Source organism: Theropithecus gelada, chromosome 16 (assembly GCF_003255815.1).
Source record: "Theropithecus gelada isolate Dixy chromosome 16, Tgel_1.0, whole genome shotgun sequence".
Taxonomy (NCBI): Eukaryota; Metazoa; Chordata; class Mammalia; order Primates; family Cercopithecidae; genus Theropithecus; species Theropithecus gelada.
The window spans coordinates 40,456,383-40,599,136 of NC_037684.1; the positions used below are offsets into that span (position 1 = coordinate 40,456,383).

Sequence of the window (142,754 nt, forward strand, 5' to 3'; positions counted from 1 at the left end):
GCAGGATAAAGAGTTCTGTGGAAGGGAGGTGGTGGTGGTTGCATAACAATGGGAACGTATGTAAGGCTACTACTGAACTCTACACTGAAAAATGGTTAAGATGGGGCTGGGCAGGGTGGCTCATGTCCGTAATCCCAGCACTTAGGGAGACCGAAGTAGGTGGATCACTTGAGGTCAGGAGTGCAAGACCAGCCTGGCCAACATGGTGAAACATCTACTAAAAATACAAAATTTAGCCAGGCGTGGTAGCGCGCCTGTAGTCCCAGTTACTTGGGAGGCTGAGGCAGGTTGAACCTGGGACACAGAGGTTGCAGTGAGTCAAGATCATGCCACTGCACTCCAGCCTGGGAGACAGAGTGAGACTCCATCTCAAATAAATAAATAAATAAAACGGTTAAGATGATAAATTTTATGTCTTGTGTATTACACCACAGTTAAAATAAATTTTTTAAAAAACACTGGGCCAGGTGCAGTGGCTCATGCCTATAATCCCATCACTTTGGGAGGCCAAGGAGGGAGGATCTCAAGGTCAGGAGATGGAGACCATCCTGGCCAAAATGGTGAAATCCCATCTTTACTAAAAATACAAAAATCACCTGGGCATGGTTGCACATGCCTGTAATCCCAGCTACATGGGAGGTTGAAGCAGGAGAATTGCTTGAACCAGGGAGTTGGAGGTTGCAGTGAGCCAAAATTGCACCACTGCACTCCAGCCTGGATACAGAGTGAGACTCTATCGCAAAAACAAAACAAAACAAAACACCTAGAATCTGATCCCTTCTTACCCACTTTATTGCTACCATCCCCATCCGAGCCACAGACAACTCTTGCTGGAATTGTTGACGTCATCCTTAGTCTCCACCAGCAGCCAGAGGGATCTCAGGAAATCCAAGTTTCACCACTTCTTACCTCTGCTCCGAGCCCTCCACGGCTCCCCTCATACTCTAGGTTACAGCAGCCTTACATCAGTGGGCTCAGCTCCCAGCTGTCTCCAAGTAAGGCAAAGAGAAGGTCAGGGCTGAAGTCCTGGGTCTGCACTAGAGGCTCCATGCTTTCCTTGCTTCACCTCTCACTTCTTCCCACTCCACGGATGCCCCCAGCATGCTTCCCTGCCCCAGGGCAGCTGCTTCCTACCCCTAAAACTCTCTTATTTTCCCTCCTTCCTTCCTTCCTTCCTTCCTTCCTTCCTTCCTTCCTTCCTTCCTTCCTTCCTTCCTTCCTTCCTTCCCTCCCTCCCTCTCTCTCTTCTCTCTCTCTCTTTCTTTCACAGAATCTCTATCACCCAGGCGGGAGTGTAGTGGCAAGATCACAGCTCACTGCAGCCTCAACCTGTGGGCTCAAGCAATCCTCCCACCTTAGCTTCCTAAAGTAGCTGAGACTACAGGTGCGCACCACTATGCCTGACTAATTTCTATATTTTGTTGTAGAGATGGGGTCTCACTATATGTTGTCCAGGTTGGTCTCAAACTCCCGAGCTCAAGCGATCCACCCACCTCGGCTTCCCAAAAGTGCTGGGATTATAGATGTGGGCCACCTCGCCTGGACCTGAAACTCTCTTCTGATCAATATCTGCCTGGCTGCCCCGTCACCCCCTTCAGTCTTTTCTGACGTTCTTGGCCAGGCCTTCCCTTGCTGGACCATTGAACATTGCAGCTCCAGCCAGAAACTCCCCTACCTCTCTCCCTGGACTATTTCCCTCCACCTGCAAACACCCGACACACTTAGCATTCTGGTGTGTTCTTCACTGTGTGTCTCCCGCACTAGAACATAAGCTTATGGGGGAAGGGCTTTTTGTCTACTCTGATCGCTGACATATCCACAATGCCTAAACCAAGGTCTGGCAGATATCAGGTGGTCAATACATCTTTGGTGCATGGAAAAGTGGGTGTATCCATGGCCAAGTTATTTCACCCCATGATGCTTCTGTGAGGCCGTCCAGGACAGTGCTTTGCAAACTTTAGAATGTGTCAGAATGACACAGAAAGCTGGTCGAGCGGACAGCTGGACTCTGCCCCGGAGATTCTGCTTCGGAGTTTGGGGAGGAGGTGAGATGCACCGGTGCTAAGAAGTTCTGCATTTTGCTGATGCTGCGGCTGGTCCAGTATTTCACTGCTGTTCAGGGACTGGATGAAACCCTGAGGCAGGGAGAGCGAGGCAGGCACCTACCAGGGAGAGGAGTGGGATGGGAGCCTCCCTTGTCCCACTGGAGCTCCCACTGGCTTTGCCAGTCCAGGAAGGGGAGCCTCTGCCTGCTGGAAGCTCTGCAGAAGCGGGAGGTGGAGGGGAGGCTGGCAGGAGCTGTCCTGGAAGTCATCTCTGGAGAGCATGCAGCCCTCCTATCTGCCAGGGCGTCTAGCCCAGACTTGACCCACTGGCCAGGAAATAGCGGGAGATGTGCCCTTAGTGCACAAGAAGCCCGGAAAACCCACTTTGTCCCCCCAAAACCAGTTGTCTTCACTTTAAGGAAGCACTTATAGACCCCATGCAGGTCCTGAGCCACACCCTGTCACACAGGTGCTGATCTCATCTGCATTCTCTCTGTTCCTTTCTAATTCCACCCCCTCCTCCCCATCTTCCTCTTCCTTCTCTCTCTCTCTCTCATGCACACACACACACACACGATCATCCCTCATCCCACCCACAGAAGTCCACACATAAGGGCACCCCTCACATCTTACACTCCTACCTCTCCCACAAGCATGTACACGTGTGTGCCTGCAGCTCATGTACACAGAAAGGCCCAAAGGGTCTCTGCCAATCTCCTCACCCACACACACCTCGAACTCACCCCTCTTCAGAAAGACACATATGCAAGCCCATAGCCTCACCCATACCCACGCCCAACACACACACACATGCACACATGGACACACACATTCTCGAGCACATGCGTGCACGCACACACACGCAGGCACACACAGGCGCATGCACACACACGGGCACGCACAGACACGTGCACAGGTGCACACACACACACTCCACCCCTCCTTCCCCTAAGTCTTCTCTAGGAGTTTTTGGTCCTAGCTTTGCTTTGCCATCTTGAAGACACGCCCCACAGGGCATGGCTTCCCTCACGCCCAAATGCTTGTCCTGAGCCCTGATCTGCCCACCCTCAGGCCCACCTCCGGGAGAGGAGATGCATGCTCAGGATACCCTCCAGGGGCAGCTAGGAAGCAGCATGCCAGGATCAACACCACTCATTTCTGCAGTTGCTGGGGAATCATCAACCTGCCAGCAAGCAAATGCACCTGTAGTCCGCTGGGTACTGTTCAGACCCCAGGAAATGAGAAATAAGAAGCTGCAGGCCCTGCCTTTAATGAACTCACAATCCACGCAAGAGGGTCGAGGGGCAGCTCTGGGAGCTAAGTGCTATTACATGGTTACTGGAGACCCTGGGGACCCAGATGGGAGTTGTCAGACCTACTTGGATGGACTACAAAGGAGAGGATGCTTGGGCAGGGCCTTAAAGAGTGAGCAGGCATTTGGCCAGGCAGGCAAGGAGCCTAAGACACTCCAGGCAGCAGAGAAAGGACAGAGAACTAAGTGAGCTTGCCCCTGTTGGGGAGCCACCAATCATTTTGTGTCATCACAGCAAGGTAGGAAGGCGGAGGGCAAGTGGAGGATGTGAGGCTGGAGAGGTAAAGGGACCTCATCACTGAGCAGCTGGTGCAAGACTATGGTGTGTGGGCAGCCTTATTGTTTGGGTGATGGAGAGCCATTGGAAGCCACTAGATTTGTGTTACATGGGGGTCACGCTGGTGGAGACAGGAAGGAGTGGGAATGTTACTAGAGATAGAAAGGCCCAGAGGCACCCTTGGATATAGCAGAGGATTAGATTTGGCTACAAAAAATCCAAAATAATAGTAGCTTAACAAGATAAAATTCTTAATTCTCTCTCATATCCAAGAAGCGGGGAGGTATGGCTTGTGTGGTTCTCATGGCATCAGGGACCCAGGCTTTCAATCTTGTTGTTGTGTCGCAAGAGGATTCCATTCCTACAATCATCTGTGATCCAAAGTGGCTGCTGGAGCTCCAGGCGTCACATCTACATTCCAATTAGGGGGAAAAGGGAAAAGAAAACAATACCTTCTATTTAAGGACAATTCCTGAAAGTTACCTATAAAAATTCTCTTGCATACTTTAGGGTGGGATGTAGTCATATGGGTCTCACCTTGCTACAAAGAGAGGCTAGGAAAGGCAGTCTTTATTCAAGGTGGCCGTGTGCCCAGCCAAACACTAAGGGTTCTGTGACTATGGCACTTGGTGGTGGAGTGAGCCTGGCTTTAGCTGAGAGGCTTCTACACTACATTACCTTGACCAAAGGCAGATACATGAACACACCCACCTTCTTCCCTCAGACAATATTCTCTCCAAACTGGGCTGCGGACTCCAACCTCTTCTCCGATGATGTGCTGGACATCACAGGGAACGTGAGAGAGACGTAAGACAGGCTGCAAAGCTTACAGTTTCCTTCAAGAGCCCAAAAAGGTACAAAATAAACAGTAGAAACTAACAAGAGATAAGCACCCCCTAACGTGGATATAATCCTTGTAAAATAGATGGTTCTGGGCATAAGCACCCGCGACGGTTCCAAAGGGAAAAGGTCATTGGGGACCCCACAATCAGGGACTTCTAAAGAAGACGGGACCCAAGAAGACCCAAAGAAAGCTGATCCCAAGGGGAAAAAGAAAACTTTTACTCTCTCTTTACTATATTATTATTATTATTATTATCATAATGACTAACAGGGCATAGCAAGCCCAAGGTGCAGGGTAGCGTGCAAAGAAGTTGTCAGTCAGAATAAGGGCTTAATTTGAGCCTGGTCATTCTTAAACAGTGGGCAGAATCTCTTGAGTCTTTGCTCAACTGAGAGCATTTACAGAGGCCCATGCGGTGGGCGGGATGGAGTGATCCTCCAATGGACCTTTCTGAACCACCTCGGACTCTTGTCTACCGGCTGCTATGTCCCCACGGTCAGGCTGCAGGTACCCGCTAGTCCTCGACCCATGCGGAGCTTCCCTGGCTCTGCCGTGTGACCCTCACCAGTGGCCCCTCCACCTTGCTTTGCCCTCCTGGTGGGCCCCCTCCCAGCCTGCTCTCTCTGGTTGGGACCCTTTGCTTTTGGCCTGTCTTTTGCCTTCTTGCCCCTCAGTTCTATCTTTGTGTCTGGGGCACTGGTCTTACTGCTGCTGCCGCTGTGTTTGTGTGTTCGTTTTTAAGCTATCCCTTTATTCCAAGCCCCAAAGCCTTGTTATAGCTCCTGCTCCTTGAATCCCAGGCCAACCCAGAGACCAGGTCCAGCTGGGGAAGGGAATTGGAACCTCCTTCTTCCTGTTCCTCCCTGCTAGGGCATTAGCATTTCCCCAAGATAGTTTTGAAGACTTTGCTTGGCTTGGGAGGCCAGCGCAGTGAGCCCCACCACCAATGAGCTGATGGTAGCAAGGGGCTCACTGATAAGGGTTTGAACGATACCTTTCTGCGGAGGACATGGTTCCTACATTTCCAATTGTCCACCCCAGTAGGCCACCAAAGCACTACTCAGTCTTGCTGGAGGCCTGGGTGGGCGGGACTGGTGGGAAGGAGAGGGGAGGGGAACACAAGATCAGTTAAGAAGAGACTGGGCTCTGAGAGGACCTCTGGGCAAGGATGGGAATGATTAGAAGGACGTTGGGGAGCGCCCACTGGGCTGGCACAGAGTAATTTGCTCAGGAGCCCAGTGGGTGCCTGGAGGGAGAAGTCACAATGGGACATGTTCAAAGGGTGTGCTTGTGCTTCCCTCCGACGACACGGACCAGCTAACAATGCAGAAGGAAGCCACCGGCGGAGCAGCAGTGCTTGGGGATGGAAATGGTCCTGGTGGCATTTGGGTCTTTGTAAAGATGCAGCTATCCCCGAGTTTCCAGCTACATCCCTGCACTTCCCACAGCTAGTTATTCAACTCATCCAACACACCAAATACATTCCTTTTGGCTTAACCTTGATTGAGTGCTTCTGTCACAACCAAAAGAATTCTGACACAAATCCACTTATCTGCATAATGCACTCCCCTGGGTGTCCCAGGTGAAATGCATCACTGCCCTTTTTTTTTTTTTTTTTTTGAGACAGAGTCTCACTCTGTTGCCCAGGCTGGTGCAATCTTGACTCACTGCAACCTCTGCCTCCCTGGTTCAAGCGATTCTCCTGCCTCAGCCTCCCGAATACCTGGAACTAAAGGTGTGCATCACCATGCCTAGCTAATTTTTGTATTTTTAGTAGAGACAGGGTTTCACCATGTTGGCCAGGCTGGTCTTGAACTCCTGACATCAAGTGATCCACCTGCCCCGGTCTTCCAAAGTGCTGGGATTGCAGGCATGAGCCACCGTGCCCAGCCAAGTCCACGCGTTTTAACCACTGTGGACAGTTGTGCCCACGTCACTTCGTATGTCCAGAAGATGAAAAAGCCCACATCCCTCTGCTCCTCCTGACCAACCTCTTCCACTCTCACTTACGAGGAACCCAAGCTGTTCTGCATTCCAGGGCCAGGAGACGACCAGGACAAGGCGGGAGCATCCCTGGGCATTGCTCTCTTTGTATTTCATGAGAGGCTGTGAGCTTTTCAGAGAGGGAGAGGCCTGTTTCCAGATGGCACACCTGTGGCCACACTTTCGTGGTCCTGATTTGATGAGTGGCTGCCTCTGAAGGTGCAGGGCAGGGAGAGAGATGCAGACAGCAGGTGTAGGTTCTGCTCCAAGCACCACCTTCTCCCTGGAGGAGGAAGACTCCTGGGACTAAGTCATTGATTTTTTTTCTAATCAATAAAATTCTAAAGTAAACCAAAATCTTCACAGGTATCCTGTGTTCTGTTCTCAGAGATGAAAATATTTGAAGCATGCTCTCTCTCTCTCTCATGCACAAATACACACACACACACACACACACACACACACACACTCCCCTTCCCCAGCCTCCTCTCCTGCTAGCCTCCTCTTCTCTCTGAAGCTTGTTTGTCAAGCTCAGTATAGCAAGACTGCCTTCTGGAGCGTCAAGACTCAGTATCAGTGGCAACATCAAAGGAATGTGTTCTTTTCATATGCTTGTCCGCTCGTGTCTAAATCCAGAGTAATGATTTTCTCCTAAATGAATACCTCTTCGCTTCTTTCCCTCTCCCGTATAAAGTGGAGCAGCGAGCAGTTTGCTGGTACTGGATCAGACCGCACCCCGTGACAACTCAGCATATTGTCTGTTCATCTTAGAAGAAACCTTTCTTTGCTTTCATGTGAATTTGCGTCTGAACGATTTGCTGATGCCGTGTGACATATCATGACAGGCGAAGAATAACAAAGCTTATTAGTGGGGTTGGTAGGAGGAGCATGGGGTTGTGCGAGCTTTATTCCTTCTTCCACAAATATCTCCTGAGCAGCTACAGTGTACTTGGCATTCTGAGTGCATGAAATTGTATCCTAGTGAGATGTCTCCCACACTGGGAGTGTGTCTCCCACACTGGGAGCAAAGACCATGCCCCTAACACAGTGCTTGGCATAAACTAAACCTCTGTCACATAAATGGGTCTTTGGTGTTATTATGTGGTGGATTGCATACAGCACCAGGATGTTTTGCAGCTCCTCCCAGTAAGAGATGAAGTCATCGATTTCACCACCCCTTGAATCTGGGCTGGGCTTGTCTTGCATTGGCCAATGGAATACCATGAAACTGACATGTGATTGCTAATCATAAACATCAAGAGGCCCTGCACCTTCCCTTCTTGCTGCTCTGGGAACCCTGAGCCATCATGTGAAGGAATCCAGACCAGCTTGCTGGGTGATGATGATGAAAGACACACGTTACCCCCAGCAGCCAGCTGACTTCCAGAGGCAGCACCACCGAGCTGACTGGCAGCTGAATACAGACACATGGGTGAGCCCAGGCAAGATTAGCTAAGTCTGGCTCAGACCAGAAGAACCGCTTAGATGAGCCCAGTCTAAACTGCCAACTCGCAAAACTGTGGGCTAAAGAAATCATCAATTTTTAATCTTTAATAATGTTTTTTGCCCAGTTTTTCAGTTAATACAGTGAAACATATTTTATATAATGTTTTGAAAATACATACCACTACTCTTAACATTCAGTATTCTTTGTTTTATGCATACAGAGATATCTACTATGTGTAGATTCTGATATGATAGGAAAAAAACAACAAACTCTTTTTTTCCTTTGTATTCTGAGATATTGGAAAAACCAAAGTGGTTTTTCTGCTCTCTACTTGATATGGTTTGGCTGTGTCCCCACGCAAATCGCATCTTGAATTGTAACTCCCACAATTCCCATGTGTTTGGGGAGGAACCTGGTGGGAGGTGATTGAATTATGGGGCGGGTCTTTCCTGCACTGTTCTTGTGATAATGAATGAGTCTCATGAAATCTGATGGTTTTAAAAAGGGGAGTTTCCTGCACAAGCACTCTCTCTCTCTCTCTCTCTGCCTGCTGCCATCTATGTAAGACATGACTTGCTCCTCCTTGCCTTTCACCATGACTATGAGGCCTCCCCAGCCATGTGGAACTGTAAGTCCATTAAACCTCTTTTATTTCCCAGTCTTGGGTATGTCTTTATCAGCAGCGTGAAAACGGACTAATACACTACTCAACACAACGCTTCCAGCACCTGCTATGTTGAGGTTGTTTCTCCGCATACCAAGCAATTCTCCAGCAGACTCTAGCTGGGTGTCCTCTTATTATATTCAACTCTGACCATGTCTAGCTGGAGATAGTGTATGATCCCATAGGTTGACGACTCAGTCCCACAAGACTACCCCCAACCTCAGATGCCAGTCACAAATAGTAGGTTGTCACCTATACTTCTGACCAACCTGCTATAAGTTGGGGTTCCCAAGACCCCCTCTTGCATTCAATCAATTTTCTAGAGTGGCTCACAGAACTCAGGGAAACACTTTACTACCCATTTGTGACAAAGAATTTTATGAAGGATACAGACAAGAATGGACAGATGGAAGAGATGTATAGGGCAAGCTGTAGGGGAGAGGAGGGCAGAGCCTCCATGCCTTCTCTGGGCATGCCACCCTCCAAGAACCTCCATTGTGTTTAGCTATCTAGAGGCTCTCTTAACCCTTTCCTTTGGGATTTTTATTGAGGCTTCATTATACAGGCACGATTGATTACATTATTGGCCGATGGTGATCAACTTAACCTTCAGTTCCTCTCCCTCCCAAGAGGTTGAGGGTTGGGGCTAAAAGTTCCAACCTCATAATCATACTTTAGTCTCTCCAGTAACCAACCCCCATCCTGAAGCTACCTAGGGAACTCCTGGCCACCAGTCATTCATTAGCATACAAAGGATATTCTTATCACTCTGGAGATTCCAAAGGTTTTTGGATCTGTATGACAGGAAATGAGGAGGAAGACCAAATATTTTTGTTCACAATGTTGCATAGATGTTCATGTACAACATTGCACAATATTGCATAGAGTGTAATAATAACCTCCAATAGGTTATTAGTTGCAAAGGATCTCTGTTACAAAGGATAGATTAACAAGAGAAAAACAGGCAGAAATTTATTAACATGTATATTTCATATATACATGGGAGACAACCAGAGAATGAGTAGTTCTCAAAGAGGTGGCTTTGAATTCTAACTTCTATAGCATCTTCAACAAAGAACAATAAATAATTTTATTATTATTATACTTCAAGTTCTGGGATACATGGGCAGAACATGCAGGTTGGTTGCATAGGTATACACGTGCCATGGTGGTTTGCTGCACTTATCAACCCGTCATCTACATTAGGTATTTCTCCTAATACTATCCCTCCCCCAGCCCCCCAGCCTCTGACAGGCCCTGGTGTGTGATGTTCCCCTCCCTGTGTCCATGTGCTTTCATTGTTCAACTCCCACTTATGACTGAGAACATGTGGTGTTTGGTTTTCTGTTCCTGTGTTTGCTGAGAATGATGGTTTCCAACTCCATCCATGTTCCTGCAAAGGACATGAACTCATCCTTTTTATGGCTGCACGGTATTCCATGGTGTATATGTGCCACATTTTCTTTATCCAGTCTATCATTGATGGGCATTTGGGTTGGTTCCAAGTCTTTGCTATTGTGAACAGTGCTGCAATAAACATAAGTGTGCATGTGTCTTTATAGTAGAATGATTTATAATCCTTTGGGCATATACCCAGTAATGGGATTGCTGGGTCAAATGGTATTTCTGGCTCTAGATCCTTGAGGAATCGCCACACTGTCTTCCACAATGGTTGAACTAATTTGCACTCCCACCAACAGTGTAAAAGCGTTCCTATTTCTCCACATCCTCTCCAGCATCTGTTGTTTCCTGGCTTTTTAATGATCACCATTCTAACTGGCATGAAATGATATTTCATTGTGGCTCTGATTTGCATTTATCTAATGACCAGTGATGACAAGCTTTTTTTCATATGTTTGTTGGACACATAAATGTCTTCTTTTGAGAAATGTCTGTTCATGTCCTTCCCCCACTTTTTGATGGGATTGTTTGCTTTTTTCTTGTAAATTTGTTTAAGTTTTTTGTAGATTCTGGATATTAGCCCTTTGTCAGATGGATAGATTGCAAAAATTTTCTCCTGTTCTGTAGGTTGCCTAGAAGCATAAATCTTTAGAGAAGTGACAAAACAAAGGAAAAGGACTTTGAGTCTCTATGGGCAGCAACTTGAGGGGGTGGGGAGACAAGTAAATGGCAGATAAAAGCTAGTTTGTAAAGCTTGTTAATATAAATTCCTGTGGTGTCATCTAAAGCTGTCTTCCGTGATTAACCTTTGTTCTGTCTGGTAGAGAGGGAGGCAGGATACTTGTCTTTGCAAATCTATGTCCTGCTTTCAGGCAATAGAGGGAGGACGGAAAACTATCCTGTATTTGATTCTTAATTGTCTTCAGTTCAACAATCTTTCATATTTTGGGAGGCATATTCTAGTCTCCCACATTCATTAAATTAAACAAAAAGGGAATAGGATCACACTCTATAGACCAAATTGTATTCTACTTTTTTTAACTTAATGAATTGTGAGCACTTTTGTTGCAATGAAATACTATCTTACAGTATTTTTGTTAGCCATATATATTTTATTTCATTGTTGTTCATTGAAATAACCCCTTATGGATGGACATTGACACTGTTTTTATATTTTACTATTTTAAATAAGATTGTGATGACTATACTTGCAAAAATATCTTAAGATCTACTTTTGATTTTTCCTTAGGACAAATTATTGTTAAAGAAAAGTTCCATTCTTTTCTTTAATGGATTAAAGAAAAGTTCCATTTTCAAGGCCTCGGATTGTATTGTCACATTGCTGTATAGAAGCAGTTCTCAAACCTTTTGGTCTCAGTGCTTTTTTACACTCTTAAAAAATACTGAGGATCCCAAAGTGCTTGTGTTTATGTTAGTTACTTCTATCAATATGTGGCTGCATTTTAGGGAGCACAGACGGGCAAAGGGGATGGTGTGGGTACTAGCCATTTTAGAAATTAAAGCATAGAGATTTCAAGAATATTAATTCATTTAAAATAATGACAACTCCTTAAATGCTAGCATAAATTAAGGTAACATGTTATGTACAAAACAAAAAATATCTAGTGTGAAGAATGGCATGGATTTACATCTTTGCAAATCTCATCAAAATCTAGCTTAATGAAAGATGCTGGATTCCCCTATTTGCTTCTGCATCAATATGTTGCAAAATGACACATCATAGAGCCTGTGGAAAGCTCCATTGTCTATCAGGGAGAGAATGAGAGTAGCAAAGGCAAAAAAAATCTTAGTATTATTACGAAAATAGTTTGATCACCTGCAGATCTTCAAAGGGCCTCACGAAGCCCTAGGGGTTCAGGGACCATTATCTTTAAAGAGCAACTTTAAAAATCTTTACTAATTTGTTAAGCAAAAAGTAAAATCTCTCCGCTGCTATTTTCTAAACATCTTTTTGAAGCCTAAATTACATACCATAAAGTTTACTCATTTAAAGTGTATAAATCATCATTGCTTTAAGACACTAAGTTTTCGGGTTGTTTGTTACACAGCCAAAGCTAACTGATATAAATTATGTATTAACATTGACAGTGAAAGAGAAGCATTGAATAAACAGCATGAAAAGCATATGATGAATAGCTTCTGTACAGTTACAACAGTTAAATCAATATGTGGCATTATTATTGCTATTGTGACTATTGGTAACAGTCAAATATTTACCAAGTTCCTTCTGTAAGCATTTATTATTCTCTATCTCATTCAGAATTCTCCATAACCACCCTGTGAAAGATGATTTATTAGCTCAATTTCTGTCCCCACAGATTTAAAGAAATTATTATCGTCCATCACAGTGGTGCTATGTTGATACCATCCCTGCTCCCAAAGAATGAGTGAGATGTACAAATGTGAAACATCAGAATAATGCCATCCATTTATTCTTTCATTTATTTATTTTCTAGACATTTGTTGAGGATCCAAATTGCACCAGGCTCTGTGCTAGGCTCTGGGGGAGACAGAGACTAAGGATGAATTTCCCCCCACCTGCTCCTACCTTCAGGGACTATGATGGTGTTGAGATACATCTCAGATTAGTTCATTAATGCTGACTCACGTCATAACACTCATTCCAGGATGAGTGAGGTTGGGGGCAACCGTAGGCAGTCTCACACTGGAGGTAGGACTAAGTGCAGTTGGGTTGTGGGAGGAGAGTCCGTGTTTTAGGAAGCACAGACAAGCAAAGGCGATGAGTGTGGATATCAGAGAGAAGAATCCTGAGGACTGAGGGCTGATATTAAGGCAGAGGGAGATCACACTGCCAGGAAAGGCAGGGCTAATTGGATAATCCAGGACCTAAAGACTTCAATGGAACAGTCCAGAAACAGCAAAGATGAGGTACACCTGCTGCTACGTCTTTGTTCTGAATGGCAGACATCATTAATCAACCACCTCCTACAGAGCCTGGGTCTTTTTCAACCCAGTGCTCCAGGCAGCCACCACAAAGCAATCAGAGTGTGCATACATGATGAGCCCTATTTGCCATTGCTGAAATAGTCATTGTTTCTCGTGGGGACAAAAGACAAAAATATTCAGCAGGCTGTAGATAAGGTGAATCATAGGGTAAAACAGAGAACTCTGGAGCCAGACTTCCTAAGGTTGAATCCTGGTTTCTCTACATACCAACTGTAGGACCTTGTGCAAGATATGTGATCTCTCTGTTCCTCAGTCTCCATGTCTGAAAAATAGGAGTAATAGGATTGCTAAGAGGCATGTATGAGATAATACATTCTAAACACAGCAATACCCAGCATATCACTATTTCATTCCAGCACTCATACTCTTCACTTCTTAATCTTTCCCTATTGCAGTAGTCAACCAACCTCCAATTGGATTGAAACAAGAAAACAGACTTAACAAAGGTGGGTGAAGCATGTGAATGTTACAGTTTTGCTGTGTAGACAAGAACAGAGCCCACGACTTCAAACAGTCTGTGGGGAGAAAAGTCATTGCCAATCATACCAGCCCTGACCTGAGCATTCCTAGAGACATGCTCAGCAAAAAGTGAGGTGTCTTAGCTCTAGATCTGGGGGACAGCACATTGATGTGTTCCTTTCCTCTCTGATTTTTAGAAACCCTCATGATTACTCAGTTCCACTGACTATGTTATCTGTTTGGTTAATTTGATGTCCTAACATTGGGAGGACAACACTAGCAATGAAGCACCAAGGGGAGAAGAAAACCAATCTCAAAATTAAAGCCTCTGTGATTTCCAGATTTCATAATAGGGAGCCAGGGAGGATCCAAATGCATTTACTTAAATTCCACCATTGTATACAGAACTCCTTCCCATCAAAAAGAAAATAGTCTACAAGCCAGTAGAAAATTAAGCAAAGACTATGATCAAGGAGTTCACTGGAAAAGAAATATTAATAGCTTTGAAATAAATGAAAAGATGTTAACTATCTTGAGAGACCATATTTTACCTACAAGATAGGCAAAGTTATTATAACTTGATAATACTCAATGTTGGAAGGTGTGAGAGGAGACAGGTGCTCTCATACATTGATGATGGAGGCATTAAATAGTAGAACCTCATGTAGATCAATTTGACAATATCAATCACAATTACAAATCCCATACCAGAATTGTACATGTGTGGAATGACACATATGTGAGATTATTATTGTGGTGTAATTTGTGTTAGTTAAAGTTGACAAACAACCAATCAATAGGGACTTGTTCAATAAATTATGATATAGCTGCATAATGGAAAAATATATAGGTATAAAAAGGGTAATAAGAAAGATCTTATATACAGAAATGGGATTATCTCCAAGATATGTTGATAAGATTTTTAAAAGTAAGATATAGCATATAATCTACAGTATGTTGTTATTTTTGTAAAAAAGGAGGAGAAAAAAACATATTTGCTTGGTTTTAGAGACTCACTATCTGAAAGGACATCTGTAAATTGAGCAACTCTGGCTGGTCTAGAGAGGACAATTGGGTGACTGGGACCACGAGGAGGAAGAGGACTTCCCATCTATACATGCTTGTACCTTTCAACTGTCCACCATGAGAAGGTATTTACCAAACCAATAATTAAAATAAGGCCAGGTACGGTGTTGCACACCTGCAATTTCAGCACTTTGGGAGGCTGAAGCAGGCGGATGACTTCAGGTCAGGAGATCAGCCTGGCCAACACCGGGAAACCTAATCTCTATTAAAAATACAAAAATTAGCTGGGAGTGGTGGCACACACCCGTAGTCTCTGCTACTTGAGAGGCTGAGGCAGGAGAATCGCTTGAACCCAGGAGGCAGAGGTTACAGTGAGCTGAGGTCACACCACTGCACTCCAGCCTGGGTAGCAGAGTGAGATCCTATCTCAAATAAATAAATAAACAAAATGTAAAGATAAATAAACAAAATGTAAAGATAAAAAAATTATTTGAGGATGAGTAATTGACTTCTAATTTGCTTTATTTTCCTTAATTTCTGTTTCATATTCATAGTCTTGTGGGATGCTAGGGTCTTGACTTTGCTACGTTATAAAGCAAAGTCAGTTTCTAGTCCCCTCTCTCTTTCTTGACAGTTGTGTGTCGGGAGGGAGAGGGGGATATGATACGTGCCTTGCCAGGCTTAGGCTTTTAAGAACCAAAGCTAGGAAGATACTTTTTGTTTTCCTCTTTATGTTCTGTCTTGTTGCATCTCTTCCCTAAGACAATGTGCAAGAGTCTAGGTGACTCCGTTGGCAGGAAAAGGGGGAGGAAAAAACAAGAAAAAAAAAAACCCTAAGATATATTTTATAGTTTACACAATGACCTCCAATGAATCCCGCCTCTCTGAAGTCACAGCCTTGTGTGAACCCTCATGCCGAATCTGGGCTGATTTCAATTTGCTGGGACCAGTTGAAGGCAGTGGAAGTGATGGAGGTAAGTGAGCACTCAAATTGAATTTTAGCCTGGCAGGGTTCTTGGCTACACCCAGTAGCAATTCAAGGCCAAGCTGGTGGTGTTAGATAGCAGCCTGTATTGAAGCAGCAGAGCATGGCAGCAGCAGACGTCCAGGCTCCTTGCAGAGCTGGACTACCCCATGAGCAATGTGCCTAGAGTAGCAGTTCAAGGTAGTTGTGCAGCCATATTTATACCTAATTTTAGATACATGCAAATTAATGTTATGCAGAAATTTCCAGAAAAGAGTGGTAACTTCCTGGTCATTGGGTCATTGCCATGGAAAAGGGTTGGTAACGTCCTAGCGTTGCCATGGCAATGGTAAACTGACATGGCACTGGTCGGCATGTTCTATGGAGAGGTATTTGATATGGCTGGGCTCTGTGTCTCCACCCAACTCTCATCTCAAATTGTAATTCCCATAATCCCCACGTGTCTCGGGAGGGACCTGGTGGCAGGTGATTGGATCATGCAGGCAGTTTCCCCTATGCTGTTCTCATGATAGTGAGTGAGTTCTCATGAGATTTGATGGTTTTATAAGTGTTTAACAGTTCCTTCTCTTCCTCACCTGCCACCATGTAAAATGTGCCTGCTTCCCCTTCTGCTATGATTGTAAGTTTCCTGAGGCCTCCTCAGCCATGCAGAACTATGAGCCAATTAAGCCTCTTTTCTTTATAAATTACCCATTCTCAGGCAGTTCTTTATAGCAATGTGAGAATGAACTAATACAGTGCTTTTGCCTCTTCCCTGTTTCAGTCAGTCTTCAGTCTGGTCTTGAGCCCAAGCCCTGCCTCTGGGATTGAGTCCCATCTCAGAAGTGACCTATAGAACTTGTGCGAGTTACAGGAGTTGCTTTTCTAACTTCCATTGTCCACTCTGTTGTTGCTCAGAACTGCCTTGTAGAGTCCAAGCAGACACCATAGGAAGAGAAAGGCCCCAGGGGCTAAAAGATCAAGAGGAGAGAGAGGAAGGAGGGAGCAGACCCAGCCAGCCCCCAACTGTTCAAGCCATCTCAGCTGAAGAGCCAGTGTCAACCAACACCCCGTGAAGCAGAGTTGACCTAGCTCGGTTGAGCCCTGTCCAATTGCTGAATTATGAGCGAATAAATGAGTGCTGTTTTAAGCTACCAAACTCTGGGGTGAATTTTATACAGGAATAGAAAATGGATTCTGGAGAAGGCATCAACAATGATATCTTGCCATACAAACATTATTTCATTTAATCCTCACAGGAACTGTCAAAGTAGGCATTATTGTCCTCATTCTGCAGATGAGGAAACTGAGACTCTGGGAGCTTAAGTTACATAGCTAGGGCCACACAGCTTGTGTGTGCTCAAGCTGGGATTCGAACTCAGGGTTGTCAAACTCTAAAGGCTTTGCTTTCGGCCCCACTGTCCAGCACTGCAGCTTTGAGGTCTGTGTGCAGACGAGCAATGCATGTTTGTCTCTGTTCCTATGTGACACCAAATTCAGAATCCACCTGGCAGAAAACTAAATAGCACTGGCCCTGGATCTTAGTGAGATGTGAAGGCCAACACCATGGTCTGAGACATTTTCTCCAAATTAGTGGTTTGAAGTGGTGAGATCTCTCAAAAACACAGCTTTCCAAGCTCTGGAAAATGACTAGGAAACATGTGCTGAAAGGTAAAAAAAGCTGGATAACAGACCTATAAATCAGTACTGTGGAATAACCACTCTATCTTCATTTAAAAACCTAGTCTTAGGACTGGGCACAGTGGCTCATGCCTGTAATCCAGCTCATTGGGAGGTCCAGGTGGGAGGACTGCTTTAGCCCAGGAGTTTGAGACTAGCCTGGGCAACACAGTGAGACCCCGTCTCTACAAAAAAAAAATTAAAAATTAGCTGGGCATGGTAGTGTGTGCCTGTAGTCTGAGCTACTCAGAGGAACCCTTGAGCCTGGGAGGCGGAGGCTGTAGTGAGCCATGATTGTGCCACTGCATTCCAGCCTCAGTGACAGAGTGAGAACCTGTCTCAAAAAATCAAATCAAATTAAAACCTAGTCTTAGACCACCAAATCCTATTTGGAATGATGGAATCTTCAAGTTGGATGGTGCATTTATCACAGTTCTTAGGTGCAAGCACCAGGACCCACTCTAGCTGGTCTCAGCTGAAATGGAATTTTTTTAAGGGCTAATATGCAAATCACAGACTGTGCATGAGGTCAGGGAATCAGGTTTGGAGGAGGCAGCACGTTCCACCAGTAGCTCCCAGTACAGAGGCTACTGCTGCCAACACAGGCACCTCAGCTCCTACCACAGGTGTGCCCTACATGGGTGTTACCACCAGGACTCCACCACTGCTGTCCCTCCCCACTAAAGGACAAGGCACAAGCAGTGCCTCTCTATTGCCTAATACTGCCCTACCCATGGGAGGCTCATGCCTGTGCATCTGATAGGTGGTGTCCAGGTCACATGACAGTACCATAGCAGCAAAGGAGTCTGGGAAAGTGAGTTCTGATTTCTGCCTGGGGACAGAGGAAGAAAATTCATAATGTGGGAAGCTCTCCAAACATAGGAAGCGCCATCTCCAAGATGACAAACAGAAGAAATCCTAGAGACCACACTTTCCCTGTCACTTTCAATCAACAGATGAGGAAACTGAGGCTCAGAGAGGGGAAGGGTTTTGCCCAACATCACACAGAGAGTGAAAGGTTATGACCAGAATTCTAGTGATAGCCACAATCTTCAGCTTGGCCAGCTTTTGGGCCAGTGTCTGTTGGTTATACATGATGTTTTCATTCATTGTTTCAGCAAATATTTCATGCTGTGCCAGACACAGTGCTAAGACTGGGACACAACATTAAATGTGACTTTACTCCTACCTTCAGGAAACTTACAGTGTAGTAGGGAAGACCCCAGGTAAGTGAGCCAGCCAGCCATGTGCTAAAAGACACTCTTCCCACTACCTGACCATGTCTATAATCACTGATACACAGCTCAATGCCTCCTCCTCCAGGAAGCCTTCCCTCACCAGCTCAGCCTGCAGCCACAGCTCCATACCATTCATCCGTTCTTCAACTAACATTTACGGAGCACCCAAGATGCTCGGTCATGAGACAAACCTGGAAACCACTGAGATGCTTAACCCATTTACACGTGCTATGGTGGCTTATTAAGAGGCTAATGAGGCATCGGAGGGAGGGCTGCTTACCTACCCTGAGGGCCCAAAAATTCTCCCAGAGGAAGTGCTGCTTAAGTTGACATTTGAGAGATGGATAGGTGTTTTCAAGGCAGTCGAGGTGGGGAACAGTGTTCCAGGCAGTGAAAACAGTGCTAGCAAGGGCATGGAGGTGGGGAATGGCCTTTTAAAATTTTATTTTGTTTTACTTTTCAGCACCTTCCTGACTCTCAGATGGGAACGCCAACCCTCCTGTTGGCTTGTTGACTTGCCTGGGAGGCTCAGTAGAACGGCTGACTCACAGAGAGCTCTCAGCGGCTGCCTGTCATTACGTCCACTCTCCAGACTTCAGTTTACTCTTGGGTCTTAATTTGTTCAGCAACAGGATTAAAGGGTTGGATCAAATGGCCCTTCAGTTGCCCTCCAGCTCTGGAATTAGTAACCCTGTGTACGTCAGTTAGGTTATTTTGGTTGCATGCGGTAGACTGGCAACTCTGTCTAAGCTGCATAGAAAGAGCTCTCTATGATGGAGGTGGGCAGAGGAGGGCTCACAGAAGCAGAGAAAATGGGACAGAAACAGAGAGAGGTCCAAGATCACAGTGGTGGGTACCACTGGGCACCTTCTCTAGGGACCCGGTACCAGGAGGGATCCGTATCTTTGCATTAACCTTGGTCAGCAGAGGGAAGGGCGCCTGGGTCAACAGTCCCCTTATGCTGCATCCAGGGGACAGGAGGACCTCCAGGGGGAGATGAGGTGCCATTGCCCACAGAAAGGGGAAGGGACACCACCGGGGCAAAGCCAAAAGAAGCCCAAAGCCCACCACCCTAGGTGGTGTGACAGAAATCTAGAAACACAACTCTGAGTCTACTAACAGGGATGAACATACTTCAGATAACTATGCCTAGTGCTGTTGAGAGTTTTGAGGTGCTGGCTGTTCCCACTGTCACTATCCATCACTATCCATAGTCTGGGGCTTTCCTTCATCTTCAAAAAAAAAAAAATCATCTCCATCTTGAAGGATTCCACTTCACTGTGAGTTACTCAAAAGTCAAGGCCAGCACCAAAGATGGTGTCCAGCACACAGTAGGTCTGATACATGCCAATTGAATGGGGATGATCAGATAATTCCCCCGCAGGTGACATTTCCAGAAAAGTAATGGGGTGTGTGACCCTGTGCACACTGAGGTCCATCCCCTCTGTTCCAGGTTGTCACAGATGCTCTGATGTTTGCAGGGCAGGAGTGGACCTGCCACATGACCCAAAGCATCTGCAGGGGATTTGAGAGCTCAGGACACCCGCCATCCATCCATCAGCCTGTGGAAGGAGAGTGCAATAACATTCCCCAGGGGAAAATGCATAGCAAACACTCTCCTGCCTCTCAGAGGTGATAAGGTGGCCCCCACGACAGACTGATGCAGGGGACAGCAGCGTCTTGGAGAGAAGCACAGGCAAGGGAGAGGAGAGGAGCTCAGACCAGGTCTATGTGGGATCCAATGATTTCTAAGTCAAGCTATTCAGCTCTGGGCAATTTATTTAACTTTTCCGAACCTAAGCGTCTTCCTTTGAAAAAATGGAGATACTTACAATACCTACTGCATCAAGGTTGTCGTGAGATTTGATGAGTTAATAATTCATCCCACCAATATTTGTTGGACACCTAATATGTGTTGATTGCTCTTCTAGGTGCCTGAGATACATCAATGATCAAAATAGAGATACCTGCCTTCCTAGAGCTTTTATCACAGTGAACACAGGCAGAGCTGCTACCACAATGTAGGTACTCTAACTATTACTAGAGTGTGAATGACTTTCCAAGTGGCAGCAGCAGCAGTGTAGTTGGCTAAGTGCCAGACCACTTCGGTTGGGATGCATTCACCAGATCTCTTTCCAAAGATTCCATGTCTCCTCCTGGGCAATGAAGTTAGGGGTGAACATGTGCCTTGCTTTGGCCAATGCAACATGAGCAGAAATGACAGTTGTCCTGGGTGGAAACTTTAAGAGCTAGCACACAGCATGCCATGTTTCCTCCCCAGAGCTGCAGTACTCAGGGACACATGTGACCAGATAGGTACCTGGGTGATTGACAGCCACAGAGCCCCCCTGTGGAACTATCATGTACATGTAGCCTGAGTGAGAAATAGACTTTCAAGATATTAAAACCCTGAGATTTGGGGGTTGCTTGTTACCGCTGCATAACAGAGCATCTCCTGATGGATAAAACTGACCTCCCCAACTTGAGCCTTGGCAGAGCTTTCCATGGTGCAAGCCTTGTCGTCATATACTAACAGATCACCAGAAGCAAAAGTGTAGGTCACTAAGCAGAGAGTGCAAATGTAGGAGCCCTGTCCTGTTTCCTCACTCTTTGCACTAAGCACACTGGGCAGTTTCCACATCTTGAATTCGCTCTCTGTAAACAGTCGCCATCACCCCATCCCCGCCTACTCCAGGATATCAGACGACTACAGGTTCCAGCCTAGGCTGGATCCAGGATCCCCCTGCCCTCCCATCTACTGAAGTTTCCAACTGTGGAGCCCTTCTGGCCAGGCCTCCCGTCCCTGTCAACCTCAGGAAGCCAAGAAGCAGTCTTCCCTCTTCCCTCTCCTGCTTTCAGTTCGGCTTCTCCGATCCAGCACTGGCCTGCTTCCCTCTCTTTCTGTCTCTGTTTATTGGGACCTCCTGTGACCATTATTTCAGGAAACAAACTCCTTTGAACCTCTCCCTACCCCCAGCCTCTTCAAAGACAGGTGTAGCAGTTAGAGTCCAACCAGGAAAACAGAAACCCGTCTGAGTATTTGAAACAGACAGAATCTAATCTAAGGAACTGATTACATGGGCAATGGGGTAGGGTGGAGAGCTGAGAAGCCAAACTGCCATAGTAAGGCAGCCCAGACACGAGCAACAGCAGGAAGGAGCGATCAGCTCTCGTCTGGAGGAACAGAGGGAGGAGGGCCTGGGGTTAACCAGGGGAAGATGGAACCAGAGCAGGCTGGAGCCAGAGCCTGCAAAGAGACGCAGCCACTGAAGACAGGGAAGTAGGGGAATGCTTGAACTTCTCTCTTCCTGCCACCCTCCACCTCTTTCCAGCGCCTCCCACTAACTGAATGATCTGGAAGCGAAGGACACACTGCCCCAAGCTTTCCCCATATATCACCTGCTGCCCCATAACCCTCGCCGGTAGAGGCTGCTCTTTCTCCCACATCCCTCTTAGCCCAGGGCACAGGGCTATGCTGGCTTTTCCTCTGAGTTTTTCCATCTTGGTTGATGACACTGCCAAGTCAATAACCCATGCCCAATCCCCTTCTTCCTTACTTGCCTCCACTCTAGTGCTGGAAAAGTTAAAAAGTTAAAAACTAATTTTCCCAGTCTCCTTGTAGCTAAGGATGGCCAAAGTTTTTGTTTTCTTGATAAGAGGTAACAGACATGTGGCTGTGACCACCTCTTTCCCCTTCTTCTTACCTTGAATGCCATGAAAATATCCAGCGCAGCAGCAGCAGCCATCTTGCAACCATGAGATAAAAAGCCAGTGCATCAAGGATGGTAGGAGAGGCCAGGTGCAGTGGCTCATGCCCGTAATCCCAGCACTTTGGGAGGCCAATGTAGGCAGATCACTTGAGGTCAGAAGTTCAAGACCAGCCTGGCCAACATGGTGAAACCCCATCTCTACTAAAATACAAAATAATTAGGCATGGTGCATGGTGGCGGGCACCTGTAATCCCAGCTACTGGGGAAGCTGAGGCAGGAGAATCCCTTGAACCCAGGAGGTGGAGGTTGCAGTAAGCCGAGATCACAACATTGCACTCCAACCTGGGTGACGAGAGCAAAACTCTGTCTAAAAAAAAAAAAAAAAAAAAAAAAAAAAAAAAAAAAAGTAGAAGAGCAGAAACAAAATAAAAATCCTGGGTCTTTAATGACACTATTGAAATGTTAAGCTAGCCCTAAAAGGTTCACATCCAGACTTCTCAATGTGTGAAAATAATTAAGTGCCCTTATTGCTTAGATCTCTGTTAAGTTTCTCTTACAACTGCAAGTGTTCCTAAAACAACATCATCTATGCAGCTTCCCAAGCCGGGATCTCAGGAGTAAAATTCAGCTCCCTGGTTCTCTCTCACCCTCCACGTCCCATGACTCCTGGAGTCCTGGAGATTTGTATCTCCTTAGTGTCTCACCTCCTCCCCTCCTTGCCATGATGACTGACTACATCCTAGGTCAGGTTCTCATGCACCCCTATCCAATCTTCCCTTCCAAAGCTTCTCCCCATGCAGACAGAGGGATCTTTCTAAAATCCATACATTGCACATTGGATAGTGTTTCTTTTTTTCTTAAAAACTTGGGCCAGGCACCATGGGCTTAAACCTGTAATTCCAACACTTTGGAAGGCTGAGGCAGAAGGATCACTTGAGGTCAGGAGTTCGAGACCAGCCACGGCCAACATGGCGAAATCCCGTCTCTACTAAAAATACAAAAATTAGCCAGATGTGGTGGCAGATTTCTGTAATCCCAGCTATTTGAGGGGCAGAGGCACAAGAATTGCTTGAGCCCGGAGGCAGAGGTTGTAGTGAACTGAGATCGCGCCATTGCACTCCAGCCTGGGCAACAGAGTGCGACTCTGTCTCACAAAAACAAACAAACAATCAAAAACAAAAAACAAAACAAAACAAAACTTGTCCTGGTCCCAGCTCCCCGCTGCCTTCAGAACAAAACCTAAATTGCTTAGCTTGGCCGGCACATCCCTCGTGACTTAGCTCACCAAACCTCAGCCATTCCTCCTCTTGAACTTCCCACACCAGCCATATAAGCTGCTAACCATTCCCTAAAGTCATTTTCTGGTTACAAGGCTTTGCGTTCTCCACCCCACACTGCCTGAATGATCTCACGGCTCCCCAGCTCTGGGAGGCCTTCCCAGACCCCAGCTCACCCCGCCCTCCCCTGTAACTGCTTCTTTCCCTGCTTGCACCCAGCTCTGTAGCTCTTTTATTTGCTTGCTTTTCTCTTCCTCCCTTACCAGAAAGTCAGTTCCTTGACAACAGGGCCACGAGTGTTATTCATCTCTATATTCCCAGTGCCTGACACGCTGCGGGGACTTGATAAATGTGTGTGGAGTAAGAGGGTGAATGAGTGAGTGAGTGAATGAGGCCGTGCCTTCAGGAAGCTGTGAAGTCAGCTGCAGGGAGGAGCTGACTTTTTGTGGGTTTTGCAAAGAGGACAGAACAGCAATGACCTGTCTTTCAAAACGTGCCGAATAACCTGGCTTTCTGGAACTTTGCCCAGCCAGCTTCAGAGAGGCGAACACCTGCCCTTGTAGAGACGTAGATTTATCCCTTCTCCTTAAATGAATTTTGTCTCAAGCCACCTGCCACCAGGGATCCATCTCAAAGCACGATTTTCCCAGAAACCTTCCATTTGTCTTAGAATGTCCAAGGAGAGGAGGCTGAGATTTCAGATTCATCTGTGAAATTCCTTGGAGGCCTCCCGTTCCCTTCCTTCTCAGAGGGGAAGATGACTTTTCCCGCAGCTCTGTGATTGACACACCTGTCTCGGATGGGAAAAGAAGGGCGACAGGGGTAGGAGTCGTGCATCCTCTTAATGACAACAAAGCACATTTGTCCTGCTGGTGAATAAATGATTATCGTGTGGATTACACAGCCCTCCTGTTACACAGCAGTTCAGCGCCAAAGCCTTCTAAGTCGTAAAGGAAGGCATAATAAAGAATTATGGGATCCGGTAAAATGAAAATTGGAATCAATTAGTTCCCTTCAGATGAGAGCTGCTCATAGAACATTCATTATCCTCACCCTGCTGTGTGTGGGGGGGGGTGGGGTTGGGGGTGGAGGGAAAACTGTTTTCTTACAAGTGGCCATTGCCACCCATTAAAGAGCCTCCAACGCTGCTCCCTGATTTCTCCTGTGTTCGTGCCTCCCCACGGGGAGAAGCAGAAGATGCCAGATCAAAGGTGCAGTCATTAACTCCACGCCAGTCCCTGCGATCTCAGCACCACCTGGGATCGGGCTGATCGGGCTGATCGGGCTGCTGGGCTGTTGGAGTGAAGTCCTTCTCAGCTGCAGCTGTAGAGTCAATGCAATTTTAAGTTTCATTCAGGAAACGGCAGTTCCTTAGCTGATGTATTAAATCAATTAGACGCCAACGGCTGCAGAAGCCAAGACAGCTTCCCGGGCAAGCACCTGTTACCGGGATCATGAATCACACAAGTGTCGGTAAGGTGTTGCTTGCTCTATTCTGAGGAATGCATCCGTGAAAGCTCAAGATTGGCCATGGAAATACCACACAGCCAGCCGGCCAGTTCTGAGAACCGGGGGGATCGGGAAGGGGTCTAGGAGGCAAATTACTGCTTTTTCTCTTCTGCTTCCTTTTTAGTTTAGTTTTCCTGGAAATTTCCATCTGATAACAATGCCCAAACCCATCTTCGAATAAGTGCAAATCTCTCCCTAACTCTCCCTGCCCCCAGCCTCTGCCTTTGCCCAAGCCAGCACCTTTTCTTGCCCAAAGCCTCCTCTCTACGGCCCTCTGATCTGTGCTCCACGCTGGCGCTGGATTCATCTTTCCGAAAGGAGGTTTGCTCCCGTTGCTTTGAAACTCCTTCAACGGCCTGCCCTGGCTTTCAAGATGCCATGCCATTGCTCCTTCCAGCCTCCCTCCAGCAGGCAGCTGCACGTGCCGTGCCCCTGACCCAAGAGCTCTTCTATGCTTTTCTTGTCATTTTGGGAGTTTCTGTAAATATCCCCTTCTCCAAGAAGTGTCCCCTGCCTCCCCAGACCAGGGCAAGAGCCCCGATTCTCTGGAATCCTTCAGCCCCTGCACACTCGCCATGCAGAATTGTCACCTGTTTGCTTGAAACTTCCGGGAGGCAGATTTAGGCCTTTGACTCTATCTATAGCTCAGCACCCAGCAAATGGCATATGCTTGATCAGCGTTTGTGGCAGGGCTGAATGAAGGAACGGGCTTCTGGAGAAGGAGAATTTGTATTTTCTGGGCCTGGTAGTAGAGGGTGCAGGTGAGAGAGGTGTGTGCCAGGTGAGACAGGAGAGAAAGATTGGGGAAAGGAAGGGCTCCGGGAACCAGGAAAAATGCCAGTCCTTTCATCCTCATTTTGCTGTTCAATTTGGCAACCACACAATGGCATGTGAGGCAGGTCTGCTGGGGTGATGATCCAGCTCTGAAGGCAGCTGGGAAACGCTGCTTCTGAAAGCAGCCACGCCAAACCAGAAGTCTCCCCTCTTGGCTCAAGCAATCCCACCCCAGGACTTGTTTAATGAGGACTCTTGAGGACCATGGAGAAGAGGTTGGGACAGGCCAGGACCACAGAGGAGAGAGACTGGCTCAACTGGTCTGATACCTGGGTTTGAATCCTGACTCTGCCATGCACTACAAGTTAGTGGGGGAAATGGCTTAAGCCCTTGAGCCTCAGGCTTCACATCTGTGAAATGGGAACAAAGTGGGGTTGTCGAGGGGATTAAATGAGATAATGTTTACAGAGCATGTAATATAGTATCTGGGGGGCATGAAATGAAATGTTAGTGCCATCATGATCACCCAGGAACCCCCCCAAACTGGAAAAGAAGCGGCAAGGCAGGACCTAGTTAGCACAGCTAGAAAGGATGACGGAGGCTTGCTCATGAGGACTAGGACAGAAGTAGGGGGGTCCTTGAGCTCAGTCATGGGAGGAATGAACTTGGGCTCCTACTTGAAGACCACCTGCCTTGCTTGGCTACAAAGCCAAGAATGTGTGTGTTTGCAGGGGAGGGTCCCTTTGGCTTGGGCTGAGGACAGGAGGTTTAGCTGAGTGTCTGGACTTGACCTTGACCTTCCAAAGCCCAGATTCTGGTCCTCTACTGATCTCCCACCTGCCCAATCAGCCCAACTTGCCTAACCAGCTGTCATGCAAGTCCAGAAATGAAGCCACAGCCATCCCGAGGGCTCAGCCGAGCCCCCAGGCAGCACCAGGAGACCTGGTTTCGTGTTCCTGCTGCCCTCCACCACACCCTGCAGGCAGCCCAGGCCTCAGCCCGCCAGGGAAGGGCTCCCTGCCCAGGGTGGCCCCCAGCTTGTGGTGGGGGTTCAAGTGCCATGCAAAGCCAGCTGCAGCCTGGCAGGGCCCAAGGCAGCCCCTGATTCTACAGGGATGGCGTTTTCAGCCAGCTTGTTAAATGAATTAAATGCCTCTCTTCATTCCGGCTCTGTAATTTATCACAGCATTTGTCCCTGCTTTTTTATATTAGAAAATAATGGAAATTATTCCTTAAATAATCCATTTTTATAACTTACATTTAATTTACGAAAGAATGACAGGCCTAGCGCCCTGCCTGTGACCACAACTTCGTTCTCCATCTGCCTTTTTCCCTGGGTGCCCTTGCCCAGGGGGAAAAGAAAAGCACAAGGGAGGTGAGGGGAAGAGGGCCAGTCCGTGGGTCCTACCGATTTCTCTGCAGCAGGTCCAGCAACACCTAAGCAATCTAGACTTGGATGAGGAAGAGTGGAGGGGAAGGTCTGGGGGTGCTGCTCACCATGCTCTCCCCTGGGCAGGTTGCTCCCTCTCAGCCCAGGGCCCCACAAGCCTTTATTTTGATCCATGTGGCTCTATTTTTTGACATGCTCTGCTTCTGGCTGATTTCTGCGGTCAGGTTGATCAAAACATGTCAGTTCTGCACTCAAAACCCTCCGGATACTCCCCTGTAGCTCTCGGGGTGAGATTCCAGCTGCCCAATTCAGCTCTTGGGCCGGCCAGCTCTTGTTGCAGCCTCTGCATTTCCAACCCCTCTGACCCTGCCGGTGGCCCTGCTGTTCAGGATGGCTTTCCGCAGGCCCTCCTTCACGGGATAACCCTTCAAGTCCATTCTTCAAAAGTCGGCTCTGGGAAGCCTTCCCCAAGCACAGCCATCTGCCTCCACCACAGCCACCCAGATCACCCCATACCTGCTTTCCACACTTCAGCTGCTGATTGGCCAACTGCCCTCTCTCGGGACTGAGAGCCTGGTGAGGGTGGGAACCACGCCTCATTTGACTTTGACCTCCCATAACCTGGTGCAGGACCTGGCACTTAGAGGATAAATCAGTGCCCCGGGGCCGCCACAAATGACCACAAACATAGTGGCTTACAACACACATCTAACAGGTGTAGAATCAGGAGTGCAAGTTTGGCTGGGCTAAAATACAGCCTGGCAGGGATGCGTTCCTTTCTGGGAGCTCTCAGGAAACTCAGTCTCCTTGCTCTTTCCAGCTTTTAGAGGCTGCCTGCATGCCACGGTTCGTGGCATCTTCCATCTTCAGAGCCAGCCACGGTGGGGTGCGTGCTTCCCACGTGGTATCACTCCAACCTTGTCTTCTGCCTCCTTCTTCCACTTTTAAAGGCCCCTTGCGATTCCATTTAGGCCAAACCAGGATAATCTCCTTATCTCAAAGTCAGCTGATTTGCTACCTTCATTCCCCCTGCAACCTCAATTCCCCTTTATCACTCAACGTAACATATCTGTCCACAGATTCGAGGGATAGGGAAGCGGGTATCCTTGGGGGGCCATTATTCTGCCCACCACAGTAAGAATTCAATCATTCATGTTGAGCAAAGATGAATGAGTGAGATGAAACTACAAGCTTCATGGACCACCAATTCTTCGCACCTTTCTGCCTCTATCGTAAGTGGTTACTGAACCACCTAAAAGTGCTTATTTGGAATCACACACTGGAAATCATCTGTTCAGAGAAAACCCACCGAGGCTGGGCTGCCTTCTCACCGTGACCACCGCATTCACGAAAAATCTATCCAGGACATGGTGCCCGCGCACGGCCCACCCCGGCCCTGCACCCACGGTCCTGTGCCCGCGCTTCTCCCCCATAAGTGGGTTGCTTTTCCTCACGAACCCCAAACACGCAATGGAGAATCGCCTCTGCGAGTTCACTCCCCACTCTGGCACCTTCGGTGAACTCTCCCGGCACAAGTGGGTGGATGCCACTCTAGAGAACCATATATAGGTAAAAATCTGAATTTGCAAAGAGGGTCTGTTAGAAGTCGATTACTCATTACAGAAGGATACACCACATGGTCTCTCTAAAGCACAGGTTTCCGGGAGCACTTTAACGCAGGAGCTGGCGTACGACTTTGAGAGTGACAGGAGGCATTGTCTGGCAGGCGTCACATACTCCGCCGCCCACAGGAGCCAGCCAGGAAGACAACGGAAATGATGACTCAAGCCCAGTAAGAGAGTCCATTGCCAGATCGAGGCAAGCATGCACAACGTCATTTAATGCTGGTAACGTGACACCATTCACAATATTGTCCCATAATTCTATTTGGACAGCTCCTTCTCTTAAGCCTAGACCAGAGTTAGCTGACATCCCCCTGTCCCCTCCTCTTTCTGTGTTTTTATTCTGGGGGAGAGCTAGAGCTGGTTGCTACAGCAACCAATTTATTTCTGTAAGTGCATTTTAACTTCCCTCAGATGTTCTATTTGACGGGAACTTTTCCCTTCTTGGGGTCTGACTTTTGCTGCATGCTTTCACTAAGCCTGCAAAACCTTTGTTTTCTGCTGCCTTAGGGTTCATACACACATTTACTCAACAGAAGGAGGGAAAAAAAAAAAAAAACACCCAACTCTAAAAACAAGGCATTTGGAGGAGGGAGAAAAACAAAGCAATTACATTTCCAAGTCTGCTGTCATATCATACTTGTAGGATCTCAAGAGCTGCGGTGTTTACCATACAAGTGTTGGTTCTTCTTTACTCCTCTCCCCACCATATAGCTTGGAAAATATACTCATTTACTTTTTCACTCAACAAATATTTATTGAGCATTTCTGTATGCCAGGTCCTATGCGTTAGGTGGTGGAGTTGCAGAATTGAACAAAACAGACCTAGGTCCCTCCCGGAGTTTGCCAGGTATGGGAAAGACCAGCTTAAACACACTGACACGCAAACCCTGAGGCTGATTATGGGGATGAGAGCTATGAAGAAAGGAGCACGCCATCCAGACTACTGGTCTGGAACAACCTCTCTGAGAAGGGGATGTTTCAGTTGAGATTGAACTTGAGACTGAACTTGATTGAACTTGAAACCAAGAATTGAGACCTGAGAGAAAGAAGAATTCTCTAGAGAGAGAGCAAGCCATGCTGTGGCTGCTCTGAGCTGGAAAGGAGCGTGGTAGGTTGGAGGGAGGGACAGCGGCCAGTGCAGCAGCCTCTCAGGGAAAGGGGAACCTGAGCTCAAGGTGGAGCTATACATAAGGACAAGATCACACAGGGCAGGCCAGGTGTGGGCATTCATATTTGACCCTCAGTGAACGGGAAGACGCTCTGACATGGTTTTCAGCAGACAAATGAAGTAATTGACATTTGCACAGATCCTCTGGCTGCCAAGGAGAGAACACATTGAGGGAATGTAGGTGGCAATTGTGAAGGAGGAGGACAGCGTCACTGGAGGAGGGTTTTCCAGGCACCCAGAGGAGAGAAGCAGGTGGCCTGGCCAGGAGGCGGCACAAGACAGGGAGCAGTGGACAGGGTAGAAATGCATCTTGGACATAACACTGGCAGAATCTGGTGGTGGGTTGGCTGTGGTTTGTGGCCTGAGCCACAGGCCAATGGCAGTGCTGTACTGAGATGGAGAAGCTGGAGAAGGAGTAGGTTTTGAAGGAGGAAATGGGCTCCATGGCACCTGCCTCCTGCTCAGAACCCTCGTCATGCAATTCCTCTTTATGCAATTCCCCTTTTGAGTCTGTCTCCCACTCTGAATGGGAGGTTCCATGAGGGCTGGGGTCACACCTGCACAGTTCACTGCCGCAATTTTTTTTTTTTTTTTTTTTGAGACAGGGTCTTGCTCCATCACCCACGCTGGAGTGCAGTGGTACAATCTCAGCTCACTGCAGCCCTGAACTCCTGGGCTCAAGCCACCCTTTCACCTTGGTCACCAAAAGTGCTGGGACTACAGACATGAGCCACAGTGCCCAGCCCACTGCTCCATTCTGAGTAGCACTCACAGTGCCTGGCACCCGAAGGCCCTCGGATATCCACTGTATTCATTTCTTAGGGTTGCAGTAACAAATTACTAGGTGGCTTTAAAAAGAGAGAAACATATTTTCTCACAGTTCTGGAAGTCAGAAGGCTGAAATCCAGGTGCAGATAGGATTGGTTCCTTGAGCAAGCTCTAGGGAAAACCCGTTCCGCGACTCTCCCTCGTTTTGGGGGCTGCTGGCAGTCTGTGGTGCTCCTGGGCTTGTTGGCGCCTTGCTCCAATCTCTGCTTTCTCCTCTGTGCGTCTTCTCCCCTTTTCTCCTAAGGACAATTGTCATTGGACGTAGGGCCTACCCTAATTCAGGATGATCTCATCTCAAGATCCTTAACTTGGTTACATCTGCAAAACGCTTTTTCCAAATAAGGCCACATTTGCAGGCTTTGGGCATTAGGACTCAGGCATACTTTTTGGGGGATCACAATTCAACCCACTTCATCCACCAACTGAGAAAACGAATGAGTACCCGGCGATTTCTCGGTGATGGGAGAACCAAGTGTAGCGCAAACGCCGGGTCAGAGAGTAAAGCTCTGGCTTTTCAACCAGCCTTCTGTGGGAGCTGTTTGTATTCACCGCCAGTTTCTCTAAGTTGGTCATTCAGGGATGTGTCCATAACACAGCATGTCAGGTAGGTGACTCACGGTGAATACACTGGAGAGAAGTTGAGTCATAGTTAAAAGCGGATTTAACATTCCAAAGGTGAACAGCAATCCAGCCTCCAGGTTGAAGCCATTCTTGTGCCTCTTCCCGCCAAGGCAGAGACAGATAAACAAATACCATCCCTGAGCCAGGCGGCACAGCGCGACCTCCAGGCCTGCACCCCCTCTCAGGCATCCTGCCTGGCCAGTCTACCTCCTTTCAGAAGCGATGTACGTTTCCAGCATGGAGCAGGAGGCAGGTCAACAAATGCTGCTCTAAACATCTTGGTCAAGCTTGCTGTGACCTCCCATCCTGCCACACACATCTTAAGTCACAGGCAGCCTCCTCTCCACACTGCCACCCTGCACTGAGGGCCACCCCCTCTGGAAACCACAGGGGGTCCACTGCTGAAAAGTGGGAGGTTTGTCTGTGTGCCCCACAATCCAGGCAGAAAGGCCCAAGGCAGAGAGGACCTTCGAGGGGTACATGGCACCCTTCGAAGTCCTCAGAACACGTCTGCCTTTCCAAGCTGACCACAGGCACCAACACTTAGTCTTAGGAACCCGACTTCTCCCTACCTACGAAGGTTTTCCGCAGAGTTTCGTCTCCTAGAGACCCTGCCCCATCCCAGGCCCTGCCTGGCTGACCATCCTCCCCTCCAGTATGAAGAGTCTGTCTGTCCTGAGCCAAGACAGGCAGGGACCAGACCCTGGAGGAAGGCAAGTGACAGTGCATGGGGACAAGCCGAAAAGTGTCTGAGGAGCCCAAAGGCCAGGCTCTCCTGGGACTGAGAGCAGCAGCTCCAGCTCCAGGGACACACAGGGACGCACATGGCAGGAACTGGGGCTGTCATGAGCAAGGCCAAGTGCTCTCCCTGGGTGCTGAGTTTCTTTGATGACCAGACCTGAGAAGGGCCCTTTTCCACAGGGGCCTTGGGACTCCTGACTTTGCTGCCTCAGCGTGAAAGTGTCCTGTCTCTCCAGCCAAGCCCCTCTCAGGGAGGCAGGTCCCCATCCCCTGGGCCTTCCTGCTGGGGTGTGCTGCTCTCCCCACATTGTGTGGGCACCAGCACTATCCACTTAGCACCTCAACCCCCCGGGGCCTCTTCACTAGTGTCCCAGGGGCTCCCCTAAAAGCTGCTTGCTCCTGAGCTCCAATTGTAATCAAGTCCCAAGGCAGCTGGGTTTAAAGACACAATTATGCATTATGGATAAAGGGCAGGTCACCCTCCCCGGCCAGCCAGCTGGGCATCTGTGCTTGCCCCACGGCTCCCATCAGAGGCTCCAGCCGACCTGTCCCCTCCCCTGGGCACACAGAGCAAGCCAAGGCGCCCCTTGGTGCCTGCAGCCCCAGGAGCCGAGCACGGGGCTCCTAGCTGCAGCCGCGGAAAGGTCCTCTTGCTGGGATCCCACTACAAATTGATGAACGCTAATGACCTGCCTCCTCCATCTGGTACCACAATCACGAAGATGCTCCCAAATGCTGGGAGTTGGGGGGTAATCTTTTTTCTTTTCCTTTTTGCCTTTTTTTTTCAAATATTTATGAAGAGATTTTCCATTTATCCTGACACGTCTTCTCCACCGTGGGTGTCAGCTGGGAGGGCTCAGACAACAAACTCCAGAAGGTATTTTCCCCAAAGCAGCATCTGGCTCCGTTGGCAAGTACAGCGGGTGGTTTGCTGGGAATTGGCCGAGGAAGAGGGAGGAGGAGCCACAGGCTGGCAGCCTCCGGTCCTGGCTCTGCGATGCTCCCAGGGATGGGGCTGGAGCATCCTAAGAGAGCAGCCAGGATACAGGACCTTACAGGTACCCCCACCAGCCTCTCTCTCACTCTCACCCTTCAAGTCTTCTGGTCTGATACCAAAGCTCCCCAGCTCCCCAGGTAAACCACCTGGGCGGAGACCAGTTCTCCTCGCAGCCTCTAAGAGTCTTCTTCAGTGACAATTCCCAGTGGGGCAAGTTGGTAAAGGAGAGGGTGCTGGCTTGGCCCCTGCATCTCAAGCTCTCCCCTCCTAGGAATCCTTCTAAAGGCAGAGCCAGGGGCCTCCCTCGTTCTCCCTGCTGGGCATTTCCCACCTTTGGGGACAGTGTGACCCATACCGGGGCAGAGGGAGTTGGCTGAGCAGCAGAGCCGGAGGTAGCAATAAGAACCTTGTGGAATCTCCCAGGTCACACCAGCTTAACTGCTGTCTTCTGTACTCACCTGTGGTATAGCCCCCCAAGTGAATCCAGGAACCCCCAGCCCAGCAGTCCTTGATAGTTACCACAGCGTCTGAGCCAGGCTGTATCTGCCAAAGATGAATTCTGGTGAAAATCAAACAATTTCCAGGAGGTCTTGGGTCCAAAGGCATCATGACTTCGTGCCCTTGATCTTGCCTGGGCTGCCCATTAGCAATCACTGGGGAGCTTCAGAAAATATCAAAGCCCAGCCCCACTCCAGCACTGTCAGAATACCTGAGAGTGGGGCATATATTTCTAAGATCTCCCACGTCGTGGTCAAGGGCATCCGGGGTTGAAAACTATTGAGCTATGGGAAGACTATGTCCCCTGGACACAGGCAGTCCTAGACTGGAGTCCTTGCTCTTTTTTACTTACTTGCTGTGACCTGGAATCAGTTACTTGCCCTCCCAAAGCCTCAGTTGCACCATCTCTAAAATGGGGGATAAAAACATTTTTCTTGTCCTAAGGTGCCCAGCACATGTAACTGTTCAACAAAGTCAAGCTGCTATTAATCATCTTCCATCACGAACCCATCTTCCGGGACAAGAGACTGCTGGTGTTGAGTATGCAGCGCACTCCAGCAAGGCAGCCGGCCAGGCAGCTGCTTCCATCCACGCACAGAACCGGTACTTTGGAACTGTTACCTCCCTTACCTGCAGAACAGCCTCAAGGTCTCACCTCTGGGTACCAAGGCTGCAAGAGAGCAATTCAGTCCTTACCTCTGGGTACCAAGGCTGCAAGAGGGTAATTGAGTCATAGGCCTTACCACTCCCCAGGTGATGACACTCCCAACAGATACAGCACCAGTCAAAGAATACCTCTCTAGAGGAGGCCGGGCGTGGTGGCTCACACCTGTAATCCCAGCACTTTGGGAGGCTAAGGCGGGCAGATCACCTGAGGTCGGGAGTTCAAGACTAGCCTGTCCAACATGGTGAAACCCTGTCTCTACTAAAAATTCAAAAATTAACTGGGCATGGTGGTGCATGCCTGGAATCCCAGCTACTTGGGAGGCAGAGGCAGGAGAATCGCTTGAACCTGGGAGGCGGAGGTTGAAGTGAGCAGAGATTGCACAATTGCCTGGGTGACAGAATGAGACTCCGTCTCAAAAAAAAAAAAAATTTTTTTTTAAAAAATCTCTCCTTGAATTTTTAAAGGATCTAGAGCATTTAAAATATCTCCTCTAGGGCTAGGCGCGGTAGCTTAAGCCTGTGATCCCAGCACTTTGGGAGGCCGAGGCGGGTGGATCACCTGAGGTCAGGAGATCAAGACCATCCTGGCTAACATGGTGAAACCCCGTCTGTACTAAAAATACAAAAAATTAGCCGGGCGTGGTGATGGGTGCCTGTAGTCCCAGCTACTCGGGAGGCTGAGGCAGGAGAATGGCGTGAACCCGGGAGGCAGAGCTTGCAGTGAGCCGAGATGGTGCCACTGCTCTCCAGCCTGGGCCACAGTGAGACTGTCTCAAAAAAAAAGAAAGAAAGAAAGAAATCTCCTCTAGGAAGTCAATGTGTCTACCATCCTGTTTATCTGGAAATGGTCTGTTATCAGATTCAGCTGAGAACAGAGCCAGATACGAGTGTTTGAAAACTTATTCTGCTTGGCACCGCCCTGGGTGGGCTACGGTGGCATGGGGAAGCCCTGAGGCCCACCGCAGTCATGCAGGGAGCAAGTGCTTCTGGGCAGACACTCCAGTGATCCTGCAGACCACTTGAAGAGGCCCCCAGGACCCCAGGAGCATTGCTCATTCATTAGTAAATATGATTTCTTATTTTGTATTATGTGCATCTCCTGGTGACATCTGCTGATGCCACACTATCTTGCCTGGGTCAGCCGGGCACCAATGTCTTCTTCAAATCTCATAGCAGCTCTACCAAAGCAGGTGCCACTCTGCCAGTGGATTGCTGGGATGAGTGGGCCTGGAAGAGTTGAGTTGCTTGCCACAGCCTTTTTCCTATATCACACATTGCCGCCACTTCCTGGACAAGAAAGGAATTTAAAGAGAGTTTTTGCAACTGACAGCAATGATTTCTTTTCTTTTTTTTTTTTTCTTTTTTTTTTTTTTTTTTTTTTGAGGTGGAGTTTCACTCTTGTTGCCCACGCTGGAGTGCAATGGCACAATCTCAGCTCACTGCAACCTCCACCTCCCAGGTTCAAGTGACTCTCATGCCTCAGCCACCCAACTAGCTGAGATTACAGGCGCCTGCCACCACACTAGGCTATTTTTTTTTTTTTTTTCGTATTTTTAGTAGAGACAGGGTTTCACCGTGTTGGCCAGGCTGGTCTCAAACTCCTGACCTCAGGTGATCCACCCGCCTCGGCCTCCCAAAGTGTTGGGATTACAGGCGTGAGCCACAGCGCCCAGCCAGCAATGATTTCAATAATGTCTTCATCCCCAAGAAGACCCACATAGGTTCCCAGGGGACAATATGAACCAATAGGGAGGGCTCTGCTAAACGGCGGGGGAGGAACAATAACAATATTTCTGGAATAGATAAATTAATAGGTCTGTATTACAAAGGGTGCTTCAGTCCAGTGACATCAGTGATTGTTGGCAGTTAAGGATAAGCAGTTGAGGATAAGCAGTGGTTGTTGGCAGTTGAGGACAACTTAGTTGTCAGGGAGTATTAACGAGCAAGATAATAAAAGTTACTGTTCATTTAGTAAGTATTTAAATCAAAATTATAAGCACAGGTTCTGTACACAGACTGCAGAGGCTTAAAATCGGGCAATGCTTGGCAAGCAATTTACCTTGTCCATGCCTTCGTTACCTCTTCGGTAAAATGAGGTCGATAACAGTATCTATCTCTAAGAATTTTGGAAAAAATCAAATAAGTTAATGTATGGCCAAGCACATCAAATAGAGTGCGGTACACACAAAGAGCTCAGTAAGCATCAGCTATTAGCATTTTGTGTTAATGTTTTCCCTGGGCTTATTGAATCTGCACGATAACCAACCCGATGAGGCCCATGTTTGGTTTTCCATCTTACTGGGGCCCAGAGAGGTTCAGCCACTAGTCCTAGGCCACACAGCTGCAAATGACAAAGCAGAAGTGGAAACCCAGGTCAGCCTGAATCTGATGACCTTTCCTTTCTGCCTCATCAAAAGGCCTTGGAGAGAAAAGCAATAAAGACCCAGCAGTTCTTCTGTGACAAGCAGGAATCACGGACATAGGAGGCAGAGGGCAAGTAGTCAATTGATAGCAACAATCCAGAAAGATGTCTGCAGTATAAAGCAAGCCCTCCCACCCAGTAGCAAGCATAGCTACAGGAGGGCCAAGAGCAACCCACCCCCCAGCCCCCAGCAGTCAGTTGAGAGCCCAGGGAGGCTGGAGATGAAAAGGAAGGTGTGGTTCTGAAGGCGAAGGTACCTGGACCTCCGCGGAACCAAACCTTTCATTCAGCAACCAAGCATTTAGCAGAGTTGCCCATAAAACGCGCCCTCTTCTTCCAGCCCCTGCACCAGGCTGTTATATTTTAGGAATTAAAAGCTCTGCTTTGGTGAAAGCACAAATGACACATGTTTGCTGAAGAATGTGCTGTCACTGACCATCCTCCCCGCCCCCTCCCGCACCTGTTTTCAAACGTTTCAGCCTCTGAGTGCAGACGATCTCCTCCTTGGGGTTCTTCTCAACCCTTTGAGAGTCAGCTCAGTTTCAGAGGCCAGCTGTGGACAAAGGAACCTCTCGGTCTGTTTGTCCTGTAGAGTGTTTTGAAAAGAATGTTCTCAGAATAACCAGCCGACACTAAAGCGTGCTGCGCCGGAAGCTTTGGCCAAGCCAGGCTGTTAATATCAACATGCTCATCAACCGGGCTGGTTCCAGAACAGATTCTAGCAAGGGAGACTGCCTGCAGGGCACAGTCCATACTGGGATCTGGTTTGCAAACACACAGGTCTGGATAAGCCCACACGGACTTCACTCACAGTTCACTGTGTTGTTTGCTGTTTAAGGATACTGGATTTTCCTGCCATCACAGTAAATGGAAAATGCCCAGGAGAGGGTAGCAGCCAGAGACCAGAGGCACCTCAGAGGGGCCACTGGGTACCTGGGCCAGGGGCTGGGCCTCCGCCCTCCACTCTGGCTAGCATCAGGGCAGGTGCTGGGGGTAAGAGCCAGGAGGGAGGAAGAGAAGGGTGGGCTCCCAAGGCTGGTGGCTTCTAGAACCTGCCTGCCATAAACCCAGCTCACTCCTACCCGCCCAGGAAATGGGGAGCCTTCTCCAAACCCCAAACTCCAGACCCACCGCCATAGCTTAAAAAGCACAGCTGTCTCCTAACCTCTCCACCCTCATGTGAATTTTATTATTTTTATTATTTTTAGATGGAGTCTCGCTCTATTGCCCAGGCTGGAGTGCAGTGGTGTGATCTCAGCTCACTGCAACCTCCACCTCCTGGGTTCAAGTGATTCTCCTGCCTCAGCCTCCTGAGTAGCTGGGATTACAGGAGCCCCCCTCCCTGCCACCCAACCATGCCCAGTTAACTTTTTTGTATTTTTAGTAGATACAGGATTTTACCATGTTGGCCAAGCTGGTCTTGAACTCCTGACCTCAAGTGATCCACCCACCTCGGCCTCCCAAAGTGCTGGGATTACAGGTGTGAGCCACCACGCCCGGCCCCTCATGTGACTTTGATCATCATTTGAAATTGATTTCATCTGGATAAATATGTGAGGAGGAGGAAGGGAGGAAGGAGAAGTGGACAAAGTGGCCGCTGTGCCCTTCGGGGACTGGGGTGCAGTGTAGTAGCAGATGGAGCCCAGCTGTGCTCCAGGCAGAGCTGGGTTCAAATCCTGGCTCAGTGACTTGCTCTCTGTTTAGCTGTAAGTTCACCACTTACACAACGGGGATAAAAGTGTCCTCTTTATATGGTTGTTGTGATGGATAACTGAAATGAGGGACTCAATGACTGGCACCCAGAGGACACTCACAAAATGCTATTTCCTTTCTCTCTGCACTTCTAAGTCCTGGCCTGGCATGGAGATGGTGAGTGTGCCACCGTTTTATCACAGCTGAGCTGGAAAAGTAAATGCTGTATATCCAGCTTCCATCACCTTGAATGGGGTATCTGTGATAAGCAAATGAAATGGAATAAACTTGAATACATAAAGCCATGGAGCGTTTTCTCATCCTCAAAGGAGCCTACTGAAATACTGAAGCAAAAAAAAAAAAAAAGTCATCCTTGCAGCGTGCATAATCTGATGCAGGGGAGGCTGTCAGGACCTGGATCTCCAGGCATTCTTCTTGAAGGCTGAGCAGGCTGCATGGATTGCAGATAAGCCTCCACACAGAGCCAAGCCCCAGAATCTTCTGAGCCTCATCCCCAAGCCTTGGCTATAGAAACTAGAAACCATGCTTTGTGTCAGTTCACCTGAGATCTCACCCAGGTTCCTCAAATCCCCTCACTAAGCCTTCTGAAATCACCAGAACCATCTGCTTTGGGTTCAGAAATGAGATACTACAAAAGTTGACACACAAAGGTCATTATTTCTGGAGGACAAAGGGAGAAAACAAAGCTTTACCTAAAGGCTTTGGGAGTTGCTGCAGAAAGTGACTGCGTTCCCCTGGTTGGTGGAGGGCCTCTCCCGTCTTCTCGTCCGGGCTGCAGATGCAGCTGGCTTGGCCGCTTGGACGTGCAGGTTACGCAACGTGAGCACCCTAATACCGTCTTCCCCTCCCATGGCCGCCGCCTGGCTGCCTCACCACGGAGCTGGGATTCTTCAGGGCTCTGGGCTCATTAAGGCTCTGTCTTCATAGCCAAAGTAAAGTGAAGAATTGAGGTAATTACCTAAATGATTCAGTAAGAAGGAAAGACACCACCACGTGTGGAAAAAGATGGTTTGGGAGACTGGTCCAAGGGACTGGCAAATATTGCCACCTTCTCAGCTGGCAAGGGAGGTAATAATACATGTTTACTTGTTCACACCCCCAGCAGTAACATTTATACGGCGGGGGTTGGGGGGCAGTTCATGGCGGGAGAGGATGCCAAGTGTCCAGTCTCCCCACAAGACCAGTCCAGGACCTCCTCCTAGGCAAGAGAAGAGCACATCCCTCCCTCAATTCTGGAAGTGTCACATGGGAGAAACTCCAGGGTCCTCAGGCAGCAGTTAAATACTGTCATTTAGAGTTCTCTAATCTGGCTGAGCAGAAATTTCCAGATTTAAATTGTGCTCACCCAGGCATGATGAATGGTCTCAGTCAGTCTTGGGTTTGCTCCAGCTCCCTGTGCCGGCGGTCAAGTCCTTATGCGACTCCACAGTCTACACCCTCATAACCGCAGGACCAAGCGCAGCTGCCAGTGGGTGTCCACAAACAGAAAGGCAAACTGTGGAGCTCCCGTTGGGGTCCCCCCCAATTAACAGGTAATAATAATGACACAGCCCAGCAGTACTTAACAATGGCAAAGAGGCTGCTTAGCGTCCTTGGAAAAACTCTGGCCTTGAAGTCACGGAGATTTGAGCTAGGATCTGACCCCACCACCCTCCAGGTGTGAAACCTGGGGCAAGTTACTCAAGCTCTGCACCTCAGATTCCCCTGGTGTCGTCAGGGGGTGAGAGTGAGAATTAACAGTGAATGTAGGTGGCTCACACCTCTAATCCCAGCACTTCAGGAGCCTGAGGTGGGTGGATCATTTGAGGCCAGGAGTCCAGCATGGCGAAACCTCGTCTCTACTAAAAATACAAAGGTTAGCCTGGCATGGTGGCACACATCTGTGGTCCTGGCTACTAAGGAGGCTGAGGCAGGAGTATTGCTTGAACCCAGGAGGTACAGGTTGCAGTGAGCCAAAATTGTGCTGTTGCAGTAAGCCAAAATTGTGCCACTGCACTCCAGCCTGGGTGACGGAGCAAGACTCCATCTCAAAAAAAAAGAAAAAGAAATTTTTTTAAAAAGTGGATGTAATGTATGCCTCCTAGACAGTGTTGGGCTCACTGTCTCCAAAATAAAAGGCAGAAAAGTCAGAATTTACTGCCCAGTCCACAAATGGCGGCTAAGTGTACACGACATGCAAAGTGGCTTTTTTTTTTTTGAGACAGAGTCTCGCTTTGTCACCAGGCTGGAGTGCAGTGGCGTGATCTCAGCTCACTGCAACCTCAACCTCCTGGGTTCAAGTGATTCTTCTGCCTCAGCCTCCAGAATGGCTGGGAATACAGGCGTGTGCCACCAAGCCCAGCTAATTTTTGTATTTTTAGTACAGACAGGGTTTCACCATGTTGGCCACAATGGTCTCGATCTCCTGACCTTGTGATCCGCCCGTCTCAGCCTCCCAAAGCGCTGAGATCACAACTGTGAGCCACCACACCTGGCCCAAGGTGGCTTTTTTGACCCTTGAAACAACTCTTTTTTTTTTTTTTTTTTTTTTTTTGAGATGGAGTCTCACTCTATTACCTAGGCTGGAGTGCAGTGGCATGACCTTGACTCACTGAAACCTCCGCCTCCCGAGTTCAAGCGAATCTCCTGCCTCAGCCTCCCAAGTAGCTGGGATTACAGGTGCGCACCACCATGCCCAGCTAATTTTTTTTTTTTTTTTTTTTTTGTAGAGATGGGGTTTCATCATGTTGGCCAGGCTGGTCTGGAACCCCTGACTTCAAGTGATCCCCCTGCCTTGGCCTCCCAAAGTGCTGGTATTACAGGCGTGAGCCACCATGCCCCACCAACCCTTGAAACAACTCAGAAAGTTGCACTCTTAGAGAGGTATCGTTTTCCCAGGTGTCTTCGGCTTGTCCAGATCACCTTGCTAGTTAGTTGCAGAGCCAGCATGCGAAGGTGACTGTCTTGGCTTCTGGTCCAGTGCATTCTCAACTCTCCCGCACACTTTTCTGTAAGTGGAGGAGTGAGAGCTGGTCTACCAAGGTTCTGATGAAGGAAGATTTCGGTTTTGTCTCCCATGGGATGAACATGAGGACTGCTTGCTTGGAGGAGGGCCCCTCCACCTAAGTGTCATCTCTGCCATCTCATAGGTGAATGGGGGAAGCTGCTGCTCTCCACCCCTGAGCAGGTTCATGCAACATACATTCGTTTCTTCCAAAGTCCCCGACGAAGGCTGCAAGTGGGACAGGGTGGAGGAGGATGTTCCTGAGTAACCCAGTGGCTGGCTCAGGAAATGGGTTTTCACACCATGCTTTGTGGAATGGGTCTAGAGAGGTGCTTTGGAGACTGCAGTGCCCTGAGCCCCTTATTCAGCCAGAGCCATGCCAGCCCTTACCTATAGGGCTAATTGATGGGAGACCTGGTTTGTTTAACTGGGCTTCCATTTATGATTTAATTTGAAACAATGATTTGTTAGAAGAAGAAGAAGAAAGAAGAAGAAGAAGAGAAGGAGGAAGAGGAGGAGGAGGAGGAGGAGGAGGAGGGGAAGGAGGAGGAGGGGGAGGAGAAGGAGAGAAGAACGGGATTCATTTTCCTGGAGTTTCTGAGAACAGAACCAAGACTTAATCCTAGTGGCTGTTAGGGTTGGAGGTGGGTAGCCCTGTTCTGGGTCACAGCAAACCCATCTCACACCTTCTGGTCCACTTAGACATACGTCGGGCACCTGCTGTGTGCAAAACCCCAGACCCGGTAGCAGGTGAGTTAAAGTAAATTAGAGGTGATGACCCTTGTCCTTTGTGACTTGGAAAGCAGAATAGACACCCCAAGGGCAGAGGGGGCCAATAAACAATTACTGGCGCAGCCAGTCTGGTCCTCAGGCTCTGTCACCTTGTGATGTTTGTTTTTCCCCTTTATGTATATGATCTATTCCTCCCAATTAGACTATAATTGTCCAAGTGGCAAGAAACACCTCTCACTCAGCAAACATTTATGCTAGTATGTATGCTAGTCATAGGAAAGGCTCACAATCTCGTGGGACAGATAACAGTGATTTCAACACGGGGAGTGGGGACCAGGGAAGGTGCCACAAAGAAAGTTAAGCTTCATCTTGCAAGAATAGCAGACTCCCTATACCTTTTTCCATATCCTGGGGTCCAATGCAGCCAGGGATGCCAACAACAGGACCACCTGGACATGTAAGGTCAAAGGGCGCTGCACCTCCTGATGCTGGGCCCTGAGAACCTCCTGGAGGGAGGGCTTTGGAGCTGGGTCTGGAAGGAGGAGCCAGCACCGGCTCCCTGGAGAAGGGAGGGTGTCCAGGTTGGGATCATGGCCAGCAGCAAAGACAATTAAGTGAAGCCAGCAGGGCTCGGGGGGGCAGAGGCTGGCAATAAAGGCCAGGTGAGGGAAAGCCAGTTAAGCTCGAGTAGAGCAAAAGGCAAAACGAAATAAAGGTATTACGAAGCGGCTGGGAGAGAGAGGGAAAAGGCTGGTGGGTGGAGTGTTGGAATCTAACACAACTGGAGTGTTCCTGGACTCCAGCAGTAATAGACCCTCAAAAATGTGAGCATGGAGGAGCGCCCCATCTTCAATCTCAGCCTTGCCACCACTCTAGAAAGCAGGGACCCTGTGTTCTCCCCAAAGGACCTCTCGCTGGCATCGCCCTTCTCCCTCAACCCCAAGTCTGGGTCCTTCCAGGTCCTGCAAGGGGATCTGGAGGAGCAGGAGCCACCTGGGTTGGGGTGGGGCCTGGCCCGGGCCTGGCGTGGCTTGCAGGGTCTGGCAGCTGTGACCCACATCTGGGGTTTCAGGAATTCTGACCTGAACACGCACTCCCACACTCACCTTCATCACCAGGTGAACAGGCACAGAGGGGAAAGGAGGGACACACCCACCCACGCCCTCCTCCACAAATTAAAGAATCCGCAGGGCCGTCGGAGGGGAGGCCGGATGTCCTGGGATGGTAAGAGAGGTGGCTGGAGACGCGCTTTCCCTTCGGTCCTCCTGGGGAAGCCTTTCCTCGGCTTCCTTCACTCCAATAATGTGAATGAACCCTGGGAGAGGAAGAGAGAGCGCGCGCGGGCGCGGGGAGGGGAGGGGAGGCGAGGGGAAGAAAATCTGGGCTGGGGAGAGAGGGGAGCGCAGAGGAGCGCACAGCCGGGCGGGGGCCGAGGCGCGAGGGGCGGCGCCGAGAGGAACCGGGCGCGGGCCCGGAGCGCTGCGGCGGCGGCGGCGGGGGAGGCGCGGAGGGCGCGGGGCGGAGGCGCTGGCCGAGGGGGGAGGGCGAGAGGAGAGGGAGGAGCCCCCGGCCGCCGCCGCCAGCCCGCCCGGCGGCCCGCGCAGCCCGCACTCGCCGCCGAGCCTCGGAGTTTGAGCCCCAGCGCTGCCGGAGCGCAGGCACGCCCGGGGCGCGGGGTCGGAGCGCGCAGCGCGGCGCCGCCCCCCGGCCCTCGGCCCCCCAACCCCGGCGCCCCCGGAGCGGCGCGCGGAGGGAGGAGGGCGGGCGGGCGCGGCGGGCCGGGCCGGCGGGCGGCGGACTATGAGGCGCCCACCATGGTGCGATGCGACCGCGGGCTGCAGATGCTGCTGACCACGGCCGGAGCCTTCGCCGCCTTCTCGCTCATGGCCATCGCCATCGGCACCGACTACTGGCTCTACTCCAGCGCGCACATCTGCAACGGCACCAACCTGACCATGGACGACGGGCCCCCGCCCCGCCGCGCCCGCGGCGACCTCACCCACTCTGGGCTGTGGCGGGTGTGCTGCATCGAAGGTACGGCCGGCCCCGACCCTTCGCCGCCACACACATACACACACATGCGCGCGCGCGCGCGCACACACACACACACACACACACGCGCGCACACACTGCCCGGGGCGCGGGCCGGGGAGGGGGTGGGCGCGGCGCTGGCTCCGCGCGAGACACAAAGGAGCCGGAGCGGGCGGGCGGGTCCCCTCGCGGCCAGCTGTGCATCAGCTCGGGTCCCTCTCGGTTGGGGACCTCCCCAGCACACCGATCCCACAAACTCTCCACGCGCACACCCCCTTGCCCACAGACACAATGAAACACACCGAAACTCACGCGCGCGCGCTTAGCCCGGGACCCGAGCGATCCCCAGGGGCCGCGCCGGCACCCCCGGGGGAGGTGGAGGCTGGCGATGGGGCGGGAGGAGGCTGGGGTTGGGGGGAGCGGATGGGGGGGAGGGGTTGCTTGGCAACCGGTGTCTGTGCCATTGCCATGGGAACTGGCCATCCTGGGGCGGGGCCGGCCGGGGGCGGGGCGCGTGGGGGCCGCTGGGCTCTCTTTACAGGCTCCGGCCGAGGGCTGGGGGCAGAAGTAGGGGCGGGGGCGCTGTCCGGGTCGGGGTAGGGGCTGGGTTCCGAGCAGATCTAGGGTAGCTGGGTAGCCCCAGCCCGACGCCCGCCTCGTCTCCCACGGAGCCACCAGCCCGCCCTCGCTGCGCGTTGGAGTGGTGAGGGGAGCGACACTGAGTCTCCCCCAACGGAGACAGCGACCTCGGTCGCGGCCCCTCAGCAGGGAGGCTGCGGAGACCTCAGTAGGAAACTAGGGTGTGCAGGGCCGATCTGCGGACCGGGAACAGACTGGGAGGGGCGTGGTCGTCTCGTCCGAGCTGGGCGCTGCGACCCCCAGATGCAACTGGAGGCTGAGTAGTAGGTGTCATGAGGTTGGAATGCCTCTAGGAGCCAGGATTTCGACCCTGAGACCCTGGGGACAGCTCCCTACTGGGGAGGGGCCTGGATGCCTCCAACGCCAAAATGCGCTCGGCTTCCGCGCCTTCTGGGCGCCCTTCTTCTGCCCGGCTGCGGAACTTGAACTAACAGGTGGCTGGGGAGGGGCCGCCTGGTCCCGGCCAGATTGGGCACAGGTTTGCTGCTTAAGCGCGGCGCTCAGATCTGGGACTGGGTGGAGAGAGTTGGTGGAGGCTTTCCTTTGATTTTTCAAAAACCCTTGGACAGAATTCCCTCTTTCTTTTTTCGTAACCTTTCCCCGCGTTAACTCCGCCCCTCAGTTCGGGAAGTTCTCCCACACACCTAGCCTTCCTTACTGCAGTTCAGCCCCTGCACAGAGTTCAGCTGCGGTTGTTTCTTGGTGGAGGTTGGCAAGGAGCTCTTAAAACCATAGCCCTTTTCTGGCCGCGTTTGAAGTCATCTGAAAAGAGGCTTTGTGAAGCTGGATCTGCTTGGTGAAGTCAACTTGGCCCCCTTTCCCCCTCCAGACCGTGCTTGTTCTCATCTCATCGGGGATCCTGCCCACCTCTGTCTCCCACCCCCACTCCGGAAAGAGGCTGCTTTGCCCTTTGCAATTTGGAGCCTAATGCCAGGGCTGAGTGGCGTCTGCAGGTAACAGAAGTGTTCAATCAGTAGTTCGAGAAGCACAGCCACACAAAAGAGCCAGTGGGCTCACGATCACACCCTCCTCTTTTCTTTTGAAAAACATCATTTTTAGTGTGCAATTGCTCAGATCACGAACACCTACTCCTCTCCTCTGGAGAATGTACCCACGTCACTACCTGCTACAGCACCTGAGTTGGATACAGAGCAGGGGCTGCAGTGCCCCATATTCCACCTCACAAGCAAGTTCCATCGGGTGCCATCTACCTGGCACAGTAAGTCATAAGTCATGCCACTGGCACGACCCGAAGGTATGCGCGGACCCAGGGCCTTCCAGTTTCCCAGTGGAAATTCTGAAACTAAGTCCTCCATGCCAGCAAGCCTGGCTTCCTTTATTAATTCCTCATCCTAATTAGGATTAATGCTGCACTTAGCATCTTGCCAGCTGCCTCGAGCCGTTTGCACTTCGGTGTTCATCAAGAGAGCCCCAAGTTGATCTGGGCAGCTGGCTCCACTAGCAGAGGGAGCCATCTGGGGGACCTCACCGAAAGAACTGGGCTGCCTGTGTTATTCCCCAATGCTCAGCAGTTCTGAGGGCCAGAACATGTTTGTGGGATCCAGGGTTGGGAGAGTGGGTTCAAGATTCCTTGACTAGAATCATTGTGACAGTCCCTCAACCTGGGTGGGAACTGCCAGCCTATCTCATAAAAAGCACATCCCTAGACCAACAGCTCTCAACCACCTGACACCTCACCTCCTACGATGCCTCCACCTGCCAGCAAGTAGCCAGAGCTGAGGCCTGGACAGCACCTTAACCCTAGGCCACTTTCTGGGGACATGGAGGGAGGGTTACCTCCATGTTGGCTTTCATGTTTAAAATGCATTGTTTCCGCCTGTTCTCTAGAAAAGTATCCCAAAGCATTACCTCTAAAGCAAAATGAACAGAAGAAAGTGAAAAAATCAAACCTCTGGGCTGAAACTAAAGAAATACTGCAGCAGGCAGCTGATAAGACTCTGAGCGTAAAGGCAGAACTCTGAAGGGTTTGCTGGCAACTGGCAAACAACAGATTCAGTTTCATGTTCGTATCTTATAAATGATGTTGCCGGGCCGGAAAGCCCAGCCCCTTGTGTACTTAAGGCATCCATGCATTCTGACAAGGCTGCGTGCAAAAGACTGCTGCTCCCAGCTTCACCAGGGCTGACCTTGTCTTAGCCTCTTTCTACCCCTCAAATCAAAGTCTCTCCCTTCTACCCGCCCCTCCGCTGGGAAGTGTCAAAATACTCAAGTGTGCAGAGCCTTGTGCACGTTACCGCGTGGTCTGCCCATGACATCCCTGGGAGCGTGCTGTCTTCACCCCCATCTGCAGATGAGCAAGGGAGGTGCAGAGAGGTTCAGGGACTTGCCCAGAGGCGCCCAGGTAGGAGGCAGCCAGGCCAGATTGGAGCCTTTGTCTCACTACAAAGCTCTTCTCACCAGATCATCCTGCCTTTTCCCAAACAGCTTCTGGGTTGCCATTAAAAATAGAACCAAGTACTTGACTACCCAGTGGAGCCCAGCTCTGAGGTTGGGCTGGCGGCAGCATGAAGGCATTAGAAGTGAGGATGCACAATGGATACATAAATTGCATAACACACCTTTTCCCTTATTTTCTCTTCCCTTCCCTTCTTTTCCTTTCTCCCTTTTTCTCCTCCTCTCCTCTCTTCTCCCCTTCTCCCCTCCCCTCCTCCTTTCCCTCCTCTCCCTCTTCTCCTCCCCTCCCCTTCCCTCCTCCTCCTCTTCCTCTCCTCCCCTCCCCTTCCCTCCTCCTCCCTTCCCTTCTTCTCTCCTTTTCTCTCCTCCCTTTTCCTCTTTCTCTTTCAGTCTTTGTCTATGTCTCTCTCCCGATCTGTTTCTCAGTCTCTTTGTGTCACTGTCTCTATCTCTTTCTCTTTTTTCTCTCCTTCCACTGTGTGCTAGACTAGTTGCCAGTCAGTCATCTCCCTGCCTTCTGAGACACTCATCTCATTCTTTATATCTTTGGTGACACCCAGCCAAGTCTGAGGACATAGGAAAAGGGTAGTAAACCTTTTTTCAAGGTTTATCTAAGGCATCACCAGCCAACATTTGTTCAGTCTCATGCATTTTGGAATTCAGTGGGTATAGAATGTAAGCAAACATCACGAGCATGTACTCTTGCCAGGGGCAAAAGAGCCCATGTAGATATGGAAGGGAAGAGGAGACTGGACCCAGAGGGCAGCAGCTTGTGCCACATGCCAAGGCCCTGCCACCCACACCAACTCTAGAGAACTCACTAGAGCCACCCAGTCCCCGTGCTGCCATCAGGAAAGCTCTCCACCCAAAGAGAAGGGTATTGGTGCCTCAACCATGCCCCTCCCCCAACCCGATGGAGGAAGCTGCCTCCAGCATGCCCACAGCTCTGCCAGGGCCTTAATATAGCAGCCTTGATGCTAGGCTTGGCCCCTGTGCCTGTTTTGTGCCAGCTCTGTGCTGGGCACTCATGGGGGAAGTTATGGAGAAGGTTCTGGAACCTGAGAGTGAAGGAGTTCTTTGCCCTAGTCATGTTCACCTGCCTCACCTGGGCAGCATCCTGCACACCAGTGTACCCAACCTTTCTTCCCACCATGGCGCACGGAGGAAGAGGAAGCATTAGCCCTGCACCCTGCGGAGGGGAGTGAGAAGACAGCCATGGATGTCTCCCAAGGGGCCCCAGCTGCCCCGAGCCCCGCCCAGATGCCCACAGGTGGGAGGCTCACTCTTTCCGAAGAGTTTCCTGAAACTCCTTCCTGGTGGGTCAGCTGCATGGCTCTGTCTTAAACCACACTCCCTACATAGGACCGTTCAGAGAGGTTTCATCAAATAATAGCCTTTCTCCACCCACTCCAGGCCTGGCGCTGGGCTTGAAACTTTTCTTATCTGTGTTTGCTTTCATTTTCTCTTGAAATAACCCAGAGGCAGCCTGTCCAGTCAGGCCCAGGTGAATGACAGTGTCAGAGCAGGTACCCCTTCCCTGATGCGCCAAGTACCACCAGCTAGAATCCTCATCCTGGACCCCCTTTGTCCTTGGGTGCTAATCATCACAGCCATCACTACGGAAGACCTTCATGCAGGACTCACATTCGTGCATGTAATTTCCAGCAACACCTCAGGGTAAATATTAATTATCTGCCTTTTATAGTTGTAGAAAATGAGGCTTAAGACGTCGTGCCCAGCTCCTGAGTATTGCATCTCACTCCCCAGATCATGGCCAAGGTAGAACATAGGAGCTCTTCTGTCCGCTAGTCAGGGGAAATCCTTTATTGGAACCATGCAGATTTGGGAAGGGGCAGGTAAGGGGGTTGTTGGAGTCGGCTTGGACTGACATCATAAAATATGATAGACTGGATGGTTTGGACCACAGATGTGAACTTCTCACAGTTCTGGAGGCTGGGAAGTCTCCAGAACTGTGGAGAAGATTAAGGTGTCACTGGACTTAGTTCCTGGTGAGGTCCCTTTTCCTGGCTTGCAGATGGCCGGCTTCTTCATGCAAGTTCCACAGGGCATAACTCAGGAGCACCAAGGGTTATGGGTTTAGCATCAGCTGCCCCTCACACCAGGGCAGGGTTTCTTAACCTTAGCACTGCTGACATTGGGGCCAGATCATTCTATTAAAATACTCTATTAAAATGGAGAGAGAGGGTACCAGCTGTTTGGTCCTTTCTTACGAGGGCATTGATGTGATCATGACCCTCACAACCTCATCTAAACCTCATCACTTCCCAGAGGCCCTGTCTCCAAATACCATTGTTGACACAGAGGATTAGGTCTTCATCATATGAATTTTGGGGGCACACAGACATGTATCCATCACAAACATGTTCTCGCCCTGTCTCTGCTTCACAGCTGGTGCTTACTCTCCAATCATTCAGGAAGAGGACCTTCAAAATGTCTCAGTAGGAAAATCAGCAGATCTTTAAAATAAATCCCCTGTGTCAGTCTCCACCAGCAGCCCAGACTCTGGGGATTTCCAGGACATAGTGACAGAAGTGCCGAGTAGGAAGGGGCCTCGGGTCACCAGACCCTGAGTGTCAGAGGCGAGGAAGCTACAGCCAAACTGGAGCAGCAACGTGCGGGGAAGGGGGCCTGGTGGGCCTCTGTCTCCTCATCTGAAAATGGGGCCTGGTTATTCTGGAACACTCCTCCCACCTCTCATTCTCTGTCACACAAACCCCGGAGAGCCTCTGCCCGTAGCTTCCACTTTGAAGGTGGGTCGGTGTGGCCTCATGGAGAGTCCTTGCTGGAGGAGTTTCCAGCCCGAAGAGCCTTGGAGGCTACTTAGTTCAGTGACTCTTGACCCTTTTGCTGCTGAGACACACACACAGGCTACAAGTCACCCACCTGCTGGGTGTGCGGCTGTCCCCTCATTCATTCTTTCAGCACAGGCTCGCTGAACTCCTGGTCTGTATCAGACATGCAGGGCTCAGGGTCACAGCCGCAGACAGGACGGACAGGTCCCTGCTGTCCTGGAATTGATATTCCTACGTGTGAGGCCGTTGGCACTTCTAGGTACTGATTTATGTTATGGTGAAAACAGAGCAGGGGGCGTGTGAGGAGCGGCTGGCGGGGGCTGCTGTTGGCTGGTCAAGGAGACAGGAAGCTGTCATGTTTAAGCCAAAACCTGAACCACAAAAAGGACCTGGAGGGAGAACCTTCTAGGAAGAAGAAAGGGCAAGGCGAGGCCCCGAGCAGGAGGGAACCTGGTGCGGACGGAGGAGAGGGAGCAAGGAAGAGGTCAGGGGTTGGGTTGGGGGAGGCTTGGAGGTCAGGGTCAGAAGCCTGCTTTATTTCACATGAGATCAGTGTTATTGCAGAACTTGGGGCAAGGAAGTGCGGTGATCTGGTTTATGTGTTTAGCAGACCTTCTGACTGCATTTGGAGATGGAGATACCAGCAGGCAGGGGAGGCTACCAGGAGACCCATCCGGACATTGTGGTGGACTGAAGATCTGGGGCTACATGGTAGCAGCAGAGATGGGAGAAGTGGAGGGATGGCCCAGAGAAAGGGATGAGGAATGAAGGGTGAGCTCCCAGATTTGGGGCCACAGCAGCCGGCCAGGAGGCAGCACCATGGCCAAGTAGGGAAAGATGGAAGAAGGAGCAGTTGTGGGAAAGAAAGCCCTTCCACAGAGCGTAACTCAGGAGCACCGAGGGTTGTGGGTTCAGCATCGGCTGCCCCTCGGAGCAGGGCAGGGTGTCTCACCTATAGCACTGCTGACACTGGGGCGGGATCATTCTCTATCACAGGAGCTGTCCTATGTGCTGTAGGTGTTTAGCAGCATCCCTGGCCTCCCCGCACTGGAACCAGTAGTGCCCCTCCTTCTCCAGCTGTGACAACCAAAAATGGGCTCAGACTTTGCATATGTCCCTGGAGGACAAAATTGCCCCCGTGGAGAACCTCTTGAGCTAGGGGAAGCATCGTTTAGGGTTGCAGGGACAGAGGGCAGAGGGAGCAGGCATGATTCCTGGTAGCTGGAATTCCAGTCACTTCACTTCACTTGAGAAAGCACGTGGGGCTGGGCGCGGTGACTCATGCCTGTAATCCCAGCACTTTGAGAGCCCAACGTGGGCGGATCACCTGAGATCAGGAGATCGAGACCAGCCTGGCTAACATGGTGAAACCCCATCTCTACTAAAAATACAAAAATTAGCCAGGCATGGTGGTGCATGCCTGTAATTCTAGCTACTCGGGAGGCTGAGGCAGGAGAATCGCTTGAACGTGGGAGGCAGAGGTTGCAGTGAGCTGAGATCCCACCACTGCTCTCCAGCCTGGGTGACAGAGCGAGACTCTGTCTCAAAAAAAAAAAAAAAAAAAAGAGGCCAGGCACAGTGGCTCACGCCTATAATCCCAGTACTTTGGTTGGGAGGCCAAGGCGAGTGGATCACCTGAGGTCAGGAGTTCAAGACCACCCTGACCAATATGGTGAAACCCCAACTCCACTAAAAATATAAAAGTTAGCCAGCATGGTGGCATGCACCTGTAGTCCCAGCTAGTCCTGAGACAGGAGAATTGCTTGAACCTGGGAGGCAGAGGTTACACTGAGCTGAGAGCTCGCCACTACACCCCAGCCTGGGCAATAGAGCAAGACTCCGTCTAAAAAAAAAAGAGAGAGAAAGCACATGAAACACAAGTGGGGGAAGCGATCCTATCAATGGGATGACCTGGTGTCTGCTTTAGGGACCAATCCCAGTCCTTTATTAATAGTAATGCTTACCCTGCCCACAATGCCCAGAAGGCGTCCATCCTGGGGCTGAGAACCACTAATGCTGCCCAGTTCTTACGCTGTGCAAGCCAAGGAAGTTCAAGACAGGTGAGGCAGAGTGACTTACACAAGGTCGCGTGACTCAGGAGCAGAAAGGGACCGTGGGGCCCCCTGGCTGGGGCTCTGTCCCAGCATAACCTCTCCTTGGGTGCATACCTGGGCGAAGGTTGGGCAACACACAGCCACCATAGCATGGGGCAGCAATAGGTGCAGAACACCGATGGAAACTCCCTCCCGTGTTCTCTGTGCCTTAGGCCTCCATTGCGGTTAACCTGCACCCACACTCAGAGAAGCGGCGCTGCCCTCCATGACAGCCTCCCTTCAACAAGGATACTGTCTCCAGCGGGTGCATGGGCTTGCTGTCCTGGGAAACAGCTTCAAAAAGGGAGCAAACTGGTTCTAAGCCCCAGGGAGGGGCCAGGGAGGACCTGCCTGGATCTGCCCCCAATGTCCCGTCCCCCAATTCTTGTTCTGCATCTCCGTGATACTCCGGGAAATGCTACGAGACTCTCTTTTCTGAACTGCGAGGCAGGACATGGTACCAGATGAAGGACTTTTTTTCTGGTATTAACCTCTTCCAATGAAAAACTTTTCAAAGCTGTAACAATGACATCCCATGATTGTACTTTTTGTTTACTTCTTCCTCCTTCAACCATAAAAGAAAGAAAGGGACAAGATAAATAAAGAGGTGAGGGACTGGGGTGGATAGAAAAATCAAGTAGTAAAATGAGAGATGATGGCTGCGTCCAGCTAGTGTCCACAGTACCGACTGCAGAGGCCAGCTGGGGGCCAAGGCAGGCCACAGCTTTGTCGCTGAGCTTCCTGGGGGCCAGGACAAAGAAAGGAGCATGGCCAGAGGTGTGTTCACGGGGGCATACAATAAAAGGGGAATATTTCATAATAGAAGCCCAGCTCTTCCTGATACAGAGGCCTAGAAGAAATGATGCCCTTAATTTGAGGGATATTCTATTAAAATGGACTCTGTTGAAAAGGCAGCCTGGGGTAGGGGAAAGAGGCCAGGCTTTGGGGTTGGACCTCTAGAGTTCAAAACCCCAGTTTCCAGGCAGCTGTGTAGCTTTGGGCAGGTTAGGTGACCTCTCCGAGTTCTTGTTGACGTTTGGAAAATGGGGTGATGAGGCAGTGAATGGAAAGGTGCCCAGCACATACCTATGGATGCCCCTCCCTCGCGTGGAGTGCTCATTAGGACACCTCTGGGTGGAATCAGAATGGTCCCTAGTGTTCGCATTCTTTGAGGCTCCTGGGTGTGAGTCGATGAGGTGGAGACAATGACTGAGCTGCCAACTCCCAACCTGCACAGAGGACCCTTCTGGTGAAGCACCACGGCCTTTACAAAGCAGACACTTCCACCCCCACAGGCCAGGCTCTCTGCAGGCTTTTCCCAGGCTCTGTCTGGAGCTGGGCTTGAGTTAGGCCCTTTCCTCCCCGCTTAGTTCACATGGAAGCCGCTGCATCAGATGGCTTCGTGGTGCGTGGGCTTGTAAGGGCTTTGGACTGTAACTGGAACTGCTGTTGCACCTCCACGCCCTCCCTCCATCCCACCCCGATGCCATGCCCTGCCTCTGAGGACTGTAGACCCAGAGCAAGCTCTCCACTGTCACCACATCCAACCCGGCCTGCCTGCTACCATGGCAAGCTCGCAGAGGCGGAGGCGTTGGGAAATGCTGTTTAATTGCCTTTCCTCCTTCCACCGCCATCACCCCATTTCTGAAAGGGAATGTGGAAAGGCAGAGGGCAGCTGCTTGACTTAAGCCCAGCTCCAGACAGAGCCTGGGAAAAACCAAATGAGTAAAAATCATCAGTCTCCCTGGCTCACCTGCCACTAGCATCTGTCACCTCCTGGACCCAGGGACAGAGAAAGGGGCTGGATCTTCATTCCAGCTCCCCCTCTCCTCCCTACCATGAGTCCACATGGCAGCAGCAGCATCAGACGGCCAACACTGAAGCCACATGGCCCCGGGTTTGAGTCCAGACTCCCACTTGTCAGCTGTGTGTCTTCAGACAAATTGCCTAACCTCTCTGAACTCCAGTTCCTTCATTGTTAAGTTAGGAGCATCATAGAATCAATCCTGGGGTTATTGTGAAGTTATATGAAAAAAAAAAAAAAAACATGGAAAATGCCCCTTCTCATGCCTGGCACCCTATAGATGTTCAAAATATATCATCGCTTTCATTCTATTTCCATGTTTCCTGAACCTTGGAATTTTTCCCAGAAGACATAAGTTGCCCAAATCTTGTAAGCTGCCCCAGGTCAGTCTGCCAGCCTGCAGGGCCCAGGAATGGAAGAAGCTGAGCCGCCCCAGTGGAGGCCACGGTGTTAATTCCTCACCTCTCAGAGGCAGGGCGGCTCTGAATGGCTCCCGTGAACTGCAAAGTCAGAGACTGAGGCTCTCAGTTGGGAGCTGAAAGAGGGCCTAGCACCCAGGCTGTGCCCGGGCTGGGGATGGCAGCCACCCAAGTGTGTGTTCCCAACATCACATTTTCTGGCACAGTGACTTTGCCAAGTGCCCTACCCTGGCCCCAAGGAGGCAGAGAGGAACTGGGGAACTTCCAGTAGCCTCAGGGGTGGGAACTGAGTGCCCAGACTGATACTCAGGAGCAGAGACAGCACTCGTGGGGGCTGTGGCCGACCCGCGCATCCCCCTGTCACTTACGGACCGACACCTGCCGAGAACCCTGCCGTACCAGGCACAAGGCTGCAGCTGTGAGCTCCCAGTGTCTCAGGGCGAGGGCCAGGGTAGAGGAGGACAAGGGACCGGAGTGAAAACCATCAGGATTGGAGTCAGGGACCTGTGGCCTGGTCCTGACTCCGCCACTCACCATCTGGACAGTCTTTGGCTTGTCACTCAACCTCCTAGAGGCTCAGTTTGCTCGACTGTCAAACTGGCAAATAAAACCTGTCCTCCCCGCCCTCCTCCCTCTGTCTGTCCTCTTTCCTCCTGTTGTCCTCCCCTCCCTCCTCCCTGTCTTTCCTCTTTCCTCCTGTCATCCTCCCCTCCCTCCTCCCTCTGTCTTTCCTCTTTCCTCCTGTTATCTTTCCCTCCCTCCTCCCTCCATCCTCCCCTCCCTCCAACTTCTTTCCATCCCTCCATCCTTCCCACCTCCAACCCTCTCTCTAACTTCCACCCTCCTCCCTCTAACTTCCCTCCCTCCTTCCAGCTTTTCTCTGTCCTCCCCATCCTCCCTCCCTCCTTCCTCTCTTTATTCTTTCTTCCTCCTCCCTCCCTCCCTGCATCTTCCATTCCTCCTTTCTCCTCCCCATCGTCCCTCCTCCCTGCCTTCATCTTCTCTCTATCCCTGAGTCCTCCCTGCCCCGCCGCACCCCCAGGGTTCTGGGAATATCCAAGCCGAGGATGTTTGTGAAAGTGCTGTGAGAAGCACAGTGGCCGTACTCCCACAGAGGCACCCCGCAGGACACAGTGACTTCAGGCTCCTTTTCTTGGAAACACTGTTGGCTGTGACCTCTTTTCCCTCTGACACCTTGGCAAGGAGGAGCCTGCTGGTGGTAACCTCACACATCGGCTGTGCTGCCCACCAGTGTGGTCTTGCCTGGACAGCAATGCCCCCTCCGTCTCCGGCCCACTCAGTCACCAGTTTATCCATCCAGCAATGCTGCCAAGAGCCTGCTCTGTGTCTAGCAGAGACAGAAGTCCCTCTCCTGCTGCATCCCTCAGGGCTCCTCGCACCCTCCCCAGGCCTGTGGGCTCCACCTCCGGCACATGCCCACTGTCTTCCTTCCCTCCACCTCTCTCCATCTCAGAGCACTCCCAGCTCTGTCATCTCTCGCCTGGATGCCCGCTGCAGAGTCCTGACTGGTCACTCTCCCTGCTCTCCACACACAGCCAGAAAGAGCTTGTAAAAATATCAACCAGATCACATCATTCCCCAGCTCAGTATGTTCCGGTGAGACCACATCCCTCTGATAAAGTCAGGCTCGTTCCTGGTACCCGAAGCCTGTGGATCCAGCCCCACCCCACCCACTTGACTTTCCCGGAGCTTCGTGTGCAGAAGGGAGTCGAAGGTGACATCTGAACTAAGTCTGTGTGATGGTCCGTAGGACAGGGGTGTGTGGGCAGGGGATCCATGAGACCTGCATTTGAATCCTGCTCTGCCCTGTGTTAGCTCTGTGACCTTGGGCAGATTCCTTAGCTTCTCTGGGCCTGTTATTTTCTCATCTGTAAAATGGGGATATAATGACAGACCCCCCTCTCCCATCTCATCAGATGATCAGCATGGTTACATGAGATTGGGCATGGAGAGCCCTGAGGGCGGCCCAGGCACCATGGGGCGGGGAGCAGAGCTGGGTGCAGAACCAGACCTCACCTCTCTCTTGTGTTTTTCTGAGAGCTACCACACGCACCTGCAGGGCCAGGGGCTGCCTTGGAGAGCGGAACTACTTAAAACTCTGTCGTCCTCAAGTGTTTGTGGGGCACCTGCTGAGTGCCTGGCTTCAGGCTGGGCATAGTGGGCACAGAAAGCCCCCAAGGTACTTACTGTCTGGTTCTGGTGACCCTGGGGCACCAGCAGTAGGAAAGACACCACACAGGGCACGATGTGGAGAGGGCACCAGAACGCGTCCTAGACATCAGGGACTCCTCCTGGACGCTCTAAGGGGGCCTATCCCATAAAGTTGTCAGGAGAATCAGATGGGAAATACACACAGGGCTCCCCACACATCTGTCTCACCGTAGAACTGAAATAAACAGCAACTCTTTTGCTTGGCGTCTTGGAGAGGAGGTAGGACATGGTGGTAAAGGGCCCAGATCCCAGAGTGAGTGGGGGTTTGAATCCAGCATCTGCCTCCTACTAGCTGGGGGGGGCCTTAAGCTAGTCATTGCACCTCCTTTGAACCTCAGTTGCTTTCTCTGCAAAATGGGGTTGTTAGCAATACCTGCTACACACGTTTGCTGGCAGGAGTCGCGATAAAGTATCTAAGTGCTTGCTTTGGAGCTGGCATAACGTGTTCAGTGCATGGTAGTTATTCTCATCTGCTAACCCAAAAAATACATGGCACGTGGGGACAGGGGAGGGGACCCAGAGTGAGGACAGGTTTCGGAGGAAACGGAGCTTTGGTTCTTAATTCCCAGGGTTCCTCCGGCCCACTTCACCCCTCCCCCACACACCAAAGCACAGGCAAGAAAAGGACACAGATCCCCAAAGACTCCCTGAGGACATTTCAGGACACTCAGGCTCCCTTCCAGGGGCCGGACAGTCCGGCCAAGGCCGTGTCACCAGCTCATCATTAGCATGCGGTGGGGGAGGGATGCCCCGTACTCGTTTCCGGCCCTCAGCTCTGAAAAGCCCGATAACAAGTGCACATTGATGGCCCAGGTTCCCCAGGGCGAGCACGCTGTCCCTGCCTCGCATCTGAGCCTTCGCCCGAGACATTTTCTCGCTTCAGCAGTTTGGCATGTCATACAAAGGGGCTCTGATTTTTCCTGATATCCGACTCCTCTTGCATGAAAAATGGCTTTGGTTGTCTTTCTGCCTGCGGATTCCTGAGTGTGAGTCAAGGCCAGATGCCTGGTGGGCAGACAGTCCTCACTTGCTTAACCGTTTGGAGGATCTCCCGTCTTCTACCTTGGTGGCCACCTGTGGCCTGTGGCCTTGAAGTTCAGTCTCTGGGGGAGTTCCCTGCTGGCTGCAGGCCTGCCCCTCACCCTCTTTCCAACGAACCCCCTTCCCTCACCCTGGTGGTTTCTGATGTATCTCCAGTCTCCTCCTTTGAGTTGCTGCCATTCTCGCAGTCCTGGTCACCACACCCACCCAGCCAACCTGAGGTTCCTTTTTGTATGACCATCCTCTGCAACCCAAACCCATTTTCCCCATTCCCCAGTGACTTCTTCCCTTCCTCTCTTCCCTCCTTTTTTATTTTTTATTTTTATTTTTATTTATTTATTTATTTATTTTGAGACGGAGTCTTGCTCTGTCGCCCAGGCTGGAGTGCAGTGGTGTGATCTTGGCTCACTGCAACCTCCACTTCCTGGATTGAAGTGATTCTCCTGCCTCAGCCCTCCTGAGTAGCTGGGATTACAGGCATGCGCCTCCACGCCCGACTAACTTGTTTTTGTATTTTTAGTAGAGACGGGGTTTCACCACATTGGTCAGGCTGGTCTCGAACTCCTGACCTCATGATCCACCTGCCTTGGCCTCCCAAAGTGCTGGGATTACAGGTGTGAGCCTCCGCGCCCGGCCCTCTCTTCCCTCTTTCTCTCCTTTCTTTCTTCCTTTTATTTCTAATTAATTCTTCCCCTTTTCCCTTTGAGTCTGCCATCTTTGTAAACCACACAGGCCCTCTCCTGCTTCCTGTTCAAGTCAGTCTTTTGAAAGTTCTTGAAGCATTTCCTAGATAAAAATGTATTATTTTAACTCTGTGATTATTAGGAGGGTTATTAAACATGAAGAGAATTCTATTAAATAGCAAATTGAGTGAGCCAAAAACCCACAGATGTGGAACCTTTGAAGATCATCTGGTACGAAATGGATGTGACTGTGCCAATGGCTGCTTTATTAAGCTGGGAACAAATATTGGAAGGCAATTCACCAAAATGTTAAACTGATGGTCATGGGAATGAGGAGTGACTTATTTGATCTTCTATCTTTTTTCGAATTTCTGTGATGCAGAGAGGAAAAAATATAAACCTGATATTTAGATGAAAAGCATTCCAAGCCCACTCTCCAGACAGATGAATGGGTGTGTATGCAGATTTGACACTGCCGGTGTTTGTTCTTTTTATGCCTTTTTTTTTTTTTTTTTTTTTTTTTTGAGATGGAGTCTCGCTTTGTAGCCCAGGCTAGAGTGCAGTGGTGCAATCTTGGCTCACTGCAACCTCCACCTCCTGGGTCCCGGTTCAAGTAATTCCCCTACCTCAGCCCCCTGAGTAGCTGGGATTACAGGCACGTGCCACCATGCCCACCTAATTTTTGTATTTTTAGTAGAGACGGGGTTTCACCATGTTGGCCAGGCTGGTCTTGAACTCCTGACCTTGTGATCTGCCCACCTTGGCCTCCCAAAATGCTGGGATTACAAGCATGAGCCACTATGCCCAGCCTGTTCTTTTTATTCTTAAATGCATCCAGGAGCACGCTCCCAGGCACCACGCCCAGCGACTTCTTGCCAGCATTTTATTACAGGCCACTTCTGACTTATAACCAAATTGATTCCTGGATCAAAGCCTTTGCGAGCCAACCACAATTGAATCTTTATTTCCTGTAAGCACAATTTCCACATTGGGCTTCCATCCCTAGAAATCCATCTCCTACAATAAAAGTGCTAAAACTGACCGTGAAAGTGAGAAGGAAATAAAACCCAGATCTATGCTCTTACAAACTTTTATCACATATGTAAACCTAAGTACTTAATCCGAAAGCTGTGTCGTGAGAGGCTCCCCAGGGAGAATTTTTCTGCCAGAGTCAGACAGCTCAATATTTCTTAATATGTGAATCCAATGAAGTTTCAGCAGAAGATGCTTACTTTTTAAAATTATTTCCCTAGGAAATTGCCCTGTGGCAAGCTTAAGCAGCCTTCATTGCAATTTCATTGCAAGAAATTCATTGCACCAAAAGTCTTCAAACTCTTTAAAATAAAAGATTCTTTTGTCTCAAAAATTTTCCATTGCCAATTCCCTTTGTGTAAATCTTTTTTTTTTTTTTTTTTGAAACTGAGTTTCACTCTATTGCCCAAGCTGGAGTGCAGTGGCACAATCTTGGCTCACTGCAACCTTTGCCTCCTGGGTTCAAGCAATTCTCCTGCCTCAGCCTCCTGAGTAGCTGGGATTACAGGCGTGCACCACCACACCCAGCTAATGTTTGCATTTTCAGTAGAGACGGGTTTCACCATGTTGGCCAGGCTGGTCTCAAACTCCTGATCTCAGGCAATCTGCCTACCTCAGCCTCCCAAAGTCCTGGGATTACAGGCGTGAGCCACTGCACCTGGCCTTCTTAGAAACATCTTTGCATTTCTTCCAGAGGTTCCTCTAAAAGAACCACAAAAAAAAGAAAAAGAAAAGAAAAAGAAAAAAATCTCTGCATGGTGAATACTGGAGGAAAGGCAGTTTCCACTGTGACTCGTACACCCCTGAAACAATCCCTCACTCTTTGTGGCAGTGAGTCAGTTGACCCTTCAAATGTCCATCAATGCAGAGATACAAGCTTCCCCTTGGGTCTTTGTTGCCAGGTGCTCAGAATGTTCCCTTTAGTTCTTAGCAAGAGTTTCAGTTAAGGCAGAAGCGGGAGGGAACTGGTATGGAAGGAGATACTGATCAAGTCCAGCATCCTCCAGCTGAGATTCCCAGTACTAGGACTACAAAATTTTCCCTTAGTTCTAATCAAATTTGCTACCTTCAATAGTAATGTCTGTTCCTTTCTTCTTGTTCAGTCTTTCCTGTAGCTGAAAACGAAGCAATCATCTTCGACCCTTAATAGCCCTTCATATTCTTGGAAGCGGTTTTTTGGATCCTTCTTTGGTCTACCCATCTCTGGAGGAAAAGGAAGGAAATTTACCTGTTTTTTTTGTTTTGTTTTGACGCCTAGTTGCTTTCTCTAGATGGTAGCTTGAAACGCATAAGCCTTTGTGCAAAGCACTGGGACAGGGTGGGAAGTGCTGGGGCCAAGAGAACCACAGGAGACCCACTCTGTTTGTCACCAGTGGCCGTGAGTAGGAAGGTGCTCAGGCTAGCCCTGCAAAGTCCCCTCCGCCCTAGCTGTTTATCCACTTGACACTCTCCTGCTCGCTCTTCTGTTTAGAGTCCAAAATTATGAATAGTTTAAAAAATAAGAGCAAATGCCTACTGAGCCCTCGCTATGCACCAAGCACATTATGTATTATTTCAATAACTTTCCATATGTTATCTCAACTTATCTTTGTAACAGCTATAATTTCACACTAGTTACTTAACTATGATTTAATCATGTTTCAGGTGTATTATTGCAGAAAGAGAGCTAACTCTTAGAAAAAAAAATGTTTTTAGAGATAGGGTCTCACTCCGTCGCCCAGGCTAGAGTGCAGTGGTGGGATCATAGTGTGTCCGGAGTTGGTTCCTTCTGGTGGGTTCGTGGTCTTGCTGACTTCAAGAATGAAGCCATGGACCTGCACAGTGAGTGTTACAGCTCTTAAAGGTGGCACGGACCCAAACAGGGAGCAGCAGCAAGATTTATTGTGAAGAGCAAAAGAACAAAGCTTCCACAGGTGGAAGGGGACCTGAGCAGGTTGCTGCTGCTGGCTGGGGTGGCTAGCTTTTATTCCTTTATTTGTCCCCACCCATGTCGTGCTGATTGGTCCATTTTACAGAGTGCTGATTGGTGGTCCATTTTACAGAGTGTTGATTGGTTCATTTTACAGAGATTGATCTATTTTACAGAGTGCTGCTTGGTCCATTTTACAAACCTCTAGCTAGCCACAGAGCACTGATTAGTGCATTTTTACAGAGCACCGATTGGTGCATTTTACAAACCTCTAGCTAGCTACAGGGCGCTGATTGGTGCGTTTTACAATCCTAGCTACAGAGTGCTGATTGGTGCATTTTATAATCCTTTTGTAAGACAGAAAAGCTCTCCAAGTCCCCAGTCGACCCAGGAAGTCCAGCTGGCTTCCCCTCTCAATAGCTCACTGTGGCTTTGAATTCCAGGGCTCAAGCTTGTTCTGTTGCCCAGGCTGGCTTCAAACTCCTAGGCTCAAGCGATCCTCCTGCCTCAGCCTCCCAAGTAGCTGGATTTACAGGCATAAGCCACCATGCCTGGCAATGAGAGCCAACTCTACTGTGGTTCCTACTATGTGCCAGGGATTGCCCTGTGCACTTTATATAGATTAACTTGCTTAATCCTCCGCCAACCTTTGAGGCAGGTGCTAACACTACTTCCATGGTGTAGATGCAGAAACTGAGGCACAGGGAAGTTAAGTAACTGCCCAAGGCCCCAGAGCCAACAAGTGGTGAAGTCAGAATTGAACCCTAGGTTGTCTGGCTTCAGATTCCATTCTCTTCATTCGGCTATACCTCCTCCCAGTTGGTAACAGCAATAGCTATGACATGAAAATCTCTGCAGGCACTTTGCAGAGTTCACTTCCTCCTCACCATGCAGCATGGACAGCACTCCCCTTGTGGGAGACTCACCAGCCTGTGACAGCCCCCAGCACCTGCACCCAGGTCTCGAGCCCCAAAGCCCATGGCAAGATCTTTCTCAGCTCCATGCTAAAAACAGTCATGTGCCTGCTGCACGTTAGAGAAAAGGTGAGGCTGTGGGGTGGCTCAGTGTCCTGTGAATATCCAAAATAACCCATGGTGACCCCAAGAATCTGGGGCCACAGTGCAGGCTACCCAGGCTGGAGGAGGAGTTTGGATGGGAAGAGAGAGCAGGACCCGCCCCTCAGGTGTGTCCCCGTGGTTGCCAGACGCTGGCTGTGGGCTGGGCTGCCACATCAGGCTTCTCAGAGGAGGTGGGCACAGCGTCGTGACCAGAGCAACGCACGATGCTGGGCCCCAGGTCTGACTCATGCAGCCTAGAGAGAAAGGATTCTGCTGTCAGACTGAGGGCGGCTCTTCAGATAGGGCACTCTCCGCAAAGAAAGTGAAAATCATTCTGCTCGAGACAGCTCTTTTTAGAAGACATTAACCGTGCACTCCAAACCCTGGAACCCATGTTTTGCAGGGGCTGCCACCCACTGGCACACTTTCACACCCAGATTCTGGTTGTTGGCATTCACACGGTGACTCCCAGCTCACACAAAGCAGATAGAAAAACAGGCTGATCATCCTGTGTGTTTCCATTCATACCCTGTTCACACGCAGGCAAAACGAATGCAAGGCAGTGGAGCCCAGCACAGTGGCTCCCGTTGTGGGCTATTGTCTGGGAGGGTGCGAGGTGTGTGAACAATGTTCTATATCTTGATCAGGGTGCTGGTTATATGGGTATGGACACATGGTCATTGAGCTGCACTCTTAGGATTACTCTCTGTAGATTTATCTTCAGTAACAATTAAAAATAGTAGCCAGTTGCAATGGCTTGAACCTGTAATCCTAGCACTTTGGTAAGCCAAGGCAGGAGGATCACTAGAGGCCAGGAGTTCAAGACCAGGCTGGGCAACATAACGGGACCCCATTTCTTAAAAAAAAAAAAAAAAATTAATTAATTAGCTGGACATGGTGATGCACACCTTTAGCCTTAGCTACATGGGAGGCTGAGGTGGGAGGATTGCCTGAGCCCAGGAGTTTGAAGCTCTAGTGAGCCACCACTGCACTCCAGCTTTGGGCAATAAGCAAGACCCTGTCTCAAAACAAAAGCAAAAAAACAAATATAGGTCTGGGATGACAAAGACTCCCAGGTGGCCTGCCACCAGCCGGCACCTGCCGCCATTCATCCCCAACTGCTGGCCAGTGTTTTCTTCAGTCCTAGGCAATCCAGCAAATACTCATCAGGAATGTGCCTAGCCCTGAGCTATGTTCTGGGGACTCATTCATTCATTCATTCAGCAATTATTTTTGCACCCAGCCTCCTGGGAACAGTGTTTGACCTCCTGGAGGAGAAAGATACTCCTGTATCTGCAGATTCTGAGACTCGGAGCTGTTCAGAATGACATGACCTCCCACTTCTTCCTGCCTCGCCATCTGCTTGTGCTGTCTCTCATGGGATCCTCATAACCCTACAGGAAGGTGGATTCTGTCGCCCAGAAGGTTCTCTCACCCTGGGTTCTTCACCCAGAAGGCGAAGCAGCAGAGGCAGAGTTTGACTTGAGCTCGAGCCTGAGCCTGCCCCAGGGTCCCCAGGGTTTCCAGGCTGGGAGGCTGTGCTGACAACAAGCCCAGCACCTTTCTGCTCACCTCGACCTCATCCTTGGGGAAATGCCCTGCTGAGCCAAGCACACCAGCTCAAGGAGACCAGACCAAAGGGTGACAGGGGACTGACATGTTTGGGGTGAGGAGGGTCTGACCCAAGGGCAAAGAATGGCCTTGCTTCTCTGAGACTGTCCTTTCTCCCGGCCTGGGCAGCTGTGATCCGGAGATACTGCCTGGTACCCTGCCCTGGGGGCTCCCACCACCCGCCCTCATCCTGCCTCATCTGTTTCCAACTCCCTACCTGCATTTTCTTAGTATCTATTCAAATCCAGAAAATGCTCATTGAGGATTTGAAAACGAAACCCGAGGCTGAGTCCTGAGTACCCCCAGATTCATTCATTCATTCGTTCATTCAGCAAATATTTATTGAGTATCTGCTACTGATCAAGCAGCATTCAAAGTGATAGGGAAAGTTTTCTTCACAGCAGAGAATAAAACAGACAGCAATTCAGGAAAGATTCTATTGTCCAAGAGAGACAAACAAAAAGCAAGGAAAAAAAGGAGTGTCAGAGTGAGGCTTGTGATGTTAGAGTGTCATTTGTCTTAGTGCACTCAATTTCAGGGAGGCTTGGCCTCTATCAGCCTGGGAAAGTCCCGGGGGGCTTCCCAGAGGAGGCAATATTACTCTTGTCTTGCAGAATGCGTAGGAGTTCCCCAGGCAGGGGAATGTACAGAGGCGCACGTCTTCCTTCCTGAATGCACACACGCACTCTCCTATTCATTCTTTATTCATCCAGCAGACATTTTATGGAGCACCCAGATGAAAAGTAGAATGCTGTCCTGTTCCTCAAAGAAATCAGTGTCCAGTGGGAGAAGGGAGACAGAGGGATGGCCATCTGTTACGATTCTGCGTGGAAATGTGTTAAGTGCACGTCCAAGGAGTGGCAGTAGCACAGAGTGGGAAGAGGAAGGTCCTCAGAGGTGAGGGATATAGTCAGGGAAGTTTCTAGGTGGCAAGTCATGTGAGACAGTTTAGGAAGACGAACACAAGTTTGTTTAAAAAAGGAAGAAAAAAAGAAGAAGAAGAAGAGGGTTCCAAACAGAACGCAGGCAAAGTTCCGGAAATATCATGCCTGCTCCTGGGCATTCCATAGTTACCCAGTGCCTACCAGGGGCCCCTGGCCCTGAGCGAGCCCCTGGGATGCATGGGACAGAGAGGGTGTTCCCGAATGCCTAAGAAATCTGGTACCATCGAAACAGAAAGCCTCATATAAGAGGAGGCCCGAAGCTGGGGACAGGGAGGTAGAAGGACAGAAGCAAAAGGGCCCTTCGCTCCATCATACCCGCTTAGGAGCCTGCCTCTGGTCCTCCTGGCCCAGCCGGGCAGGTTGAAGGTCTCACCAAGGGGACATTGAGAGCTGATGTGTGTCTGGAGAGCTCTTGTGGCTTCTCCTGTGCAAGATGGAGTGGAGGGAGCAAGGCTAGAGGCAGGGGCACATGTTAGGGAAACACTGGAAAATTCCAGCCCCGGGGTATGAGTCCTGAATTAGGATAGTGGAATGGAGGAGATGGTGGATTTGAAGGAGATGGTGCCTTGGACATAGACTGGATGCAAGAACGAGAACCCATTATGGGGGAACAGGGTGATGTCACTGAGCAAGACAGGACACACAGGAGGAGCAGAAGATGTGTGAGTGAGGCTGATAAGTCCAGCTCTGGGGGAGGGCACAGATCGGTTGGAGCAGATCATACAAGTCTTGTGTCTTAACTAATGTCTTCACTATTTAACTATCCCCAATTTAAAGAGGAGGAAACAGAGGCACAGCGCGTTACAGTAACATCCTCAAGTGGCAGGGCATTTAAGTGGCAGAGTTGGGGCTGGGATTTGAAGCCGGGCAGTCAGGCTCCAGTCGCCACGTCCCTAACCTCCACACTGTACTACCTCTTGTGCCGGGAAACCCTAAGGAGACCCTCGCCTTCTAGATGTAGTGTGTGAGCCTTGAACTTCCTTGGAGTTGTGAGAGGAGCTATGCGGGCTGGCATCTGTGTCTTAGCAGGATACAGGGTCGCTCTGAACCCCAGGATCCTACAGATGTGAACGTAAGGGAAAAAACGGAGCTCCTCACTGAGGCCTCCTCAGCTCTGTTCCTGGAAAGACTATGCAGGCCAGTAGCCCTTCCCACCCCAGCCATCCCTCTATTCTGCAGTGCTGGCTGGGAGAGAACGTTGCTGCCTGCTTACTAGAAACCGCTAGCTGTCAACACCCCAGGACTAAGCTCTGAAGGACCCAAAACACAGTGATGAGATATGCTGCAACATGAATGAACTTCAAAAATGTGCTAGGTGAAAGATTCCAGACACAAAACCCACTGGATGAGTTTGCCAGGGCTGCTAGGCTTAAACAACAGAAGCTTATTGTCTCACAGTTCTGGACGCTGGAAGTTCAAGATCAAGGTGTCAGCAAGGTTGGTTCCTTCTGAAAGCCTTAAGAGAGAATCGGTTCCTCTGAAGGCCGTAAGAGAGAATTTAGCTTCCAGTGGTTGCTGGCCATCTTTGGTGCCCCTTGGCTTTGTAGAAGCATCACCTTCATCTCTGCCTTCTCTTCACACGGTGTTTTGTCTGGGTGCGTCTCTGTCCATATTTCTCTTTTTATAAGAACACAAGTCATACTGGATTAGGGTCTACCCTAATGACATCATCCTTAACTATACTACATCTGTAATGACTTTATTTCCAAATGAGGCCACATTCTGAGATACTGGGGGTTAGGACTTAAATGAATGGAGTTGGTGGGGGGAGGGGACACAGTCAATTCTTAACAGCCACATCTTGGGTGATTCTGTTTATACGAAATATCCAGTGTATTTACAGAAAAAGACAGCAGATTCGTGATTGCCAGGGGCTGAGGGGAGAGGGGAATGGGATTGACTGCTTAATGAGTACAGGGTTTCCATTTGGGGTGATGAAAATTTTCTGAAACAAGGAAACAGGCTCAGAAAGATTAGGTAACTTGCCTGAGGTCACACAGCTGCTAAGTGGTTATGGGATTTGTTCCAAAGTTTATATTCTATCACAACTGGGTTCAAGTAGAGGTTTCTCCTTGGACAAATTATTTAGATTCCCAGACCCTCATTTCCTCATCTACACAATAGAGTCAACATATCACCCTTATCCTCTACCCCTGTGAGAATTCACAGAACTCACCTAGTGAGAGTCACTGGTACATTCTGAGTGCTTAATAAATGGTCATTATCATTACTCTCTCAGTCAGGGTCCATCCAGGAAAACAGAAACCGCTCTGTGACTTTCAGACAGAGGAAATTTAATAGAGGGAGTTGATCACTTGGGTGATGGAAGAGCCAAGAAGCCAAACGGGAGAAGCATCAAGCACTGAGATGTGGGTGGCTGCAGGAAGCTCCTTCCTGAGAGAAAATGAGAGAGCGGTTTTACTGGAGGAAGTTGGGACCACAGAGGGAGGGGCTTTCCAGAAGTAACTAGATAGACCCCCAGAGGAGATGCAGCAGCTGCAGAAACACTGTCCAAGGAAGAGGGGGCGAAATACCCTGACTTTCCCCTTTTGATGGCCCTTTTTTCCATCAGAGTCACCTACTGACCAAACCTACCCGGAAGCCAAGGGCAAGGGAGCCTGGGAAGCATGGTTCCTGGGATAAAGCAGGGATCTCAGCGGTGCGTTTAGCTGGTGAGCAGAGCTTACTGTTGGTCTCTGTGTGCCAGTTCATGCACGATGTTGGCATGCCCGAGACTGGACATGGTCCCAGTGTGTGCATACTGTAGGTGTGCACCCAGGAAAGGAGGCAGAGTGGGAGCCCTTGAGAGTGCTTTATGGCTATACATCGTTTATATGTGTGTGTGTGTGTGTGTGTGTGTATACGCACATGCAACTGCACACAGTGTGGTCACAGAGCCACCACCCTGATAGCACCCAGTCTGGCTGCATGAATCCCCATGTACTGCACCTGAGAGCGTGTGAGGCCATCACACAGCGTCTGCAGCTGCCTGCAGCTCATCCTGTCCTGTTGCCATGGCGGGAAGACCCAGGCTCAGCGTCTCTGCTCCAGGGTGTCCTGTGACTCGGCCAGTCCCATCATCAGAGCTATTGTGTGCATGTATCTCATCTCCAAACAGCCACCGGCAAGCAGGAGAGGAAAAGGCCCTCGAATCTGCGGCACCAGCTTTTCTTTGAAGTAAGGAAGCAGAGTTTCTGATTTTCTTGGAAATCCAGCTCCATCGTGAGGGGTGTTGCTGCATCTGCCTCTTGATGCCGCGTGTCTGCCTGGCCTCCTGCAGGGCCTCCCCGCCCATCCCCATCACTTGCCCCTGCACCTCACCTCACCTCAGTAATGCATCCGGCCCTTGCATCTGTCACTGGTCGGATAGCACCGAGCAGCTCATGGTATCCACTGCTCTCCAGTGGCTCTGAGGAGATATGGGTCATCAGAAGGGTCTCTTTGCCTCTCTTAGACCAGAATCTTCCTGAAGTTTCTTGGTGAGGTCTTCCCATTTCTAGTTCTATCATATGTAAGGCATTGAAAAGGCAAGGGAGGCGGGGCGCAGTGGCTCATGCCTGGGATGTCAGCACTTTGAGAAGCCGAGGTGGGTGGATAACTTGAGGCCAGGAATTCAAGACCAGCCTGACCAACATGGTGAAACCCCGTCTCCACTAAAAATACAAAAAGAATTAGCTAGTCGTGGTGGTAGGTGACTGTGATCCCAGCTACTCAGGAGGCTGAGGCAGGAGAATCGCTTGAATCCAGGAGGTGGAGGTTGCAGTGAGCCAAGATCGTGCCTCTGTACTCCATCCTGGGCAACAGAGCAAGACTCTGCCTCAAAAAAAAAAAAAAAAAAAAAGGCAAGAGAGTTAAATGAGAAGAGAAACAGAAGCTGCTAAGAGCTTTTTATTCCCAACATCTTTAGCATCAGGGAGAATTATGGATGAAACTGTGTCCTCTAAAAGGATATGTCAAAGCCCTAATGCCTGGGACCTGGGAATGCGACCTTATTTGGAAATAGAGTCTTTTTGGATGTCATCAAGTTAAGATGAGGTCACACTCCATTAGAATAGGCCCTCGTTTAATAGATTGGGTCCTCATAAAAAAAAAAAAAAAAAAGAGGAGAAAAGACAGACATAGGCGGAGAAGGACACAGAAGATGGAGGCAGAGATTGCAGTGATACAGCTACAAGCGCGAGCATTTGCTCAGGGTTGCCCGCAAACACCAGGAGCTAAGAGAACGGCATGGGGCAGATCCTTCCCTAGATCCCCCAGAAAGAGCATGGCCCCACTGACACCCTGATGTTGGGCTTCTAGCCCCAGAACCATTCAAGGATAAACTTCTGTTGTTTTAAGCCACCTCGTTTGTGGTATATTGTCATGGCGGCGCCGGAAAACCAATACAAGGAGATTAATTCAGCCTTGCAAATAACTGCCGGATTAACCACGCTTCTGAAGTGTTTTCCATGCTGCTCTCCAAGAGGGAAAAATAAAAGAAAAGTGATTTTGTTAGCAACAGTGTGTTGAGAACTCCCTTTGTAGGCTAAGAACACATATGTGTCACCTCCCTGAACCGCCCACCAACCTCCCGATGTGGGTACTGTTCCTTTCCTGATTGACAGTGGAGGAAACTGAGTCTCAGGTTAAACACTTTTGTCAAAGCAACATCAACATTTTTTATTTCTTTCTGGATCAGTGACTATTTCCAAGGCTGGACTGGGGTCCTGAAGGCAAAATGAGCAACTTTGGGTGAGAAATACATTCATTTTCTCTGTGCTTCTTAACAAATTGTCAAAACGTAGTGGCTGAAAACAACACAGATTTATTATCTCCCAGACTCTGTGGACTGGGAGTCTGGACACGCTTCGCCACATCCGCCGCTTAAGTCTCCAAGGATGCAGTTGAGATATTGGCTGGGTAGCTTTCCTTTCTTAGCTTGGGAACCTCTTGCATGCTCACTGGTTGTTGGCAGAATTCACCCGGTTGTGGTTATGAGACAAAGGCTGCCATTCTCTTGCCAACCATCAGCCAGGACTTCTCAGCTCTTGGGGGCCACCCAGAGTCCTTGCCACGTGGCCCCCTTGGCAGTTGACTGCATGACTATTTGTTTTTTCCAGACCAGCAGGAACATCTCTGATTTCTTCCCCTCCAATCTGCCGCAACGGAGTCTTATATTACATAATTGAATTATCATAGTCACAGGTTCCTCCAACACTCAAGGGAAGGGTGTTATACAGGGGCACACAGCAGGGGCGAGTATCTCGCGGGCCATCTTAGAACCGTGCCTACCACAGATGGAAGGGGCTTTGGTACAAAGGGTGGTTGCCGGTCAGATGAACTTGACTTTGAGTTCTGGTTCTGTCCTTCTCTAGGGCTGGAGGGTTGATCTTAGGGAATTTTCTTCTGCACTCTTTAAATCTAAGTCTCCTTATTTTTATTTTATTTATTTATTTATTTATTTTGGGGGACGGAGTCACGCTTGTGTCGCCCAGGCTGGAGTGCAGTGGCACAATCTCAGCTCACTGCAAGCTCTGCCTCCTGGGTTCACACCATTCTCCTGCCTCAACCTCCCAAGTAGCTGGGACTAACAGGTGCCCACCAGCATGCCCGGCTAATTTTTTTTGTATTTTTAGTAGAAAGGGGGTTTCACCGTGTTAGCCAGGATGGTCTCGATCTCCTGACCTCGTGATCCTCCTGCCTCAGCCTTCCAAAGTGCTGGGATTACAGGTGTGAGCCACCGCGCCCAGCCTAAGTCTCCTTATTTTAAAAAAGAGTACATTAATACCAGACTCAAAGGCCTGGGATGAGGATTAGATGAGTTAAACCATAAAGCACTGGCAGTTGCTAGGAGCTCGGTGAATGGCCGCTCCCTCCCTCCGTTTTTGCAAGCAAATCTCCAGCACAGAGGAAATCACAGGAGGGTGGTGCAGGTGGAAGGCACCTGGTCCTGGAGCCGGAAGGCCTCCCTGGGCTCCAGCTTGATCTCGGCAGGGCCTGCCCATCTCACCATTTCCCCTGCCCCTTCCCCTTCTCCCAAATGGTAAGAATCACAGTAGCTTTGCCTGGTGAAAGATGAAGATGAATTAAGATCTCCAAACAAACAAACAAACACTTCCGAAAGACCCCTCCTTCCTATACTGTGTGAGGCATGTTTCTCCTCTTCCCAGAAGCCAGATCCCATAAGAGGAGGGCCCCCCTCCCCTCCTGGTGCTGAGCAAAGCAGTGGGGCAGGGGGGTGTACGGGTCGGTGGCAGATGTCTTTGCTCCTGGATGGTCACTATATTGGTCCATTTCGCTGCTTGAGTCTGTTCTCCCGTTGGGTCTTCAGTAGACTGGCGACGCCTCCCTACTCACGTGGGTAAGGAGACGGGCCTGCGAGGATGTGTTTCAGTTCTGCCCTCTATCCTGATGGGGCACCATCCAGACAGGATTCAGCCCCCAGATATTAACCCTGAATAAGACCTGACAACTCCCGACCACATGTTCATGATTATCTGATATGTGACACACCAGGAAGGCGTGTCTCCAGACAAAGGCCAGAAACCTTGAACATTTCAGGGCATCACCTGGCCCTGATATTGAAGCGTACAGAAAGCCAGAGGTGTGAAGGCAAGATCTGCAGGCCGAGCTCTCGTCACCACTTCAAAGGAGAGTCCCAACTTGAAATTTCACTGTCTGGCTTATACTTCCTGCCTCTTACCACCGTGCCTGCTGGAATGCGATGGGGCCCTCCCCAAGGCGAGCTGCCTGCCCACCCAACTCACTCTGTCCGTCCCTCAAAACTCACTCAAAGGTGACCTTCCCCACAAAGCCTTACTCGTCTGCAGTTGGCGGTGACACCTCCCTTCTCTGGACTCCTGGAGCTCTGGGTTTGTGTCCAGACTTTGGCCGGATGTGTTATGTCATGTCACGGGGTACCTGGTGCTCCGCCAAGCTCTTGGGGGCCTGTGTTGCCTCCTCTCTTGCCCTTGGGTACCTGGTTGCCCCACCAAGTCAGCACCCTCAGTAAATGTTTGCTACACGAATGAATAGGTCCCATAGATTGGGGAGGAGACGGGTGGGGACCCCACGTTGGGTCAGCCCGAGAATCTCTGTGTGGGAAGTTTTGAAAAGTTGAGATAAGAAGAGCTTATTTGGGTCCTATCCCCACCTACCATTCATTCACCGTTCATTCATTCATTCATTCATTCAACCTAGCACTGGTTCTCCCAGGCACAGGGGATCCATCAAATAAGAAAGGCCTCCCAGCAGCACACAACAAGCCTGGCACTACCCACCAGCACACCCACCTTCCTCGGAGGAGGTATGTCTAGAAAATAGCTGGAAGCAGCCCTGCCATGGCTGGGTAGGGGTAGGGTCAGGTGGCAGCCACCCGTGTGGGCCCCTTCGAGGCACCCCATGGCTCCCCAGAGTCTGGTTCAGAGCCCCTGGCCTGGCGGAGGCTTCCTGAGAAGGTAACAGAGCCGGAGAGGCTGTTGCGTTTGCACCGGTGTCTCAGTCCTGGGGCCGGGGACCCTGGTCCAGTGAGACCAAAGCTGGACTTCCCAGACACTAAAGCATCGTGGGCCCTTCCTGAGTGTCATTTTGCACTTGTCATTGTGTGTTATTTTTCTTCATGAGGGCCTGTCTGCTTACACAAACTTCAGGGCCCAACAGAATCTGGATCTGCCCTCGTTTGGGCCACACATAAAACCCCAGATAGATAGAACCATCCCCCAAGTGGGACTTCTCAGGAAGACGGGGCCCCTCTGTGTGAGTTTCCCAGAGGGAGCGCCCACCTTGCACCCAGTGTGCTCTGTGTCTACAGCAGCTGGCCCGGCTCATCTGCTGGGTTGGGACAGGCTGTGAGAACCCTCAGGGCAGCACCTGCAGTGCTCAGCTGGCACCCACTGGGGCTCAGCCACCCCAATCCCCACCCAGGGGACTCCAAGGCTGCCTGGCGGTGGCTTGTGTGGGCCTGAGGCCTGTGGCGGGGGCCTCACGGCACCGTTTCAGGGCTCAGCATTTGCTGAGAGGTTTTCCATCATTTATTAATGAGCATTGGCAGCGGTCCTATGAATTAGGGCTCATTTGGAGACAAGGCTCTGAGTGGCCGGGCAGGCAGGGCCGCTGATTCGCAAGCTGTGTCATCCCTGGTGCTGGAAGACGCTTTGCTCCTGCCACTGAGGCCACTCCCTATGACCACACCCCAAAGAAGGGCTTCATCTTCCCAGAGGAGGGGGCATACATTTGGGGGCGGAAGACTGCTTCACCCTCTAGCTGGGGCCAGGCTTGGACAGCTCACAATCTCCCCCATTGCTAGGTCACCAGGGCACCCCCACACCTGTTCTTGCACACACAAGGGGGATCACCCAGGGACAAAAGCGCTTAAAGAGTAACCATGTGCGATGATAGATTGTTTTTGTTTTTCTTTTTTGTTTGTTTGTTTTTGTTTTTGAGACGGAGTCTTGCGCTGTCGCCCAGGCTGGAGTGCAGTGGCGCCATCTCGCCTCATTGCAACCTCCGCCTCCGGGGTTGAAGCGATTCTCCTGCCTCAGCCTCCTGAGTAGCTGGGACTACAGGCGCCCGCCACCTCGCCCTGCTAACTTTTGTATTTTCAGTAAAGACGAGGTTTCACCATATTGGCCAGGCTAGTCTCAAACTCCTAACCTTGTGATCCACCCATCTCGGCCTCCCAAAGTGCTGGGATTACAGGCGTGAGCCACCGCACCCAGCCAATGATAGATTCTTTAACTTGCTTCAGGGTAGTAACTACTGTACTATCCATCTTTATATATATCCCATAACATCATGTTGTAAACTTCAAATACACACATGAAAAAAACCTTTTTTTTTTTTTTTTTTAAAGAGACCAGAGGTGCAGTGGTTCACACCTATAATTTCAGCACTTTGGGAGGCTGAGGTGAGAGCATTACTTGAGGCCACAAGTTCAAAACCAGCTTGGGCAACATGGTGAAACCCCATCTCTACTAAAAATAGAAAATTAGCCGGGTGTAGTGGAGTATGCCTATAGTATTAGCTACCCAGGAGGCTGAGGTGGGAGGATTTCTTGAGGCCAGGAATTTGAGGCTGCAATGAGCTATGATCAAGCCGCTGCACTCCAGCCTGGGTGACAGAGTGAGACCCTATCTCCAAAAAAAAAAAAAAAAAATTGTGCCTCCACTACTGGCAGACATGCATGGAGAAGGTGCCTCAGCACACCGTGTGTGTCAGGACCTCGCGTGTTTGCCTTGCCCTCGCCCTGGGAGGTAGGTCTTGTCATTATCCTGGCTGTTCAGAGTGGGAACGTGTGGCATGGAGGGATTAAGCAAGCAGCCCATGCTGCTGTCAGCCAGAATGCCACACTGGCCTCCCAGGAGCCTGGTCCTGGTGACTACAGAGCCTGTGAGCTGGGTGTCATGCAAGTAGAAAGCACGCCGTTTGGAACCAGATACAATGATATTCAGGTCCTGGCTCTCTCCAGTCAGTCATCTCCCAGAGCCTCTGCTTCTTCCTCTGTGAAATGGGAACAGCAGTCCCTGTCTCCTGGATTTTCGGGAGGATTCACCAATGTAACAGCAACATCAGCATCACTGCACCTGCACAGAGTTAGCACTCAGCGCCTCCTCCATACCTTCTCAGAGGCCGGTGGTAGTGGAGGGTGAGGGAGTGAGAGGTCTTCCCAGGACGAGGGCAGGGTGGGGAAGGGGGGAATCGGGGCTTTGGTATGAGGAGGACTGGAGCCATTCGTCCCCTTGAATATCCAGAAATCTATGGCTGTGGGATGCAACTGGAGAGAGCTGCTTTGCAAAGTACCTTGCAAAGAAAGATCTTGCAAAGAAAGATCCATCTCAGATCTTTTTCTTTAACAAGTTTCTCCTGGGGCCAATTTCAAATCAAGTTCAATCTGGTAGCTAACAGTGAAAAGCTCATAACTCAGAGTCAGTAGATGGAGAATATTCAGGCCTCTGTGGAGGTGGCCCTAGCGCCCTCATGCCACTGCTCCGGGTCGTGGCACCGTGGTAAACTTCATTTTCCGGCTGTTATTTGCACCTCTGGAAGTGGGTGTGTCCGGCTTCTGTCCATCGGGAGTGGGGGTTGTTTCTGCTGGAGAACTGAAGGATGTGCTATTCCTACGTCTGGATCCAAATCTCACTGGGAGGGAAAATGGCTTGATGAATAATGAAAGCTTTGCGATCACACGGCAGCCTCTCATGAAGCCTGAGGAAGGTCAGGCTCTTCAGCCCCAGTTAAGCAAAGGGGAGGCACCAGAAGGGCAGAATGGAACCTTGCAGGGTTGGGGGCCTCACGAGTCCACGCCTGGGTTTGCCAGCATCTTCTCGGAGTGGGCCAGCATTTCTTCTGAAATATCGGGACTGCAGGAATTTATGACAGTGTGGGTTGTGTTAAAAATGGGATCTAGGCCAGGTGCAGTGGCTCACCTCTGTAATCTCAGCACTTTGGGAGGCCGAGGCGGGCAGATCATGAGGTCAGGAGTTCGAGACCAGCCTGACCAAGATCATGAAACCCCATCTGTACTAAAAATGCAAAAATTAGCCGGGTGTGATGGTGGGTGCCTGTAATCCCAGCTACTTGGGAGGCTGAGGCAGGAGAATTGCTTGAACTCGGGAGGCAGAGGTTGCAGTGAGCCAAGATCATGCCACTGCACTCTGGCCTGGGTGACAGAGCAAAAAAAAAATGGGATCTATACAGACCTCTAGGTTTTTCCATTTTTCCTTGTTGCCATCAGTTCAACCTATTTGTGAGGGGGTGATTTTTACTTTGATTTTAGAACTGAGTGACATGAAACCAGTCTGACATCTGGTCCCACTGAATCCCAAACCATGGTTTTGAGTATGGCCCGTTGGATTCGCCTCTAGGACATTAATATTTATCACATTACAATCAAGCCACACTTCCAGGAGCGACTTGTTGACTTAGAGGGTTGATGACAAGCAGCTCATTCCAGTGGCATCTTGTGGACAGGGGCACTGCATGCTCTGCCAATGCCTCTCTGCTCCATGGTTGGGCATTCTGATGGCATTCCTGGGTATCTCACTCCCTAGTGGTAAAGAGGGCAGAGGGCAGAGTGGATTTATTTTTTCTGCCTTTTGCACGCAGACACAGAGCCAGGGAGCCAGGAGAGAGCAGTGCCTCCCCTGGCCTCCTAGATCCCGAGTCCCTCAGAGCTCTCTTTGGAGAAAGAACATCAGTCTGATTCTTTTTTTTTTTTTTTTTAAGACAGGATCTCGCTCTGTCCCCCAGGCAGGAGTGCAGTGGTGTGATCTCGGCTCACTGCAACCTCCGCCTCCCAGTTCAACCAATTCTCCCACCTCAGCCTCCCCAGTAGCTGGGACTATAGGTGCACGCCATGACGCTCAGTCAATTTTTGTATTTTTTGGTAGAGATAGGGTTCCACCATGTTGGCCAGGCTGATCTCAAACTCCTGACCTCAGGTGATCTGCCTGCCTCGGCCTCCCAAAGTGCTAGGATTACGGGTGTGAGCCAACACGCCCAGCCCATTAGTGCAATTCAACCAACATGAATTGAGCAGAGACTAAATAGAAGGCTTCAGTTTAAAGACAAGTAAATCTCAGACCCAGATCCCTGGCTCACGGGGAGACACAATTTAGAAATAATGCAAAAGATTACAATGACAGGGATGTGCACAGACCATTATGAGAAGGCAAAAGAGAAGAGGGGGACATCTCTAGGGGGAGATGTCCCCGGGTGTGGGAAGCCCGAGGGCTTCTTGGAAGGGGCAGCACCTGCCCTGATGACTTCTGAGAGTTTATAAGGGGATGAGGGGAGGACAAAGGGAACAGCCCAAGCCAGAAGATGGTTCGAAACAGCATGAATGGGGAACCCTGCAGAGCTCAGGGTTATTGGAGGGCAGGGCCAGCGACAGGACTCAGGGTCAGCAGGAACCAGCTGTGATGGCTGGCATGACCAAACTCTATCCTGCGGGAGGTGGAAGGTCAGTGATGGTGCTGTGGTCAAAGTCCTATGTCACCACATTGTCCTGGCAGGTGGTTTTGAGGGAAGCAGCAACAGAGATACCAGCAAAAAGGAAGAGTTACGCAAACCCAAACTAGGGCAGGGCAGTGTGGATGGAGAAGGGGGTGGATTTGCAGCATCACAGAGGTGGAATTCCAAGATCGGCTGATGGATGAAATACAGGCAGGGTGAGGAAGAGGGAAGAGTCAAGATGCCCTCCAGTGAGGATCCCCAGAGGGTGGGAGCAAGAAGGCAATGAGAGTAAGTGAAGGGTTACAAAGGGCAGGTTGACAGCTTAGTTTGAGCCGTGTTGAGCCCTGTGGCCCCTGTTGGACTTCTAGGTGGAGATGTCCCCGGGGGTGGGATGCCTGAGTCTGAGGAATTGCAGTGCAAAGAGAGTGGTTAAAACCAGGCGGCGTGTAGTGGCTCACACCTGTAATCCCAGCACTTCAGGAGGCTAGGGCAGGCAGATCACTTGAGGTCAGGAGTTTGAGACCAGCCTGTCCAACGTGGGGAAACCCCATCTCTACTAAAAATACAAAAATTAGCTGGGTGTGGTGGCGCACACCTGTAATCCCAGCTACGTGGGAAGCTGAGGCAGGAGGATCGCTTGAGCCTGGGAGGCGGAGGTTGCAGTGAGCCAAGAGCACGCCACTGCACTCCAGCCTGGGCAATGGGAGTGAGACCCTGTCAAAAAAACCCCAAAGGTCCACACCTGTGCAGAGGTCACCAACAGGAGCATGAGCATGGAAACTGAGGACAGAGGAAAAGCTGTGCACCCCTGAGAAGGAAGGGAAGGAGGAGGAGACCCTGAGAGAGACTGGAAAGGATCAGTCAGGGAGTGATTAGGAGGGTGTGAGAGAGAAAGGCCACAGAAACCAGGAAAGCGACCACATGTGAGAAGAATTGCCAAGGTCAAGGGTGTTGGGCTGTTTCCCTTGCAATGTCAGGGTTCAAGACATGTCAGGGCTGTTCTGGATAGACTGGCATTGGAGGCAGACTCCATTTATGCCGTAAATTTCAAGGCCCCCAGTCTGAAGCAGTTCCCCACAGTGAGGCCTCAGACATCCTGCAGACCATTGGAGATCTTTTTTATTTTTAAAGAGATGGGGTCTTGCTAGTGTCCCCCAGGCCGGAGTGCAGTGGTGCAGTCATGGCTCACTGCAGCCTCCAACTCCGGGCTTAGGTAATCATCCTGCCTCAGCCTCCTGGTAGCTGGGACTACAGGTGCACGCCACCATGCCTGACTAATTTTTTTAATTTGCTCTTTGTAGAGATGGGGTCTCACTTGAACTACTGGACTCAAGCAATCCTCCTGCCTCGACTTCCCAAAGTGCTAGGATTGCACTGCACCCAGCCCTGGGATACTTACTTAACGTGAACATTCCTGAGTCTCAGACTGAAAACTGCTAGTTGAGGGCACTGGCCTGAAGCCGAGTTCCCAACCTTCAGGAGGCGCATCCACTGCCCTGAGTGTTCCCCACTCACCTTCCCACGCTCCCAGGCAGGCAGCTCCTTGTCAGTGCGTGGCTGAGCTCACCCAGGGCCAGACCCGGGGCCTCGGGCATGCTCTGGGGCTGCCCATTCACACTCTGCCTCTTGCTCAGTTTCCAAGTCTGTTTCATTTGGGAACAAACTGCACGCCCTGCTTCCTCACCCCCGCCCTGCCTTCTCACATGAGCCCCTTTCCAAAGAGACACACCAGTTATCTGGAGCATGGGTGCCTAGCATAGGACAGAAGCTGGTGAAGGGGAGATGCTCCTGAGATGGTCTGGGAGTTCACAGAACATCCCACCATTTGGGCTGGGCCTCCCTCAGCCCCTGAATTGCCAGCTGGTGCCTGCTTGTATTTCGTCATATACAGTTTGAGAGGTGGTGGAGCCGAGTGGTTTAGGCGCTCAGGCTCTGAAGGATGATGGCTTGGGTTCTAGTCCCAGCCCTGCACTAGATGGGCAACCCTGGGCAACTTACCGAACCTCTCAGGACCTCAGTTTCTTCATCTGTAAAATGGAGTGACTGACAATGGCAGTACCTGCATGAGAGGGTTGCAGTGAGGACTGAATGAGTTAGAATATAAAGTACATAGAACAGCGATGACCTCAACAAGTATTAGCTGCTATTACTGTAATAGTTGGCAGTAGAGTTGTTGTTGTTGTTGTTGGTGGTGGTGGTGGTGGTGGTCATTGTGGTAGTTAGCATGGGACTAGCTCCCTGACCCCAGGGCACCGCCCCCACAGACTTCAGTCCTACGTTCCTTATCCATCTCAGTGGTGTATTAGTCCGTTTTTGCACTGCTATAAACAAATGCCTGAGACTGGCTAATTTATAAGGAAAGAGGCTTAATTAACTCACAGTTTCACTGGTTGGGGAGGCCTCAGGAAGCTTACAATCATGGTGGAAGGCAAAGGGGAAGCAGGCACCTTCTTCACAAGGTGGCAGGAGACAGCGAGCGAAGAGGGAACTTCCAAGCATTTATAAAACCATCAGATCTCATGAGAACTCACTCTCAGAACACCATGGGGGAAACTGCCCCCATGATCCAACCTCCCTCCTTCAACACATGGGGATTACAGGTCCCTCCACTGACACGTGGGGATTCCAATCCAGGATGAGATTTGGTGGAGACACAGGGTCAAACCATATCAACTGGCAAGAAGCCAGAGCAACTATGATCTATTAGGATAGATGAGACTCCTTGTCCGGGCTGTCTGAGTGCACAGCCTCTCAAGGGAAGGGGTTTATTTAGATGAATTAGAGAGAGAGCCAACGCCTCCTCCCCAACTGGCTTTCAACTCATCCCTGGCATGGGGATGGTGGGTAATAGATGAATCAGCCACCCAGAGCACTTAGATGAAATTAGTGATGTCCAAATCTCGATTGCCCTCCTAATCAGGTGATGAATGTGGCTCCCCACCGCCTATTTCCACCTGGCTTCCACCCTGCCTTCCCCAGGCTCTCTCTGCAAGCAGAATCGCTGCATTTGGGACTCTCCTCTCTTTCCTTGTGTCGTTTACAGCATTTCTCTTGCTTAATGGTGGGGAGCTGGAGTATAGCTTCCCATTAACTTTCATCCTTCCCATAAACAGCCTGCTTAACTCACGATGACAATTGTTCCACTGTGTTCCCAGGGTTTTCTCTGTCTCCCTCCCAGCCAACCTGCTCTCACTGGGTCCCAGCTCACCAAGCCCCACACATGGGCTCTCCTGTGCCTGTGGAAGGAGGGAAGCTGGATTTTACATTTTATTTACTTTTTTTTTTTTTTTTTTTTTAATGCAAGCAAAAGCCTCAAGTCTTCGCTCCAAAACTCCAGGAGGAAGCTGAGGCTGAGTGACCTGCACCTGGGATTTCAGGAGCCTGGAGCCAGGAGAGGGGGCAAGGGTGCAGGGCACCTGCTCTGAGACATGGATCCTGCCATGTGGGCATGGTCTCTGGGACTGACTGGAGGAGGGAGAGACACAGCAGGACAAGTGAGGGCCAGTGGCCAAGGTCCCTAGGCCCTGAGTGAAGTAGCACAGGGAAGGCCGCTTTGGAAGGGTGCTAGTGCCCCTAAGCCAGGACTGCTTTCGGGACAGGGGGATAGATGGTTAGTCTGAAGATAGACAGTGATGGGGGCACTAGTTATCCTTGGGGTCCTCCCTTTCTGCCGCAAGTCAGCAGAGGACCTTAGTGAGACCCCTTTCCCAGAGCCTGGATTCTGACTGGCCTCCCTGCCTCCACTCTGTCCTCCATCCTGGAGAGGAACAGACCTTCCTGAAAAGCAAATCTTGTATATCAGATGGTTAGCTTCACACCCTGATATGGTTTGGCTGTGTTCCCACCCAAATCTCATCTTGAATTGTAGCTCCTGTAATCCCCATGTGTCATGGGAGGGACCTGGGGGAAGGTAATTGAATCATGGGGATGGGTTATTCCTATGCTGGTCTCATGATAGTGAGCAAGTCTCACAAGATCTGATGGTTTTATAAAGGGTGGTTCCCCTGCACACACTCTCTTGCCTGCTGCCATGTAAGACGTGTCTTTGTTCCTCCTTCACCTTCCACCATGATTGTGAGGGCTCCCAGCCACTTGGAACTGTGAGTCCATTAAACCCCTTTTTCTTTATAAATTACCCAGTCTGGGGTATGCCTTTATTAGCAGCATGAGAACAGACTAATACACATCCCCACATGGCTCCCTCCAGCTCTCAGGCCCCGGAGGCCCTGCTACCTCTGTCCCCTCCCCCTGGTTCTCTAATTCCAGCCCCACCGGCCTCCTTTTGCCTTCTCAGACAGGCTCTGGCCCCTCTGGGCCTCTGCAGTAGCCACTGCATCTTTACCTTGCTCCTCTTTCAAGGCGCAGCTGTACTGTGGGTTCCTCTGAGTAGCCTCCCTGACCGCTTACAGGCTATCCCAGGCCCCCTCTTGCCACTCAAAGGCACGGACGGGATGACCCTGGCACCTTCACCACCATAGCCAGGGCCTAGCATAGTGCCTGGCACCTGGCGGGCTCTTAATGTGTCAGCACTGACTTGAGTCTGGGGTTCTACTGGATGACCAGGTCTGCAGCTGCTCTTCCAGGACTTGAGGGGCCCTCATGGGGCAGATGAAATAGACATTTCTCTGTGATTCCATAAGGAACGGAAGGTACACATCCTGTGCATTGTAGCAAAGCTCTTCCTGGAAAGCCACCAGTGGGCAGGACGCAGGCAGGATGTTGGGTGCCCTGGGGCTTAGGATAGAGGGCCGATGGGCACAAGGCGTGACTGATTAGCCCAGGAGCTCTGAGGCCTTGCCTAAGCCCATGATCTGCCGGCTCCTCACCAAGTGACTGAGAAGCACTAGGGTGCTGGCAGGTAATGGAGAATTCTAACCTGGTGCTCCAGACCACAGGTATGAGAGCATATTCGTCCATTTTCATACTGCTATGAAGAAATACCTGAGACTTGGCAATGTATTGAAAAAAGAGGTTTAATGGACTCACAGTTCCACATGGCTGGAGAGGCCTCACAATCATAGCAGAAGGCAAAGGAGGAACAAAGGCACGTCTTACATGGCAGCAGGCAAGAGAGCGTGTGCAGGGGAACTGCTCTTTATGAAACCATCAGATCTCATTAGACTTATTCACTATCACGAGAACAGCATGGGAAAACCCACCCCCATGATTCAATTACCTCCCACTGGGTCGCTCCCATGAGACATGGGGATTATGGGAGCTACAATTCAAGATGAGATTTGTGTGGGGACACAGCCAAACCATATCAGGGAGGTGGTGAGAGGGGTCTTAAAAACTGGGTTTGAACTTGGTATCTGGCTGCCCTGAAAGAACTATGCTCAGCCCTGGAGTTACTCCAGAAATGCATGTGTGCTCCCTCATCCTGGTCTGGCTGCCAGAAAGCACTGGTGACCTGGCAGACCTGGCAGGTGTGTGCCCTCCCAGACACTGGCTCTCCCTCTCTCTCATCTTTTCTCTCTCTCTCTCTCTCCAACCTCAAATGGAATAGGGAGGCAGGAAATCATAGCAGTGACAGCACTAGCTGTAGGATCAGACAGAAGTAGGTGAGAGAATCCTGGCTGTGCTACCTTGGGCAAGTTGCTTGCCCTCTCTGAACTTTGGCTTTCTCATCTGTAAAATGGGTGTATAGGAGCTCCCCCTTCGTAAGTTGTTTTTGAAGCTTAATGAGAAAATGGAAAGAGCTTAGCACATGCTTTACAGGGAATATAGTGTTCAACCAAAGCCAACACTTATTAGTCCATTAGTCATGAGGCTCAGGGAAAAACAGGGTTACTTTGCTGGGCCTTCTAAGAGTCAGGGAAGCTCTGCTTATTTTGGAAGCCACAGTATTATGGGTATATGAGGACAAGGAAGAATCTGTGTCAGTCCTAATAGGGGGCAAACCTGGCCTGCTGACTTCTGACGATAAGACCAGCTGCCTCTTTGTTGCTAGAACAGGGCTGGTTATAACAACAGCAAACATGTTGTAAGCACATACCATGTGACAGGCACAGTGACATTTAAAAACTGCATACAATTGTTTAATCCCCCAAATCACCCTCACTTTATCCCCATTTGTGATCCCCATTTCACAGATGGGAAAAATGAGGCACAGAGAAGTGAATTAGGACCTCAGATTATACAGCTAATAGGTGGTAACAAAGCCAGAACTCAAACCCAAGCAGAATGACTTCAGAACATACCGTCTCTATGCTATCCAGCCAAAGGATGATCAATAGGTATTTTATCAACTAGTAGCTCCTGAATGGAACACTGTGTTGAGGATTCAGACTATGATCTGGGGAGAAAAGTACTGTGATTGATTAGCAATGTCTGCCATGGGCTGGGAAGGGGAAGACTCAGTTCTGTGCAGGACATTTACTCACCACCAACTACTGCACTATTGACATTTGGAGCTAAATCATTATTTGATGGGGCAGGGTAGGGAGTCATCCTGTGCATTGTAGAATATTTAGCAGCATCACTGGCCACTAGTTGCCAGTAGCACTTTACCCTGCCACCCCAAGTTGTGACAATCACAACTGTCTCCAGCCTTTGTCAAATGTCACCTGGGAGGCAAAATCACCCCCGGTAGAGAACCTTGCACTAGAGCAGGCAGGGGACAGGGGGCAAAAGAGCTCTAAACTTGAAGTCAAGTGACCAACATTGAAAGCTTGGCTATGCTACCAATCAGCTTGTCACCATGGAAATGGCCCTTCACCTCTCCAGGCAGCAAGTTCTTAATATTTGAAGTGAGTGGGGTGAAGTGGATGATCCCAAGGGTCCCTTCTAGAAGTTTATGATTCTCTACTTTGATGTTCCCTCCCTTGCCCAGCCCCTTCAATTAAAACTCAGGTTATTGGAGCATAACTTTCCAGAGATCTGCAGAGGCAAATCAATGGAAAAGCTGAAATCTGCAGAGAGCTGTTTCGCCCCTTATAGCTCCATAGTTGTTCCTCATTAAAAAAGAAAGAAAGAAACGAAGAAAGAAAACAACCACCACCCTTGGTACTGAAGTTTCATTTAAGCAGCAGTTATCAAGTAGATGCAAGGAGAAAAATCACAGAGACAATAACTGAATACCCATTTCCCTGTGTTAGGAGAGAAAGGGAGCAATTGGTTGGGGAAATCTCTCCGGCTCCGTTCAATTATGAATCTCGGCAGGAAGCCTGGAAAATCCTGGCCCACTCTGGAGCAAAGTGTTGGAGGAGGCGTGAGGCTAGTGCTGTGGGTTCTTGAAGAACTCGCTGAGCCAGATGAGGGATGGTGAGAGGGTGTAACTAGTCTCCTACCTCCCGCCCCAAGGGGCAGGAGGGGTTGCGGGGGAAGGAGCAGGGCCCTGAGGAGCCAGGGGCTCTGGGGCCCCAAAACTGTCTCCAGGGTCCTCTTGGCAGGCATTTCCTGCAATCGTGGCTCTGATGCAGGAGAACCCTTCCAAAGGCTTGGTTCATTGACTACTGGCAAGGAGGTTGGCTTTTTTTTTTTTTTTTTTTTTTTGAGATGGAATCTTGCTTTGCTGCCAAGGCTGTAGCACAGTGGCACGATAGCTCACTGCAACCTCTGCCTCCCAGATTCAAGTGATTCTCCTGCCTCAGCCTCCCCAAGTAGCTGGGATTACAGGCACCCTTCACCACACCCAGCTATTTTTAGTAGAGACAGGGTTTCACCATGTTGGCCAGGCTGATCTCAAACTCCTGACCTCAGGTGATCCACCCACGTCAGCCTCCCAAAGTGCTGGAATTACAGGTGTGAGCCACTGTACCTGGCCTTTTTGTTTTTTGTTTTTTAATCAGAATGGGAGAGAAACCATCATCTATGGGGACTCTTCTCCCTGCTGGCCACACATGGTGTGAGGCCTGTAGATGTCTCACTATCCATAGAGAGGACACACAGATGCTGAAAGGTTGAGTAGCTCAACAGTGTTTTCTGAGGACACCCTCAGCCCTTCAGGTGACTGAGACCTCAGAAGGCTGTAATACACAGGCCACAAGCTTCCACAAGCTTCCACGCAGCAAGGGGCTGGTGCTCAGCATCCTCATCCCCTGATACAGCATCCTTCCTTTCCCTGGAGCCCTGTGGTCTCTAGGGAACCCAAGCTTATTTTCATGTCTTAGAAAGTGTTGCAGACCTGCCCTGAGACAAGGAGTAGAGCCTGGGCTTTGGAGCCCTGGAAAAGCAGGTTGGAATCTCCTTCCCCCAGTGAAGGTACAGCTGGTTGGGGGTTAGGGTTCTCCCAGTTGCAAGCACATAAACCAACTTCTCTGACTTGATCCACAAAGAGGACTTTCTTTTTTTTAAGACAGGGTCTGAGTCCTGTCACTCAGGCTGGAGTGCAGTGATCTGATCTCAGCTCACTGCAGCCTCAATTTTCCAGGCTCAGTTGATTCTCCCACCTCAGCCTCCCGAGTAGCTGGGACTATAAGCGCGCACCACCACGCCCAGCTAATTTGTGTATTTTTAGTAGAGATGAGGTCTTGCCATGTTGCGCGAGCTGGTTTCAAACTCCTGGGCTCCAGCAGTCCATCCACTTCAGCCTCCCAAAGTGCTGGGATTACAGGTGTGAGCCACCATGCCCGGCCCCAAAGAGGACTTTATCAGAAGGATGTGGAAGGGTCCCAAAGGATGGAAGGGAGAGCTTAACAGCCAAGATCAAGGAAAGAAAGAGGCAGGACCCTCTATAACTGGCATCCTGGACCACTCAAGAACACCCCTTTAAAAACTCTCGAAAGTCCCTTGGTCCATGGGTCTCCTCTGTCTCTGATCCAAAATATACACTTCCAAGAGAACCTCTGATTGGTCCAGCTTGGGCCAGAGGTCTGCTGAGGAGCCTTGGCTGGGGGCAGGGCCATGTCATGCGGCCACTGGGGGAAGTTCTGTGTGAAGGACTCATTCCCAGAGAAAGGGGCTCCCGAGGGGTACACCCCTGAGGACCATCGGAACCTCAGTATGGGTGTAGTGCAAGGCAGACGGCCCACTCCCTCTCCGCCCAGCTTCTGCCCCTCTGAATCACCACACAGATGCCCACAGCTCAAGATTCTTAGAGTCCAGGACCCAAAGCAATGCCTCTGCTTACCAAACGAGCTTTGATCTCCAGGGTCCAGGTTCACAGAGAGAATTTGGAGGTGGAAATGGATTCTCTCCAAGAATCCTGCTTCCTATGGGAACCAGAATGGGCTGCAGACAGGCCTCAGTCCCCAAATGGATTTTGTACCAGAGTCCGGTGCTGTCTCCCTTCGGCTGACCACAAAGGTGACTTCTCTCCCAAATCCTCCATTGGCCCCACTCCAGGCTGCTCCATTGAAAGGAAACACCCTTTCGGACCTTGTGGTTCCCTGAACTGCTAGACACAGGTGGGTCTTGGGGACAGGGCTCTGCCCCCCTGCCTGGTTCTATAGACGAGCTGACAGAAGGGACAATGGGCCCGAGTCACTATGGAAGCCATTATAAGGCAGGCTGACTCCAAGGGGCCTGACACCATCCCATCAACCACCCCTCCCTGCCCGGAAGCCTCTGGCAGCCTCAGGAAGCTGCCAGCCTGAAGCCAGAATTGATGTGTGTCCCTTTTCACGAGGCACTCCACCATGAGGGGCAGCGATGAGGAGAGAGCTTGTTCCTTCTGGGTGAGCAAGGGCTGCCATGTCCAGGCAGCCAGGCTCCTTTGGGGCTAAAAGAGGCCACCCAAGGGCCCCAGGGTGGGATCTGAAAGCCCTAACAGGCCAGATGATAGCAGCCAGGCTGGGGACAGAATGACAGACATTCAGAGCCTGGAGGGTCTAGAGCTCTAGGCATGAGCCATGAGTTTTCCAGCTTCAGGAAAGCTCCCGGGGCACCTCAGCTGATGGCGTGAAATCCAGTCTCCTTACAGGACGGTTCCGGCTCCCTCCAGGACTGCAGTCCCACCTGCTTACTCAACCTCAGTGCTGTCCCCGTCACCTCCCCAGGCAAGGTCCCTTCCAGAAGCTCATGCCAAACATGCCTCTGGGCTTTGTCTCACTTGGGCTGCCATATGCCAAGTACTACTTACTTTGTGTGAACCCCAGCCACTCCCCAAGCTTCCCAGACACTCCATTCAGCACTTGTCCCTTATTCTTTGAAATTCCACAAACCTGCTCCTTCTCTCATAGTGTCACTGGCTCTCTTGTTCTAGGTAATGTGCTCACTCACCTCCCCAGCTAGGTCATAAGTTCTCCCAGGCAGGATCCACGGGACCTGGTGTCAATCAATGAATACCAAACTAAAAGAAAGAATGGGCAAAGGATTGAGTGGGTGAACCTTGTTCACCTCAAAAGAAAAACCCCAAACAGATTCTAGCGGGACCATGAGGCACCTCAATGACTTTAAGCTATCAAAGAAGAAATGAGGCTGGATGCAGTGGCTCACACCTGTAATCCCAGAACTTTGGGAGGTCAAGGCGGGTGGATCACTTGAGGTCAGGAGTTCGAGACCAGCCTGGCCAACATGGTAAAATCCCATCTCTACTAAAAATATAAAAATTATCCAGGTGTGGTGGCCGGCGCCTGTAGTCCCAGCTACCCGGGAGGCTGAGGCATGAGAATCACTTGAACCCAGGAGGCGGAGGTTGCAGTGAGCTGAAATTGCACCACTGCACTCTAGCCTGGGCGACAGAGCGAGACTCTACCTCAACACAAACAAACAAACAAAAAACAAACCCAAACAGATTCTAGAGGGACCACAAGGTACCTCAATGACTCTAAACTATCAAAAAAGAAATGAGCCTGTGTGAATCTTTTAGCAGGTGCCAGTGATAGTTGTCCTCATTTGCCCAAAGAAACTTCCCAGACTCTGAATGGCAAGCATTTATTATTTTTAGCCCCTCTCTTAACTCTAATTGGAACACAGTCTAGTCTAAAGACATCTCTGAGAAATGAGGAGTTGAAAACCATATACTCACACTCATGACATCATCACAATTTAGCCTTCTCAAGGTGCCTTGACCAAATGGGTCTCATTGGGTCTCACTTGAGATTTGAAAGGTTGTAAAAATATTTCCCCCATTTTCCGAATGAGGAGCGGCTTCCCTGACCTCTGCTCTGCAGCCTGGGCCTGCCTCCTCGGTGATGTGCTGTCGGAAACTCAGGACTCCTTCTAAGCCCTTTCCTCAGTTGTCACTGAATGACTATGGAAACAGAAAGCTTCAGAAGGGCAGAGACCGTGTCTGTCCTGTTCTCTTCTTGTATTATTGATTATTGTTCTAACAGAAAAAATTCCAAATGTATAATGCCTTAAACATAGTAGGAGTTTGTTTCCTGCTCATCTAACAGTCCAAATGGATGGCCCTGTCAATGGACATCTGTGTTCCACAGAGTGATTCAGGGACCCAGGCCTCTCTCATCCCATGGCAGATTGGGAGGGAGTGGAGATGTAGGGCCACCCCCACTGCTCTTGAGCCTTGTCCAGGAGTGGCTCACATCACTTCAGCTCACATTTCACTGGACAGCTGGGTCACAGGCCATCTTGAACCGCAAGGGAAGCTGGGAAATACAGTGTAGTCGTGTGCACCGTAAGAAGAGCAAACAGGTTCTAGCAAGCAAAACACTCCACTACATCTCTGAGTCCCCAGCATCTCACACACAGCAAGTGCTCAATAAATCTAAGTTCAATGAAGGAACCAAAGGTCATAGTGGCTTACCAGTGTCTCATGGAGAGCCACCAGCAGGTCAGGAAGCTAGGGCTCCCTGAGAAAGCCCAACCCAGCCCAGACTGCCTCTCCACGCCTGAAGTTTCGCTGCAGGAACCCATGGAGAGGTTTCCCAACAGCCTGGCTCGCTGAAGCTGGAGAGAGGCCAGCCCGTAGGAGACCAGAATGTGCCAATTAGGAAATCACAGTTATTAGGGGGTTTCTTTGGCACTCAGCATGGAAGTGGAGGAATTACTAGGGGGACCTCTAAGGGAGAATTGTGGGGAGCAGGGAGCAGGGCTGGGCAAAGAGCTGAGGGGTAGGGAATCAAGGAGCGTCGAGTTTGTCAGCAGCAGCTTGTAGCACTGGCTGGTGGGCCTGCCCAGCATGTCTGCTCTGAACCCTGGGTTATGGGTTAAATTGCACCCTACCTCATCCCTACCAAAAATTCTTATGTTGAAGTCCTAACCCCAGTACCTCAGAGTGTGACCTGATTTGGAGACAGGCTCTTTACAGAGGTAATCAAATTCAAATGAGGCCTTTTGAGGCCGGGTGTGGTGGCTCATGCCTGTAATCCCAGCACTTTGGGAAGCCAAGGTGGGTGGATCACTTGAGGTCAGGAGTTCGAGACCAGCCTGGCCAACCTGGTGAAACCCCATCTCTACTAAAAATCACAAAACGTAGCCAGGCATGGTGGCACATGCCTTTAATCCCAGCTACTCAGAAGGCTAAGTCAGGAGAATCACTTGAATCCTGGAGGTGGAAGTTGCAGTGAGCCAAGATCATGCCACTGCACTCCAGCCTGGGTGACAGAGTGAGACCCTGTCTCAGAAAAAAAATGAGGCCTTTAGAGTGGGGCATAATCCAGTATGACTGATGCCCTTATGAAAAGGGGAACTTTGGACACAGATACACACACAGAGAGAGAATGTGATATGAAGAGAAGGCAGAGATGGGGTTTATGCTTCTATAAGCCAAGGAACGCCAGAGATCACCAGCAAACACCAGAAGCAAGGTAGAGTCATGGAAGTGCTTTCTCCCTCATAGCCCTCAGGAGGAACCAACTGCATCAACACCTTGAATTTCAAGCCTCCAGAACTGTGAGGCAATACCTTTCTGTCATGAAATCCCCCAGTTTATGGTACTTCGTTAAAGTAACCCCAGAAAACGAATGCACCCTGCATCTCTGTGCTGGAATGATCTTGGCCAAGTCACTTCCATCCTGGCCTCCAGTCCCTCTTCTGAAACTACGTCCAAGGACAGCAGCCAGTGTCTCCCCAAACCAAGAACATCGCTTGCCATTGCACTGGGCTGCATGTCTTGGTTTTATATCTCCTTGCTGCTCCTATCCCATGCAGTTCCCTTTAAGAAGGATGCCTTCCTGGGCCTTCCAACCTGAAGTCACCCCCTCCCTTAGTCCATTCAGGCTGCTAACAAACTATAAAATATAGTATATATATAGTATATAACAAAATACTGTAAATTGGGTGGCTTACAACAGAAATTTATTTTTCATGGTTCTGTAGGCTGGGAAGTCCAAGATCAAGGTGCCAGCAGATTTGGTGTCTGGTGAGGGCCACTTCCTGGTTTATAGATGGTGCCTTCTTGCTGTGTTCTCACGTAGTTGAAGGGATGAACGAGTTCTCCAGAGTCTCCTTTAAAAGGACTCTAATCACATTCATGAGAGCTCCACTAATCACCTCCTAACATCATCACCTCAGGGTTAAGAGTTCAGCATATGAATTTGGGGGTGAGGGACACAAATATTCAGACTATGGCATCCCCACCATGGAGACAATAAAGTCCCATGTCCTCTGCCCACCATGCAAGACCCCACCCGCATCCCAGCTCCTTCTGCCTCTACCTCCCCCATCACTGCTACCCAACCACACCAGGACAGCTGTGGTTTGGGAACCTTCACACCTTTGCCCCGACTGTCCCCTTTGTTTGCACCAGATGTGGTGGTGGTGCCTTCTCTGCACACATCAGCCCTTCTCAAAAATCCTAACCTTGCTCCCCAGCCAAGCTCTGCCTTTGTGTCCATGCCTACCCTCCCTGACTACTCGCTGTCCCAGTGGTGTGGGACCCTGGGTTGCCGTCCCCGCTGCTTCAGCATCTCTGCCTGCTAGTGAAGGATTAACGCAGCCTGAAGCATCAGCCGATACCCTCAGCCCCAGAGTCTAATCCTAAGGAGTGTTGGGGACACATGCTTCCCCATGGTGCTGAAGCCACACAGAACGTCTTAGAGCTCTGAGAACACTCTGTGTTCTTCTGCCTCCCTAGTGTGCGAAGTAGTGTGACTCTGAAGCCAGGCAGCCTGGGTTCAGATCCCAATTAGGGCACTTAGTAGCAAAGGGTGTTAGCCTGTCCACCATATAGGGTTAGCATGAAGATTAAGTCAATAAATGTCAGGTGTTCAAAATAGTGCCTGATATATCATAGGTGCTAAGTACAATAAATATTTGCTGTCACTCTTACCATGAGGACAGAGCTCTTTCACGCCCCCATCACCTATCAGCCCAGCTAACGTCCTGCTACCCCTCAGTTCCCCACCATGAAGTTCCTCCATAAAGTCCCAGGCAGGTCATTTCTGGGATGGTCTGTAGCCTCCTGGAAACACAGAACCCTCCAGTCTTTCTAGGCTGTTCCCTTCCTTCCTGTGGAAATGGGGTGGTGTAGGAGGGGGCCAGGTTCTGAGAAGCTCTGGGAAAACCTTGAGGAGAAGCAGTCATGGCAGATGGTTGGCAGAAGGACAGAGAGACACAGGCATGCTCTGAGCTCCCACAGCGTGCCCCTCTCTAAGACACAGACCTGGTCCATTTGGCCCTTGGACCAGAGCTGTGACCCAAGTACAGCTACCCCCTTTCACAGTGTACAGTCCAGGGAAACCTCTCCAATTCGGAGTAGTTGGCAGATGAATGCTTTCAATTACGGTAAAGTTCGCATTGGTGGCTCTCTAGAACAATACATGTTGTTTGATTATTTTGCAGTTCCTAAGTTAATTCAACCAGAGTTGCTGGGACGCTTGGCCCAGGTATGGTCTTCACCCTCACTGCCTTCTCTGGTCTGTGTGGCCTCAGTAGGTGTTCCTTGATGGTCCCTGGACTGAGTCTGGGGTTCTTCCCCTCTCCTCTTCTAGTGTTGCCTGGAGAGAGTGGGGATCATGGGGGATGTTCTGAAATCACGTATTATCTGAGCAGCCCCCACAGGGGTGTGTGTTCCCAGAAGTGGACTCCACACCTTCATCATCTCAGCTTTGAGCTCGGCCACAATTTTAGGACAAGAGTCCGCAGCCTAACACGCTGCAGACCCCTTCCGCTGCCTTCACGCATGGCGCCACCTGAAATGATGCTGATATTCATTTATTTTATCTTCTTGTGTCAATAGCACCCCTTTCCCTGCTCCACCAGAATGAGAGCTCTGTGAGGGCCAGACTCCGTCTTACTCAGACTGGCAGCTCCAGCGCTTAGAACATTGCTATGGACTCTGTAAAATGCTCTTGAGGAATGAATGAATGAGATGAGATGAGATGAGTAAACAGTGACAATACTGTCCAGCAATGAATGATTGAGTGATGAGCAAATGGTAAAAGTCTGTTGAGAATGAATGAGTGATACATGAGTGAACAGGAAAGGCCTCACTCAGTATCATCTTCTACTTGCCCTCTTTCCTTCTCTTTCCTTTTTATGCACATTCGTCCCCTCCTAGATCCTAAAGGGGCATTGTGCTGCTGGGCCGCCCCCTCCCCGGCTTCGACAGCCCCAGCCAATTCGAGGCTGCCTTCTTTCCCAGGGCCTGGAGACTCCCAATACCTCGCTCTTCATCACCTGACAGTTGTTTCCTTGAAGCTAACCCGGCGCACCTGGTGGCTATCTGGTTTCGCTTCCTGTTCTGTCTTGGGGAGAAAGACCAGCTGGGCCTCACCGCCTCTAGAGCCCCAGCCCTGCATCTATAGAGGATTCTTGGAAAGGCTGCATCAGGGTGGTATGGAAGGAGCACTGGACAAGGAGTCAGGAGGCTGGATTCCAGGGTGCCACATGCAGAGGACCAGGTGTCCCCTGAGCCTCCCTTTCCTCTTCTGTCAAATGGGGCAGAGAAGACTTTGTTTTCCAGCATAGGGTAGAATGCCTAATTGTTCTGCTGTGAGCCTTGTGGAAGCAGATCTTTCAACATCTCTAAGCCTCTTTCTCCATCTTCAAAGGAGCCTTATTGCAGAGATGAAATGGGCTGAAGCATGCAATACGCCCAACTTTCATCGTAGCTTGAACCCAGGGCTGGCATGCAGGGGGTGTATCTTGGGTGGCCATCCTAGGGACCAGGCATGGGGGAGGGGAGAGCCAATGCAAAGGTGTCCTGAGCTGATGATCACCTGGCTTGGTCCTGCTGGGACTCACCCCTTCAGAAGCAGTGTAGAATGGACTTCAGAACTGCCCACCAAGGGACAGTGTTTGGGGACGTTTATCCACCAGCTCCCATCCCATCCTCCACTGTTCAAAGGTTTCCCCCAGGGTGGTTCATCCCTCAAACTTCCAGTTGCGCACGCGCGAGTGCAGAGCGGTTCCCACAGGCAACATGCTAAGTGCTGTGGGTGGAAAGCAAGAAGTAATTGGTGCAGCTGAATTGAGGTGTCAGCAGGTTCCACTTGTACAGAGCTGGTCGTGGCAGCCATGTGTGACTGGGGTCAAAGATAGGCCAAGAGGTACGAGGTGGACAGAAGGGTGACCATACACTCTCAATAGGTGCCTGTGGCATCTGTGAATGTTTGTGAGGATCAAATGAGGTCATGCTTTTGAAAATGCATTGCAAATGAGAAAGGATTACATGAATAGTCGCCATCAGCAAGTCGCCCTCTGACATGCTTTTCTCCAGAATTCCCTTAATGACAATGGCCTCAGGTGGCCCATATGGAGGCTTAGTGTCCCTGAAATGGCTCATAGGGTGACCAGCTTGCCACGTTTGCCTGGACTCTTCCAGTATTCCTATGTCCCTGGAACCCATCAGGTCCTGGGGGTTGGTCATTCAACTGTACTTGGGGACATGACCCCAAGGCATGACCTTCACAGAGGTCATGGAAGGAGAAGCTCAAATGCTGCCCACACACCCTCCAGCCCCCAGGGTTCACACCTCGCTTCCCAGCTCCCCTGTCCAAGTGCATCTGCTGTCATTTCAGACCCATCACCTCATTTTCACTTGGAATCAAAGAATCTGGTCTCTTTTCTTACTTTTATTGGTTCATTTTCAGATACTGTAGAAAATTCAGAAAATACAGAGGAATGTAAAGAAGAAAAATTTAACTCGCTCATTACTCTATCGCTCAGAAATAAAATACTGGACACATTTGGGGATATACCTTTCCAGATGCTTCCTGTGCCCATAAAAATATACTTTTAATGAGGCCAGATGTGATGGCTCACACCCGGAAAACCCAGCACTTTGGGAGGCCGAGGTGGGTGGATCGCCTGAGGTCAGGAATTCGAGACCAACCTGGCCAACATGGTGAAACCCCATCTCTACCAAAAATACAAAAATTAGCCAGGCTTGGTGGCATGCACCTGTAGTCCCAGCTACTTGGGAGGCTGAGACAGGAGAATTGCTTGAACCCGGGAGGTGGAGGTTGCAGTGAGCCGAGACCATGCCATTGCGCTCCAGCCTGGGCAACAGAGTGAGACTCGTCTCAAAAAAAAAAAAAAAAAAAGAAATATACTTTTAATGAAAGTATCTCCTGATACGTGCAGATGAAGAGATTATACACGTGTGCACACAAGCCTGTACCTACTCATGAAGGAGCATGCACACCTGTGCACACACCCCGTGCCTGTTATTTACAAAATAGTCATAGAATCTTCAGGCAGGACTGTCCCTCTGGTCCAACTCCTAGGTTTTCTAGATGAAGAAGTAACTTGCCTGAGGCCGAGTGACTAACAAACTCTCACGCTAGTGGTCTCCTGGCCCTTGGGAAGGCGAGGGCCACAGTGTCTCTGGGAACACAGCCCAGCAACCCCTGTCAGGACCTCAGCATTCCTGCAGCCCAGCCAGTCAGGATCTCACAATTAGCCACCCTAACTATCACTTAATAGCTAGCACAGCAAATGGCCCGTGTGTGGAGAGCGAACACGTGTGAAGTGGATTGAAAATGGCTTTCTCTCTTACTCCTTGCACCAGCCATTAATTTTCTCCTTACTAAATGCCCTAGGCCAATGCTAACGAAACTAAATTTGACAGGGATAAATGTGAAGTCCTTAGTGCCAAACATTCTACTCCACAAAAACAGATTCGGGGGAGGTGAGGCAACTTTTGTGGAAAAAAAAAAATCCTAGGAGACTGAATCAACAGTGATACCCAGTCCCATTAACAGAAGCATGGAGTCCAGAGAAGAGGAGGAGAAAGTGCCAGTGTGGTTTGAGCTGGTCGGACCCAGCCTGAACGTTGGGTTTGGTGGTGGAACTGTGCCTCCAGGCCCCGAGAATTGGGAGCAAGCCCAGAGGAGGGAGCCAGGGGGATGTAGGCACTTGAAACCATCAGTAAAGAAATGGCAGCTGGGCACGATGGCTCACACCTGTAATCTCAGCACTCTGGGAGGCCGAGGCGGGTAGATTGCTTGAGGTCAGGAGTTCGAGACCAGCGTGACCAACATGGTGAACCCCCGTCTCTACTAAAAATACAAAAATTAGCCGGTCGTGGTGGTGCACACCTGTAGTCTCAGTTACTCAGGAGGCTGAGGCACGAGAACTGCTTGAACCCGGGAAGGAGAGGTTGCAGTGAGCTGAGATTGCACCACTGCACTCCAGCCTGGGCAACAGAGCAAAACTCCATTAAGGAAGGAAGGAAGGAAGGAAGGAAGGAAGGAAGGAAGGAGGGAGGGAGGGAGGGAGGGAGGGAGGGAGGGAAGGAGGGAGGGAGAGAGGGAAAAAGGGAGGGAAAAAGAAAGGAAGGAAGGAAGGTAGGAAGGAAGGAAGGAAGGGAGAAAGGAAGGGTTGAAGGTGTTGACCTAGAGAGGATGTTTAGGGGAAACATCCCCGATTCTTGGCTCTAGGGGCAGAGAACAATCTCATTCACTCTCCATGGGGCCGAAGACAACTCGTGCCCTTCTCCACCGCCTCGTTAGTAATAGCTGGAAACAACAGGTGTGCCTCCGTGGGTGAATGATGAAACAAACAATGCTGCATCCACGCCTCAGAATTCCGCTCAGAATAACACGGAGCAAACTACCCGTACGCGTGACAGCTCGGATGAATCCCAAGGGGGTTAGGCTGTGTGAGAACAGCCAGTCCCCAAAGCTTACATTGCTGGATGACTCCATTTGTAGGAGAATCTCAAAATGACAAAACTATTGACATGGAGAACATATTCCTGGCTGCCTTGGGTCAGGGAGGGGACGGGCAGGAGGGCGTGGGTGCGGCTGTGCGAGGGCAGCATGGGGGCTCCTTGCAGTGACCGAGTGTTCTGTATCTTGACTGTCCACGTCAGTGTCCTGGTTGTGATATTGCACTACAGTTGTGCACGATGTTGTCATGGGGAGAAGCTGAGTATAAAGGGTACGTGGATGGTTCCTGTATTACTTCTTACAACTGCCTGTGACTCTACAATTATTTCAAGACAAGTGTAATTTTTGTAAAGATGGGCGGAACCCCACGCGTATATACGTGGAAGGGTGTGCCCACGAAGGAGGGTCTGAGAAGACACACGGTGGACTTGGCAGCCTGCCGCAGCACAGCAAATCAGGAAAGACACACTCCTTTTTCTTTTTCAACCTCTTATTGCCACTTGTCCCACCGTGCATGCGTGACTTGGTGATTTTGCTTAGACCCATGAAGTAGCCAAAAACAAGGTGTGTGGGGGAGGGGAGGAATGGGGGAGGGAAGGCATGGGAGAGGGAAGGAACAGCAGAGTTTGGTTTCACCCACCCACGGCTGGCAAAATGCCTACTCCAGGCCTCCAGGAACATTCTGAGCCTGCCGTGTGAGAGCCAGGAGTGACAGGAAATGGATCCAGCCCACTCTGGCCTCTGTGTCCCCACCCCACCACCCTGAGGCCAGCCTGTCTTGGCGTTCCTTCCTCTTGCTCACAAACCGTCATGGTTCTCCACCAATTCAGCCACTCATGAAGGAGCGAGGGTGGGTGATTTCTAGATCCAACAGCAGCGAACCCCCCAACTCTGAGCCACCACCATGGGCCAAGAATCACCCCGAGTGCCTTTCAGATATGACGTGGTGTAATTCTAAGATCCCCAGGAGATAAGGGCTGTGGCTCTGCCCATTCTACAGATGAGGAGACCGAGGGATTAATAACTACGTTGTTCGTGCTGGATCCCACGCAGAGGACATTCCTAGCACCACCTCTGAGACCCTCCCTCTGCCTCCCCACCATTCCGCCCCCCACCACTGGCCCCCAGGGCCCATGGACCTTCAGGAAGCAGGGTTGTCACTGAGCACCCCAGCTTCTTGGAGGCAGCAGCTGAAGGGGCTCAATGGAGGAAAGAACTTGGGGACAGCAGCCGGTAACCAGCTTCTTGGTGCCCAGGGGGAAGGGCGGCGTGTTCCCAGCTCACCAGCGACCTCTCCTGGTTGGAAGTGTGAGAGGTGGGCGAGCACCCGGACCCTGCCACCAGGACTGTGCTCCTGACTGACCAAGGCAAGGAGGGGTGCTTGCAGCCGCTGCAGAAAAGGAATTGGTCCCAGTTGGAAACTGCCCCAGCACAGGCCACTCGGGTGTCAAGATGAGCTTGTGGCTCCTGGGCTGCAGGAGCGGGGGCTGACCCGGGGGAAGGGGTTTCTGGCACGGATGGGACATAGCAGCAACACCCTGTGTCCCTGGCAACCGATGTCCAGTTCTGTGGTGGACATTCTCAGACTTCAGGGAAGCAGAGGACTAGGAGAGCGGGGCAGAAGATTCTGGATGGGAGGAGTGGCCTGTCCTACATTATGAAGCTACCCAGGGGGTCTGGCCCCCCACCCCATGAGAGCCACTTCTCAGAGTAGGAAGGAAGAAACCAAGCAGGAGATGGGCTCAGCCCTTCTGGAAGTTTCTCTTGCTCTGTCCTCTCTTCCTTCAATCACATTGAGTGAGCGGATTGGAATCTGCACCAGCTGTGTACCTTAGGAAGAAGTCACCATAACTGTGGCTTTTTGAGTTTTTTGAGACAGGGTCTGGCTCGGTTGCCCAGGCTGGAGTGCAGTGGTATGATCTCGGCCCACTGCAACCTCCACCTCCCAGGCTCAAGTGATCCTCCCACCTCAGCCTCCCGAGTAGCTGGGATTACAAGTGCACCCCACCACATCCAGCTAATTTTTGTACTTTTAGGAGAAACAGGGTTTCACCATGTTGCCCAGGCTGGTCTTGAACTCCTGGGCTCAAGCGATCCGCCCTCCTCAGCCTCCCAAAGTGGTGGGATTACAGGTGTGAGCCACCGCACTGGGCCATAACTACGGTTTAAGAGCAGGAAAGACACAGACAGACAAACTTCAACCCCACCCTTGCCTTCGCATGTCTTGCTTCTCTGCCTGGAAAGCCCCCTGTACCCCATTCCCAGTGGGCAAATTCTTTGTTTTTGTTTTGAGATGGCGTCTTGCTCTGTCACCAGGCTGGAATGCAGTGGTGCGATCTTGGCTCACTGCAACCTCCGCCTCCCGGTTCCAAGCGATTCTCCTGCCTCAGCCTTCCAAGTAGCTGGGACTACAGGCATTCGCCACCATGCCCAGCTAATTTTTGTATTTTTAGTAGGGACGAGGTTTCCGCATGTTGGCCAGGATGGTCTCGATCTCTTGACCTCGTGATCTGCCCGCCTCGGCCTCCGAAAGTGCTGGGATTACAGGCGTGAGCCGCCGCGCAGCTAAGAGTCCCTTGGGTAGAGGGATCCAACCTCCTGCTTGCCCAGGGCAGCTCTGCCTGGTATCTCTTATCTCAATGGTGATTCATGCTAGGTCCCCTCACTCTCACATGCGTCCACCCTTGGACCATAACTAGGGTCACCTTTGGGGCATCTCTCTCCCTGTGTAGCCGTTCTCTGTGTGTCTCTCCTGTGCCCCCACCAGTCTGGGACGCTGGAGCCTGTCTTTCTTCTCCGTCTGTCCCCAGACCTGCGCAGAGGCTCACACACGCGGCGACTGTGTCTGGAGTGAGTGGATGAGTGAAGCCAGACAGGATGTACAGTGTTCTTTTCTTCTCGTTCCTTCCAGGGGTCTATAAAGGGCACTGCTTCCGGATCAATCACTTCCCAGAGGACAATGACTACGACCACGACAGCTCGGAGTACCTCCTCCGTGAGTGTCAGGAGGCCTGGACTCTCTTTCTGTGGGGAGGGGGAAGTCCTGGGGGGAGGTGGCCGGAGGAAAGAGAGACACTGGGCGTGGAGCGGGCGATTGTTTCGGGATGCTCCGCTCACTCTCTTACTTGTTCAGACATCGTGAGTTCGGAGGATGGAGTTTTGCTCATCACTGCCATGACATACTGGGTATCTCAATGGGGTTATTTGGCTGAGAGGCCTATGCGCTGGGGAGACAGGCCTGAGCAGAAAGCCTGCTGGGCGTGGCTGGCTTCGGAGCTACTGATTGGCTGGAGCTGAGGCTGGCGCAAGGGAGGTTAAAGATACAGGCTCTGCCCAGGCTGGGTCTCCCTGAGGGGTGTGGCACCCCCAGCACACTGGGGCCTACCCACCCTCTCCTGCATACTCTCATCCATTCTAGTCTTGAAAAAGCAGATACAGTCATACACCAAGACAGCCTCGTGGGGTGCTGGGAGATCCAGGGCAGAAGGCGAGGAAGGTGCCAGGGAGCAGCCTCTGATATATGGTCCTGAAGTCTTTTAAGCACCGCGTCTGCCCATGGGAGCCCCCACCTGCTCCTGGGTCCAGTGGCTGCGTGGGGCCCCCAGACTGAAGCCTGGAAGTCACAGCGCAAGCTCAATCCCAAATAACAAACCCAGCCACCATACTAAGTCCAGATCTCATCCCTGGGCCTGTGAATACCTCCCTGGGAGCTGCCAGGGAGGAGCCTGCAAATAGAAAAATAGCACCATTTCGGAGTCATTTTCCCCTTTCACGTTAGGCAAGACACGAAGAGCAGCTCACAGCAGCACCCCTGGGGCTCGAACCCAGCCTCATTGATGGAGAATCGATACCAGCGCCCTCTGAGAGAGCACAGTTCACTCTGCACCTGCTTATAGATCGTTTTTTCTAAGAGAAAGGATTTTGATTCTGAGTCATCTGGTGAAATAGAACAGCACGCAGTTCCCATCGAGCCTGGGGCAGTGTCAGGCTGCTGCGACCAGGCCCAGAACGTGAAATAATTTGGCCACCGCTCAGCCTCCCATCCTTCCTCCCTCACCTTCTCCTCCTCCTGCCTATACTCTGGTTCTGCTTACCAGGAGCCCACACTGAACCAATCAAATGAGATTTCCACAGGGCTGCCAGAGATAGTTGTGCAGGTTGCACACTGCACAACTCAAGGGATGTCACATGCATCAATTATGGTATGAACATCCGTCCGGTTGTATAGTGCATGTCTGCACAACTGTCTACAGAGGCCCTTGGTGCTCAGCCTAGCTGGGATGACTCAATTGAAAATCAGCCCCAACTCAGAATCTGCCTTTCTCTGCCCAATCCAGGGCAATCAGGTGGTTCTTAAAGCTCTGGGGGCAGATGTGCCCATGGTCCAACCCTGGGACTATAAGGAAAATGGCATTAGAGAAACAAACCATTCCCTCTCCATTTCCCACTGGAGCTCCCCTGAGGTTATGGGCATTGGTGCTAGTTTTTCTTTACTCACCTGTCTCTGTCCTATTCATGGTCCCGGAGTGCTGAGGTCTTTTTCTGGATTGGCCTCAAGATGCAGTAGCCCAGAGGTCACCCCACGTGGCTTCCCGATCTCCCAGCAGGAAGCAGATGTCACACTCAAACAGGATGAATAAAGGATGTCTATGGAAGGACCATTTACAAAAGTGTGGGTGAGGTTAAGGGAAACCCACAAGGGCTGGAGAGCACCCCGGGACCAGCAATAGCCGGGAGCCTGGATAGGTGAGGGGGGCAGGCGTGGGAGCCTGGAGGAGGGAGCGGTAGGGACAGGGCCACCTGGCAGGAGCTGCAGCCATCGGGAAGCAATGTCGCCCCTTCACCAACAGCTGGGCCGAACTCCCTCGCAGACACCCCTTTCCAAAAGCCAGAGGTGGGAGCCCGAGGATTCAGTCCACACAGTCAGCTTCCAGGGGCCCAGGGCAGGATGGAGTGAGGATCTGGAAGAGAAAAAAAAAAACAAAAACAAGTGAGCCGTTCCAGGTCCTCTGGGGAGGGTGCAAGGCGGGGAGGGCTACAGAGTGATTTTCCCAGATATAATGATGGTGACAGCACAACCGCAATTAGAGTTCATTGGGGAAGGCCATGTTCTCCTTAAGCGTACGCTGTGGGGAAAGCAGCCAGGTTCATTAACAAGCTCAGAGATGCACACGGAAGAGACAGCTTGACGGCTTTCGGGCCTGTGGTCTCTGCTGCTGGCAGAAGTCAGGGCGGGGTGGGAGGGAACTGACTTCCCAACAGGGAGGTGTTTTTCCACTCGGTGGCTGCAGAAACCGGGATATCTGGCCCTAAAACCAAGCTCTGCATGTGTCTTTGATCGTCCTTTTATCTCCAGAGTACAGGTGCCTGTGAGCTTGGAGCCAGAGGGGCTGAGCAACTTTCAGAGACAGGCCAAGGTCATGGTCGCCACAGACATCTGGCATGAGTTTCCAGGGCCACCCTGATTTCTAATATTTTGTCTTCTGGTCTCTGTCCAGACTATGGCTCCCCAAAATATGTAGAAGCACAGGAGGGAGGTCTCTGGCGGTTGATATTTGCAACAAGTGAGGATTCATGAGGGTTCATTTATTCATTCATTTAACAAGTTATTGCAGCCAGACACAGTGGTTCACTCCTGTAACCCAGCACTTTGGGAGGCCAAGGTGGGAAGATCACTTGGGGTCAGGAGTTCCATCTTGGTCAACGTAGTGAGATCTCATCTCTATAAAAAATAAAAATAAATTAGCCAGACGTGATGGCATATGCCTCTAGTCCCAGTTACTCAGGAGGCTTGGGTGGGAGGATCACTTGAGCCGAGGAAGTTGAGGCTGCAGTGAGCCACGATCGTGCCACTGCACTCCAGCCTGCATGACAGAGCAAGACCCCATCTTTAAAAAAAAAAAAAAAAGTTACTGTGGGCCTACTATGTGCCAGGCACTGTATTAGACATGTGGAGTACAGCAGCAAAGAAAACAGGGCTCTGTCCTCCAGGTGGAGAATGGGTGTTTTGGAGAAGGCAACAGATCCACGGTGGGGCTGCCTGCAGGATGCCTGTTTCAGGCCGGCTCATCTGCGTGGGTGTGGAGCACCAACCCTGGCAGATCCAAGGCTGCGCTGCTCCCACCCAGTCTTTGACAATTCAAGAAGGAACTTGGCCCCCAGCCATGCATTCTGAAACCTTCCACAGAAGCTGGGCTTGTATTGTTTGTTGCAGAGCGCCCTGAAGGCCTCTGAGCTCTTATGATGTCCCTGCTGACTTGCAGATGCACAGCCCAAGATTTGAGGGGGTCACCACCCCACCTCCTGCCTACCTTCTCTTCCGCAGGCCCTGCTGGTCCCAGGGGTTCCTGCCCACCTTGCCTTGGGCCTGGTGCCCCTCTCCAAGTCTGCATTTTCAGCAGCTAGGTGGATAACTTCTGTGCCAGGCCACAGGGGGCTGGTGTCAGGGCTGCTGGGAGTCCACAGTGTGCCTGGGGGTGAGTTAGAAGGAAGTGTCTGGTCTCCTGGCAGATGCAGATCCTCTGCCAGGGCTTGATATGGCCAGCAGGGCATGGGCTGGACTTCAGCCTCACTCATCCCTCCACCCCTTAGCCACCTGCGCTGTGTCCGACCTGCACCACTGTCTGTGGCAATCCCAGCTGGCATCTGCACATCCACAGCTCAGGCATGAGTCCCTGTGGCAAGGCATAGGTGCTTGTGTGACTTACCTGGGCAGAATGGATGGCTCTGAGCCAAGCCTGGGCATCCAGTGATCTTAGAGCAACTGGGCTTTTTTTTTTTTTTTTTTTTTTTAAGACGGAGTCTCACTCTGTCATCCAGGCTGGAGTGCAGTGGTGCAATCTTGGCTCACTGCAACCTCTGCCTCCCAGGTTCAGGCGATTCTTGTGCCTCAGCCTCCTGAATAGCTGGGATTACAGGCACCTGCCATTATACCCGGCTAATTTTTCTATTTTTAGTAGAGACTGGGTTTCACGATGTTGGCCAGGCTGGTCTCAAACTCCTGACCTCAAGTGATCCACTCACCTCGGCCTCCCAAAGTGCTGGATGGACTTCCTTCTCTCGGATTCCTCTGACCTGTCTGCAGAACGAGGGCATTGAGGGGATGACTGACCCCAACTTTTCTGGCCAGCACAGATCAGAGGCACATTTCAGAACCACACAGGAAACTTCATCCCAGAGCCCGCTGCTGCCAGAAGGCAGAGAGGAATTGGAGAGGAGGAGGCACCGGAGAGAAGAACTGCATTTAACGCCCCCAGACAATCCCCTCTCTATGAAGCAGGGACACACACTGATGCGTTCACAAAAAAGGAGACAAACCCTGCCTTCAGAGGAGAGGCTGACAGCCCTGAAACCCGCTCAGCTGGCTGGGGAGGGCGGCGCCTGCCAGTGCGGCCAGACTCACTGTCCCCTGCGGGGGCCACCAAGGATCCACGCAGCCGAGCTTTCTACGGGGCTGCGAGACAGCAGGTGCTTGGGAAAGGCCGAACTCTTTGCTTCCCTTTCCTGAGTCTCCCTTCCCTCCCTCTGGTCTTCCTCCCACCCCATACGCTAAGGGAGGGGCACCCTAAGCCCCTACTGGGTGCTTGACGTTTTCTCATGGTAACCCTCCGATGAGGCATGTTCATTTCCCAAGGCCACCATAACAAATGATCAAAACCGTGTGACTTGCAACCGAAATTCACTGTCACAGTGTGGAAGCCAGAAGCCCAAAGTCAAGGTATTGGGGGACCCTGCTTTCTCTGAAGGCTCTAGGAGAGGGCCACTCTTCCAGCTTTGGGGGTGGTTGGTACTCCTTGGCTCATGGAAGCACCTTTGGGTCTCTGCCTCCGTCTTCACAGCCCCTTCTCCCCTGTGTCTTCTCCTCTCCTAAGGTTCTGTAAGGATGCTTGTCTTTGGATCTAGGGCCCACTGGATTCATCCCGGATGATCTCAGCTTGAGATTCTTAACTGAGTCCACATCTGCAAGACCTCTTTTTTTTTTTTTTTGACAGAATCTCGCTCTTGTCACCCAGGCTGGAGTGCAATGGTGCGATCTCAGCTCACTGCAATCTCCACCTCCTGGGTTCGAGTGATTCTCCTGCCTCAGCCTCCCAAGTAGCTGGGATTACAGGCACCCACCACCATGCCCGGCTAATTTCTTTGTATTGTTAGTAGAGACGGAGTTTCACCATGTTGCCCAGGCTGGTCTCTAACTCCTGACCTCAGGTGATCCGCCTGCTTTGGCCTCCCAAAGTGCTGGGATTACAGGCATGAGCCACTGCGCCCTGCCAAGACCATTTTTCTAAATAAGATCAATTTACAGGTCCTAAGGGTTAGGACACAGGTATATTCCAGGGAGGCTGCAATCCAACTCCCTGCAGGTAGATGTTACTCTTCCCAAGTTATAAAAGGGGACTGAGGTGGCCACCAAAGTCAGCTGTCCCCGCTCAGCTAGTCAGTGGCAGGGCTACAAAGGTGGTTCTGTGGACACTGTGGGTCACAAGCATCCCTCTCGGCCCAGTCACACCTCCCCTGTGACTTCAGGCCAGTCGTGAGGTCCCACATCCTTGTCTGTCACCTGGGGGATGATGATGATGATGATGATGATGATGATGATGATGATGATGATGATGATGATGATGATGATGATGATGTTGAAGGTATAGAATGGTCAGGCCCAGCGCGATGCACCTTACATGTACAAAACCAAGTGTAGGACACCGGCGCTGTGAGGAACCTCATTCCACAGACGGGAAGCTGAGTTTTGTAGAGTGAAAGTGACTTGGCCAAGCCTGCACAGCCGGCATGTCACAGACCCAATGCCAATGCCTGTGCTCTCAGCCACTGACCAGGGCCACCCTTTGTGGACACTGCTTCCCAGCCTTCCAGGGGCTTCATGGAGACTGCGTTGATGCAAGGGCTGAGGGGGTTGTGCAGTGTCGCAGAAATGTGATGCAGTTTGTTGCTTTCATGGCTGTTACTATGGTCTCCCTGGTGCCCACTCCCAGGGAGAGACTAAGCGAGATGTGACTCCAGGGTGAAGGGCAGGCCTGGAGCCCCCACTTGCATCTGATCCAACAGCCCTGAGCTTACCTAGGCCCTGGCCCACCTCGAGTCTCCAGGTCCTGATGGGAATCTCAAATCCTGGGGAAGGGCCTGGAGCTGCAAGGTTCCTGGGAGACATACACAGCCATGCCCGGAAGGGCAGCTGATCTCACTGCCTTCTGCTTTGTGCCCCCCACCTCCCTGGCCAGGCATCGTGCGAGCCTCCAGCGTCTTCCCCATCCTCAGCACCATCCTGCTTCTGCTGGGTGGCCTGTGCATCGGCGCCGGCAGGATCTACAGCCGCAAGAACAACATCGTCCTCAGCGCCGGCATCCTCTTCGTGGCTGCAGGTGAGCCGCCTGCCCGGGCTGGTGCTGGGCTGGGAGCTGGGGACACAGGACTGCCTGTTTCACACAGCAGGGAGTGTGCATCCTGCGGGGGGAATGCAGACATAACATCGCTGCATGCAACTGACTTGTAACGTTCCGGTGTTTAGGACGGGGTGGATGGAGAATGGGGAGCACCTGCCGAACAGGGCTTCCTTGTGGGGTGACAGAAATGTTTTGGGTGCTTGCACAACATTCTGAATGCGCCAAATGCCACTGGATTGTGCCCTTCCAAAGGGTTACTTTTATCTTGCATGAATTTCACTTCAACCAAAAAATAAATCCAGGTGTGCAAAGTGGTGCGTGGGGTTCAGCTGGCAGTTTTACAAGCCTGTAACTGGAGCCTGCCTGGGTTAGGCGGTCAGGGAGGTGCCCAGGGGAATCATGCCAAAACTCGAAGGAGTTGGCCAGGTAAAGACAGGGTGAGGGCCCAGAATGGGCATGAGTGGCCGTCTTGCAGAGGAAGCAGAAGTCCAAGAGTGAGCAGGCGGCCCCCGCCCATCCTGACTGCCCCAACCTTCCTGGCTACAAGAAGGCAGCAGCACCTCAGAGCCATGCCCGACGTCCCCGGAAAGTGCCACTGGGGAAAAGCCACAGAGCTGTGGGTGACAGTGACATGCCGCCTTGGCTGAGGATGGGCAGGTCTGTGATGCCGCACATGTGGGCCTCTCAGAGCATCCTTGTCCTGTCCTGCATTCCCTCGCCCTTTGTCCTGGAGTGGGTAGATGACTTCTGTTCACATCCTGGGACCTGGGGCCACTGCAGTAGAGGGGCTGGCTCCAGCTCTGCAGCCGCCGCTGGGGAGCCGAGGTGCCAGGCCCCAGTTCTACACCACTCCAGCATCTGTTTCCTTCCAGTGCAATAAATAGACGTGTGTGTGGCGTGCGTGTGTCAGGAGTGTGGTGTGTGTATGTGTTTGAGAACTGTGATTGTGTGTGTGGTATATGTGTGTGTTTGAGGAGCGTAGTGTGTTTGAGGACTGTGGTGTGTTTGTGTGAAGAGTGTAGGATGTGTGTGTATATCTGAGGACTGTGGTGTGTTTGAGGAGTGTGGTGTGTTTGTGTGTGTGAAGAGTGTGGCGTGTTTGTGTGTGTGAGGAACATGATGTGTGTGTTTGAGGACTGTGGTGTGTTTGTGTGTGTGAAGAGTGTGGTGTGTGTGTATTTGAGGACTGTGGTGTTCGTGTGTGTGAGGACTATGATGTGTGTGTGTCTGAGGAGTGTGGTGTATGTGTATATTTGAGGACTGTGGTGTTTGTGTGTCTGAGGCATGTGGTGTGTGTGTGTGTGTGTATTTGAGGACTGTGGTGTGTTTGTGTATGTGAGCGGGATGTGTATGTATTTGAGGAATGTGGTGTGTGTGTGTATTTGAGGAATGTGGTGTATGTCTGTCTGAGGTGTGTGGTGTGTGTGTATCTGAGGACTGTGGTGTGTGTGTGTAAGTGTGTGAGGACTATGGTGTGTGTGTCTGAGGAGGGTGATGTGTGTGTATATTTGAGGACTATGGTGTGTGTGTGTGAGGACTATGGTGTGTGTGTGTGAGGACTATGGTGTGTGGGTCTGCGGAGGGTGATGTGTGTGTCTGAGGAGAGTGATGTGTCTGTGTATTTGGGGACTATGGTGTGTGTGTGTGAGGACTATGGTGTGTGTGTCTGAGGAGGGTGATGTGTGTATTTGAGGACTATGGTGTGTGTGTGAGGACTATGGTGTGTGGGTCTGCGGAGGGTGATGTGTGTGTCTGAGGAGGGTGATGTGTGTCTGTGTATTTGAGGACTATGGTGTGTTTGTGTGTGTGAGGACTATGGTGTGTGTGTCTGAGGAGTGTGGTGTGTGCGCGCACGTGTGTGTCTGTTGGGAAGAGGAGCCTGTGTTGAGGGTCTCCTGGGAGAAGCATGAACCTCCCTCCTGGCCAGGCCCCCCGCCCTTCCCTTCTTCCCCGCGGCTCCATTCTCTCTCCTCCTGCCCCAGGCCCACCACCTGCTCCTTGAAGCAGTCATTTTTCAAAAGGTGTGAGCCGTTTAGGAGGTCCCGGCTGTGACCCCTGAACACTGCCCCGGAGCGTCCTCCCCAGGTCAGGAAGAGAAGACTCCAGTCACACCAGAAACCACAGTGGCCGTGCCAGCGCTCTGTGAGCCCGACCGCACCATCCCCGCTCCTGCGGAAGAGGCACACAGGGAGTCCAGCAGCTCAGGTGGCTTCCCTGAAGTCACACGCACAGTGGCAAAGACATGCTGTGCCCAGGGCTGCCCCCCTCCAAGGCCCCTCGAGATGCCCCCTGCAGCTGCCTGTGCCCCTAGAAGGAGCCGTTTCAAAGGCAGGCCCAGATGCTTGGTGCCACCAGAGGGGCTTGGATCCTGGACCCAGAGCCTTAGCCAAAGAAAACTAGTCCAGGCAGAGAAGGTGGCTGCGGCTGGCTGCAAGGAAGCAATGGGGAGGCCCGCAGGGGGACACTGGCTTATTCACTGGCTCAGGGGGCGCTGATGGGGGCCGAGCGTGGTGGCAGGCACCCGGGCTTGTATGGGGCCTGGCTTCAGACCACCAGCCCTGGCAGGAAGGTCAGACAAGCTCTTAAAGAACTCGAGGTGGAAAATGGTAGGTGCCACAGGGGAGGGACAGGTTCCAAGGCTGGGAAAGTCGGAAGAAGATACAAAACTTCTCTGGGAAACTGGATTCGTGGAGTTGTCATTTAAGAAACACTTTTCCAACGCGTGCTGAATACAGAGTGGGGAAGACAACACGAAGCTAGGGAAGCAGCAAGAGAGAGATCAGAGGGGAGAAAGGTGAACTGGTGGCGGCTCACACCTGTAATCCCAGCACTTTGGGAGGCCGAGGCAGGCAGATCACTGGAGGTCAGGAGTTTGAGACCAGCCTGGCCAGCATGGTGAAACCCAGTCTCTACTAAAAATACAAAAATTAGCTGGGCATGGGGGCACACTACTTGGGAGGCTGAGGCACGAGAATCACCTGAACCTGGGAGGCAGAGGTTGCAGTGAGCCGAGATCACGCCACTGCACTCCAACCTGGGTGACAGAGCAAGACCCTGTCTCAAAAAAATAAATAAATAAAAAGCGAACTAGTAGGGTAAAAAAAAAAAAAAAAAAAAAAAAAAAGTCAGAAAGGGTTCTTACAGAACACAACGGAAGAGACAAGGAGTCGAAACCCAGGACTAATGAGCTCAGGGCAGGATTGCTGGACCCCTTAGCCGAAGATATTCTAACCCTTCCACATGGGGTGGGTGCTGCAGAAAATGGACAGAGGACGTGGACAGTGCAGAGACAAACACAACACAGCACTTTATGATAAAATGCAGCGGATGGTAATTGAACTTACGGCAGGCGCCCTGTGTGCTGGATGCTGTTGTGAGCACTTTGTATGTATCAGCTCATTTAATCCTCACACCAGCCCGGCGAGGTGTGGACCACAGTTACTCCCACTTTACACATGAGGAGACTGACACATAGGGAGTGGGAGTAATTTGTCAAAAGTCACACTGATATTTGGTAGAACTGGAACTCACACCCCACCAGTGTGGCTCTGTTCAGCCTCCCTTAGAATAAGAGAGAATGAAATAAACACAACAATGCCTCTTTTTCACTTCCCATATTGGCAAAGAACCAGAAATTTGATAATATTCACGATAGGCTGTTGGGACATTTATACCCTTACAGAGGGCACTTAGGCAGTGACTGTAAATTTAAAACACTAAATGCAATATAATATCCTGAATCCATCCAGGGACAGAGAAGGGACATTAGTGCAAACCCAGTAAAATCCAAGTAAAGGCCGGGCACGGTGGCTCACACCTATTATCCCAGCACTTTGGGAGGCTAAGGCGGGTGGATCGCTTAAGATCCTGAGTTTGAGACCAGCCTAGCCACATGGTGAAACCCTGTTTCTACTAAAAATACAAAAAGTACCCAGGCATGGCGGTGCGTGCCTGTAATCTCAGCTACTCAGGAGACTGAGGCAGGAGAATCGCTTGAACCCAGGAGGCAGAGGTTGCAGTGAGCAGAGATTGTGCCACTACACTCCAGCCTGGGCAGCAGAGTGAGACTGAGACTGTCTCAAAATACAAACAAACAAAAAATCCATGTAAAGTCTGAAGTCATGTGCCAGGCTGGTTTGTTTGTTGTGATGAATGTTCCACATAATGTAAAATGTTAACATTAGGGGGAACTGGGTGAGGAGTATATGAAACTCTCTGGACCTTGCAGCTGTTTGGTAAATCATAAATTATTCTCAAATAAAAATGTATTTTAAGTGTTTCAATGCATAAGGCCCAGCAGTTTCACTGCAAGGAGTGCACCCCGTAGTTGTATCCATATGCACATGTGAGGCTGTAGACACAAGGATGTCCAAGGCAACCTTGTCACAGCAGAGGGCAGGGAGCCACCCAGACATCTCCTGCAAAGGCCTGGTTAGGTGGGTCGTGAGACTTCCATATGGGGGTGCCACATGTAGTTAGAAAGACAGGAGCAGCTCTGCATGGCCTGATTCAGAACTGTCTCTCAGATGTACTGTTAAGAGAAAAAACAAGCAGCCAAAGAGTATTGTGCAAAGGAAATAATAGGGGTGTGTGTGTGTGTGTGTGTGTGTGTGTGTGTTAGAGAGAATTTTTTTTTCTGGAAGGACATACAAAAGAAGATAACAGTAGTTGCCTTAAAGAGGGGAACTGGGGGCTGAGAGTGTGTTTCATTGTATACCTCATTTGAACTTTGTACTATATTACCCATTCAACATTAATTACTGAAAAGAAAAATTAGCAACGAGAATAAAGAAATACTCATCAGAGAGGGGAGTGTCCACCTGTTCCCTGCCCTGCCCATCCCACTGTGGGTCTAACCTCTGCCTCTCTCCCTCCCTGGCCCCACTCCCCGCTCCCCGCTCCCCTTTCAGGCCTCAGTAACATCATTGGTATCATCGTCTACATTTCCAGCAACACAGGCGACCCGAGTGACAAGCGGGATGAAGACAAAAAGAACCATTACAACTACGGCTGGTCTTTTTACTTTGGAGCTCTGTCTTTCATTGTGGCTGAGACCGTGGGCGTCCTGGCTGTAAACATTTACATTGAGAAAAATAAAGAGTTGAGGTTTAAGACCAAACGGGAATTCCTTAAGGCATCTTCCTCTTCTCCTTATGCCAGGATGCCGAGCTACAGGTACCGGAGACGGCGCTCGAGGTCCAGCTCGAGGTCCACCGAGGCCTCGCCCTCCAGGGACGTGTCGCCCATGGGCCTGAAGATCACAGGGGCCATCCCCATGGGGGAGCTGTCCATGTACACGCTGTCCAGGGAGCCCCTCAAAGTGACCACCGCAGCCAGCTACAGCCCCGACCAGGAGCCCAGCTTCCTGCAGGTGCATGACTTTTTCCAGCAGGACCTGAAGGAAGGTTTCCATGTCAGCATGCTGAACCGACGGACGACCCCTGTGTGAGCCACCTGCCCCTTCTCTCAGCTCCGGCCTCTCCCCAGAATGGCTCTTTTTGTCACACAGGATGGCATGTGATCCTCAAGACAACGAACAATGAACTAAAGCCAAACGCAGACCCCCCTGGTCTCCAGAGGTGTCCTGGGCTGGCTTTGCACAGAGCTTGTGCTGGGAGACTGGACCCGGGGCTGCAGAAGAAGCTGAAGGCTGACTTTGTCCCCTCCCCCAAAAGGGTGTTTTGATGCCCCAGGGTCACTGAAATCTCCCAGGAAGCCCTAGAGCTTTCCTGAGGCTGCCCGGCCTTGATCAACTCGGGAAGACAAAATCGAGCCATTATCTCCTCTTGGAAAGGCATCTTGCCAGAAAAACGGGATTTCAGGCCCCTCCCTCCCTGCCTGGGCGCCGGGCCACCAGAAGGCTCCACCGAGCACCAAGAGGTCTCTGGGCTCTTGTCAGCTGCTTTTGAACCTGAGGTTCCTGTGTCATTGAGCCAGAAATCAGACCACCGAAGCTCACTCCCTTCCTCTCCATCTCTCCCTCTCTCCGAGACTCTGGCGGTGGCCTGTGATCCTGAAGACAGCTCTGCAGCCAACTGGTGCTTCGGCCTTTGCGCTGTCCCGGGGCCAGCTTCCCTCGACCTGGGGAGGCCATGGCCTGTGGAGGAGGCCCAGGTAAAGGCTGGCAGCTGTTGCTGGCTCTCCTCTCTGCTTCTGGAAGCTTCCGCCTCACTCAGAATGGGCAGGACAGACCCACTGACTGGACTTCAGAGTCTGGAGGGTTCCATTGGTCAGGGGAAAGTGGGCATGTGGCCTCTTGCTGTGCCCCTTGTCACAGACCTGAGGAGCAACTCTGTCCCCTAAGCATTGGGGATCCTGGGGAAGAGGTGGACAGACAGCTCCCTCCAACTGGCATTTGGCAACAGGAGCCTGGACTTCTGTGCAAGAAAGGGAGACCCAAGGGTGAACAGTGGCAAAAAAAACAAAAACAAAAACAAAAAACAACAACAAAAAAAAACCCTAGAGAACAAACATCCAATTCCTAGGTGGTTACCAATCATGACTTCCTGCAAATCAACGCCAGGAGAGCAACTTACATTCATTTCTTTGTCTTAAAAAGTAGCAGCAACTGGCACCACAACTCCTGTCAATGTAATTTATTCCGCCACCACCTAACAGGATGGAGTGGAGGGAGTTTGGATAAATGGGCTGAGCTGGGCTTCTCTTCCTCCCCAGAGAGGGGAGATCTCAGCACTTTGTCCGGAGCTGAGGAAGTGGGTTCTGTGTTTTACAGTTTTTCCAGCCATTCTTTTTTTCCCCCTCCTGAAGCAAGCAAAGAGCTTGGAAGCGTGTACTGGCTTGGAAGAAGAACTCTCTAGAACATGGAACTTAACCCTCTTTTATATAAAACATGTGCTTTCTAAAGAAAAATTGTTTCTTACTTTTTGAGACTCCTTGATCCACCCTGGAACAGTCGCCTGTAGTCCTGGTAGCTGTCGTGCTTGGAAAGAACGAGCGCATCCTTACCTCAGCTATCTGCTCGCAGCCCATGGGTGGACTCGGCCCCTGGGGTTCAGACCCAGGTCCATTCGGCCTGGTGATGATGTCATCGTCTATCCCACCTTCCTTTGCCCCCAGGAAAGGACGTATCCACCCGTAGCGGCCGCAGCTGACTGCTGCGGTGTACCGGGGAGCTGAAATGAGGCCTGCCAGGGCCCCTGTGTGCTGTGCTCCGGAGCCTTCGCTCCCGTCGGGGCTGACATCGTCTGGTGGCGTGTCCAAGTGTGCCTAGCAGCGGACGCTGAAGCACCAGAGCTCAAGGCCTTCACCTGCTCTAGGCCAGCCCCGTCCCCACACCCCACCACCTCCACTGCCATGACCAGGCTGAAGACAGGGAACGCCCTCCCCAGACCCGCCGTCCAGCAAGGCCCCGAGACTTTTCTTCTGTGATCTCCAAAAGCAAGGCAGCCGCGCTGTTCTGTTTCCTCTCCATCTGCCACCTCCCCTCCCACTGCCCCAGAAGTTTCTATCATTCCATGGAGAAAGCTGTGTTCCAATGAATCCTACCTCTTGCCCAGTCCCAGGCAGAGTAAGCAGGGTCCACTAGGGACCAAGAAAGAGTAGGAAGAAGGGGACGAGCCGGGAGCAAAACCACGTCAGACACCCGGAACTCTCAGCCTTCTCCCCGCGGCCAGCCGGGTCTCCGGGGACCCTGGGCCCTGGGCCGCCCATTCCTGGCCCTCCCGCTGCATCTCACACCTGACGCCCACCCGGGGGGATGTGGTGGCCGGCACCCGCCTTCTCTCCCTCCTCCCGACCCACCCCCTCACCCCCGCCCCTGTGTGTTTCGCCAGTTAAGCACCTGTGACTCCAGTACCTACTACTGGTTTTTGGTTGGTTGTTCTGTCTTTTTTTTAATTAAATAAAAACATTTTTAAAATGTTCTCTTCTTGATGTGGGGAGGCGGGGGAAGAGCCCCCCGTAAGTCTTTGTGGGCGGTTAGGGTAAATAGATGTCCCTGGTTCTAGGGTACACTGTGCCTCACCCCCGCCGCCAGAGAAGAAGAAGGAGGCCCGGGGGCGGGGAGGCCAGGCTCTGACCAAGGCCCATTTTTCCAGCTTTAATCTGGGTCACTGGCCACCTCCCCAGTACCAATGGCTGGTTTCAAACTTCTGGGTGGTGCCATCGAGGTGGCTTTTCACCAATGAGCCAGAAGATACACAGGCTGTACTGGGTGGGGTGTGGGCCCCTGGGCAGCCAAGAGAGCCAGGCCTGTCCCCCTGCAGAGTGGTGGCCAGCTGGAGCCACAGCTGCCAAGGCACTAAAGTTGCCCCCAAGTGGTTTCAAAGAAGGTTACTAGCCAGCCTCTGTTCCCCTCCGAATTCTGAAATGATTACGAAGTAGAGCATCCTTATGACTACAATGTGAGCGTCATGGCTGGAAAAGCCAGAAGGGAGGATGTGGCTCAGACCAGAGGCCAAATGGGCTTCCTCCACTGTCACTGGACAGTCCCAGGCAGGGCATCCGACCACTCCTGCCCCAGGCCACAGGGAGGAGTAAGGTAAGGAACTGAGAGAGGGGCCAGAGGACCCTTCTAGCCCGGGCGATGGCCAACAAATGGCACAGGCCCCAGCCGACGACCACTGCAGACAGCCAGGTTCACCCTCGCAGGTGGGCAAAGACCTCCACCTTCCCCTCCTTGGAGGCAAGAGGAGGGATAAGGAGCACCCTCTCCTGGTTCTGTCCAAGCTGCAGCCCAGGAGACCTTTGCATCCAGTTACACTTTGCTCTTTCTTTCTTTTTTCTTTTTCTTTCTTTGTTTCTTCTTTCCTTCCTTTTCTTTTCTTTTCTTTCTTTTTGATGGAGTCTTGCTCGGTTGCCCAGGCTGGAGTCCAGTGACGTGATCTCAGCTCACTGCAACCTCCACCTCCTGAGTTCACGCCTCAGCCTCCCGAGTAGCTGGGACTCCAGGCGCCCGCCACCATGCCTGGCTAATTTTTTGTATTTTTAGTAAAGACGAGGTTTCACCAGGTTAGCCAGGATGGTCTCGATTTCCTGACCTCGTGATCCGCCTACTGGGCCTCCCAAAGTGCTGGGATTATAGGCGTGAGCCGTGGCGCCAGGCCTGCATTTTTTTCAGGACTTTGACCTTGAGTTTTCTTGCTAAGGGCCACAGGCTTCACTGCTCCTCCTGGAACCAAGAGGCACCAAACTCTTGAGCCTCCTTCAAGAGAACTTCGGTCTCACGAAAAGCTTTCCTACCCGGGTCCCAGAGAAAAGCATGGAGCAGGGAGGCTGAGGGCCCAGCGTCCCTACATCCCTACCTCGGAGCTGCAGTAACCAGTCTTGGCTTTTCTGAACTTTCTGCCCCAGCTTTTAACCTTCTTTCCTCTTATCTGAGACAGGCACCTGCGGAAACTGATGTGCTGAGCCACCAGGCCCTGGGGTCAGGGGAGCTCAGGCCTTTGCCCACCCCCACCTGCTGACCCCCTGCCAAGCTCCGAGCACTCATTCCACGCTGCCCAGAGTCAGCACCCTGTGTCAGAACTTCTGTGTCTCCTGTTTATTCCTAGCCCCTAGGAAACTGGCTTAGTGCAAGCTTCTCAGCCATCCTGGGTGGACTCCCGGGCCAGTCTGCATTTAGTGACTTGGTTCCACCTCCCGTGGTCACGTGGTCCCATGTTTCGTTCAACTAAAAACTCTGCCTCCATAACATGCAGAGTTAGAGCCACAAGAACTGGCACAGAAATAATTATTCCATTTCCCTAATCAAAATGCTGCTGATTAAATGATGGGTGCACCAAAATCTCAGAAATCACCCCTAAAGAACTTACTCATGTAACCAAACACTATCTGGTCCCCAAAAACCTATTGAAATAAAAAATAAATTAAAAAAAAAAAGTGCTGCTGAGGCCAGGCGCGGTGGCTAACGCCTGTAATCCCAGCACTTTGGGAGGCCAAGGCGGGTGGATCACTGGAGGTCAGGCGTTTGAGATCAGCCTGGCCAACATGGTGAAACCCCCAGCTCTACTAAAAATACAAAAATGAGCCAGGTGTGGGGACTCACGCTTGTCGTCCCAGCTACTCGGGAGGCTGAGGCAGAAGAATCGCTTGAACCCGGGAGGTGAAGGTTGTGGTGAGCCGAGATCCCGCCACTGCACTACAGCCTGAGCGACAGCGCAAGACCCTTTAAAAAATAATGCTGCTGAAAACCCCCTCTCCTCCAGCCCAGTAGCCCCATTCTATGCTGGCACTGGTGTTACTTAGAACAGGCCGACTACCCGCCGGGCACGGTGGCTCACGCCTGTAATCCCAGCACTTTGGGAGGCCAAGGTGGGCAGATCACGAGGTGAGGAGATCAAGACCATCCTGGCTAACACGGTGAAACCCCCATCTCTACTAAAAATACAAAAAATTAGCCGGGCGTGGTGGCGGGCGCCTGTAGTCCCAGCTACTCCTGAGGCTGAGGCAGGAGAATGGCGTGAACCCAGGAGACTCTGTCTCAAAAAAAGAAAAAAAAAAAAGAATAGGCTGACTACCCAACCAACAACCCCAAGCATATACAGGATTCATAGAATAGAAGTTCATTTCTCACTCCTATAAAGTCCACTCAGCTGTGCAGGGGTGGGTCCTAGGCTCCACCCAGTCCTGCAGACATTCAGAGACCCATGGAGACCCTGCCATCTTCAACATGGGCTTCTTAGGTTGCTCTGGACATTGATGTCCAGTGGGCAGTTGGAGGGGAGAGAGAATAGATGATACTGTGGGTGGAAAGCCTTGTGGGAGGTTTTAATAGACCACGAAGTTGTGACTTCACCCTCTGTCCACATGCCATTGGCCAGAACTCAATCATGTGACCATGTCTAAGAGCAGGGGAAGGTGGGAAATGTAGTCTAATTCAGGGGAAAAGGAAAGCTTGGGGAAGAGTTGGTCAGTGTCAGCCCTCTGGTCTCTGTCTTTTGTTTGGTAACTCCCTGCTTGGCCTCCCTCCACCAAACTTTTCTGGGCATGCCCACTTTAAAGTGACAGCTTTTCCTGGGACTGCATCAACCTGTGTGTCCTGAGCCCCTCCTTCAGCTCCAACGTGATGTCTGACCTCTACTCTCTCCAGATGCCCCGTCTGTAGCATGGGTCCATACTACTTTCAATCCAGGTTGGAGGGACGGTCTTGAGCTTGTGCCTAGACGCAAACAAGAACCACGGAATTACTGAACATCATGCTCAACAGAAGTGGCAGATACTTTAGGAATATCTCATTCAACTTGATCATTATATCCACGATCAAGATACCAGCAGAAAAATGCATACATTTGATCATTATAGAAAAGGATCAGGCTCCAAGAGGGAAGGAGAGGGGTAGAAGGAAGGAAAAATGAAAGGAAGAAAGAAAATTATCTTTTGGGAATTTTTGTAACAACCGTGAAAGGGAGCTACCGCTAGCCCAGTGGTTTTCAAGTAGGGGCAATTTTGCATCTCAAGGGGATGTTTACCAATATCTGGAGATATTTTTGGTTGTCATAACTTGAAAGGGGGGTGCTGCTGACGTCTATTGAGCAGAGGCTGAGGATGCTGCTAAGTATCCTACGATGCACCAAACAGCCCCATGCTTCATCCCCCAAAAGAATAATATGCCACAAATATCATTCGTGCTGAGGCTGAGAAGCCCTGCACTCACTTGATTCAACAGTGAGGGAAACTGAGGCTCAGAAAGGGTGACACCACTCGTGCACCATCACATGGCAAGTTTTTGGTGCTTACTGTATCTAGGTTGTGGGCATACTACGAAAACGCATATGTTTAATCCCAGCATCTCCTTTCCCTGCAACCCATTTAGATTTCTGCCTTTTTCTTCTTCGTTGCTGAACCAACAGTTTCAGAAACAGACACTGGAGTTCGAGGAAGGGAATGGGAAACAGCCCCTGTCCCTGGGGAAGAGGACTTTCTTGGAAGCCTGTGTCCCTGTGTCTGGGAACAGAATGATGATGGAATTCAACAGAACAGGCAGCAGGAGAACAAGCCCAGAAGCCTGGCCCAGCCCGACACAGGGATTCGCCCTCCTCCGCCCACACCCTAGAAGCTGCAGTGAGATGGTAGAGGACCAGAAAGATGGAGCTCAAAACCCAGCTCCTCCACTCTGAGGGGCAGCACTGGGCAAGTCACCCAGCCTGTCTCAGAGCCCGTTCCCTCCTCAGTCACATGAGGCAGGTGACATCCCCCACCTCGCATTGTTGAGAGAATGAGCTAAATTTTCAACAAGGAAATGCACATAAACACCCCAGTTCAGCGACTGGCATTCTAGTGAGTGGTCAGGAATGTTTGTTGACAAACAATACTAAAGGAATTTCCCAACGTGGATTATTCTAGAACAGCCCTTGGAGGAAGTGCTCTGAGAGCCAGGCCCAGAGGGTGCCTGGCACACTGCACTTTGCTTTGGGAGAAACCTGCCATCCATTCTTGAGTCTTGCACCTAGGAGTGGCCCCTGCTGCCAGCTCCTTCTATTGCCGAAGCCCGTTTGTTTTCACCGTCAGTGTCCTGGGCTGCTGGGCGGAGGTGGTCAGGGCAGCTGTGTGGCTGCTATTTTCTTTGTAGGACCTGACAATCCCCAAACCCTGCTGGGGCCCTCCTGGTTCCATGAAGGTTACGCAGGCTGCAAGAACCCAGTCCTGACCAGCTCCCAGGTGCCCTGTTCTGGTTCCCTAACGTGGAACCACAGGAGCTGGCACTAAGGAGAGGCCTGGGAGAAAGAGGGGGTGTGTGTGGATGGGAAGTAAGGGGGCAAGGGAGACCTTCCTGCAGGGAGCTCAGAGCCAGCCATGTTCTGAGCCTTCAACTCCCTGCATTGGTACCCAAGACAGCATCCCTCCATCACTGCCTAGCCCTAGAGATCTGGGGAGGGATGGGAGGACAGAAATGGTTGCTCAGGGACCTTAGGATCCAGAGGGTGGAAGATGGGGCAGATATACCTGAGGCAGATGTTCTTAAACTTGCAGCTTTCAGCAAAACTGCTGGTGCAACCTCAAGAACAGAAGTCCTGCGATCAAAAAGGGTTACCAACCCACATCCTTGTGTGCTTAGAGCCCATTCTCTCCTCAGTCACCTGAGGAAGGTATCATCGTCCAAACAGCAGTGTTGGACCTGCAGGAGAGGAGGCTTGGAGGGACCTACACCTGACCTTTGTCCCCTATTCACTCCTATAGGACACCCAGAGGCCAATGAAAAGGTCAGGCCTTCTTGTCTACCTCCAAACCCAGCCAGGAGCTTGTCCACATGCGCAGCCTGAGGGCCTGGGCTTTGGGGACAGCAGCCTCAGCCACCACCTGCCCCCACTCCCCCCACCACTCCACAGCCAGCAGCTTCGTACTGCTCTCCTCTCCAAAGGCTGAGCCTGCCTCATCCACCAGACCACACATTTAGCCATTCTTTGCCACCCAAAATAGAATTCCCTCCAGTTGCCTAGTATATCCATCAGTAGGGCTGTGTAACAAACTGCCTCAAAACATAGTGGTGTTAAACAACCGTTCAATATACTCAAGGACTCTTGTCTCTGCTTGAGCAAGACAGGGTCACGATGATTTTTCTCTACTTCACTGTCTGGGGCCTCAGCTGGCAGGCTCCAAGGCTGGGGGCTGGAATCATCTGGAGGTTCCCCCTTTAACTCACATGTCCAGTGGTTGATGCTGGCACTTGGCCAAAACCTTAGGTTCCATTTTCAGCCTGAATCTCTATGTATAGACTCTCTGTGTGGCCTGAGCTTCCTCACAGCATAGTAGCTGAGTCCAAAGACGAGTGTCTCGAGAGTAAGAGAGAAAGGTGGAGGTCTCAGAAGTCAGACAGCATCACTTTCAGTGTATGGTAAGGGTTGGAATGGTCAAAAGGCCACTTAGGGCTCAAGGGTAGAGGAAATAGATTCCACCCGTTTATGAGTAGTAACAAGGTTCTGGAAGAAAAAGTGGGAGCAGGAACACTGCTCTGGTCGTTTTTAGAAATCTGCTCCCCTCATCTCTCTAGTACCTTGTCAGGCTCTAGGCTTCTCCACCCACAGACCCTCCCTCCCATCCTCCAACTCCACTATTCCCCCTGGAACTTGCCACATCTTTACATCTCTTTGCTGTGGTCTCCTTCCATCTCCTGGCGTAAAAGAAACCGTAAAAGGACATTGTGTCCTCCCTGGTGAAAGCTGCCACTTCTGCCCAGAGGTTCGTTCTCTGCCCAGGTTCCCAATACAGCAGTCCCGGCAGCCCAGACCCAGACTCAGTCCCAAGAGATACACAGGTGGGAAGGGAGAAAGGATCTGAGGGACCTTAGACTCCAGGGACAGGCTCAGGCAGACACACCTGAGACAGATATTTTTTAACTTGCAGCTTCCAACAAAACAGCTGGTGCAATCTCAGGAATAGAAGTCAACGATAACAGATGGTTATGAACTCATGTCCTTGCACGTGGAATTGCAGGCAAGGAGAGTTGGTGGTGGTGGTGGGGGGCTGCTAACACCTGCAAACCATCACTCCTCCACCCTCCTCGGGCAAAGTTTTCTCCTCTGAGGGTCTAAATTGGCCATCCTGAGCCCTTTCTGAACACCATCACCTCCCCAACTCCTTTCCAGCCACTCAACTCACTTTCATCAAAGACTTCACCTTGGCTAAAGCCTTCCTCTGTACCCCAAATACTGCCACCATCACAGCACATTGATGTCCATGGGACCAACCACTCTGACTCCTGACCACACAGCTCTCTGGCCTTCTCACCTCCATTGACCTTCATCTCCAACCTTGACCTTGTCATCACCCCTAACTGTCCTGGTGTAATCTTCAGGGCCATCATTCTCTTCTCTGACCACAGTCTCCAATGCTCTTAATTCCTCCATGCTCTCTCCACCATGACACCCGTTCTTCAACCTCATCAAGCCTCAAGGTCTTGACTCCTCCGTTTTCTCCCAATCTATCAATGCTTCCTGGTTTCAGGGCCATCCTAACCAGTCTAGACCATGGTGAGGCATCATTTAACCTCGCCTTTGCCAACACCTCAGTTCCCTTGGGTTCTCTTCTAGTATTTGTCTCCTAGAAGATCCTCAACCCTCTTCCAATCTCACCTTTCAAATTTTCTCCATCTCTGCACCTGAGCCTCATGGTAGCACCAGAGAAAATCAAGTGATTTAGTGATTTGTAAATTGGTGCCTGTGGGAGGCAGAATGGTGGTCCCCTGAGATGTCCACATCCTAATCCCTGGAACCTGTGAATATGTGGCCTTACATGACAAAAAGGACTTTGAGAGTGTGATTAAATTAAGAATCTTCAGATGCTCGGATTATCCTGGATTATCTGCATGGCCCCAGATAGAAAGACAAGGGTCCCTCTAAGGGAAAGAGGGAGGCAGGAGGGTTGGAGGAGGGCTGTGACAGAGCAGCAGAGGTCAGAGTGATGGGACTGCTGACTTTGAAGAAGGAAGGGGCCACAAACTGAGGACCACTGGCAGCCTCTAGAGGGCAGGAAATCTGAGGGGTCTCCCCTAGAGCTTCCAGAAGAAACACAGCCCTGCCAACACTTTCATTTTTAACTCAGTGGGAATTAAAACCTCCAGAACTGGTATGATAATAAATTTGCATTGTTTAAGCCACTAAGTTTGAGGTAATTTGTTCCAAGAGCAAGAGCCAATGAATACAATCCCATGTGTATGCACGGGGCTGGTACTATGCTGCACCCCAGCTATCATCCTCAATGCCCTTGATATGCTTTGGCTGTGTCCCCACTCAAATCTCATTTTGAACTGTAGCTCTCATAATTCCCACATGTCGTGGGAGGGACCAGGTGGAGATAATTGAATCATGGGAGTTTCTCCCGTACTGTTCTCGTGATAGTGAATAAGTCTCATGAGATCTGATGGTTTTATAGATGAGAGTTCCCCTGCACAAATTCTCTTGCCTAACACCATGTAAGACATCGCTTTCCTCTTCCTTGTCTTCCACCATGATTGTGAGGCCTCCCCAGCCATGTGGAACTGTGAGTCCATTAAATCTCTTTCCTTTATAAATTACCCAGTCTCGGTATGTCTTTAGTAGCAGCATGAGAACAGACTAAAACAGCCCTTGTCAGTGGACACCCCAATACTCACAACAGCTATTTCACACTCTCACTACCTCCACGAAACCCTCCACCCATCATTTCCATCTCCTACTTTCAGCCATTTGGCCCTACCTCTGAGGTCACCAAGAAAACAGAAGTCTTTAGATGGCAATCCCCTTACCTCCCCACCCCTCCACCACCTGTAGACTGGTTTCCCTCATGACTCATCTCTTGCTTGGTCCTTTTCATCCTGGTGGGGGAGGTCACCCCCTCTTCCTGTACATCGCCAGCCCTTTCATTTGAGGTCTGGTCATCCCCATCCCCTCCCCTAGAATCTTGCATTTCTGTCTTAAAACAGCAAATACCAGGCCGGGCACAGTGGCTCACGCCTGTAATCCCAGCACTTTGGGAGGCTGAGGCAGGCGGATCACGAGGTCAGGAGATCGAGACCATCCTGGCCAACACGGTGAAAACCTGTCTCTACTAAAAATACAAAATATTAGCCAGGCATGGTCGTGGGTGCCTGTAGTCCCAGCTACTCAGGAGGCTGAGGCAGGAGAATGGTGTGAACCCAGGAGGCAGAGTTTGCAGTGAGCCGAGATCATGCCACTGCACTCCAGCCTGGGTGACAGAGTTAGACTCCATCTAAAAAACAAAAACAAAAACAAAAACTAAAAAACACAGCAAATACCAAATTTCCCTCATGCCTCTCCTTCCCTTCCAAGCTGAGCACTTCACAAAAATGTCTAAACGTGTTGTCTACCCTTCCTCGCCTCCCATTTCACTCCTCAATTTACTACAGTCTGCCTTGATTTTTTTACCTGCCAGTTGTCAAAACCAATGGACATGTTTCTGTCTTGACCTCTATAGTGCCAAAACTTATCAGCCACTCTTGCCTTCTAGAGATGTCCTCTGCTCCTGACCTCTCACACACTACCCTCTTGGTTTCCTCTATTTCTCTGCCTTCTCCTCCTCTCCTTTGCTGGCTTGGTTTCCATTCTGTATCCTTACATCTTAGGCCACAGAACTCCTGGATTCCACTCTTGGAGCTCCTCTCCTCTTTACCTCATCACTTCCCCTTAGTAACCTCATTCCCTCTCACTATTACAACTACCACCAAGTCCACATGTCTAACTCAGATCCTTCCCCAATCTCCAGATCTCCTCCTGGTGTGTCTGCAGCAGACTGCCCTTGTCTCCCAAAATCTGTTCTCCCCTCTTCCATGGAAATAGAGACCTTTAGCTGGCTAAATGGCCACCCAGCTAATCTCCAGGGCCCTTGGAGATGGTCAAAGTTCTCAACAATTTAAGTGTTTTGTGCAACTGGTGTGTCCGCTGTTTATAAGGAAATTGTTTGGTTTGAACTCCCACTCTTTCCCCCTTCTTGTGGTCTGGAGCTGCCATGTCAGTGACCCTGGCCTTGCACACGAGGATGATACCCCAGAGCATGGTGGAGCAACAAGACAGGAAGCACCCGTGTTCCATTAATGACTGGATGGAGACAATCACCCTGCCAGCCAGACTGTGCTTGAAAGAGAAGCATGCCATGCTTCTGCCTAGTTAAGCTGCCTTTGGGGGTCTCATTGCGATAGCAGCATGGCCTGTATCTAACGAATACAGTGCCTGAGCCCGAACCCATCTCCTGAACACTCAGTCTTTTCTCCTCCAGTTCATCTCATCTGTCAGTAGCATCACTGTCCACCCAGGCCTCCGAGTCTGAAATCCCAACTCCTTCCTTCCATGTTTAGTCTCTCACCAAATCCCTTTGGGTCTCCCACGTGTGGATCTTCCCAGTAGACCCCTTCCTGCTTTGGTTCCCACTGCCATCTCTGTCTTCATTCATGCTTTTGTTATTCCATCTCAACCCCTTCTATTGCCTGCATTGCTGCTGGTCCAGAGTATCAGTCCATTTTCACACTTCTATAAAGATACTACCTGAGACTGGGTAATTTATAAAGGAAAGAGGTTTAATTGACTCACAGTTCCACATGGCTGGGGAGGCCTCAGCAAACTTACAGTCATGGTAGAAGGTGAAGGAGAAGCAAGTACTCTCCTCACAAGGCAGCAGGAGAGAGAGAGGAGGAGGAGGAAGTGCCAGACACTTAGCAAACAACCAGGTCTCATGAGAGCTTCCTCACTATCATGAGAACAGCATGAAGGAAAACCATGATCCAATCACCTCCCACCCTGTGGGGATTACATGTGGGGATTACAATTTGGATTGACATGTGGGGATTACAATTTGGATTACAATTCAAGATGAGATTTGGGTGGGGACTCAGTCAAACTATATCATCCAGGCAGATGTAGACACATCAATGCTCTGTTTAAAACCCTCTGCACGCTGATCACGGTGGCTCACACTGTAATCCCAGCACTTTGGGAGGCCGAGGTGGGTGGATTGCTCAAGGCCAGGAGTTCAAGACCAGCTAACATGGCAAAACCCCATCTCTACCAAAAAACACAAAAATTAGCCAGGCATGGTGGCAGGTGCCCATAGTCCTGGCTGAGATGGGAGAATTGCTTGAACCCAGGAGGTGGAGGTTGCAGTGAGTCAAGATCGCCCCACTCCAGTCTGGGTGACAGAGTGAAACTCTGTCTCAAAACAAAACAAAACAAAAACCAAACAAACAGAAAACCTTCTGCAGCTCCAGCTACTCTTAGAACAAAGGTACGCTATTTTCTGATATGGTTTGTCGGGCTCTGCAAGGTCTGATCCCTACTCATCTCTCCAGCCACATCTCTCTGTTCCCCCCTTGCCTCCCTTGCACCTACCCAGACCTAATCACTTACGCAGTTTAGAGTCTGGACTCCTCCTCCCCATAACCTCCACACCTGCTCTTCCCCTGCCAGCTGGTCCTTCCTTCCTCTGTCCTCACCCCACTCAGCCTCCATTTTGCCCATGAGGTCTCCTGACTACCCCCTCCAGTGTCACTCTACCTACGGTAGTGGGCCAGGGGTCCCCAAGGCTGCCCTCGAGTGGTCTTAATGATTCACTAGGAGGACTCACAGAACTCAGAAAAGCTGTTATACTCATGGTTACAGTTTACTGCAGTGAGAGAATCCAGATTAAAATCAGCACAAGAAAGGGGTGCAGAGGGCAGAGTTCAAGAGAGACAAGGTGTGGGCTTTCAGTCGTCTCTCCCAAGGGAGTTGAACAGACTTCATTCTCCCAGCAGTGCTGTGTGACAACATGCAAAAAGTATCACCAACCAGGGAAGCTCCTCTGAGATGAGACTTGGTGTTCAGGTTTTTTATTGAGGATCGGTGCCTATGTGACTGACCTTAGCTACTCAGTATTCATTCCCCCATCCCAGAGGTCAAACTATCTGAGGTGGTCCAACGCCCTTACCATCAATCACATTGTTAGCCTAAACTATCTGGTGTGGTCCAAGACTCCGGCTAGGCAAAAACACTCTTATCAGGTAGAGTATTCCAAGGGCATAGAAGTTATCTCCCAAGAGCCAGTTAAGGGCCAGTTCTCTCTCTGGAATGTGTAGGGTTTGGACAACCCAGGCCTGCTGAATTAACCCTTTACTGAACACCAATGTTCCCAGCATGCCCTCTGCTATCCATCAGAGCAGACTCATGTTAGTTGATGCCTGACTTTCCCACCAGACTGTGGGCTCCTAGAGGGCAGACTCGATGTCTTATTCACATTCTAATAGCCCTACAGTGATCAGTAAGTGTTTGATGAATGAATGAATGACAACAACAGTCACAAAATAATATTTCCCTAGCTCCATCACTACCCATTCTGCAGGAACCACTGTCATCATCAGATTTCTCCAGAAGCACTCCCAGAGTGAGAGTAGTGAGGCGGACAGTCAATGGGGATTTGCATGTTCTCATCAAACTTCTATTTGCTTGGCTAGAAAATCATCATCGTTATCTTTTGACTCTGACCTGCTCAACAAGATGTTTCCTGCTGCTGCCCAAGCCATGGGCACCAACACTGCAGGTGTCCAGCCCTCTCAGAGTCCCACAAAGCTTCTTGTGAAGTAACGTACATCACAGTCTACACGTGCACACATACATTACTGCATTTAATTCTCGCTATAACCCCACAAGGTAGTTATGATCCTCCCTTCTTTGTGAGCAAGAAACAGGCTCAGAAAGGTGACCCATCTCTCACAAGGCACACACACAGTCAACAGCAAAGCTGGGGTTCCAGTCTATGACTGTCACTTCCAGAAAGGACATGCGCTTTCCCTGACAGCTGCGTGCTCCACACAGCAGCCACCCTGGGACACTGGCATGATGCTTGCCACATCCTAGGTGCCACCTGTACAATTACTTGCTTCATCTTTTTCTTTAAATTACCACTTTTAATTTGATCTTGACCTAAAGAAATAATATTAATGATATAATCCAGATCCTCATGAAAAGAAATATGAAAATCGTTAGGCCAGGCGTGGTGGCTCACACCTGTAATTGCAGCATTTTGGGAGGCCGAGGCGGGTAGATCACTTGAGGTCAGGAGTTCGAGACTAGCCTGGCCAATATGGTGAAACCCTGTCTCTACCAAAAATACAAAAATTAGCTGGGTGTGGTAGTACATGCCTATAATCCCAGCTACTTGAGAAGCTGAGACAAAAGAATTGCTTGAACCCGGGAGGCGGAGATTGCAGTGAGCTGCGATCACACCACTGCGCTCCAGCCTGGGTGAGAGAGGGAGACTCCATCTCAAAAAAAGAAACATAAAAGTCTTTAAATGACTTTTACAGGCGCGATGGCTCACGCCTGTAATCCCAGCACTTTGGGAGGCTGAGGCAGGCGGATCACGAGGTCAGGAGATCGAGACTGTCTGACTAACACAGTGAAATCCCATCTCTACTAAAAAATACAAAAAAAATTAGCCTGGCATGGTGGCAGGCACCTGTAGTCCCAGCTACTCAGGAGGCTGAGACAGGAGAATGGTGTGAACCTGGGAGGCGGAGCTTGCAGTGAGCTGAGACTGCGCCACTGCACTCCAGCCTGGGCCACAGAGCAAGACTCCGTCTTAATTAAAAAAAAAAAAAAAAGTATTTAAATCACAGGCTGCCTTCTCTCCTCTTGCACGTATGTACAGGGTGCACTTTGAGAACCCTGGCTGCGGGCTCAAGCCTCCCGAGGGGCCCATGTCTTGCCTGGAGCTCCTCCTCTCCACACCTCTCCAAGCAGGCTGAGTTCTGTCCCAGGAGACCCCACAGCCCCTCCCAGTACAGTCTCAGCTGCCCTAACAATTTGTGGACTCCTCAAGGGCAGGGAGTGGTTCTTCTTCTGCTTGGCAGGGCAGAAGTCCCAGCGTGGGCCTTATTGTGCCCCAACTTAACTATGGCCCAAGCCCTGGCTGGCCTGTATGTTCTGGAGGCCTCAGGAGGGTCCTGAATCAACAGGGAGGGAAGAGGCCACTGTGATCAGGGCAGTCGGAAAAAGCTGCCAGAATTGGAAGCTGGCAGAGTGGGGTTGTAAAACCAAAGGGAATTGGGCTGGTGTGGATAGGATAAAAATATCTCAGGGGTGCAAGTAAGCATCAACATCTGAAGAACAGAACAGGAAAGGAGCCCCCCAAATTTCCCACAACACTGTGAGTGCCAGGCATCCAGGGTGATTGATTTCTTACCATTATGTCCTGTGCTGAATCAAGTACTCAATACTCTATTAAATGCATGACGGCCTCTCTCCGGTCTCCTCTTATGAGAACACTGCTACGGTTGGGCTCTGTGTCCCCACCCAAATCTCATCTTGAATTGTAATAATTCCATGTCACAGGAGGGACCCAGTGGGAGGTAACTGAATCATGAGGTTGTCTTTTTCTCTGCTGTTCTCATGATAGTGAATAAATCTCACAAGATCTGATGGTTTTATAAAGGGCAGTTTCCTGCATGTGCTCTCTTGCCTGGCGCCATGTAAGATGTGCCTTTGCCCCTTCTTCATCTTCCACCAATGATTGTGAGGCCTCCCCAGCCATGTGGAACTGTAAGTCCATTCAACCTCTTTCCTTTGTAAATTACCAGTCTCGGCAGTGTGAGAACAGACTAATACAGACACTACTCCCATCACAAAGCCCCCACCTCCATGAGCTCATTTCATTATCTCCCAAAGACCCCATCTCCACACACCATCACACTGGGGGTTAGGCTTCAACCTATGAACTTGGGGAAAACATGATGCAGCCCATAGTGCCTACCATGGCTAAGCTGGTCCAGTGCACTCCCTCCTGTCCTTCTACCCTCTCCACAGCCAGGCCCATTGCTTTCATTTTACAAAGGGCAGCTTAGAAAGGCTAATGACTTGCTGGAAGCTGCACAGCTGGAACCAAGCAGTGCAGGGATTTGCTCAGGGCTGGCCGGCTCCATCACCCTCTAGCTTGGTCCCCCTCTCACATGCTGCCTCCCTGAGATGCTCTCCTCCCTGCTGCCCTGGAAAGGGTGAGATCTGGGGGGAGGACATGGATGTTGCCCTGCCCAACTCTCAGCAAATGCCTGTGGATACTGAAGTCCTTTCCTGGCCCTGCCAGGCTCTTGGGGAACCAGGCAGGCAGCGCGGCAGTGCCTCTGTGAGCAGAAAAGGTGTATTTGAGGGAGCTTTTAGTAAACAGGGGAGAGAAAGTGGATCTGCCTGCAGTAGCTGCAGCTGCTGGCCTCGTGGTGCGACTTACACAAAGATGACTTCAAAAGGCAGAGGCCATCAATCTTTAATGCTTTCACTGCACTGGGGCGGAGGACTCTGGACCCCTGCATGGGGCACAAACCTGCCCCCCACCGAGGGAAAGAGCAGCAGAAGTTCCTGGTTGCTGTCCCCGCCGAGACCTGGCATCTTTGAAGGGCCTGCAATATCATCATGGCTGGTGCTGGGTGCACCCTGTGGGCTGGGCCCTTTCAGGGTGCTTTCCAAGGCCGTCAGAGGCTCTTGGCACCAAAGAGCTTAGGGCACCCACACCCACCACACCAGGAAATTCAAAAGACACTTTTATTCTTCCAGCGACACTGTATTTACTTGTAGTGCTAAAATTAAATAGCTTCTTTCTAGATATTCTGTCTTAAAACACTGGAACCCTATTCTGGCTCCCCAGCTACTGCTTTGCTTTGTGCCTGGCACTCAGTAGGTCTGCTCAAGCTGTCCAGCACCCCCTGAGATCCCCAGGTGCCAGGATCCTGAAGCTGGGCCCCCACAAGCAACAAGAGAGGGCTCAGAGACTGCGGCCATGTCCCAGGTTCTGGGAGCTCCCCATGGAGATGGTCCACCCACCTGGTGACAGGCAGTTTCTCCGCGAGCTGAAGCAGGGGCGGCGGCATATGTCAACAATCAGTCAGTGATCAGTCAGTTGTGATGGATTAGCACCCACTGGGAACACAGAGGCGGGGGGACAGGGAGGAAGGGAAGCAGAGATGAGAACAGTAGGGAGAGAAGCTCTCGGGAGATTGTAATATGGATGAGAGACTGACTTTAAAAATATGAACGTTTGGATGGAACTACAATAAGCACGAGCCTGTGGCTGGAGACACGAGGGTTCAGCTCAGCCTCGGGGCTGTTCACCAGGTGGTCCTGGTTCGTCATGTCTCCTCTCTGGGCTGCAGATTCCTAATCTGTCACAATAGATCTTCAAGCTTCTTCCCAGTTCTAACCATTGGTTAAGACTTTGGGCTCTGGGTCCTGAAACCTGGCTTCCTCATTTTCCCGCTGTGTGACCTTAGACAAGTGACTTCACGTCTCTGAGTGTCCATGTCCTTGTCTGTGAAATGGCAGTAACAGTTGTGTTACTGTGAAATGGCAAAAACAGCCACAGTCCCCTTGTGGATTTGGTGTGAAGAGTACCTGCGATGATGGATGAAGGCTTAGCAGAGTGCCTGGTAGATAGTAAGCACTCACTGAAGATGAGCCACTGCTCCTATTATCATCATCATGAACTTCCTGTGATTCCAAGGCTGGAGGCTGAAATGTTTCTGTCCACATGGGCAGAGTCTCTGTAAATCGTGTCAATCTGAGGCAAGAATTTTGAAGTTCAAGGCCCCACCCAGCTCAGGAGGCTATTCCTGATCATGCATCAGCCTCTCGGCTACACCCAAAAAGGGCCACCCAGTGAGCTGAGAAGGGAGAGATGGCACAACCCAGGAGAGACGTAGAGGCCGCAGCCTCGGGAACAGGCCTGGGGGCCAGGCAGGTGCACAGGACCCTCAGAGGGTGGTCGATCCCAGGCTTTCTGTGTTCTCTGCCGTATCCGCACACCCATGAGCTCCTGATGATCCCCTATAAATCAACCTATTCGTTCTTTTTCACTCACACACATATTTTGCAAATTAAAACGTAACTGGAAAATCGTTATCACCTGCTGTTAGTAGACGGCAAAACCAAACACAGTGCCCTGAACACAGAACCACCAAGTCCAGCAGGATTCCTCGTCCTCTTCAGGCCGTTCTCGCTTTGTTTCAGAGGACACTTTGCGGGCAGTCATGACACTGACCTCGAACGGAGCTCTGCTCTGGACCCAGTTTTGGGGATGGAAAGAGAATTGAAAAGGAAGTAATGTTCTCGTGGAGGGATCAGAGTTGGGTAAGGCCAGGCCTGGGAACCACCTAAAATCTTCCTATGGTTTGGGGGATGCTGTGGGGTTTGTGGCTAAAACGCTTGCCTGACAGGTGGACTCCACAGGCCCCGGACGGGGTCCCTGGGATGTCCCTAGACAGAATCCGAGGCCCCCCAGATTCCAGGATGAGAACCTACTCACTGCCCCGCCGGTAGTAGGCTTACCCTGTGGGAACCCGGGACGGCCGTGCAGCCTGCAGCTCCTGGTCTCCTCCCCTGGCCTGGGGTGCCCTTTCCCATCAGCCCAGAGCAGACAGATCCCCACCCCTGGGGCCCTGCTGCCCACCCCTCGCCCCCTCCCAACTCAGGCACCCTGAGCTGCTACTCCATAGAGGCCTCAATCCACCATCCAGAGCCTTCTCTCCTTACCCCGCCCCCCACCGGGGTATTTCTGGCTCCCAGAGGGGCAGACAGCCCTGAAACCTGAGCAGAAGCCGTCCCCGGTGCCACGCCTGGAGAGGGGCATTAATAGCAGCCTTCCTCAGGCCCCTGACACGTCTGGGCAGCTGCTCAGCACGTCCCGCGTCCCTCAGCCCCAAGGCCAGCCCACTCTGGCTCAGCCAGGCACACTAAACTTAGTGGCCACTCCCAACTCGACAACCACCGCCACCCCCCAGCTCGGCTGTCACCTGCCCGAGGAGACGCAGCCGCCGGACCCTGCCCAGGGCACCTACGCCTCGGCGACCACCATGTCCCAGACCAAAACGCTGAAGGTCCGCGTGACCCTCTTCTGCATCCTGGCAGGCATCGTGCTGGCCATGACGGCCGTGGTAACTGACCACTGGGCTGTGCTGAGCCCCCACATGGAGCACCACAACACCACCTGCGAGGCGGCCCACTTCGGCCTCTGGCGGATTTGTACCAAGCGCATCCCCATGGACGACAGCAAGACCTGCGGGCCCATCACCCTGCCCGGGGGTAACGTACCCACCCTCCGTCCCGATCCCCACCTCCCGCCCTTCCCCGTCGTCCCCCGGACAAATTTGCCCATGCCAAGGAAGGCAGGTTTCTCAGGCTAGAGATAGGGCAGCCGCCCAGCCCTTTCTTCCCAGGGAAGAAGATCTGAATTGCATGTGCTGTGCTGGTGGCTGGGGCTGGGTTGTAAGACGAGGGCGTTTGTCCCAGCTATTTCTGTCTGGCTGGACCTTGGGGCTTTTCGCCCAGAACAGAGAGCTGGGCAAGCTCAAGACAGGAACCGCAGCTGTACCAGCCCAGGGACTTCTGGGCTCCATCTGGTCACTCTCTCCCTGCAAAGACATGCTGGGTGGCTCTGTGTCCTCAGGCTGGGGGAAACCATGGAGCTGGCAGGTTTGTCCCTGGCCTCAAGGCAGGGGAGGAGAGAGGACAGGCGATGGAATATGCAGGGTCCTGTGCAAAATGAAAATGCAGGGTTCCTTGCTCCAAATTACCAAGGATTTCAAGGCAGCAATAGCAGCACATGAATCCAAGCATGGACCCTTGTGGGCCCTGGGCCTGGAGAAGCTGCACAGGTTGAATGCTTGTGAAGCAGGACGTGGCTGTGGGTGAGCCACCTGCCCCTACCTTTTTTTTTTTTTTTTTTTTTTTTGAGACAGAGTTTTGCTCTGTCGCCCAGGCTGGAATGCAGTGGTACAATCTTGGCTCACTGCAACTTCCTCCTCCTGGACTCAAGTGATTCTCCTGCCTTGGCTTCCCCAGTAGCTGGGATTACAGGCATGCGCCACCACACCCATCTAATTTTTGTACTTTCAGTACAGACGGGGTTTTGGCATGTTGACCAGGCTGGTCTTGAACCCCTGACCTCAGGTGATCCACCTGCCTTGGCCTCCCGAAGTGCTGGGATTACAGGCATGAGCCACCGTGCCTGGCCTCCACCCGCCCTTTTGTCAGGATGTCAGTCCATTATGCATCCTCCCTTAGCTCAGACCCTGTCAGAGTTACAAAGCATTTCCTCACCCTGTAATTTAAGCGTATTCCTCGATTTCCTACCATGTGACCGAACCACATGTCGAAGGTAAGCTCCTTTTCAGGAGTACCTGGTAGTTGCATGACTAGCCTCTATTCTGCAAATGCCGAGGCTTCTGGATTCTTAGCAAATACAGCACTTTAGAGGAAAGGGTGCTACGTGGAGACCAGGCGGCCAGGGATCCAGTCACCATTGCCCATTACCCTCAAATGACCATCCAGCGAGGACAAAGATCATCTCAGCCTCTGCTTCTTCCTGTATAAAATATGGGACTGACTCTCAGCAATGTAAGATCCCTTCCCAGGTTTACAGACGCCCATCCACGGTGGCAGTGGAGCAGGGTTATGTCAGTGTGATGTCCCACCTGGTTTTCAGGATGATTCCCTCTTTTACCAGACTTTGGTGTTCCTTGAAACCTGTCCTTCAAGGACACTAGGGCTGAGTCCCCAAAGATCTTGCAGTCTGCATGTGAACCAAAGAGCCAACACCCCATCCTCCCATATCTCTGCTCCCTCTTCCTTCCCTGCTGCTTGCTCCAGAGATCCCCTCCCTCATTCACGCCCACTGGACGCCCAGAAGACTCGTAAGTGCCCAACTGTTATAGAAACACCGAGTCCCAGGGCTGAGGGTGACAGGTGTGGCCATGTGCTTGCAGGGTATCGCATAGCCCGGATGCCCATGCCCCTTGGCGACTGCTGAGCACACCCATAAACAGGCAATCCCTCCAGCCAACTCCCCTGGGCAGGGCAGGGCAGGGCAGGGCAGCTTCTTCAGGGACCGCGCATAGGGACGTGCTGTTACAGTCCTGTTCACCCGTCCTTGGAACCATCTGCCTTTTAAAGTCAGAGCAGAGGACTGGGCAGTGAGCAGAGTCCACACAAGGAAGAGACAGGCTGGTGAGAGGTGACTGGACCAATTACAGGGGACCAACAGGCATTGCTTGGCCTTGAGCCTGACCAGGATCTATCTCTTTGCCTTCTTAGCCTAACCAGCTATGAACCATACTTCCCACACTTGTGACACTGAGCACTACCTTCCCCCAGTCATCTTCCAAAGTATGTTCCTGCCTTTTTCCCTCTCTTTTCTCTGCAAATGGACATCTTTCTCCTTCCCCATATGCCCTTCTTGTGCCCCCTGGGACCACTCTTGTCTGGAGGGAGGAAGCGGGTTCATATGTGGCCTCTCATTTATTATTAACAACAACAACAATAATAATGGCACATACATGTAACCCTATGTGCCGACTATTGTTGTAAATGCTTTACATGTATCAACTTTGAATGACATCACGAAAAAGATGATAGAGAAAAAGAACTTCCAAAAATCTTCTTCTCCATAAAAGCAATGAGAAGCCTGGTGGAAATGGTCAGAATCAACATTTTCAGAACTCTGGAAATTAACCAAAGTCCAGCAAGAAAAATGGGTGAATCTCAGGAGGACCAGTGAGTTCTGTGGTGTTTTAACTTGACTTATTCCTGATTCCCTTTCCCAGCTCTGTGGTAACCTCGCAAACCAACGTTCATAATCACAGTGAAAATCAGCATCCTAGTAGCCTCTGGAGGGGAGAGAATGGGGTTGGATCAAAGGCCCATTCCCAGAGCATTGTCATGATTTGACCTGTCTGGTGATTCCCTGAAAAGCCCCACTTGAGAAGCTGTTTCTGTTTGACCTGACTCTGAGCTCATCCAGTACAAAGAGTCTTTCTCCCTGGGGACATTTGTGGAACATAATTAGAGATGATTACTTAACATCATGGCTGTCTGAGGCAGTAGATAACAGTTGGGAAAACAACAGGCTAACCAAAAAACTGGAGACTGAGATGTCCATAGGTTGCTTTGAAAAGCTCCAACAAATTCCTGGGAATCTAGGAGGTCACACGCATGCACAAGGCTATATGCACACTCAAGAAAGACCTAAGAAGGCCCTAAGCACTCTCTGCCTTATCTTAAGGCTCTGTTCAAGCAGAAAGTGAAAGCTAAGGCAGAGGTGTGGGTGGCTTACCTGAGTGTGAGTCATATGCACAGAGCCCCTCAGTAAAGACTGGGGGAGTCATTGTTGCCAAGCATTTTAGGAAATTTCTAATTGGTCACTAAGCTAATTGAACAGGGATTTCAGTGGTCACACATGACAAAAAACAGACTTTACCATCTGAGTTCAAAAAGTCACTAAACAAACAATAGGAACAAATCCTCAAGAAGGGGGAACAACTGATTTCCAGAGTTGCCACATTATATTGTTTAAAAAATACTGGCTGGGTGTGGTGGCTCACTCCTGTGTTCCCAGCACTTTTGGAGGCCAAGAGGATTGCTTGAGGCCAGAGGTTTGAGATCAAACTGGGCAATATAGCGAGACCCTGTCCCTACAAACAAACAAACAAACCCCACAAAATAGCCAAGAGTGGTGGCATGTGCCTATAATTCTAGCTACTCCTGAGGCTTAGGTGAGGGAATTGTTTGATCCCAGGAGTTAGAGACTACAGTGAACTATGATCACACCACTGCACTCCAGCCTGGGACAGCGAGACTGTCTCTAAATAAATAAATACATACATAAACGCAAGACATGCAAAGAACTAAAATGATATGGGGCATATCTGGGGCAGGGAGAGCTCGATAGATCCCTAAGGAAGCCAGATATTGGACTTACTAGACAAAAACTTTAAATTGGCTATAGTAAGTATATCCAAAGAACTTTTTTTAAAAATCAAAAGCATTAAAGATGAAAATGATGTCTCATGAAATAGAAACTATCAAGAAAGAGACAGAAATTATTTTTAAGGACAAAATGGAAATTCTAGAGTTGAAAAGTACGATAACTAAAATGAGAAATTCACTAGAGGGGCTCAATAGCATATCTGAGCAGGTAAAAGAATCAGTGACCTTTAAGATAAGTCATTTGAGATTAGTTAGTCTGAGGAACAGATAGAAAAAAAAAAGAAAGAAAAATGACAAGAGCCTCAGAGACTTATGGGACACCATCAAGTGTATGTAAAGGAAGTCCCAGAAGGAGAGGGAAAGGGAGAAAGGAACAAAAAAGGCATATGAAAAATAATGTCCAAAAGCTTCCCAAATTGGATGAAAAACATTAAAAATCTACAAATTTGTAAAGCTCAATGAACTCCAGGTAGAATAAACTCTAAGGGATCCACACCTAGACACACGATAATCAAACTGTTGAAAGAGACAGAGGATCTTAAAAACAGAAAGAAGCAATTCATCACATACGAGAAATCCTTAGTAAGATGAACGGCCAATTTTTCCCCAAATCAATGGAGTCCAGAAGGTGGTGGGATGACATACATATGTTAGCTCACCTAATCCTCACAAAAACCTCCATGAAGGCCATGCTATTATCATCATTCCAATCTTACGGATAAAGAAAATGAACCACTGAGAGGTTGAGATAGTTGACAAGGTAACACAGGTGATGAGCAGAGCAGCCAGGACTCATACTCAGATGATTACCCCTAACATTCACCTTTTTAGTCAATAAATTAACTACTTTACAACAACCCAGTGAGTAGATTCTTATTCTACAGGTGGATCCTATTCTACAGGTGGTTCTTATTCTACAGGTGGTTCTCATTCTACAGGTAGGAACATGGAGGCTGAGCATAGCCTTCCCCAGGCTAACTAGCTAACAAATAGAGGTTCTCCACCCAAGTCTTGAATCCAGAGCCTCCTTTCTCTCCAGTTCCTTCCCACACCCTCTATTGTGCATGTAAACACAGCTCCTAAAAGTTCTGACCCAAGTGAACACAAGGAGTCCAGCTTTTGACATGGCATAGTTTGAGGGTAGCCAGACCAGAAGCTGGTGCAGTGGAGGAGACTTCTCATGGTCCCATTTAGTCTTAGAATGTTGGAGGCTCAGTGGGCAAGAGTTGTCTAATTTTTCTACTGTCCCCCACAAGAGTTGTCTAATTTTTCTACTGTCCCCCAAAGAGTCTTAGAAGGACTTCCATGTACAACATCTAAGACCAATTCCAATGCCTCCAGAATGAGAGCAGGGGCCTCTCCCATAGGAGAGACTATGTGTTCTGAAAGTCCAAATGAACCCACAGAGAGGCCATCCCCTGCCCTTGGGCTGGGTGAAGTGTTGCTTCTTTCAGGCTCTGCCTCTTTAGGGCAAGGAGGCAGGCTGCCCCAGGGCCCACTTTGCCTAGTGCCCCATTTTCCCTACTGGTCCATCTGCGCTCAGTGCAGGAATTGGGACTGGATGAAAGAGCATGATACTACTGACCCCAGGAATTTCATGGGCTCCCCTCACCACTCACAGGAGTCCGTGCCAGAGGCCTAGGCCAAAGCCAGGCTTCTCCCACGGAAGAGTAGTGCTCTGGAGCTCCAGGGTCAGGTCTTGGAGATTTCTCCAGCCCATTCTATAAAATTCTTCAATCAGAGGTGTGGGAGGAGACACAGCCCAGAAAACCACTGTCAGGAGCTGATAGAACTTCTTTTACCAAAAGGCTAAACACAACACTGGCATCAATGCAAGTTAGAGGCTTTCTTGCATCCCTAAAGTACCAGTTTCTTTGGTTTTGGACAAATCCACAAATTACCTTTGAATATATGAAAGTCTCCATGGACTGTCACTTGGTACACTGATACATTCTCAGTGATAACCCAAGGCATCCCCTCATGCTACCAGCTGCTCCAATGATCAGAGAAAGATCCCTATTAACTCCAGTTCAGCTTGGAGCTAAATGTGGCTTCTGCTCTAATTCTTCGAAACTGGCACACTAGACATGGTTCTGCACAGTGACTAATGCCCTTAACCAGAACACTTGTTTAGCCAGACTGTTCCATCCCCCAGTCAAGTCTGAGGGCTGAGTTCACCACAGTTTTAATAAATACCCCATTTAATATTTTTAAACCACTGAGTCTTACAGAAATAAGGAGATTAAAATCAGCATAAGCCATTTGCAGAGACAAAGGAGAATGGCACAACCTCAGAGTTCCTAACACCCCAGATCATCATCCTGGCATTGGAATCTTTGCTGACTTAGTCAGAAGCAAAGCTGCAATCCCTGAGCTTTGCGTAAGTGTGATGGAAGCCAGGGCAGTGGGACAGAGAGGGACATCCCAGAGGCACAGGCAGGAAGGCTCAGAGTCTGCACAGGACCGTCACAGTCCCTCTCCTCTTGCCCCATGACTAAGACGGGTCCCCCTCAGATGTCCTTCCTCTTGACGTTGCCCTGGATGCTCAGTTTCCCAAATAATATCCACCTGGACCCAGGGACAGGGCAGGGAGGGAAGGGGCTTGTAGTAGGGTCTGTCCATCTGAACAGGACCCTCACCCTCTTGAGTGACATGGGCAGATGCCTGGCCTGATTTATCCTGAATGGGGCCTGGGTCTGACGTGCCCCCACCCCTACAGGGCCCTCAGGGACCATGAAAGGGTTTATGGTCTCCAGTGGGCAGCCACATAGCCCAGGAGTGGATGTTTCTCCCAGGTTCAGGGCAGGAGACACTGGCCTTTTTCATGTGCTAAGCCCAAGAGAGGGGACAGGTCGGTCCATCCGTCCTCAGGCCCCTAGTTCAGCCATGTAAGAGTGAAGCTGAGGCTTCCTGATGCCCCGAGAAGGAATCCTAGCCACTGGAGGCCCCCTCCCTCCATTTGAGGACACTTAATGGAGAAGAGGGAGGGGGCGCATTGTCCCTGGACCACCAAAAGAAAAGCAATCCCCCCAAAAGCTCACAACCTGGCTCCTGCAGACATGTAGGCTACCCCTGTGTCTGAGTTAAGATCATTTCTATCCAAGCAGCCAGCAGCCACACAGAGCCTGGCGTTTATCTGGTGGGGATTTGGCGAGCCAAATGCTACCTGTGCGGGAGTCACCTCAGCAACCCACCGGGTGCAAACAGCCGTGCTCCAGCAAAGCACTCCGTGGCCCTCATCTCAGGGTCCTCCGCTGGGAAGGATTTTAACTGACAGCTTTCGAGCAGTCAGGGAGGCAGCTGACGGTGAAATACACTTGAATTCAGTCAATTCTGACAACTGAAATTGGTTCTTAAAGAATACAACGGAAACAGAAATGTTTCTTTGTCCAGAGGGAGACACATGGAGACTTACGACATAGCATGGGCCATTTCGAAGCAGTGATTCAAGAGATCTATAGCTAATAATCTAACAAATAGAAGAGGTCTGCATTATGCTTTAAAATAGCACCGGACGCCGAGAGAGAATAGCAGAGCACCAATTCTGACATCACCACCAGCAGTCAGACACCCCAGGTAATGTGGTTCAAAAGGAAAGTGATTTAAATATAGAAGCGCACAGAGAAAGCTGTTTATGCCAGGAACGGGTACTGCTGCTAAACCACATCCCATCTCCAGGGTCATTTCCTTCCTCAGCCTCAGGAGAGGCAGCAGCCCCGACTTTTGGGGGAAGGAGGGGAATGGTACGAGACTACAGGCTTAAGGAGCAAGAAGATGATTTAGGTCCGATTAAAGAAGGCCTCCATCCCCCCAAAAAAACCTTGGCATCACTGCAGGTACGTTTCCAGAAAGAACTAGCCATCAACCGCCTTGTGAGCATCTAAATGAAGCCTGGAAGTGAACAAATGAATTGACAAACTAGACACCATCTAAACTAGAGGAAGAGATGTCTTTCTACTTGAGGGTCATTGACCCACAGGAAAAGAAATCAATGAAGGGCCTCCACAAATAAAAAGCAAACTAACTTAGTTTTTGAAGGAAACGTAATATAAAATAACCCATTCATCCACTTCCTAAATCAAGAGCAAAGAAGATAAACTGGATTTAGGAAGAGATAAGACTGTGCAGACTGTGCTTTTTTTTTTTTTTTTTTTTTAAACGGAGTCCCACTCCATCACCCAGGCTGGAGTGCAGTGACATGACCTCAGCTCACTGCAACCTCTGCCTCCCAGGTTGAAGCAACTCTCCTGCCTCAGCCTCCTGAAGTGCTGGGATTACAGGCGTGAGTCACTGCGCCCAGCCTGTCCTTTGATTTTATAGTATACCTAGCTATGAGAGAGAGACTGAAGGAGAAAAATGGAAGTGAAATTATATTTTAAATCAGCATGAATTTCCTTGCGCTGAACCCCTCCCCTCTCCCTCATCAAATTCAGATTCGTGTTCCTACTACCCACAGACTTTCCATAGCTTTTATGACAATTATCAGGTGGGCCAAGCGGCTTTGCGGGGCAGGTCTCATCTGGGCTGTCTCACAGAGACCAGCGACCCAGTGAAACCACATGATGGTCACATTCAGCCCTCGTAGGGTTCCATCTGCGTCCAGGCCATTCCAATGGCCACTCGGAAAAAGCCCTTTGCAGGGCATTTTAAGGGGCCTGGAGCAGGGTTCCCATCCCAGCTGCACATCAGGCTCTCCCAGAAAGCTTTTGAAAAACACTGCTTCCCAGGTCCCACCAGTGAACCAGGGTGGGCCTGGATTCTGATGAGAAACAGTCCCAGATTTGGGGTTGGTCCAGGGTTTCTCAACCTTGGCACTCTTGACATTTTGGCCTGGATCATTCCATGTTGGGAGGGCCTGTCCTGCGTGTTGCAGGATGCTCAGCAGCGTCTGTGGCCTCTAGCGGCTAGGTGCCAGGTGTACCCCTCTCACCACCACCATGTCCCCAGGCATTGCCCAGTGTCCCCTGGGGAGGCAGAATCGGTCCTCACGGAGACTGCTGTTTGGTTCTTTAGTGATTGTGCACCCTGCACACCCTGAAAAATGGCTTAAGCCTTGGCCTTGGTTACCCCGTCTGCCTAATGGGGTGCAGAACCCATAGGCCGTCTGCCCTGTGGACTCATCCAGCCTCAGCTCCCTGAAGACCTCTCAGCCTTCCAGGCAACGTCATTATTCCACTGAGATGTTGTTCTAAGGGTCACAGACAGACGTTTCAGCCCAGATTAAGGATCTGGGGAGAAGAGAGCCTGCCAGAGCCCCTGCGTGCCCAGCAGAATGACACCGCACTCTCTGCCAGGCCTCTGTCCTTGCTACAGGTCCCTCCCCTCAACTCACAGTGTGTCTCCTCCTTTGCAGAGAAGAACTGTTCCTACTTCAGGCATTTTAACCCCGGCGAGAGCTCAGAGATCTTCGAATTCACTACTCAGAAGGGTGAGCTTGGGTGGAAAGGGGGCTGGGGTGACAAGAGGGGACTTCTGTGTCATGCATCACTGGGCCAGAAAGCCATTGGGGGCAAAAGCACTGACTTCCTCAGGCCTGATGAGAAGAAGCCCATGGTGCATTTGAACAACAGCCTTGTCACCTCTCTGCTCCGGAGGCCCCAGGTAGCCGCCTTCCATCTCCAGGGCCCAGAGCTTCCACACCTCGGGACCAGGGAGCGTTTGCAGAAGCAGCACTTCCTGGCAAGCTCCTACCCAAGGGCAGCTGTTGTGACGGGAGCTGTGGATGTGGAACAAGTGCTCAGAGGCCCTGTGGTGGCTTTTGGTGGGATGTGATGGTTAGAGTCTTCAGGGACAGTCTGAGTCCCTCCCTGGCCTAGAAATCCCTCCCCAAGTACCGAGAGGGCGCAGTGGGCTCTGGGAGCTTTTCAGGACCCACAGAGCTCAGACGCACACCCACTGTCGGGACACACACCTGTGCCTGCCCGCGCCCAGACAGCTGCACACAGGGTGAGTGGGTAGACACACAGACGCACACTGACACACACAGACACACACAACACAGATACACACATACAATGACACACACAAGACACAGACACAGAGACACACACTGACACACACAGACACACGCAACACAGATACACACATACAATGACACACACAAGACACAGAGACACTGACACACACAGATACACACAACACAGATACACACATACAATGACACACACAAGACACAGACACAGAGACACACACTGACACACACAGACACACGCAACACAGATACACACATACAATGACATACACAAGACACAGACACACACACACTGACACACGTACAATGACACACACACAGTGACACACACAGACACACAACACAGATACACACATACAATGACACACACAAGACACAGACACACAGACACACACACTGACACATGTACAATGACACACACACAGTGACACACAGGCAATGACACACAGACATACAATGACACACAGGCAATGACACACACAATGACACACACGATGATACATACACAAGACAATGACACACACAAGGCACACACACAGAGACACACTGACACACATGTACAATAACACACAAAATGACACACATGACATACTGACACAATTACACACACAGTTACACACACAAGACACAGGCACACACAGAAACACACACTGAGACACATATACAATGACACACACAATTACACACAATGACACACAAAATGACACAATGACACACACGACACCACACAATGACACACAATGACACACACACCACACAATGACACACAATGACACACACAAGACACAGTGACACACACAAGACAATGACACAATGACACACAAGACACACAGACACACAGAGACACACACACATGTACAATGACACCCACACAATGAGACCCACACAAGACACACAGAAACACATACTGACACAATGACACAAGATACACACAGAGACACACACTGACACACGTACCATGACATACACACAATGACACACACAAGACACAGAGACACACTGACACACATGTACAATGACATGCACACGACATGCAGTGACACACAATGACACACACAAGACAGTGACACACACAAGACAATGACACAATGACACACAAGACAGACACACAGAGACACACACACGTACAATGACACCCACACAATGACACCCACACAAGACACACAGAAACACATACTGACACAATGACACAACACAATGACACAAGACACAGAGACACACACTGACACATGTACCATGACATACACACAATGACACACACACAAGACACAGAGACACACTGACACACATGTACATTGACACGCACATGACATGCAGTGACACACAATGACACACAATGAAACACGAGACACAATGACACAAGACACAGTGACACACAGGCAATGACACAGACACTAACATGCACAGATACATGTACACACTAGCACATGCAGACACACATACAGTGACACACACACCAACACACTGACAGACCCAGATACACATGCACACACTACCATACGCAGACACGAACACATTCTGACAGATCCTCACATATGTGGCACATACATGAACACACACACTAACCACACACAGACACGCACACTGCCACACACACTGGCAGAGCCTCACGTGCACCGGGCTGCGTGACAAGCCACCCTGTGGTCCTTTGCTCCTTAACCCCAGGCAGACCACCCGCCGCCCCAGTGCCTCCTGCCCTGTCACTCGAGGAAAGTTTCTGCTCTGGAAAGGCCTCCAGCCACTTGCCTCTCGCCTCTGCCCCCGGTGGGGACCTTGCAGCCTGATGCTCTGGGAAGACATGGGTAGAAGAAGCCCCATGGCAGCCTGGCTCTGTGTGGGCCTTAGGGAAGGACTTGGCCCCTGGGGCTGTCGGCTTTCTCATGTGTGAATGGGAACTGTGGTGTATGGGGTGGTCCCTAACCAGCCACCATGAGAGCTCCTGGACTGAGGCCGCATGCCGGGTGTCCCTTGTGTTTGCAGAGTACAGCATCTCGGCAGCCGCCATCGCCATCTTCAGCCTTGGCTTCGTCATCTTGGGCAGCCTCTGTGTCCTCCTGTCCTTCGGGAAGAAGAGGGACTACCTGCTGCGGCCCGCGTCCATGTTCTACGCTTTTGCAGGTAGACTGGGGGCTCCGCCCGAGCACCGGACTGGGGGGACCATGTCGTGGGGGATTCTCCGCTCCACTCTCATGCCCACCGTGGGATTTGGGTGGGGGGCATTTCCCAGGCTCCATCCCCATCCAGGGGCAAACCTGGCCAGGCCCTCAGCGACCCCAGGTGGGCTGGAGGGAGACAGAGCTTGGTCTGTCCATTCCTCCCCATGACTCAACCCTCAAGGCCCCAAAGAAATGGCCCAGAGAATGATTAACAGAAGAAGGAAAGAAACGTGGTCGCCTTTCTTTCTTTTTCTTGGGGGATGAGGAAGAGGGTCTCGCTCTGTCGCCCAGGCTGGAGTGCAGTGGAACGATCACAGCTCACTGCAGCCTCGAACTCCTGAGTTGAAGGGTTCCTCCCGCCTCAGCCTCCTGAGTACCTGGGACTACAGACGTGCGCCACCACACCTGGCTAAGTTTTTATTACATTTTAATTTTTTGTAGAGACAGAGGGCTCATCACTATGTTGCCCAGGCTGGTCTCAAACTCCTGGCCTCAAGCGATCCTCCTGCCTCAGCCTCCCAAAGTGCTGGG

The 142,754-nt window shown here is 50.8% G+C and overlaps 2 protein-coding genes and 1 pseudogene across 3 annotated transcripts in view; all 3 read left to right on the forward strand.

Moving 5' to 3' along the window:
* Window positions 1-43,754: 43,754 nt before the first annotated feature.
* On the forward strand, window positions 43,755-111,314 carry CACNG4 (calcium voltage-gated channel auxiliary subunit gamma 4). The gene is made up of 4 exons (XM_025362305.1): window positions 43,755-44,016; window positions 98,448-98,531; window positions 104,770-104,910; window positions 109,842-111,314. Exons 1-4 carry the CDS (start codon window positions 43,797-43,799, stop codon window positions 110,378-110,380), a joined length of 984 nt encoding a protein of 327 aa, XP_025218090.1. The 5' UTR covers window positions 43,755-43,796; the 3' UTR covers window positions 110,381-111,314.
* LOC112610141 lies at window positions 110,442-112,814 on the forward strand (annotated as a pseudogene). Its single transcript, XR_003116281.1, has 3 exons — window positions 110,442-110,448; window positions 110,666-111,344; window positions 111,379-112,814. The product of XR_003116281.1 is annotated as an uncharacterized LOC112610141 (transcript).
* A 17,255-nt stretch (window positions 112,815-130,069) lies between these two features.
* CACNG1 (calcium voltage-gated channel auxiliary subunit gamma 1) overlaps window positions 130,070-142,754 on the forward strand; it is a 13,677-nt gene continuing 992 nt past the window's right edge. Inside the window, exons 1-3 of the mRNA XM_025362947.1 lie at window positions 130,070-130,415; window positions 139,450-139,524; window positions 142,048-142,185. Of these exons, the coding sequence (XP_025218732.1) occupies window positions 130,187-130,415; window positions 139,450-139,524; window positions 142,048-142,185 (442 nt within the window). The 5' untranslated portion in view covers window positions 130,070-130,186. The remainder of the gene's footprint in view (window positions 130,416-139,449; window positions 139,525-142,047; window positions 142,186-142,754) is intronic.

Bases quoted from the DNA above. Each gene is read 5' to 3' on its own strand.
- CACNG4 (XM_025362305.1), top strand. From the start codon at position 43,797: ATGGTGCGATGCGACCGCGGGCTGCAGATGCTGCTGACCACGGCCGGA. The intron at 44,017-98,447 runs GTACGGCCGGCC...CGTTCCTTCCAG, and splicing joins GCGGGTGTGCTGCATCGAAG to GGGTCTATAAAGGGCACTGC. The intron at 98,532-104,769 runs GTGAGTGTCAGG...CTCCCTGGCCAG, and splicing joins CAGCTCGGAGTACCTCCTCC to GCATCGTGCGAGCCTCCAGC.